This window comes from Opisthocomus hoazin, chromosome 4, assembly GCF_030867145.1.
Source record: "Opisthocomus hoazin isolate bOpiHoa1 chromosome 4, bOpiHoa1.hap1, whole genome shotgun sequence".
Taxonomy (NCBI): Eukaryota; Metazoa; Chordata; class Aves; order Opisthocomiformes; family Opisthocomidae; genus Opisthocomus; species Opisthocomus hoazin.
In genome coordinates, this window is record NC_134417.1 from 57690953 (window position 1) to 57812848 (window position 121896).

General features: G+C 40.4%; 1 protein-coding gene across 11 annotated transcripts; it reads left to right on the plus strand.

Moving 5' to 3' along the window:
• Positions 1 to 25384: 25384 nt before the first annotated feature.
• On the plus strand, positions 25385 to 120870 carry OSBPL3 (oxysterol binding protein like 3). Of its 11 annotated transcripts, none has more exons than XM_075419125.1 (26): positions 25385 to 25621; positions 48603 to 48673; positions 48800 to 48922; positions 72571 to 72813; positions 81015 to 81086; positions 81502 to 81618; positions 81821 to 81874; positions 82077 to 82190; positions 83494 to 83664; positions 87046 to 87172; positions 88015 to 88118; positions 88267 to 88359; positions 88973 to 89129; positions 91514 to 91644; positions 94465 to 94572; positions 97368 to 97502; positions 98207 to 98300; positions 101265 to 101515; positions 103770 to 103907; positions 106608 to 106671; positions 109643 to 109721; positions 111812 to 111956; positions 113314 to 113458; positions 114132 to 114258; positions 114818 to 114940; positions 116805 to 120870. In XM_075419125.1, the coding sequence occupies exons 4-26, from the start codon at positions 72721 to 72723 to the stop codon at positions 116899 to 116901; spliced, it is 2739 nt and encodes a 912-aa protein (XP_075275240.1). In that variant the 5' UTR covers positions 25385 to 25621; positions 48603 to 48673; positions 48800 to 48922; positions 72571 to 72720; the 3' UTR covers positions 116902 to 120870. The 11 variants fall into 11 exon arrangements, with proteins under 11 accessions (XP_075275240.1, XP_075275238.1, XP_075275237.1 ...); XM_075419123.1 differs by lacking the exon at positions 48603 to 48673 and adding an exon at positions 53585 to 53628; XM_075419122.1 differs by lacking the exon at positions 48603 to 48673.
• The last annotated feature ends 1026 nt before the right edge of the window (positions 120871 to 121896 follow it).

The following is a 121896-nucleotide window of genomic DNA, read 5'->3' on the forward strand; positions in this document are numbered from 1 at the left end:
AAGAAAAATATTGAATGCATTAGCAGAACATGACTTCATTAACAGCATTAAAAGTTATCATTTACAGGACAACAAGTTCTGCTTTGGCACATCTTTCAGTGAATGACAACAACATTTTGAATATTTCAGCTAATGTGCATCGACAGCTAGTTTAGGGGAGCAGGTCTAAAAGCATTTAAGATTACAGCAGTGTTCTTCAGAATAATATGAAGAATTGTTATTGCACTCATTTTTTTAAATTTAAAAAGACATTTTGCAGAATGTTTAGTGTATACTAGTGTTCATATGTAATTAAAACCACAGGCATGTCTCCCAGCTAATTATGTTTCTAAAAATATTGTCTTTTACACTTTTCTTTTTTCTTCATAGTAGATAAAGAAACATATTTTACATTTTTCTGCTTTGTGGCTTTTACAGTTTTGCTTAGGGTTGACTCAGTTTTGGGACTGGAGTGCTGGATTGCTTTCTTCTGCTTCTCCTCCATCCTCACCTCTATACATTAAACCTATATAATTCTCATCAGTCATTTCTGCAGTCCTGGCTGGATTTGTTGATGATCTCTTATTTCTATCTAGCCAGAAGTGAGTCCTCTCCTAGGCTCCTGTCACTGCTACTGCCACTCTGAGATTTAGCTTTTGTGACATTTTCTGTTCTGGGAACAGCAGGACAGATTTCTTGGATTTCTGCAAGCCACCTATCTGAATAAGAATGTACCACACTGCAGCTCAAAGACTGCTATTGTTCCCTGAACCAGCAAAACAATATTGATAATATTTTTTAGCTGTTTTGACAATCTGTTTTTTTCACTCTTCAGTCTCATAATTGTTACATGGATAGCTGCTGTAATTTTGATTTAGGACAGTGTCATTCAATGTTTCAGAAAACCAGTATCAATTTCAATTAGGCTTTTCCAATTATCTTTCACTTAAAGCAAAAAATCAAAGTGGGTAGGAATGTTATTGTGTCTCTGGGGATTTCTTGTTTGCTATGGTAAGGCTTGATTCTCCTCTGTTTTACAGTGATACAAATGAGGCATAAATGCAAGACACAATTTAAATGTAGACTGGGGTAAAAGCAAGGAGGAGAGAGGACATAATTTGGGCCTAAGATGGGCAAAATGCAGAGTATTTACATTCAAGTAGAGCGCATGATCTTCAAAGCAGAGGGGCCAAAGACAGAATGTCCATCAATCCAAAGCAGACCAGGAATCTGAACTCAAATGCTGCAGAAAAGCACGAGGCGCAGCAGGTTTGATGACCCTGCCCAGTCTTACCTCAAGTATATGTTTCCAGATATGCCTCTTCAGGCAGGAAAACATACGGATAAGACACTTGACAGACACAAAGGGAAGATAACCATGTAATACAAGCCTTTCCTGTGCCTCCAGGGGCTGGGAAAGCAGATGAAAGGCAGACAGACTGTTGCCATATCCTCATTGGTTCTGGCTGGCTGCAGAGACCAAGCAGACCTCGCCATAGCTTACAGTACCCAGGGTGGGTCTGGAAACCAGGAGAGGCTCTCAGCAGCTGCAATGCCTGAGGTACTGCGGATGCACCAGGACCTGCCTTTGCTGTGCCTAAGCTTGGGAGCAGCTGGCATGATGCAGACTTCTCTCCTGGGCAGCTGGAGAAGTCATGCAAGCCTTATGTGCCATCACCACATCCTAACAAAGCCAATAGCCTCTTCTGTAATGGAGCTGGGCACTGTCATCATACTAAAAGGAATGAAAAATGAAGTTTAAAGAAATGTGAGAAGAAAGTAGGAAAGTAAATAACGTGAAGCTAAGAGCAAGCCAGCTCTTCAGCTCATTACAGTGAAGAGAAAAGAATGGGGATGAGAAATCAGCAAGTCCTTGAGGGAAGGAGAAGGCCACTACATCAATTAACAGTGAGAACTGGAAATAATGATGTTTGTGCCTCATATGTTGACCTTGTTGCTCACACCTGATTTTCTGCCAATTTTTTCAACAATAATGGCCATTAAACAACACCACTTATATACACAAAAACTTGTATTATGGAAAAGGTATTCTCTTCCTCAGTCATTAGAAACCACCCTGCGGCACTAAAAAACTGCTCGTCCAATGCAAAGAGCTGTTCCCTCTCGCCACCTACCAGCACTGGATGAATGTATCTGTCCTTGCTGCCAAATACTGAGCATGGGCTTTGGCACCCCTGAGCAAGCTGCAATGTCACCAAAAAAAAGCAAAGTTTTCTCAAGTCACTGAAAAATCAGCCACATGATTGACATTTGCCAAAGCCGTAGGGAGGAAAGAAAGTACAAATGATGGGAGCAGCTAGTATGCTCCATGTCCAGAATCTAGATGGAGAAATGCACACACATTGACATAAAAGGATGAAAATTCAAGTGTGTAAAGGAGTAAGAAAACATGGAATGGTGGAAGGGGCTGGAGGGAAGGTGAAGAGACTTCATGGGGTAAAGAAAGTCCTCAAGACTCCCATTCCTTAGGAAGAAGACAATAAAAGGACTGAAGATAATCAAGGGGAAGGAAAACTGGTGAGGTAGTCAGATGGAAATTGGGAGGCAAACCTGCTAATGTTTACTGGGGAGACATTGCTGAAGGGAGACAAAGTCATTAGAAAAACAGAGGGCTTTAGGAAGGAGCAACGCAAACATAGTTTAAAAGGACTGAAGAATTTCCATGAAAAGTGTGAGAAATGAGAAAGACACAGAAAATTTGCCCAGATGTAAAAGGATGATGCTGGAGAAGCAGAAAGTAAGAATCAGAGCAGCACTAGGACATTATTTGCTCTGTTCTGTCGAGTGTTTGGGCCATCCAGCATCTGCCCTGTGAGCGAGTGACTAATCCCTAGATTCTGCTCCTTTGAATACAGTCTACACCAGCCTCTTTTTTTTCATTCTGAAAAGCTGACTGATCTTGCACTCATACAGCTGAAAGTCCATAAAAATTCAAAAAAGTAATCTTACAGCAAAAGAAAATATTACAATAGCGAAGCATTGTGCCTCCACAGGCAGCAGCTGCATGAATTTGGTCTAATTTTCACTCTGATCAGCTCTTCAGCTGAGTGCTTTCATGTGTCTATGGTCTCATTCTGTGCAATAACCAAGAAGTAACAACTGAAAACTGTGGAAAAGCTTCATATTGTGAATTACATAGTTAATTCATTAGCAATAAGAACCTACTTAACAGGAGGACATATGTGCACATTGAAACAATTATAAATTATGCAGTTGAAGCCACACTTACCAAAATACCCAAGCAAATTATGCTCTCTTTCATATGGTTTTGAGCTTTGTATCTTACTTTTTCATAAAGATGTGAATCCTTTAATTTATTGAATTTCTTCTCATGTAGAAGAAAGAGAACACCCATGATCCTGTTTTCTTTGGAGGAGTCTCAAAGCAAAGAGTATCTCTGGTAGCACTAAATAACTCATTGAGCTAAGCCTTATTTGCAAACTCATAAATGATAGCAATTCCAGGAAACATCTTTTCTTGCTGAAATTGAGAGTCCTATAGCGTCATCTTCTGACTCAAGTTGCTTTGGAAATATCGAGTGGGGAAAATTACCACCCAAGAGCTGTTTCTATTCCCTTTAATAATATTGACCTGCAGTTCAGTAATAACCAAAATGTTGCTTATATGTAACTATATAGAAAGTTTGTAGCCTTTGATAATAAGTAAATGTCTAGGAACATCTAAAGGACAGGTTTAATTTAACTGGAAATGATGTTTTAAAGAAGTTTTCATGCCTCATGGGGCAGGTGCATTACTGGGGTTTTGATGATAGTATTTTCATTTCTGATCAGATTTCTCGATTTCTTGAATTTGTGCTTAAGATAAGATCTGGTTAAAAGGATGTTTCGGCAACCAAGTAAAAACTCCTTTAGGAAGCAATGTTTCTATACTCCAAGGTAGCAGCAGAAATGGGAGCTTCTACTGTTCTCTTCTGCTCTAGGCTTGCTCTGACTTTTCACTCTAAGGGCTAGGTATACCTGTGCTGCACAATGCAGCACGATGTAAAGATTTCCAGACTAACTCTTACTGAGTTAGCATTGCTGTCAAAGAGATAAGTGCTGCATGAGCAGAGCACTGCAGGAGAGCCAAGCTCTCCCGCTGAGAAACTCGCTTGGGTGCCTCTCCTCATTTAGCACTAGGTCAGGCACCACAGCCAGGTGCCATGTTTCAACCTGGAGATGTGGGCCGTGTTTCTGAGGGGGAGAGCAAAGACCGCTTCCCCAGGTGATTCACCAGGCAAGCCTGCCCGTTAGCAATCCGTGTGCAGCGGTCCGTGGCCTTCCAAAGGACGCGATCAGACACGAGTGACACACTGAGGCCGAGAGACCTTTGCATCTTTGGCTTCTGACCAAACTCCTCCACGAGAGGAGAGGCAGGCGAGTGGCAGCAGCTGACTGAGAGCATCGATCCAGCTATTGATTCGTTTCTTTCTCCAGCCCAAGCAGAGCTGGATCCTGCCGTTCCTTTTGAAGGGCACGGGCAGTGCGGGGGCCCGAAGCAGAGCAGCGTGTGTGGAGAGCTGGTGGAAGCACCTGGGGAGGCTTTGCAGTCATTACAGCCAACGCTTCGCCCAGCACCAGGAGCAGTGCTATCGATTTCGCTCCCTTCTCTTGTCATCAAGCTGAGTCAAGACTCAGTTCTTCTGAAAGCTGCATTAGAAAAACGTCAGCAGAAGCTCACTGCACCTCCACAGACTGTTCAGCAAGCTCACGGGATTAGCTAGGCCTAATGCAGCAGGACAGTATATAATCTTCCTCTTTGCTTGCTGGAAATCTGTTGTTACGCCAGGCTCTGCCTGTCCTGAGAGAGAAGGAGTATTGTGCCAGATTTCATACTGAGTGCAGTTCTACAAACCAGCATTAATGCTTAGCTGATTAGAGCTACAGGCACATAAGAGAAGGCTAAATAAGCAATACTGTGTATTTAACTATGTATGAGGTAGAACTCAAATGGCGCAAGGGCTGTGTGTTGGATGTACTGCCAGTGGACTCGGTAATGTGGCTATTTACTGGGGAACACTCACTTTCCTTTAGCTAAATGACAAGAAATCGTTTTTGGCATTGTATGACTGTGATGCTGCAAGTTTTGCAGTGCGGAAATAAACTTGAAAATTTAATTTAACACTGAGCAACAGCTTGCTGATCACAGACCATCACATTTATCTTAAGGTAAGTCACTTTCCTCTGGACAACAGCAATTAATGTTTAGGCATAGAGGTATAATGGGCAGTTCAAAAAGAGAGTAATATCTTCATCCCTGTGTCTTATAAACTCATCGTCCAGAATGTACGTAGCTCTGCTTAACCTTCATCCATGTCCTCTGCAGAACTTACTGCAAGTGTTCCAGACATTTGCTTCTTAAAGGATGATCAAAAATCTAATGAGATGAAAACGGTTGTGATTTATTCTAGAAGCTGTTTGTTGCAAGATTCTGACCCAGATTCAGCCCTCCTTAGGGCAGTTTTGCACTGCACTCTGGCCAGAATGCCCTTGAAAAGGGCAGAGCTGGTGTTGTGTTTGCGGACTACACTCCAAGGTGTCTGAAGCAGCAAAAGTCAAACTCTACTTGCTCTGTGAATTTTTTTTTTTAAGTCAGAAAAAAATAAAAGCAAAAAAAGAAAAGTATTTAGTCTGTAAAGTGTATGCTGTCTAAAGCCTGTGTTGAGATCATGTTTGGTAAACAGTGCATAACAAGAAATCAAAGTGATTCCTGACAATAAATCTGAAATCAGACCTTATTGTTGAAAAAAATAAGAGAAGATATGAGCCATTCTCACTAGGACCCTTTGGGTTTGCACTTTTGAACTGATGCTGAAAGTGCCAAGTTGGCACTCAGAATCCAGCTTTTAAGACCCTACTTTTACCATTTGCTGAAATGCTCTGCAACATAACAGGACTTCAATTTCCTTTATCCTCAGAGATGGGCTTTTGTCATCCTAATTCTGCTAAGAAAAAGAACGGCTCATAGGAAACATCATCATATTCCCTGGCTTCAGCTGATACCTGAAACTTACTGTTCTTCCAGCCTGTCCTTTCTGCATTCTCCTTCCTTGCATCCCATTTTCATTTCTCTTCTTCACCCTCCTCCCTCTCCTTGAGCAGCTAAGACTGCACACCTCCGTGACACCTGGATTAGAAAGCTGTGCCTTAAAGAGGCTGAATGCTAATGCCAGCTCACCAGATTTCATAGGCTGTGGATTTAACCTAGCTGCAAGGGTGCAAGGAGTGCTGCACCAGCACAAGCCTCATCTTTATCTCCTGCACTTCCACTCTGCTGTGTCCACTTTGTTTTGTCTTTGCAGAAGCACAGCTGATTTCTCAACAACTCCTCAGAGAAAGACTATGCTGTCTGTTCTTTTCTAGACACTCTTTTCAGGCATGCTTCAGCCACTGGCATGATCAGATAAGTGCATCCACAAGGATTCCTGTCTCACTGCTGCCAGACCAGAAAAATTCATCTTGATACAGAGAAAACTGAGTTTGTTTTCTTTCCCTCTCTGTCTTACACACACCGACACGTACACACGTATAGCTTCCTACCTGTCCTTCCTCATCCCTCTGGGTCTGATTGTCATACCAGCAGGCTGTAGCACAGTGGAAGGAAGTTTCCACTCCTGTATGATTAGATTTGTCCAGTGACATCCCACATCATGAAAAAGAGCCAAGATGCAAAGCAGCCTCCACCCTCTGCCTTTTGGGGCTGGTAATCCTCACCATACATTAGGAATATCAGCAGGTGTTGCATTCCCCTGTCGGTAATGAACCTGTTCTTCAACGTTTGGCCTGAACTTTCTCGTTATCTGTCCTAGGACTGAGCAGACAGTGGTAGCTGGGCTCAGCATTCCAAACTATGTTTAACAATTTACTGTCATTCAGAGACACGATTGTGCTAGCCCTGCTCACTCACCTGGCCTGTTTCACCACGCAAATTAGCCCAGCGCTTGCCACACATGTATCTTCCATGCAGAGGCTCTTATTTAGGAATATACGAGCACTGTTAGGACTCTTCTGCACCTATTTGTTAGAGGAGGCCAGGACAGTTGATCTGCAGAGCCTGGGGCCTAGTTCTGCAACATGAGTGAAGCTGAGATGGAAATGTCTCCCCACACTCCAGCTCAAGCAGAAGTCAAAATGGAGAAAACACTTGCTGTAACCGATAGCAGAAGTAGACTGTAGACTATCCCAAACTGCAGATAAGTGCGTGTTATAAGATTAGGTAAGCACGTCAAAAGACTGAAAGACTGATGCAACCTGTATGGTTTCTATCAGTGTCACAGTTCTGGCTTTCCTCATTAGAAAATAACTGTTTTTGTATCTTCCTCAATGGAAGATTTTGAAACAAGAGTGAAGCAGGTGTGCAAGTGTCAGAAATAATCCCCATACTCTCCCTGCTGCCAGTGTCCTTGGGACCCGAGATGGAATTGACATTTTCCTCCTTTAATTATGTCAATTTTAATTTGCTGGCTGTTCATAAGGAAGCCGCTAGCCTGGAACAGCTGTTGGGGCTGTGTAAAATTAAGCTGAGCCATGTCCAGGCTCTAGCAGATGGGTGCTGCCCTGCACAAGCTGACGCACTTTGTGCCGACATCTCATCTTGAAGCCAAGTGCAGAAGGCTGAAATCTGGATATGCCCTGGAGATCAGTATGTCCTGCCTTCCTCTGGGTTTATCTTCTTAGGCTTCACAGAGATGGATTTGCAGGAGGAAATCAGGAGGGGCGTAATTCTCCTCATCTCTAAGTACCATAGCGGTTTTTTGTATCATGAGATGGAGAAGTGACCGTGGCTGGTGCCGCTTTCTCCCGAAAAGCACCATCACAACTGCTTTATAACTAACCCTGAGCTATGGACACGTAGATGAGATACCTTTGGAGAACCCTAACTACCTCCTGCGCCCCACTTCCCACCCCAAAGAACATGGCAGATTTCCTTGAACTAATGCAAATCTGCCCTGCCTGGAAATTTTTACCCCGGCTAAACCACAGCTTAATTCCTATGTTAGCAAAGGTGGTTTTCGGTGGGAACAGTACCTTGTGTGCTGTTGGTCTAGGGCGGCTGCATCCGGGGTTTTGCCTGGGCATTTTTATCTCAGGGCAAGTTTGGTTAGTGCTGTTGCTCTGGTTTTACCTGTTCTCTGAGTGACGTTGTGCAGTCTCCAGTGCGCCCAATGCAGTGCCTGGCTGCAGTTTGCCCATGACTCGTTCCGTCCTGTCACTCTGAATGCTCTTATTTCAAATTAAAGCTGTGTTTCATGGGGAAAATCAGCAACATTATGGTGAGTCAAGAAGAATTATGAAGTCAGATGGCATAACTTAACAAGGGAGAAACCTGCATGTTGAAGATTTCAACATACAAAATGCCTTTGAATCAATTCAGAGCACCCTTTCAACAAGGACTAAATCCTTAAGGATTAAGGACCAATTTAGGCACATTAGGACCACTTTAATCCTAAATGAGGACATCCATATGGGGCTTTAATACATGTTGATTTCCCATGGTCAGATGAATTGTCTTAACTTACCAAGCGTCCCCTTCAAGACAAACCATAAGTGTCCTTTGTTTTGCACTTTTGCAGTGTCCTACAGCAAAGGACAGCTGCATCAGGACTGCTGCATCACGCCTGCTGCCCCACGTGTCTGAAATCCTCTTTCCTTCTTTAAGTCACTGACTCATCCCTTTTGTCAACTCTTGACTCTCGTTGCAAAGTTTTGTATGCTGCAAGCTATATAAAGAAACAGATTGCATTCAACTGTATTAGCAGTCAGCCTGGAGGGGGGGTTATTTTTTTTTCTGTACTGTGCCAGAACAATTTTCCTAAATCTTCAAACTTTCTGAAAAACTTGACTCACATTCCTGAGTTATCAGAACTACTTCATGCCTTGAAATTACTGCATATGGTTGTGTCTTACTCCTTCAATCACTGTGTTCTTTATTCAGAGCTGATATTTTTTTTCAGAAATTATTTAGATGATGCTACAATTAGCATATTTCACATAGAACTAGCAAGTCCATCTACTCTTTCACTTAGAGAGAATTGTACACATTTGAAAATAAATCGCCCAGGCATGAGGTTGTTTTGTGGAACAATACAGAACAAGTGGGCGGACAGGAATGTGGAAGTTGAGCCAGGATTCCGAGTGGTAAAAAATGGCTCATCTCCATTAGCTTGCTACAGCTACAATAGCTTGAACTCTTACCTTTGGCAATAAGCTATAAAATGATAAAAATACATAGTATAAGGAGAAACATGTCCTTCGAAGCTGTTCTTTCAGTGCAGTTGTGCTGGCAGCAGCACAGCTTCAGAAACAAACGCTCTAAACCTAGGTTTCTGTCCTTGCACTCTTGGCGGTAGCTCATGTCGAGGTACAGCAGGGGAACCGTGCAGGATGAGGGGGTCCCTGTGATAGCTAGAGTGACTGGAGATATACAGGAGGTAAATGAAGACTTTTCTCCGTATTGTAATGATCTGAGTGACCAGGAAATATGATGGCTCAGACTGACACTTCATGATTTGTAATTTTATGCCACTGAGCAGTAGAGAGAGAGAAATATAGAAAAATTCCTTGGAATTTTTCTCCTTCTTGCTAGCAAGGCTGTGTCTTTTCCTGGGTTAAATTCTGGAGCACAGTTTTCAAAAATACCAACAAATCCTTCAAAAAATCAGGATGCAGTTTCCAGATTCAAGGTGCCGTTGGAAGCTGTAATGCCATCCTGTCAGTCATCTCTAACTTTCTATCACGAGTCTCCTACACCACAGCTTCTGTTTATAGTTCCTTACAGGTGGATTCTGGGCTCTCTTGGCAACTTCCAGGAGATCACGGGCAGTCCCCAATAAAGAAGCAAGCACCTAAAATCTCCTTCAGCCATCATTTTGTCAACACTAAGAGGAGAAAAGCTGATCTTTGTGGTGCAGCTTCCTGGTGTAGTATCTATGGACAGAAATGTGTCTTGAAGCAAGAGCTTATCTACTTGTTTATTGCTGTTTAAGGGAGTCATTAAATCCAGTTATTCATATCAATCTTTACTTGCAAATTTTCGTCTTTTCTATAAGTCAAAAGATTTTGTGACAGAAAGATCTCATCATAGCTGTTCTATATTTATTAGTCAGTAGACTGAGAAGATGTGGCCTTTTCTGCTTATGACTATCCATACATATTGTTCCACTCACTTATTTGCTGCTTCTGGCTGACAACAGCTATTCAAATGGCTTAATATAGCATGTAAATATCATGAATTTGCATAATATGGAGCAGCAAAGAAGAGAATTATGTTATACTGTGTCCTCCCTCATTTCTCAGGCTAATATAAAATGTCATATGCTTCTGTTACTGAATTGGAAACAAGTTGTTGCTTTTCTTTAAATTTAGGTTATGGTAAAAGGCTAAGAGTACTCCCACATACTTACATAGGAAATATTGTAAGTATGAATCATCTTCATTGCATTTTCTTCCTCCCTGATGCTAGCAGTAGGGCTAGTGATCTCTCCCAGCAATGAGGTTGTGTGTGCTGTTCCATTCCTTGACACACATCCGATGGCGGGGACTGGGACCAATACTTGGTTTCACACTTATATTACCCCTATCCTGAAATTCGCAGGACAAACATATTCATGCAGAGCTCTACTGAGCTGTTAGCATAAGAGCTATTATTAGGATAGTGCTGGGAAGCAAGACTCATTTTTCATTTATTATTGAATGAAGTATCCTCACAAGATTATTTTACGTAGCTAAGTCAGGTTTCCTACAATTAAAGATCCAACAGTCACCTGTATCGCCACTGATCATGCAGAGGTAGACCATAGGAACACTGGAGAACCAGAATTTGCTCAGAATTGTTAATGTTGCTACAGTTGAGATGTCTGTGGCCTTTCACATAACAGCTGCAGCTCAGGGGAGGCTGGGTAAGGAAGAGTCAGAATTACGAGTCTGAGAACTTGCACGGTGCCTCCCCCCTCAGACATGATGGCCCTTTTGGGCTCAGGGCCCAGGGAGAGCTGCGAGGGCCTGCTGTCATCACTTTTCTGCAGACAGAAAGACACGAGCAATATTTGGGATGTCACCCCACACCTCTCCCTCTGCGGAGCAGTGCTGCTTCTGCAGCAGAGCCATGGTCACCCCTGGAATCCAGGGTGGCAGCAGAAATGCTGTCCCACTTGTGTTTGGCATCTCGGACAAACCTCTGGGCATAAGGGACACTTTGGCTTTGGCAAAAAAGAAATACAGAGCTGAGCCTGAGTTTTTTCCCTAGATTTTTGGTGGTTCTTCTGTTATTTGGAGCCCCATGCACCTCTAGTCCTTCGCCAGGTTCTCACTTCTGTAGGTTCTCACTGCCCAGTGTATAAGGATGATAAGTGTGCACACTCTTCTTAGTAGGTTATTCTTCTTAGAGAGCAGGTTTGTTCGCTTTTTTTTCACTTTCATGTCTTAAGGAAATAAAGTATTTGCCAAAGAGTTTTGAACATGTTGGCATATTTCAGCAAAAGGGATGTCTGGGCAGAGATCTGAGAGGCACAGAGATCTGATGGGTGACTGGATAGGGGCAAGAAAGAGAGAGCAACAGGGGGAACTCAGCTGAGGTTTCTCTCTGACAGCAGCTTGTTAACCATGACTGTGCCTGTAGCTCTTCATACTCTGTGCTCGTTTGTGCTCAGCAGGAAGCCTGAATGCTGTAAACAAGGGCCAAAAGGAGATCTTTGGACATTGTATGAACAGATTAAGGGACTGTAAGGGGAGCTTGGGGTGGAGGAGGATTTAGGAGAGACAAAGATTGGGGGCACAATGATGGTTGTGTTGCAAAGTAACATAGGTGAGAGTTGGAATATATATATGGATTAGTGCTCAGGACAGAGAAAATTCATTTGTAAGATGTCAGGCTTAATTTGCTTTACTGCTAATGGAATAAGTTATTTCCCTCTTTAGTCCCAATTGCCATAGCTTTGTTTTTGCATTGGCTCTTTCATCAGCAACGACTAGAGACTCAGACGCAAGCTTCCGCAGCTGCTTGAAGTGTTAGCATGGCAAAACCCAGTGTTTCCCAGCCAGGGAACAGCTCCCTGATAACCGCAGTGAGTGAATGGAAGAGGCACAGCTCTGTGTGTGCGTGTGTCAGCAGCGGTTCTCTCTTTCAGTGCAGTGATCTAAATGATTAGAGGCAGAAGTTGCTACAGAGCCAGCTCATGTAAGTAGAGCTTACCCGAAGAGTGGTGTTTAGCACCTTCTCCTACTCTTGGCTTTCTGAGGTGTTTGGTGTGGGTGTTCTGCAAATGCGAATAGGCCTTATCAAGCTGTGACCTTGAAAGAGCTGCTGTTATGCAAGAAACGAGATTCCGCTTGTACAGTGCTTGTGTAAAAGTCACTAGCAGCCCACCATAGAGTCATTTGCCACTTCCTCAGTGAATGAAGGTTTTTTCCACTTGGCAGTATGCCTAGTTGAGAGTTCGTACCAACCAGAGGCTAAATCTACATCTGTTACTTACTTCCAAGAATAGCACTTGCAATAGATCTGATCGCTCTTCCCTTTGTCAAGGTAACCATGTCACCCTTGTGCAGTTCACTGTTACGTTCTTACACGACTTCAGCTTTACTGAAGTTCTAAGGCAAACAGCAACAGCAATAATATTTCTGTGAGCCTCCAATGAAGTGGTGGTACACAAAAAAGTGAAAAGACTTGGGATAATTACTCCCAGAATTCCAGGATCCACGTTACTCATCATGTATGTGATCCGATGTAAAGTATTGTGGAACTTTACAAGAACCTGAAAAAGGAAGCACTGTGCCTTGTCAGGGAACAAATGGCAGCTGGAAAACCTGGTTTCAGAGAGCAAAGCAGAGACTTTGCATGATATCCATTTCATCAAGCTGAAAGACGCTGCAGCAATATTCTTTACAGACAGGCAATGGACACAATCTGCAAAAATGGTCCAAAACAAAAAAAAAAGGTTACTCTGCAGAAAATAAGAAGGCCATAAATTATTATTGTCCTAATCTAGGCTGGGGAAGAAATAGCAGTAAAAAGTGAAATGGAAATGACTTGCCAAACCAGTGACACCCTCCTTTTCCTTACAAGAGTTACACCACAGCCAGAGTCCTTGGTACTTTTTCTTGCTTCCCTCACCAGCAAGTTTCAGAAACTCTCTGAGAAGATGATTGTTTTCAGCCTCTATGATTACATCACTGGAATGCTGTCAGAAGAAAATGCTTGCCCTGAGCTGCCACAAGCTGCCAAAGAAAGTGGCTCTTTGTAACTGAGGAACTAGAGATGTCTGACTTGTCTCAGCTCTGCTTACAAGACTTTGTTGAAAACAGTGACAAAAGGCTACGTCCACATGGACAGCTTAACATGCTCATGAAGCATGTGGTCAGAAAGAGTTGTCAAGAATTTATTGTAGAGACAGAGGAGAAAGGAGAAGCAGATTGCTAATACAAGACCAGCGCTTATTACCTAGATGAGCTTAACGCACAGTAAGATGTAAGATGTCATTGCAAATCTCCAGTGCTTCACTTCACATCATGAAAAGGACTTGGGCTTAGTCACTCAAAGGCATGTCATTGTTAGATGTGGGCAATTTGTCTGAAAAATATATATTACTATGACTCAGCTACATACTAATAAATTTTACTGCATTTTAAATCGATCGTATTCCTGATAAATTGTTTTTAATTGCACACATTTTAACAGTTTGCAGTCTTCTTAATATTGATGAGTTTCCATATTAACTCTTTTTATTACATCTGGAAAAGGCCCTTCACGTGCACAAATATTTAGAATACCAGCAGTTTTTTGAACAAGACCAATGTTTACCTTTTATACCACATTACTGTCGTTCATATACCTACTTTCAAAGTTAGAAGTGTCAGTGTTCCTGCCCCACTAAAAGGCGTGCATTGGAGTGCTTTTGTATCAGCTGAGAAATCTTTGGAGGAAAACAGTATTTACATGACAGTGTTCTTTTGAATCTTTTGTATTACAATAGCAAAGAAATGTACAAAAGTCACACAAGCTGCAGCCCAGACAACTCGGGCTACTTTAAAAAGGGCAGTGTCATGGACAACACAGAGTAAATGACAACCCATGGTGGATCTAGGAACTGGGGTCTGCTTAACAACCAACAAGATTAGAACTTTTATCCTTCTTAATTATTTCACACACTAACTCACTCGCACCACCACCCCAGTGTTATGTCGACTAGGTCTCAACTTCCCTCCCCAGCAGGGACGTCACTGCATCCCGAATGGCTGAGCAGAAGGTTGTGTGGCTTCATGCTGTTCTGCTGCTTGCAGACCCCAGTCTCAGGCATTAGTGGCCAAGGTCCCTGGGCATTCCCCAGTGTTCACCTCCACACAGCTCTCTGGTCTCCAGGATCTTCCCTCACTTCCAGGATCTTTCCTCTAGCCAAGATCATCACCTTCCTTTATCCAGGTCACCTTCTTTTCACTGAGACCACTTCTTTTTGAAAAGCCTTCATTTTATCACCAGCTCTTCTTTCCAGAATGCCAGGGCCCCATTTTTCCCAGTCTAACCAGTCACAGAATCACAGAATGTTCGGGGTTGGAAGGGACCTCTGTGGGTCATCTAGTCCAACCCTCCTGCCGAAGCAGGGTCACCTACAGCAGGCTGCTGCACAGGACCTTTTCCAGGCGGGTCTCGAATATCTCCAGAGAGGAGGACTCCACAACCTCCCTGGGCAGCCTGTTCCGGGGCTCCGTCACCCTCAGAGGGAAGAAGTTCTTCCTCATGTTCAGACGGAATTTCCTATGCCTCAGTTTGTGCCCATTGCCCCTTGTCCTGTCGCTGGGCACCACTGAAAAGAGTTTGACCCCCTCCTCCTGACACCCATCCTTAAGATATTTATAAACATTTATTAGGTCCCCTTGCAGCTTTCTCCAGGCTGAACAAGCCCAGCTCCCTCAGCCTCTCCTCGTAGCAGAGATGCTCCAGTCCGCTCATCATCCTTGTAGCCCTAATGTGCAGTCAATGTGCAGAAGCAAAATGCACATGTTCAGCCTCATAACTGGTGGTTTTCTCTCATGTCTCTTCATTAATTGCAGGATTCAGGGTGTGCCACTTCTGCTTAGTACAGGCGTTACAAAATTTACTACCAGCTAGTACCAGTTGCAGTTAGTAAGTAGCAGGCTTCTGCCTGACAGTTCAGAAGTTCACCTTCAGACATTCAACCCCACACATGCACCCAACTATCTGCCCTGTTAGATTTAATGATTTTAAATATTTTTTTTTCACCTAGGATAGAAGGTTTCCACATTCCTCACCCACTGCATTAGCTGGGACTGGGATTAAGGGGCTTGGGGTGAATTCTTGAGGACAACTAGATTTTAAAGTATACCTGGCTGGAGAATCACTGCTGAATCTCACCTGGGCCCTACTGGAAGAAAGAATCTAGTTGGGAATAACTTGATAATTTCTATCTTCCCTGGCAGAGTCCATGAAGGCCACTCTCAGGTTGCTGAGCTGGAGTCAGGAGCACAATCCTGCCAGGTTAGTTGTTTGGGAGTTGTTAGGATAAGCTAGAAAAGACAATAACAACATTAATACAAAACACCAGTAAAACTTAATGTCAGCACGTACAAAGAGATTTAATAATGGGTAACTCTGCAGTACAAGGCTCTCCAAACTATCATAAGCTCAACCCAGTAACTCCTAGAGCGCATCCCCCTGAGAACACGGGTGTATCACTTCCAAATTCAAGCTGGCTCACCTGGAACCCCCGGGGCTGTCTCTGAACTGAGAGCACAGTTGTCATGCCACCCAGTTAATTCTCCCCCAGCAAACCAGGAGACTGTCATTGTTTTGGTTTTGGATGGGTTAATATCGACTAAAACCCACTTGCCTGTATTTCATACAAGCTAAAAAAGACAAGAATGACTGGATCTGGTGGTTAGGATGGCAATAGTTTACCAGAAGGCTCCTCCATACTTGCAATGCTTCAACCCAGCTTTTATTAAAGAATCTTTAGCCTTTTTCTTCTTTTGGATATCTAGGAGCTAATTTGCATTTACAAAGTTATTTCAGATGGATCAGATAGCTAGGCTTTACTTCTTTTAAAATGGCTGAAAATTATTTAAGTCTATTCACTGTGAAAAGAGCCCCCAGAGTGTTGGGCATTCACAGCAGAAAGCTATTTTTAGTTCGTTTTCTTAAGGAAACAATGCCTACTCAGCCAAGTCGTTTGTTCACAGATCTACCAATTTAATTCTAATAACTATGAATCTGCAGACTGATTTCAGCCAGATTTGGCAAATTTGCAAAGTTCCTGCAAATTATGTACAAAATCTGTGGTTAAATGAAAAAAGCCTATTTCCTTCATGATGCAGGAAAATGAGGAAAAACTCAGCCATTGTCCTTCTGAGTGAGAATGGGCTGGCCCGTTAATCTGTGCTACTAATTGACCTGGTGCAGAGTTCTAATTCAGCTACAGCACATCTGGCCTCTTCCCTGCCTGGTAATTAGAGGACCCGGAGTGAGGCGAGACTATTGTAGGAGAGCTTAGGGATATGTAGGTAAAATGGAGAAGATCAAGGCAAAACTAGGGTTACTGAGTGGAGCTTTGTAGGAAACAAGTGGAAAAACAAATATGTAAGAGACCAGGCTTTCTTAGTTCTGCTACCTGTGAAATACTGTCTTCTCTTTCCCTCTGGAGTTTGTTACTCGGAACATTTTTTTGCCATTTATAGTCAGAAATCTCACCTGAATGACTCAGATCTTTTCAGCTGGCAGTCTGAAGATGTCACTGCCATTCAGCCTACTTTTGCTGGATAAAAATGACAGCCACCTTTCTGGGCATCTCCTCCCTGAGCTACTTTGAGAGCACAGAAGCCCAAGCAGAACTTTCTCTGTTGGCATTTCTTTTACAATTATATTGCTTCCAAAAGTATACAGTAGCTTTATTAGATCCATATGATATTCTTCATAATCCTCCCAAACTGTGCCAAACCCAAATAATCTGTATCACAAGCAAACTTTACTACAAGACCACTCCTCCTCTCAGACTCTGAATAATGTACAGAACACCGGCTCCAGCTGGGGTCCTCGGGGCATCCTGCTATTAACCTTTTTCCATTTTAAGAGGCAGTAATTTATTCTGGCTCTTCGTAGTCTCTCTCTCAGCTAGTTTTTAATTCATGACAGAACTTTACCTTTCACCTCTGATTCTCAAGTTCCTTTACTGACAGCATTTCAAGGCTCTGAATTAAATGCATCCCCTCATTCTTCATTAGCCACTATTTTAATATTGAAATAATGTTTACATTTTAGAAAAAAAATGCATTTCCCATCATTAGCAAATGACTTTATTTTGGCTTATCAAAGACAGTGCATGGGAAGCATATTGGCTTGCTTTTCTCCCTCTATTGTTATGACTGCTTCCAGCCTGTAATAGTTCCTCAGCTGCCTCAGAAATCCACCTTTAATCCTTTACCTCAGCACTGAGCTAAAACTCTATAGCCTATATGATTCCTAAAATCAACATGAGTTCTGTTTTAAAGAGCAAATATGCTGTTTTTCATTTTCTCCTTGCAAAGTAAATGTTTGCCATAACACATTGCCTTAACTCTTTGAGGTCAGATAAACAGCCCATTGAATTCAAAGTGCGTTTTTCATTTTGTGGGATGGGTTTTCCTGAACTCAGCTGCTTCTTATTTTAGGTCCCACCAGACATTCTTATATCACCTGCTCCCAGTTACGTAATGTAATTTAATTTAATATTTTCAAAGATGTCTCCAGGAGTCTTTCGCCTTTATTACTTCTGAAAACCAAGATAAACTACCCACAAGTAGTTATTTCCTGCCATTCCATTATACTAACCAGTGTGATAACGAATGTACATAAACAGCTCCATGTCTCTGCCAAATACTTTTCTTCTTTGGTTATGAATCGAGGGCTTTCCTTTTTTAAAGACTTTCAAAGACATTCGTTCACTCTTGGTTCCTGTGAATGTGTAGATTAATGACCTCAAAATTTTTGCTACAGTATTTGCTTAACTTTTCAACAGTTTTACTTTTTTTTAATTCCATTTAAAAATAGCAGTTTATTAAAATAAAAATCTTAACAGGTGGTAAATCTGTGTCTATTTGTATTTCAAAGGAGATTTAAATAGTGGCTGGCTATAAAACCTTGTAGCGATATCCCTTTTCCACACCTCTGCTGGAGGCAGGAAAGTGGAAAAGCAATTGCACATCTGTCATGGTTGAGGGCACTGTTAACTGAATTCGTGCCAAGTGACTACTTGCCTGATTAGCAACTGACTGGATTGATGTGATTCTTGTTCTTGTGATGAACTGGCTGTACCTGGGCTGCAGGTGAATAAACTTCCTTTCATGCCTTTTGCTAGTGACCTCTATATTTGTGTTTGCCCAAGGCAGGCTGTGTGGGAGGTTCACTTTTCCTCTATTCTACTTTGTCAGTCAGTCATGTCAAACTGCAACACTAATGCCATAAATACTTTTATTCTTCTCCTTCTCTGCAATCACCTTTGAGTTCAGTTGAAGGCTTTCACTGCTTTAACATTGTCAAAAGTTTCTTAACCACAGAGACCTACTCCTCAGCAGCAAACCCTTAGAAAAACAGCACGGATGAAAACATGCATTGAGCAATAGCCTGGGTAGCCTCTCTTGCCTCATGGGGCAATAGCTGAGTGAGGTGGTTGTCCTCCCAGCAGCTGCCTGGATTTTCATCACTGTCTTGAGATGCAAGGGAAAATCCCAGCCACTCAACATTTTGATCCATTATGTGAGGCATCTGACCCAAAGCTTGTTGAACTTGAAGGATTTTTCCATTGATTTCAACAGCTCTAGATCTGGTCTGAAGCAGCTGCCTGGAACTCTAATGCTGCTTCAGATAAAGGTGAAGGTTTAATTTCTTGGGTGTTCCTTCTGGAACCATTGCTAGCCTCTGGTGGAAAAAAAAAAAAAGGCAATTCGGTCTGGACTTACTGACTTCTTTTGTGTGGACTCAGGGTTATGATGTCTGGGAAGAGTTTTTTCTATCGAATAAGGTCTGCTGGCAGCATTAAAAATGGGAAATAAGCCATACTAGTATGATTCTGAATTGCTTTAAAACTCAGGCCATGACACGAATGGCTGTGGTACAGAAAGAGGAGAGGCTACTACTGTACATCAGCAGAATGGCAGCCAGACTGAACAGTTTTCCTATTGGAAATCCCCTGATGCAAAATGAACAGTTAATTCACACCAGCAACAGACATGCTTTCTACCCTCCTCCAGTTAAATTGTTACCGAAGTACGTACATCGAAGAGCTGTGGCAGTGAACAGGTCTGGTACATAGACTTTTTACTGAGGTGCAGGTGCAGGGGTGCAAAGTATCAATGGGCACAAACTGGCCGTAACTATGCCTAGTCTGAGAACTGGGAGACTGTCTGATCACTGGAGCAGGAAGGCTCTGGAACAGCTCTTTGGTTGGAGGCCAGATGCCTAACTTTCAAGCGAGTGTAAGGAGAGTTGATTCTCTGCTCTTTTGTTCTGACACCAGTTAGGAATAATTGTTTGCTAACAAGTTTGATGTCTGTAGCTGGACTTGCACACGTTGTCAGGGTCGTGCTTGTTACTGCCATTATTGACCCTTGCTGACTATCACCCGCACTCCAATGAAGCACTAGCAACTTTCAGTTCACACAGTGGAAAACTTTGCCCATGCTGGCAGGAAATGTACCTTGTAGGTACAACTTACAAGGTTTGAACAATATCATTTATTTTTACTTTGAAGTGAAATGCAAAGGCATCTATTCCATAGTCTTCCAGAAAATGCTTTCCAGATACAAATTCAGTGCCTACTCTTACCTTTTGCTTTCATGGTCCCAAAAGAATTAAATAACTTGACATCAGCAGTGTTTCTGCATTAATGTTTCCACATTTTTTCCTATTGTGTGTATTTAAAGGAAAAGAATAGCAAAGCTAGCTAAGAGAAACCTGGATCCTATTCTCACTGCAGAAAACATGACAGTCTTCAAAGATTAAAGAATTTGTGTGCAGTTCCTCTGAGAAAAGGACAGCAGGGACCTAACCCTGGACTTCAAGTGCTCCACACTGTGTGCAATAGTTATGGAGCAAGAATAACACAAGAGGTATGCCTGGGTCTCACCCAGAGCCCAGTGAAGATAAGCAGGAACTTTGGTTGCAATGGACAACATATTAAGTCTTCCATCTGCAATGGCATAAGACTTTGAAAAGGCAAAAGACCTGCAGGTGTGGAGTATCTGCAAATACTTTGTGCCTCACAGGAGGTTTATGTCTCTTCTAGTCCAGAGAGAAGCCCTCCCTAGCAACCCGAATAACCAGGCTTGCATCAGTAGAGAAGGATAATCTGGCCCACAGTGCACTGAATTACACTGTTTCCTAATAGCTGTGTTGCCCTCTGCCAGTTGAATGGCATCTGGATGCCAGATTCTGCAGAGACCTGTATCACATCTCTGTAAACATGCTTTCTGAATATGGCAAACTTCCATGTACTCTGATATTTTCTGCCTTAAGTAATATGGAAAAAATACAATTATTTTTTTCTGACAGCATTGTAGATAAATACTAAAATCCCAGAATACTTGGAAGAATGAGTAATAGTCACCAATGAGGGGGAGGAAGATAAATGTTATAAAACAGCGTCTGGTGTGTATGAAACCAGCACAAGACTGACAAATCCAGAGTCTTAAATTGCCAGTTTGTTTAGCTTTTCTTCTTAAAGGAAAATGCTACTATTTTAAAAAAATCAGAATAATTTTCTTTTTAAAACCTTGGGAGTTACCTCTCATTTCCAAGTCAGTATTAAAGTTACTGCTTGAAGCATGTCGTTGTCTGTGGGATGCAGAAGCCTAGTGATTCGTAACTCCCTGATTCTCCAGCAGTCTGGATATTAGACTTGCTCATTCACCACACAGCGACCACTTGACATTCACGAGCTGGCCCTCTAATGCAGCAGGCCTGGGAGCTAGACCCAGTACAACTGGGCCCTCCCAGTTTCCCCAGATCTAAATGGAACAGACAAATGCAAATCAAATCAACTGCAAGAAAAGTACTTTTAGTACCAGTGATGAATGTTACTATTTGGAATTCAGCTGTTTCCAAGTCCACAGATCTTCTTGTGGCAGGTGCTTCACGAACATACACACACACACACAAAAGACAGGGTTCTCCAGAGACTGCATTTTCAGCTTTTGGGTTTTTTTTTAAAGAACTTACATAGCATGCCTTCTTTATTTCTCTGGTGTGCGCTGGCACATCCGTAATGGATTATCAGTGCTGTGGAAAGAGGCTGTAAAGCTGTGATGTGTCATGTTACCCAGCAGGTATACACTATGCATGCTCATGGTAGCCACGTTAAATCTGCATATTCTTAATGTTTGCTGCCTGGATCATCCTACTCCAGCTTTGTAAGTCTTGGACCAGAGCAAATTTCTTTTGACTATTTGCCACAGGGATTCTCTTGAAAAGCAATTTGGGTATGAGGAAAGGAACATCTGCTTACTTTATTCACTGTGGTACAGTCCACAGGGATAATTCCTTGATGAGTGTCAAGCTGGTGGATATTCATTCCTTTTCAGTTTTTCGCCTTCCCGTTTTGACTAGCTTCTGGCCACACATCTGTTTTGCCAACATGGAAAGGCTGTAAGGCTTCCTGCTCTCTGCCCTCATCTGAATGAGTAAACTACAGCCAGTTAGGCAGTTTGTGAGAAGAAGAGTAAAGGCTGCTGTGACAGTAGGTCTGCTTTCTCCCACAGCTGTAGAGCTCTCATCACCATACAAATGAAGGGCATAATTGAGAGTGCTAAAAGTATTTGCAACAATTAATGAATTTTGCAACACATATGAGATGCTTTCACATGGGCATTACAGCATCAGGCACCTCAGGGGTAAACCTGCTACCTCAGAGGTATTCAGAAGGGCTACAAAGGGCATTTAACAAGGCTAATTCTATCTGGGAAGCCACAAAAGCCATGGAAGAAGACCCAGTGACTACGATCACGTGAAAATAGGCCTGGACAGATTAGGGAGATAGGCAAGCATTTAGAAATACCAGCAAGAAAGACACAGGAAAGGTACTGTAAGTAGCTTACATAATACCAGCCTGTAAATGCAACAGGGCAACAGCAACATTTCCCAAAGCATTGTCAATGGGACAGAAGGCTTCTCAGCAGTGACTGAGAATAAAATAAAAGGTACTGGCATAAGGAGAGAAATGACATGATGGGGAGGGCTGGTGGAAAGACAAACGCTACCAAGGACAGATTTATTCTGGTGCACAAGGGAAGATGTTGCTGAATTTCAGAACAGATAACTTCTGCTCAGGACTGAAGATATATGTGCATAGTCATCAGAATAGAAAAGACAGATTAATCTGATAACTTTGCTATGTACACAATTCTGCTGTTGCTCACACATTCTTGGCCACAAGGATACTGATACATATATTCCTCTGCTGTAAACGTAGAAGCTCTTCACAAGTCTTATTTGTCTTAGTTGTTCAGCTCAAACCGTAGGACATACAAAACTTGTATTCCACAATGAGCTTTTCTGTTTGGTCCATATAAGTAGCATGGAAGTTGTTCACTCACACGAGGCGAAGATTGCTTAAACATGAAACACCACTACATGTCTTTGAGTTCAATAGAGATGCAGTAATTATTTTCACCTAATAATAAAAAAAAAAAAAGCTGGCAATCAAAAGACAATCCCTTTCATTGCAGCACTGGAAACATTATTGTGAACTGTCTTTACAAAACCACAGTAAAGAGCAAGCTGAAATGACACACATAGTGGTAGAGGTTTAATTCAGGCCACGTAATTTAATTCTGAATTATATTAGATCAAAGGGAAACTGAACTAAAAAAAATACCTGTCGGATTACGCAGAATGGAGTTTGTCTTCTTAATAGCTCTGGAAAGATTAAAAGCTCTGGAAAGTCATAAGGCTTCATCAATCAGAACACAAAAACCAAAGAGCAAGGATAAATCGAAGGTTAAGTGCATGGTGCTGAGGAACACCCTAACCACCTTCCTTTTACTGTTATAAACTGGATGGGTTTGTGTTGATGGACCTATTAAGAAGGAAAACAGCAATCTATATTCAGACAGAGGCTTTCTGCCTATACATTTCCCGTGATGTGTTCAACCATCTTGTACTTTGCCATCTCAGTTAAAAGACTGTCACTATTTCTCTGTGTGTTGATTTTCTAACAGAAAGAACGATCTTCTTGTCAAAGGGCTGCCTATTAATTTATTTCTAAACTTTTCTTTAGCCCAGGAGAAGAAAGCACTGCAACATTTTTTCATTGTTTCTGCTCAACAGAAGGGCAGAACAAAAGGAAATTAAACAAAGCCCTAAATCCATAGAAAGATCAAACTTCTTCCTGCTGTAACTCCTGTGAAATAATTTAATACTGACCAGAAATGTGCTCAGTCCACGGTTTTGCTGTGATGAACACAGGAACAGTAAATGTTCTAAACATTTCAGGAACCTCAAATAATGCAACGTCTATACGGCAGGAATCAAGATGGAGATAATGGACTGCAAGAGAATTTTATTTTTGCTTTGTTTTTTCCTTTTCAATGCAGGGTCTGGATTCTGTACATCCTCATGGAGCCACCCAGTTCCTTTCTAAATCAAGAGGTGGTCTGAATTTGGTTTCAGTGGGAGTTGGAACAGGCCACACATGCATAGGAAACATACTGTTACTTAACAGTACGTTATCACATCATGTGATCACTAGAAAGGTGTACCAACAGCATATTACAATTGCCTAATTTGTCCTTAACTGATTTGCCGCTGCAGGCTATTTGGTGCCTTTAGTTCAACAACTGTGCTCTTTAAAAGGGCAGTGCTAATTTTGTCCTAAAACTTGTATTTATAAAATCAAACTTTTATAAAACATAAAGACTAAGGAATTGCTATATGCTATTGTTAAATTCCATTTGTTTGCAAGCTGATAAACACCCTGTGGCAATGCCTGAATTCCCATACAGCAGCAACTTGAATCTACATTAAACAATATATTCAAAACTAGAATTGCTTCTGTTGCTTTTCGTTGACTTTGTTGCTTCACGCTGACCAAAACATCACTGCTTGAGTTTTCCTTGTGTAGACAGCATCTCCTTCAGCCATCATCAGGCTGCATGGCTACAGTCAGCAGCGGAGACAACAGAAATCCTCTCTGCTGTAGTAGTCTATGGGCCAGCTCTGAAGGCGGCATTCGAGGCGTTTGCGTCACTTTGGGTTCTATCATTTGGGAAGCCTCCGCTGGATAGTGTACTTAATAAATGTGATAGTTTGTAGTGTCTCTGAGGCTCTTGTAAGACTTCGTTCAAAGTGGAAGGCACTGCTCTACTCCCGGGTTATGGTACCACAAGTTCCCGTCCATGAGTACCCTTCCTACCTCTTGGAACGCCACTCGTGCTTGCTTTTCCAAGTGCTTCTGCTCTTTTCTAATGAGGTATGAACGGCAGAAATGAAGAACAGGGTTTCTGCTTCCTGTAATTGCTCCGGCTGAGAAAAGCACCAAGTTCTGAATGGAACCGAAAAGCAGCCGACCAGTTAGGGGCATGAGAGGCTGAGCAGGCAAATCGCAGCGGTTCTTCCCGCCCCCCTCCTTCCTCCTCAGTGTGGATTAAATCGCGCTTTGCAAACAGAAGCTGTGCGGGTTGTGTGCCAGGTCACATCCCGCATGCGGTAATAATTTTGGGAAGACTGAGCGCACACATGAAAGGGTTCGTGGAAGCAGTCCAGCGCGCTTCTAGCGGCTTGCATCTAATTAGTCATTCAAGTTGTTTCTTTTTAAACCAGACGCCGAGGGACCGTCTAATTTTAGGATGCCGGGGAAGCGGAAGCGGAGGGGGACGGGGCGGGGTGTTTCTCTCCCACCGGAGGAGCCCGGCAAGGCCGGGCGCGGGGAGCGCTCCCCGGTCGCTGATGCCCCCCCCCCGGGCCGCTGCGGGACCAAGACCCGTCGCACCTCGCCCCGCCGGCGAGAGGAGCCGCGCCCTCGGGACGGGGCGGCTGAGGCAGGCATGGCTCCCCGGGCTCCGAGGCTCCCGCAGGGCCGGTGCGGGATCAGCTCCGCGCCTCGCCCCCTCCCCTGAGGCACCCCGCAGCCTGCCCGGTCCCCGCTGCAGAAGGCCGGCCGGCCGGCGGGCGGGCTCGGCACCGGCTTAGCCCGGGGCTCCCGTCCCCGCGGCTCTGTCCCCGCGTCCCCTCAGGGGCCGCTCCCCACCTGTCCGCCGGGCGCTGCCCGTGACGTCATGGAAACACCCCCGCTCCAACGGCCGAGGAGGACGGGCGGGAGTAACGCCTCCTTCGTACGGGGAGGGGGGAAATGAACGGGCGCTTCCCGTTGGTCAGCGCGGCTGCCAATCGAGCGCGGCGGACCCGCCTCCGCTCCCTCTCCTGGACGTTCCCCAGATTCCGAAGGGAGCGGAGCTGTCGATCCGCGCGCCCCTGCCCTCCCCACCGGGACCAGCGCAGGTAGAGCGGTTCTTTATGGTTGCGGTTGTCGCTCCCGCCCGACTCCTCCCTCCCTCCTTCCTGCTGGCTGCGGGGCGTCGCTGCCCGAGGGCCATGGCGGGGCCGCCCGGCGGGCGGTAACTCGGCCGGCGGCAGGTGAGGAGCTCAGGTGGGTGTCCGGGCGGGGCTGGAAAAGCGGGGCCGCTCCCTAGTCGCGCCGTAGGGACCGGGCAGCGGGGGGGGGGCGGCGTGTCGGGGCGTAGCCCCCCGGGTGGGCGGGCGGGCGGCGGTTGAGGCCCCCCTTGCTGAAGCGCCGGGGCGGGCGGGCGGGCGGCGAACTGGGCACGCGAGAAAAGTGTCTTTTTACCACACGGAAAGCACCTTTCTCCCCCAGCTCGCTGCGAGAGCCCCGAGCCGCTCTCCGGCCACCTCCTGCGGCCCCCGGGGGTTGCTGAGGGCTGCTCGCGGTTGATCGAGCTCCCGGCGCGCAGCGAGGCGGAGCGGGTTCCCGGTCAGCCGCGGGGCGTCTCCCGGCCGAGCGGAGAGGCGGCTTTCCCGGGGCAGCGGGCGGGCAGCGGCCGGTGTCCCCGCCGGCTGCGTGCTCCGGGGAGCCGGGCTGGCTGTAAGATGTAACTTCAGCAGCCGCGGGCGTGTTTGCGAAGCCGCCGCTCTCGTCTGAATCTGGGGTTCTCCGCGCTCGTTGTCAAATAAACAATAACGGCGGCACGTTTTATTTCTTCTTGCCCACGTCTGCAAGAAAATAAGTTAATTAAATGCGACCACTCCGGTTTCCAGGTTTTTTTAATTCCCCTCTGAGGACAAATTAAGCAGTATGAGCATGTAAATACTCCATTGCATGAAAACTGTTGGGTGCAGTTCACCGACAGTGAGGTACTCTTCACCGACACTTGCTGCTTTATTTTTCCTTGGAGGGTATCTAGAATGGCTACAGAAAAGAGTGTTTAATAAATTTTCTTCGTCCTTGTAAGGTAGTTTGTCTGCCTTACAGTTTTGTCCTAGGCCTCTAATGATGGTAACAAGTGTTCTTCCTTCTCTGCTTTCTTGAGAAGTGACGAAATGAAAAGTTGGTTGTTGCTTGATCCATCGACTTTGGTCGATTAATCATAGCATTCAGAATGTTTCACGCTGCTTAATTTCAACTTGTGAGTCTGGTTTAAAGCAAGTATTTTCATGGACATTTTCTGTAAAGCTGTGGGTAACAACAGTTTTAACTTCCATGATCTTTGTTTTTATTATTGAAAATGTTGAAGGTAAAATCTTCATTAATATTCCCTAGTCTGTACTCCGATAGATTAAGCTAAATATTTTCCACTGTAGCTTCTAGCCTGTTGACAAAACAGTAATGTTCACAACTCCTTATTCCCTTTTTCTTTACTCTGGTATCCCCCACCCCGCATGCTGAGTTTAGGTCCGTTTGTGTCCTCATCATTTTACATAATATGTGCATTTACATGCGGGAAAGGTGGGAGGGGAATTTTAGGGATCGGAGATGCTTTCTGTGTATGAGTGTGCACGTGTGTGTGCTGAACAGTTGTGGTTGGGCTGAAATTACTGGTATGTTCACCAAGGACAGGAAATGATGGTGAGAGGCAGCTGGAGCCTGCTTACTGCAACACTGCGTGTGTGGCTAGCTCATTCACTTTTGCATATGTAAGTATACTGTATTTTATACAAAACCTTATTTGGGTTTTTTTTGGTAGCTGTGCGTATGTCATAGCACAGAATTGGGTCTAGTTCAAACCGCAGCCATTATAAATGCATGCATGTCAGTCTAACAAGCTCTTCTTCATTTGTTGCATTATGTAGGTTTTGTTACACGCTGTGTAGAAAGTAGAGTGAAATAGGACATAATTCTGGCAGTCTGAGATCTTATGGTTTCTAGTTGTCAAAATGAGTTTTCAGTTTCTACAAACTGTGCTCTTATCAATTGACATATGAATTGTGTTTTCGATAGGAAGGTTTTCTCATTTTGTAGCTAATACATTTTAGGCTTTAATTTGATTTGTTGTAATGTGCATTTCAAAAAAATGCAGCGATGAACGAGGCAGCAGAATGAGTATGGGACTGTGCAGTCATGGGGTACTTTTATACGTCAGAAGCAGCACAGCATTTATATCAGCATCTTTTGATCTCATTGAAGTTAGTAGAAATTTCTCCGCTGATTTCAGTTATGTTAAGATATGACTCAGCAAAGGCGTGAAGTTTTGCTGGTAAAGGCTAAGGGATACTGTGATACACCACTGCTAAGGTGGCCAAAGAAAAATCTAGGAGAATCTAATTGCTTCCTTCTGTATCAAGTTTCAGATAATAGGATGCAGATATTGTGAGATCTGACAAACAACTCTTCAGACTGGGACTAATGTGTTTCTGTTACCAAATTCACCCGCTCTGCTCATTGAGGTGCTGTATTTTTGTGTTTGCCTTCTGCCTTTGTGGTTATGTTTAAGCACTATACTTTGGGGGACAGACATTGTTTTTAGTCTCCTGTGGCTGTCACTTGTGGTACAAGTATATAAATCCTTGAATATTGACCCTGGAAATACATGTTTCATTGCTTTAGTTTCTCATTTATCTGAAGGATGAGGAGGTTTTGTATGTGTAATGTTCTGTCTGTTGTGGGTACTTGTCATTATTCTGCTAACATAAAATGCATCTCCTCCATGTTAATTTCCAATTAGTCTAGAGTGAACTTTGCTGTCTGCCTTCAAGGCTGAGTGATGTGGGTGTTGATGGTAATAAATACCACAATTTAGTTAAAGTTGGAAACAGAATAGTGAAGAAAAGCGCAGCTGTGGGTCTGATCCCAAGAGGCAGGATATCTGTAACTCCTTCTCCTTTCAATCTGTTTTAGGTTGTTGCTCATGCAAAGTTCTTGAAGCTGCTTGTGTCTTTCACGTAGTGTGTATGTTCAGAAATAGCAGATTCTATTATATATAAAGTTATGACAAGAATCAACACAGTGTTGGAGTAGTGGTTTTGGAGCTCTGCCAACTTGAAACTCAGGGCACAATGTTGCAAGTTGCTTGAAACATCAAAAAAAAAAAAAGGGGGGGGGGGGGGGGAAGGTTGGGAACAGCCACAGTGGAGAAAGAAAACTTGCACAAATTGTTTCTGACTTTCTATATTCAGGTGTCCCAGCTGAGATAATTGTTAAATGATCAAATGATCAGAGGGTTTTTTGTTTGGTCTTTGTTTTTTTTGTTGTTTTGTTTGTTTGTTTTTTTAATAAGACTTCAGTGACAGTTCTAGTACCTGCCCTGTTAGTGAAAGCAGTGAGCGCTGTAAGAAGTGCTAGCTGAGACCGAGAAATGCGTCGGGTCAGTTCAGCACATTGCAGCCGAGCCTCTACTGTCCTGCCTGCCCGGTGTGCCAGAACAGCACTGGCTTGGTGCAAGCTCCTTAGGGTAGAAGCCACGTGTTTGTGTATAGCACTAAGCACGGCAGCGCTTAATCCTATTTCAGGGTCTGGGTGCTCCATGGTACTAACAGTGAAAGTAAAGAAATAGAGTTCAGTTGCTTTTGATGTGGAACATGCTAAGCAATTTTTGCAATGCCTATTTGCTAATGATTCACAGTCTTTGGATGAAGGCTATTCTAGACATGGCTCTTGAATATCTTTCTGTGGAAAATAAGTACTGATAAGCGTGACTTGAGTGGAATCCCTGTTATGTGCAACAGGAGGGAGGAATAAGAGTGAGAACTGACTTTCACTGACCTCTAAGCCCTAAGCTGAAGTAGTGCATTGAGAATAGCTATGAGCTTCTAGCTCTTCAACAGATCTCCAAACTTACTAATCGTGTATCTGGCTGTAAGACGGCCTGACATAAAGATAGTGGCTGCCTAATAGCATCTGGTAAATCACAGAAGACAAGTTGCAGATATGTTTCTTTATGTGCCTCTGTGTTGTTTTTTTGATTTTGTAACAGTTTAGACTCAACCTGAAAAATCCTTCCTTTGAAGTCATTGAAAGGCATATGAGCCAAGCTCTGCATTTCTTGTCTGACCAAGAGGTGTGTATGCATCTGTGTTTCTAGACTTCTCACTTTCAAGTCCAGTTGTTAAATTACAAGTACTTGAACTGAAGATTCCCTTTTTAGTCTTTAAGTTGTGGGGTTTTGATGGCTGAATCATATTTAGGTTGGCAAACACAGCTGCTGCCATGTCAACACTTAATTATTTCCTTCTGCACGTTTTCTTTGGCAGTTATGTTAACATGGGTGTGTAAACAAATCTCTCTTTCTTCTGCCTTCCATTGTAATGCGTGAATTGGGAATTAAGGAGATTTTTGTTTTGATTCATCTTTCCATAATAGCAACTTTTAAAGTGATAGCTTCAGATTTGTGCCTGCTTGTTGGTTGAACTGAAACCTAAAAAACTGTCACATCAAAAAAGTGGTAGTATGCGGTGCTGCAGTTGTCATGCAGCACTTGTATTTAACTGCTGTTCTTAGAACAAAGACAATAACAATACAAAATAGTAAAGGTGAGAAACTAATCCTTGTTTGTACCAGTGTTTACAACTATTCTGTATTTACTGTAATAATACATGTTGGATTTCAGTAATGACTCTTTGTTGCTGTTAGAAAACCCTGAAGCATTTGGCTTTCTGGCCATTTGGTGTATCCTCTGATGAATGTTTTTAGGGTAGAAGTCTGAAATGTTTTCACTCGCTGAATGTAGTCATACTCTTTCTTCATCTTAATTTCTACCAATTCTGTTATTAATGCTCATGATGCTACTGCAAAGACTCTATTATCACAAGTGTCATCTCTTATCTGCTGTGGCAATCACTTAGGTCACTTTTAGGTCACCCCTCTCTCTGATCTGACTTACACCACTTTTTCTTGTGATTCTGGAGGCTTTTCCTAGTCGCAGTGTATGCATTGTTACTGTTCTGATTTTAGTCTGTTCCATTTTTGTATAGTTGCTGGGGAAAATGAATGAAACTCCTGGTCTTAATGGTTCTGATAAAGAAAAACTGTGTGGGTATACTCCATTTGCCTTACATGTTTACTTCCTTCTGCCTGGAGAGAGTAGCTGAAACCACAGAAAAGACAATTTCTGAACAGCTTGTCAATCACCAACAGAACCATATGTGCAGGAGACTTTATTCTTCGTGGTGCACAAGCCCATCTGTGTCACTTAATGCTGCTTCTTACAGAAGGTTAAGTCCTGCCCTTCAAGTCTTCACGAGTAGAGTACGATATAGGTCTCTGGCACTGTTTTCTTCCACTTTACCAACCACACATGTTTAAAAAAGAAAAACAAAAAACACAACAAAAATTGTTGCGATGTCTCCCTCTTCTCCAAGATAATCACTTTGTCAGTGTGTCTAGAAAAATAGCCTTGAGGAGGGATAGAGAGAGTTTCTTCACATTCTTAGTTCCCCAAGTGAAATGTACAATTCTTATTTTTACAGAACTTTTGCAGTGGCAACAGACGGCTTTCAAACTAGCCTTGATAAGTTTTATTGTCAAAAGGGTTCTGCTGCTGCCTCAGGCTGTGAGGTGTAATAGCAGTATCTCCCGTGAACACAATGCAGAACATGTCTTGCTCGTACTGGCACCTAGAACTACTCTGGCTGCAACTGTATTGCTAGCAAAGAAGCTTATTGTACTCTGAAGGAGAGTGAATAGTTCTATCATTTCTTTCTATATCCCTTGCTTCTGACAAACATGAGTGCAGAGATTCCCCTAAACAAACCTTTGACAGCATAAATGGTGAATTTAAGTGCAACTTATAAAGTAGAGGGGGAGGAAGGAGGAAGTTTCGCTATGAATATGATTCAGTCACTGATGGTCTTGTGTACCGTAAAAAAAGAAACAGTGCGTGTCTGTTAATCTTCTGTGGTACTGCTTGAGCGCTTTAAAATAACAAAGAGTAGATCATCAATAGCAACGGGGATCCCGAAGACATGCTAGTGATTACTGTCTGCATGCCGGGGAGCTGACGAAGCTAACTCCAAAGGATGTGGGCTACTGAGTCTTTGCTGGTTTGTTAAGATGACTGTGGTAGGAGTTTGTGGTGGGTTTCTCAGGTTCCCTCCCTGATACCTTGTTGCCTGCCAAAGGCAGGCAGGCTGGCGCTTGCCAAGAGATGCATTTCTGCAATTTGGTACCCATGTGGGGTTTCCTCCCCACAACTGGATATATCTGCGTCTGCAGCTCAGTAGCACATGACCTGTCAGTTCTTGGGAACTACTCAGCCGTTTAGGTAGCAGATGTTCTAAGAACCTGCTAGTTCGTTTTTTTAGCAATGATTTCACCACCTCAAAAGAAGCAGGCCACCTAGCATGCGTCAGGCTATTTGGAGCTGGCATTATTGCTAAAAGGTTGCAGGTCTTTGCTTTGTAAATAAGTGGTAATGGAACAAAGAAACAAAAAATAATAAGCAAAAAGTGTTATTAAGACTATGGCTGAAGATAAGATCTCTCCCTAACTTTTTTTTTTTCCAGTAAGTGATTAATAAAGGCTCTGTGGTCTACCCTGGTGCTGTCATGTCCTGAAAACTTCTCAAAAGTGCATCTTACTTGCTGCTACTGTTAAAAAGGGTTACTTGAATCACTTGGAACAGCCATGTTTCCTTAAAAGATAACATTCTGATAATGGCTTTGTCACTTCTTAAGATATGTAACAGGATAGGACCAGAGGCAATGGGCACTGAAACACAGGAGGTTCCCTTTGAACGTCAGGAAGTATTTTTTTCAGTATGAGTATGACCAAGCACTGGCACAGATTTCCTGGAGGTGTTGTGGAGTCTCCCTATTTGGAGATATTCAGAAGATGTCTGGACATGGTCCTGGGCAATTGGCTCCAGGTGGCCCTGCTTGAGCAGGGGGGATGGACCAGATGACCTCCAGAGGTCCCTTCCAATCTCAAGCATTCTGTGATAATTCCACTAGTGTATTATGAAGTTTAATGTAGTGCAACTCTGCTCTTCAAACTCTGTTAGATCTAGAAATGATTTTGGAAAAGCCAGTCAGAGTCCTGGTGTTCTTTTCCAGTCTTGCCTGGGCCTTAACTGAGTTGATAAGCAACCTTGTGGTTGGGATACAGGTAATCTTCCAAACAGCAGAGTGCAACCATTGTTGGAATAGGCTTCTTATGGAGGATTGGTGGTGTCTGTCTGACAGAATTTCATTTCTAGAAATAGAAGAGAACTAGAACTAAGGGTATTTGCAGATGCCGAGGTCAGATAACAAGCAATTTGTATATGAAGATAAGAGAATCTAGGCTAAATCTAGTCCTGTTATTGAGCTCTAGTAACAACGATGTTGGGAAAGAAGAGTTGATATTTCTTGTTTGTTTTCTGCTTAAGGTCGAACAATGGAAGGAAAAGAATTTCATTATTGGTCTACAGGACTTTCTTGTGCCTTGGCAAGAAAGCTACTGTTTTTTAAGAAGTGAATTCAGTAGGTGTAACCTTACTAGCATCAACAAATACTATTTACTGGATAAAATGATGGGCAGCTAAGATGCATCATGGACCCTCATTTGCCTGCCACTGTGCTATCTGTACCACTGCTAGGCTAAGCGGGCACCCAGCTGGGTTTAGATTCCTGGACTGGATATGAGGGGCTGTTTTGCCATGTTTTTCTTAACCTTCTATCCAAAAAACAGATGTAAAGGGAAATTAAATCTAGAGTTTAGGTGCTGAGTGAAATATTGGGCCAAAGTATTATGATTCTTGTCTTCTATAACTGAATGGTACTCATATTTTTTTATTGAGTGAAGTAGCTAGGAAGTAGCAATTCAAAGCTCTTGCACTACTGCTACATTGCTGAAATTCAGGAAGTATAAAACTCATTCATTCTTTCCTGTTGTATTTAAAAAAAAAAAAAGTGATATCACTGAGTACATTTGCAGATTTGTTACTGTCCTTCAGACCCATCTATCTCATCTGCAAGGCATTAAAATCAGAAGCGCTCAGCATTGTGATAACGTCACAAAACTAAGGCTTGCTTACTGAATATCTTCCAGTGCTTAGAGAATCTCAAATTGTTGAGAGAGGGGAACTTTTACTGAGGTAGGGAACTGCTCTTGTATATGAATAAAGTTCTTGCCTTTTAGCTGATGTCCAGCTTGTTTTGTTGAAACAAGCTTAACATACTGTTTCTTAGAATAAGAATAAAAATGCACTGCTGAAATCATGTTGTTTAATTCAATACACTGAATAAGTATGGAACTTCATTTCAGATTCAGAGATAAGATGTTAGAATTTTCCACATGATAGCTGAATCTAGGCTGTCTCTAGGCTTCCCACACATGCACACACACGTTATTTCACAGCTTATTTTTCTGAGTATAATTCTGTATTGTACCGTACTCTTTGAAGTTCAGCAGGATCAACACTTCCACTTGAAAATCAACAGCAGAGCCATTGCCAGGATGTCACTTTGGCAATTAAAACTTATTGTTTGTTGTTTTGTTTTTTTTTTTTAAAAAGGAAAAAAAAATGGTATTGTCAGACTTTCACAAAATGGAATATTTGATAAGGGTGACTTGTAAATTTTTTTTTTCCCCTTTGTTGCAGGAACACTTAAGTATACGAGGTCACTTTCTTCTGCCATGTCATATGCATGCAATTGCTGGTGTACTGAAGATCGCTGACTGGTGGTAATCTTACATTTTAAAAGATCAAATTTCAAGTTAATGGGACACTATTTAGTACTTTTGAATGGATACAAGGTTGTTGTTTTCAGCAGGCAGCTTTAATAATCTGCTTTTAGTCCTAGTTGATTAGTTTGATAAGCTGAGCAGGGAAGATGCAACTTCCCATTTATTTCTAGCTGTATTGCCAGCTCGCGCGCTCTCTCTCTCTTTTTTTTTTTTTTTTTTTTTTTTTTTTTTTTTTAGACAAGTGGCTTCCTTAATTTCATAGTAATCCAGTGTCAGAACAGTGGCTGTATCTCAGCATCATCAAGGGACTGAGTGTTCCCACTTTGGAAAACGTTTGTGGGGCTTGTCTGTGGTGGTGACTGCATCCTACTTGAAGAGGCTTAGGAACTCTTGGTTTCTGAGGCATGGCTCAGCATTTGAACACATCCACATTTTCCGAACTGTGGATTCCGTTTCAGTCTTGATAATCCAGACATAATGACAGTTCACATTGAACTACCAAATGTTCCTTGCCAAATGAGCTTGAATTATTTACTTTAATATGTAAGTAAATAATACATATGTAAGTAAATAATGCACCCTCTGTTCAGTGCAGGATGAGAGTTGTTTGTTTCAGGTTTTCTCAGATTAAACTATTAAATAGTAGTTCAGTGTGCAGAGCCTTTCTGCAAAAGTCATCTTTGCTAGCTGTTAAGTGAATCTTATGTTCTAAACAAAAAAATATTTGTCCCTCGAATATTAGGAAGATTAGGCCTTTTTCACTATGACCTGTCTCCCAGCGCTCACAACTTGCAGAATGTGAATTCTAGAGGGTTTTTCATTCTTAAGGTCATTGCTCAACAGTCTGCAAGTGTATTGCCAAGCAGTCCACCTTGCGATGGGTTACTTAGACAGAAGGTGTAGGCTGTGCTTCTGTTGTGCATTACTTTATGAATAAAAGAATATCTCCTATATTAGCCTAGCTAATACACTTATAGCTGAGAGGAAGGGTGGTATTTGGGAAGGGAACTAGGGATGAAGAGCAGGCAAACAGATTTTTATATATATATCAGTGTACATAACTTTCATTCTCACTGTTTATTCTGTTTGACCAAACTGCTTTTTTTACTTCCACATGGTTTTTTTTTGCCCTTGAAAATAATGGGGGTGTTCTGAGTAAACACAGGCAAAATCATCTTATGAAACTTTTTTGCCCAGTCTGTGAATGCCACAGAAATTTTTGTGTGCAAGAATGTTTTGTGGAATGTAGGAGGAGTGCAAACAAAAATCACAAGGCATAGATTGGCTAGACTGGTGCTTGGATTGGCTTTGTTGAAGAAGGGAATTGAAGAAAACTGTTCTGATCCCTTATTCCTCACTGCACTGAGATTCTTAAACACTTGTTTCTGTGTATCTGAGTCCCAGAGCTTTAGAAACTGCAGTCATCATCTTCAGAAATGTATGGGCATGTACAGTATTAACATCAAATCAAGAAGAAAACGTTGACGAATTTCATTGTCAGAACTGATGTAGTAGAAGCTACATATGTGTCTGGTAGCCTAAATATTGATTCTAAAAAGTACAGTTTCCTTGATTGCCACCTTTTGAAACTAACATTCCTTAAAAAAAAAAATCGAACCTTTGTTCACAAGAGAAATAGAAATGAGGCTGAAGTAATTTGTTTTTATTAATAGAAACTTTAGAGTATTAAGGCAAGGTCAGTTTGCAGCCCAGATTAAATCAGCAATAGTAATGTTGAGAAGTGGTATATAGTGACTTCCTTGCTGAAAGTGGCTGTACTGACACATCACAGGACTGGAAGAGAGTTCCTGGATACTCATGTTCAATATTTGTTGCAGTTAATACATTTGCATATTCCTTTTTGTGAAGTGACCAAACATCATCTTAAAATAGTCAGAGCTTTGTCCCCAAAGCTCTGTTAGTGGTGTCCCATTAACAAATTCTTTCGAAACTTCACTGCTTTGACTAAAACTTTATTCCAGGATTCTGGGTCAATGTATCCATGACCAGTTTGTGCACCTGGCTAAAAAGGGTATTTTTCTCTCAGTATTTATAGGAGCATCTGCATTCCCTCTGAGCCTTTGTAAACTGGTTAACTTCATGCTCAGTTCGTGTTGGAGAGACTCTCCCTTTCCCTCAGTCAGTCTAGGAGACTTGCATTTAGACTTGAAGAGATGCAGAGAATCTTGTGATGTGGCTGTTTAGGTATGCTCATGGTATTCACTTCAGGACAATATTCTGCTGTCAGTTTTCCTTGCATAAGCTTACAGTAATATCAAGTATGTCTTAGGTGCTATTTTTTTGTTTCCTAACCAGATTAGATGCTGGCAGTGCCTTGCAAAATGACTTTTTTTTTTAATGCTTCTCTAATAGTCTCTGTAGAATATATCTTGCTTTGTGTCAAAGGGTAGCTTTGTTCTCTTTTCAGACCTTCTTTGAGTTCATGATGGAGTGAATGTGTAATCAGCTCATATATGAGAGTACCTTCCCCTCCTTTGTCACTTCCAGCTGTCATAGCAGGATGTTTGCTTGTCTTACTCCTCAGGCCCTGACCTTGCCTTCAGGACTGATGAACTACATTCCTTATCACCGCTTCTGTTCGTGTGATTCCTCTTACCTGGTGTAATAGTTGTTTGGTGCATCAGAGGTGCCTCTATACTTTTTATCAGCAGTAATTTTTATTAGACACCTCAATTGACAGAATCACAGAATAACAGGAGTTGGAAGGGACCTCTGGCCATCATCTGTTCCAATCCCCCTGCTAAAGCAGTGCCACCTAGAGCAGGTTGTACAGGACAGCGTCCAGGTGGGTTTTGAATATCTCTAGAGAAGGAGAATCCACAATCTCCCTGGGCAGCCTGTTCCAGTGCTCTGTCACTCTGAGTGAAGAAGTTCTTCTTCATGTTCAGACGGAACTTCCTGTGCTTCAGTTTGTGCCCGTTGCCCCTTGTCCTATTGAAAAGAGTCTGGCCCCATCCTCTTGACACCCACCCTTAAGATATTTATAAGCATTTGTAAGATCCCATCTCAGTCTTCTCTTCTGCAGGCTAGACAAGCCCAGCTCCCTCAGCCTTTCCTTGTAGGAGAGGTGCTCCAGTCCCCTAATCATTCCCTTGTCACTAGTTGGACTGTTAAATAAAACTAGCCCCAAGATAATTCTTGGCAACCTCTTCCGGCGATCTGTGTCCAGCCTGATATTTTTTTTATTGTCTTCTGTAGCCAGTTACTTAGTTACTTTGCAATTCTTTTGCCACCTTTATTGAATTTTTGTTTAATGCAGCTGTTGTGAGGTCCAGATGAGATCTACCTATTTTCCTTGTCTTTTTTCAGTTTTTTTAAAAAGAGTTAATATTACCATTGACTTTGGTATTTCCTTCTGACTCTTTGACTTAATCTGAAATCTTGAATATTACTGATTGTAGCAGGGCTGATTTATTTTTCCTTTTCTCCCCTCACCTCTAACTCTAAAGACAGGCTCTTCTGCCGTTATAGAGTATCTCCCTATTTTTTTTTTGTCTGCTTAAAAGGTATAGATTACACTTTTTAAATGCCTATATTGGCTAGAGGTAAGTAGGCACAATAACTTGAGAATGCATGAAAATTTTATTGGCAACTATACGTATAGTTTAATCTCCCTTTTCTTTCAGAAATCTGTAGCAGTATCATCTGTTTTCCTCAACTCAAGCTCAGGAAGCTGTTACTTTTGATTCCATGCTGGTTGTAAGAGTTTGCAGGCCTGTTTCATAGTAGACACCCTGTCTTTGTTTCTTTACTAAGAAACTTTTACTGCCAGGTTATTTCTTCACTTGGATTAAATCTGTTGTTGAAGAACTTTTTTTAAATATCTTTAAAATCAATTTTTTGGGGAGGTTTAACGTTATTCTTATACTTTAACATATGAGGTGCAACTTCTGTCATCAACTCCTTTCCCGCCTTTTTAGGAGGTGTGGGGAAGCTATTTATCTAGTTAAAGCTATTTCATCTTGCAAGTTGTCTACTGCACACTACATCCTGTAAGGCATTTCCAGACTCATTTCTGAAATTTCTTTTCATTTAATGAAGCAGGCAGCTAAGCATTATCAATTTAGAGAGTCTGAATTCCTCAGTGTAACTTCTCTGACTCACTTGAGTCATAAGCAAAAGGAACTAGTTGAAGTAGTCAAGTAATCTCCTGTAATGGCCAATTCACCATGATATTTTTCATTCTAATAAAATAAAATTAAATCTGTACCAAGGCTGATTTCTTGAAATCTGTTGCAGACTCCCAGTACTCTGAGCAGGACTGTCCTTTAAATAAAGTGCTTTTTTTTGTACATAAACAAATTCTGGTTGTTCTTTTGCAGTGGTGTGTTTGGTTTTTTTAAATCTATCACAGTTTTCAGTGGCATAGATACATACAGCTTCTACTGGCTTTTCTGAATAGCGTATATGTTTCAATATGTGTTTTAGCCACTACAACTGTTGTCCCTGTGATATCTAGCCTTGCATTTAATACCTATTTCAAGTTCATCAGTGTTGTAGTATCGGACTCTTCTGGGTTTGGTGGTTTTTTTTTAAGTACACAAATACTTCAAAATGTTTTATCTGGTCATGCTTGTCTACCAGGGCAGACTACTTGTGTGACTGACCCATGTTCTCATCCGTGTTAGGACTTTCAGTCCTTTATCAAATGATCGGAGTCCTTCTTCGCCACATCCTCATTTTCCCTTGCTAGTGCAGTGAGGTTAGATGTGGAGATTGCGTGTGTGCTCAACAACTTTCACTTCTCACTTTCATCTGTAAATCCCTTGTTGGGTGTGCCACCATGTCCTAGAGGGTCAGTGTCACCTAAACATCTCGAGAATGAGAGTCCATCAGCAGGAGAGTCCTGCTGAGTGACTCTGAATAGCGTTTCACCGATCTTTCTCTCTCCTTGTTATTTTAATGCCTCTTTATCAAATCCCTTGAGGTATAGCTGGATCAATTGTTTGAAGTCCTGCCATATAAATAATCATTAGATTTTGTACCCCCTCTCTGTTCTTTGACTGTAACTTAAGTAACCTTGAACACCCAGAAAGAATATAGCTTCAGATCAGCAGGGAAATACATAAAGTGCAAGGAGGAAGGGGAAGGGCTGATAAATGTGAATAATTTGATCAGATTGTGAAAGCATTCTCTTAAATGTGACTTTTATTTATCTCTATATCAAAACTTTAGAAAAATCTCAAGTTGCGTTTAAGTGAATATATACATATTTAACTGAAAAAGTTTATATATGACTTTCTTTCCCCATGAAGTCACAGGTGTATCAGTAGCTGTTGCTAGAGTTTTTCATCACCTATAGCTACAGCTAAATTCGTAGACGTCATAACGGGCGGCATCTATTTCTTTTTTCTGCAGGAAAAATTCTCTGAATAAACTTACTGTGAATAGGTTGCAGCTTTTGCAGGATGGTATGTATTTATTCTGGTGGATCCTGAAGGATGGTATATATTTACTCTGATGGATCTTGTTTTAACATAATCACATTTTGGTTAAAGCTTCCGTGAAAGTTTTGTGAATGTTTAGGCCTCAACTTCCTGACGTGAGGCTGATGGTGCTTTTCTGTTTTGGTTTGTTTTTTTGGTGGGTTTCTGCGTATATGTGTAACACTAAGAGGAAAAGAATCACAGAATCACAGAATAGTAGCGGTTGGAAGGGACCTCTGTGGGTCATCTACTCCAACCCCCCCGCCGAAGCAGGGTCACCTACAGCAGGCTGCACAGGACCTTGTCCAGGCGGGTCTTGAATATCTCCAGAGAAGGAGACTCCACAACCTCCCTGGGCAGCCTGTTCCAGTGCTCCGTCACCCTCAGAGAGAAGAAGTTCCTCCTCATGTTCAGACGGAACTTCCTGTGCCTCAGTTTGTGCCCATTACCCCTTGTCCTGTCACTGGGCACCACTGAAAAGAGCTTGGCCCCATCCTCCTGACACCCACCCTTCAGATATTTGTAGGCATTTATAAGGTCCCCTCGCAGCCTTCTCTTCTTCAGGCTGAACAAGCCCAGTTCCCTCAACCTCTCCTCGTAGTGGAGATGCTCCAGTCCCCTCACCATCCTTGTAGCCCTCCGCTGGACTCTCTCCAGTAGCTCTTCATCCTTCTTGAACTGGGGAGCCCAGAACTGGACACAGTACTCCAGATGAGGCCTCACCAGGGTAGTGTAGAGGGGAAGGAGAACCTCCCTTGTCCTGCTGGCCACACTCTTCTTGATGCACCCCAGGATCACATTGGCCTTCTTGGCAGCCAGGGCACACTGCTGGCTCATAGTTAACCTGTCGTCCACCAGGACACCCAGGTCCCTCTCCGCAGAGCTGCTCTCCAGCAGGTCCACCCCAAGCCTGTACTGGTGCATGAGGTTGTTCCTCCCCAGGTGCAGGACCCTGCACTTGCCCTTGTTGAACCTCATCAGGTTCCTCTCTGCCCAGCTCTCCAGCCTATCCAGGTCACGCTGAATGGCAGCACAGCCTTCTGGTGTATCTACCACACCTCCCAGTTTGGTGTCGTCAGCAAACTTGCTGAGGGTACATTCTAACTCTTCATCCAGGTCGTTGATGAAGAAGTTAAACAAGACTGGGCCCAGTACTGACCCCTGAGGGACACCACTTGTCACCAGCCTCCAACTAGACTCAGCGCCGCTGATGACAACCCTCTGAGTTCTGCCATTCAGCCAGTTCTCTATCCACTTCACCGACCACTCATCCAGCCCACACTTCCTCAGCTTCCCCAGGAGGATATCATGGGAGACTGTGTCGAAAGCCTTGCTGAAGTCAAGGTAGATAACATCCACAGCTCTCCCTTCGTCTACCCAGCCAGTCATGTCATCGTAGAAAGCTATCAGATTGGTCAGGCATGATTTCCCCTTGGTGAATCCATGCTGACTACTCCTGATAACCTTCTTTTCTTCCACTTGCTTCATGATGGCCTCCAGGATAAGCTGCTCCATCACCTTTCCCGGGATGGAGGTGAGGCTGACCGGCCTGTAGTTCCCTGGGTCCTCCTTCTTGCCCTTTTTGAAGATTGGAGTGACATTGGCCTTTCTCCAGTCCTCGGGCAGCTCTCCTGTCCTCCAGGACCTCTCAAAGATGATGGAGAGTGGCTCAGCAATGACATCCGCCAGCTCCCTCAGCACTCGTGGGTGCATTCCATCGGGGCCCATGGATTTGTGGACATCCAGATCGCTTAAGCGATCCCTCACACAGTCCTCCTCGACCAAGGGAAAGTCGTCCTCTCTGTAGGCTTCTTCTCTTACCTCCGGGGCCTGGGATTCCTGAGGGCCAGTCTTAGCACTGAAGACTGAAGCAAAGAAGGCATTCAGTAGCTCTGCCTTCTCCGCATCCTCCGTCACCAGGACACCCGCCTCATTCAGCAGCGGCCCCACGTTGTCCCTAGCCTTCCTTTTGCTGCTGATGTAGTTGAAGAAGCCCTTCTTGTTGTTTTTGACATCCCTTGCCAGCTTCAATTCCAGGTGAGCCTTGGCCTTCCTCGTCGCATCCCTGCATGCTCTCACCACGTTTCTGTACTCTTCCCAAGTGGCCTGTCCCTCTTTCCACATGCCATGCACCTTTCTCTTCTGCCTGATCTCTGCTAGAAGCTCCTTGTTTAACCATGCAGGTCTCCTGCCTCCTTTGCTAAATTTCTTTCTCAGGGGGATGCATTGCTCCTGTGCATGGAAGAAGTGTTGTTTAAAAAGCGACCAGCACTCATGGACCCCCCTGCCTTCGAGAGCCCTGGCCCACGGGATTCCTCCCAGTAGCTCCTTGAAGAGGGCAAAGTCAGCCCTCCTGAGGTCCAGGGTTTTGATCCTGCTTATTGCCCTGCTTCCTCCATGCAGGATCCTGAACTCGACCATTTCATGGTCACTGCAGCCGAGTCTACCTCCAGCCTTCACGTCCTCCACCAGTCCCTCCTTGTTTGTTAACACGAGGTCCAGCAGCGCGCCTTTCCTTGTTGGTTCCTCCACCACTTGCATCAGAAAGTTATCATCGATGCTCTGTAGGAACCTCCTGGATTGCGCCTGCCTAGCTGTATGGTCTTCCCAGCTGATGTCAGGGTGGTTGAAGTCCCCCATGAGAACCAGGGCCTGTGACTGTGAGGCTGCTTGCAGCTGCCTGTAGAAGGCTTCATCAACCTCCTCCTCCTGGTCAGGTGGCCTGTAGTATACACCCACCGTAATGTCACCCTTATGAGCCTGTCCCTTAATTCTAACCCACAAGCTTTCAACTCCTTCTTCACTTGCCCCCAGGCCAAGCTCAATGCATTCCAGTTGCTCCCTCACATATAGAGCAACTCCCCCACCTCTCCTTGTTGACCTGTCTTTCCTAAAGAGTCTGTAGCCATCTATGACAGCATGCCAGTCATGCGAGTTGTCCCACCACGTTTCTGTGATGGCGACCAAGTCGTAGCCGTCCTGCTGTATAATGGCTTCCAGCTCCTCCTGTTTATTGGCCATACTACGTGCATTGGTGTAAACACACTTGAGCTGGGCTGTCAATCTCACCCCTGGCCTTGGCACTCCAAGCCTAGGCTCATCCCTAGTGAGCTGGGCAATATCCCCTTCCCCCTTCGAACCTAGTTTAGAGCCCTCTCAATGAACCCTGCCAGCTCGTGGCCAAGAATTCTTTTCCCCCTTTGTGATAGCTGAGCTCCACTTGTTGCCAGCAGGCCCGGTGCTGTGTATACCTCCCCATGATCAAAAAAGCCAAAATTTGACCGATGGCACCAGTCCCTGAGCCACCTGTTAACCAGGTGAGTTTTCCTGCCCCTTTCAGTGCTGTCCCCTGCCACTGATGGGATGGAGGAAAACATCACCTGCGCCCCTGATCCCTCAACCAGTCGCCCCAGTGCCCTGAAGTCCCTTTTGATGGCCTTGGGACTTCTTTCTGCTACCTCGTCCCCGCCAATCTGCATTACCAAGAGGGGGTAGTAATCAGAAGGCCGCACCAGACCAGGGAGTTTCTTTGCAACATCCCTAACCCGGGCCCCAGGGAGGCAGCAGACTTCCCTGTGGGATGGGTCCGGTCAGCAGATCGGGCCCTCTGTTCCCCTCAGAAGGGAATCACCTATGACAATGACCCTCCTTTTTTTCTTAGTTGAGAAGGGGTTATGCTTCTGTGCGTGTTCTAATTTTGGAGAGGAATGTAAAATCTATCCAGTACTACTGGTGACAAGAAAACAAATCACCTTTTGCTGGCATCTTTTCTCTCCTGCTAATCCCCAGATCCAGACTGAGTGGACAGTCATATAATGCTACTGTAGCTGTGTGCTTACTTTCCCAGACTAATGCCACGGTTGCTTTGGCTGATCTCCACTGTTCTTCCATCTTTCTGCATGTGTCATGTTTTATCTATTAATTTCTTAAAAGGCAGCATGCAGTATGTTCCTACTCGCTGCATCTTGCATGGTGGCTTTAAATGTGGGCAGAGGGCTGAGAGGTGGTTTGGTGCTGGAGACTCATGCAGCCACACCTGGTATCTGGTCGCTGCTGCCCGAAAGCGGAACAGCTGATCTGGGGAGAGCCCCACGGAGTTCTAGGTCACTCAGCTCTGACTCACGACAGTTAACTCAAAACTCTTGATGGTAATGAGCGTCATGATTTTGTGCTTTATCAGAAGTGGATAAATGAAGTCTGTCTACGCCCGCACTGACAGCGGGGAGCCTTTCTGTTCTGCGGCAGCTCAGCTAGCAGTAGAGCATGGATGTTCAAATGCAGAACAGTGCATGTCAGGAGGCTCACTTTAAAATCTCTCTTAAGCAACAAATAGATGTAGTTCATTTATCCTGTTTTATCCAGCTTGGTCTGCACCTGAGAAATGGTAGGTCAGAGGACAGAAAAAGCTGTGGCATACTACCTTTGGTCTCAGTACCTACTCACCTCAGTAGATATTTCCTGGCAGGCCTCCAGCTGGCGCTCCTACAGTGCACGCACAGGTCTGGGCAAACTTGCAGTCTTAGCTGACCCATTTCTTCAGCTCTAATATGGCATTCAGTAACTCATATGGTCTGACAACCACTTGCTTTTCCATAAGTAGCATTATTATTCTTTTCCCCACTTGCTAAAGAAAAGGATGATGAGGACCAGAATTCTTAAAAATCAATAGCTCAGCTCAGTAAAGAAGAGAGGAAAGGATCAATGAAACCAGAGAGAAAATAGGTAGAGGGCACAAGCCAGGTGATGGTTTGAGGGGGAGGGAAGGGAGTTTGCAGTTATGGCCTGAGGGAAAGTGGAAAGACTTGTCATTGCAGCAGTGCCTCTTCTTTTTAATTTAACTTTCTGAATTGTAGAAAAATTGCGGGCACTTCAGTTACATAGTGACCTCTAAAATGAAGGTGAACATAAATGCTGAATCTGTGAACACTTTTCTAGCTATCAGCCAAATTTTCTGCCTGAAAACTGTTAGCAGCTCAGAGAAGGAAACTGAAAACTGCTATGCAGAACTCTTCCTTAAAGTTTTTGAAGTCTTTATCGTGTGTAAGAAGACAGAAGAGAGAATTTATTTCATGCCTTTATCAGGGTCCTGCAGTCTCTGCTGCCATGGCAGATGTTGGACCCTCTCGTGTATGTCATGCCAATCCAGCAGCTGCAGGGAAGGATCCAGCTACATGTGCGTGCAGGAGACTTGTTCCTCCTCTTCCTCTCCTGTGGTGCCTAGCTGGCTGGCACAGGAAGAAGCAAGTGGATACCTTGCTGGTGAAGGCAACATCTTGACTGGAAACACGGGGCAAGCAAGATTCAGTGCTGATAAAGCAACGAAATGGCTTAGTTTGAAAAGGGGTAGGTGTGCATGCTTCTGTCACCTGCTGTAACTGGAAACAGGGTGGTGGAATAAGAAAGCAATTGGTTTCTTGAAGATAGTTCTGAATGACTGTTGGAGACTCTAACTTAATCATCTTAATGGTTTGCTTCCTGCTTCTCTGGGGTAACATGCAACTGTGTATGCCTGCATGCTTTTTCTAATGGGGAGATTTTTCTTTCCTTGAAAGACAGAAAAGCTATGGGGGAGCTGTTAAATGCTGAAAGCTATATTTAGCTCATAGCAATTAAAGCTAGCACTATATAATGACACTTGTAACTAGCTTATCCATCATGCAAACTGTAAGTTTTTTAATGTTTGACTTCAATCAGACTTGGCATTACTGGCAGCTTTTGCTTACATGGATCAAACTCTGAATTTTAGAAAGCATGTCTGTTGCAGGTTGTTTTGGGCAAGTCGCTTTCTTACTGTTCCCTGTCATTTTGTTCCTAGTTCCATTTTCAGTGTAAACCAGTGTAATCCTGTGTCGCTTCCAAAAGGGGTAGTTCTGCTCTACATTCCTGTCTGCAGCTGCCTGATTTGCTCTTTTCACCTCTGGCATTCTGGCAGTATGTTCATGTAGTGAACTGGTTCAGCAGTGTGGCTAAAAATCTGGTGGTTTTCCTGGTTAGTTATTAATTGGATTCATTTCCCACTCTAATTCCACTCTATAGTCATGTTGCTACTGGTTTTAGTAGGAGTTGCCGCAGAAATAAATAGCTAACTTTGAGAAGGGAGAGAATTGACTGATTCCTCCCCAAGGGTTTATGTCTGCCTGCTGCAGATTTATACCAAATTACATTCTGTTGCCGGATTAGGTCTTTGCACTCCTGGTAGGCTCTTCCAGAAATAATTAGAAATGTGTAGCTGCTTTGGGACTACTCCAGTACAAAACAGCTTAATGAATCGTTGTAGAGTTGTTAAAAGGTCAGTTATTGCATTCATTCTTTTTTTTCCTTGGATGCCAAATAATTGATTTCCTCCGTTCTGCATTAAATGAGCATCCTTCTGTGATGCTCACATGAACTGTAGTCACCCACTGTGAGATATGTTCATTGTTCAATTCATCCTTCTATTCCAGTGTATCAGACTCTAGAATTTTTCTGATGTCTGCTTGTGAGTATGTCTGTACAAGTGTGTATTACTTTTCTATTTCACAGGCACAAAAAAAAAGTTATAAATCAATCAACAGTGCAGTTAAGCTGGTCTGGATTTCCCAGATGATTTTAGGAAGTGTGCACCTGTATTGCCAAATATTCAGAAACAAAATATCATATGGGTGCATCCCTATGCTCACGGATCAGACTAGATCACTGCAGCATGGTGGTTTGGGGAGCAGTGGGGAACATGGGACCTTTTTTGGACAAGCAAGTTGTGGGGAAAATTTCATTTTGGGAGGAGGAAGACTTGCTGTGTGTGCAAAAATGTGGAAAGATTATGGAACAACAAAGGCATCAGCTGGCTTTATGAAGTGACTAAGTGGTTGGTACAAGCCTCAGCTCCCTGGTTGACTTCTCCAATACCTTTAGAAACATCATTCAAGGTGAACACCCCTGCGTTTGGCTTATCCTCGGCAGCATGGAGTTCATGAATTCTGAAACTGTGAAGACAATGCCAAACTTTTAGACAGGGGGCTGCATAATAAAGTGGAAAATTCTGGATGTTGTTTTGGGTAACTCTTGGCTAAATAAAGGCTTTGAGATTTGAAATGGTGAAAATGGCAACTCCCCTTTCCTGTCCCACGGTCTGTGGTACTGCTGCGGAAGGTCTGACCTTGTGGCCTATGTTGAAAAACTCAATTATTTTTCTTGATTTTGGGATAGCGGGGTTTTTTTTTGGTTTGGTTTTGTTTTTTAAGCTGTCGTGTTTTGGGAGTTAGCACAGAGCTGCTGATGGCCTGATGTTCCTAGTGAGGGAGAATGCTTAGGTTGTGTTCCCTTGTATCTGTCACTTCCCTCTGGGCTCCCTCTAGGGTCCCTGCTATTTCAATGTCATATGTAATACACTCCTGATAACTAATGTAATTGTCTGAGCAATATCAGATTATTATTTTCCTATTTCTTTTACATTGTTCCTGTAAATAACATAAAGAATTAAAGGCACTATTTTTCAAAGCTAGGTTTGGGGTTTTTTTCCAAAGGCTTGTCATAAGGTGATTTTGTTGCCTTAACCACGAGAAGTTTTTAGTATATGGTTAGCTGGAAGTTATAAATGTAGAACAGCTTAATTTCCGAGTTACTGGGAAAAATGCCAGCCATAGATTTGGGAAAGTCTGAGTAATAAAACTGTAAAGCTGGTTCATCACTCAAATATGTTATTATTTCGGCTGCGTCTGCCCACTGCAGGCTCCTACAGGCTAAAAATGTCAATAGGCTCTTACATTAACAGCTATTTTAGGTCTCTAATCTTAAAAGGCAGCACAAATGAAGTAACCTTAGATTAATACAAAATATCAAAATTAATGCATCAAGTGTTCTTCCTCGCTCTAGTTTGAAACTTCCACCCTTAATATTTGGATAATTATTAAAAATACACAAGTTCATACATTAAAAAAATCTAATCCTAAATTTAGGTCGCAGATGTTTAGACGCCAAACCAGCTGGGGGTGGTAGCATTTTCAGGAATGTAACAAATAGAAGCAGCAAGGAATTGAGTAGAAACATGACATTAGGAGTTATTAAATGTAGACAAATGATAAGAGAAGGCTGAAGTATTGCTTAAACTCAATGAGTTGAAAACAGGGGAAAGGATTTCTTTTTTCTGTGGAAAATATGCTGACAGTTTAAGAATAATACTAAAAAAGGGCAGTAATGTCAATATTTCAAGAAATTCAGAAGAATTAGCCCATTACTGAAATGAAGCTGTGTGGTCTGTTGGCAGCATATAGGAAGAATAACTAAGAAAAAAGTTAAATTATAACTGCTAAAGCTATTGTTTTTAAAAAAACCACAAACTGCACAGTAGATAACAGCTCTGAATCTACGGTGCAAATAATTTGAAAAATTCTCTGTTCCTCATATTGATCTGGAAGAAAGATCAGGAAAGCCTCAGAGCACTGGAGGAAGCTTAATGATGTGCTATTTTTTATACGCAGTAAATGACACATGGTACTCAGACACTGGTTCGCCTGGTGTTGATTACAGACTTTTGGAAATATTATCATCAAGCTGATATGGGAACTGACTCAGTGCAACAGAAATTTAAATCAAATAATTGGAATGAAGCACCACACAGTTTGTGGATATACAGGCTAAACTATTGATCCTCTTAAGCTCAAATTGAGCACATTAAACTTTGTCATAAGCCATTTCTGTTCGGTAGTGTTCATACTGTACAGAGAAGTCCTGCAGGCTGCTAAAATTGTGAAATTTGATTGTCTTCAGAAAAAGTGCATTTGACTAAATGTCAAAATTGCATGTTGGTTGCTTCAAAGCAACAGTTAAATAGTGATATGAGTTTGTCAAAGAGTAGTACCCCCGGCATCTCTTTCTACGAAGGATTCTTCTTTCTATTTTTGTGCAGACAAGATATTTGAGTGGGTTCCCTGCACCCTCAGTAGAGTTACATACAATTCTGTATCCTTTGATCAAGAAAGATTTCTGTTACAAAATGTGTTGCTCTGTTAGTGTGTTAGACTAAAACTTCGTTGCTTAGTTACGTAGGAGAATGTTGTTAACCTGAACTTCTAATACATATCTTTCAGCAGAGGAAGATGTAGCTGTAGACGCTGTAATTTATGGAAATAGTTTGGCGGAGGGAACATAAAAAAACAAGGTAGAAAAATTTCCAGATATTCATATATTATATTCATTACCATCCCTTGTGATTCCCAGGTATGGAAGGACAATGCAGAAGGAAGTTCTGTTTCTCATCACATGTTTCTGTTTGTTTGTTTTTCAGATCCAACACTACGCTCATTAAGCTTACCACATCTTGACTAAAGGAATTGTTCATACTTTCACTGCCCGAACAGGAGAGGAGATTTGGATTCCTCACAGCTGGTACTAAGACTACCCACTCACTGTAAGTCAGTCTTCCTTGTATCATGGATGTGGTACCCTCCCTTTAGGAAAGCAGTTACACTGATGGGGAGCCTGTTTCAACCTAGAGAAGATGTGATGAAAGAAGCTATGTAAGAAGCTTCTTGCTATGAAGAATCATTCTATCAATGGAGAATGGGAGAGGACTGTAGTGTAGCTGGCTTTGGGGATGATACATTGTGCTTAATTGTATGTCTAGAAGAAGAATTGAAGGATGTAGCAAGGAAATGGAATAGGTAAACCTGAAATTGTGCTAATGTAACCTTATATTCTGCTGAGACAAGGGTAATTGTTAAAAAATACGTCAAAGCTGTGTTACTTTTGAGGGAACTAGAAAAAATATCACTCATCGGGTTGTACTGTGTTTGGATTCCCCTTAATCTTAGGCTTTGGGGTTTCCACTGGTCACCTGCCAGGTCAGGAAGGGACTGTATCGCCCATTGCGCCATTCAACTCTTTGTGGTTTGTGTCTCGTCCTGAAATGCTCTCTATGGACTGCAGCCAAAGATAGAACTCTGGCAAGGTTGTGATTATGTTCCCAGTGATACTGAAAAAAATCTTGTGTTGCTGGTGGGTGTGCTTTTGCCTGAGTGTTCACTAATTGTAAGATTTATCATTAGGAGGAAGTTCTGTCCCAAGTCATATTGCCGGTGATGGTACTTGTGGTGTTTTACCTTCTCTGGTAGCGTGTAAATATACTCACAGTGCATCCTGAATACTTAATAACTTCTCTATTGGGGTAGGATGTTCATAATACACTTGTGCTTCCTGGCTAGCTGCTTGTGCTGCATTTTAACTTTTTTTTTTAATATATACGTTCTTGACCTTTTTAACCTGCAGCTATTAAATTAGTATTATAGGGTTGTCCTGGTTTCAGCTGAGATGGAGTTAATATTTCTCTCAGTAGCTGCTGTGTTTTGGATTTAGTACCAGAAGAATGTTGATAACAGTGGTGTTTTCAGTTGTTGCTATGAAATCAAGGACTTTTCCCAGTTTCTCATATCCAGCTAATGGGCAGGTGTGCAGGAGCTGGGAGGGAGCATGGCCAGACAGAGAGCCAAGCTGGCCAGTGGAAATATTCCATACCATGGACATTGTGCTCAGTTTATAAATGGGGATTGGCTGGGAGGGGGCAGGAATCTGCTCTTCTCATTTCTGTGAATTTGAATCCTCTCTGATCTGGTAGTTCATACTTTTCTGTGAGTTCAGTCTTTTTTGGGAGTTATGTGAAATTTGGGAGTTTTGGCAATTCGTGAGCTCTGGGAAACCTGTGGGTTCTGTGACCACTGCTCGGGGACTGGCTTCAAATTAGTTGTTGGGCAGTGAGGTAAATTGTATTGTATATAGTTTGTTTTGCATATTATTATTAATATTAGTAGTAGTATTCACTTTGTTGTCTTATTAAACTATCTTTATCTCAATGCACGAGTTTTCCCTTTTGTCCATTTCTCTTCCCCAGCCCTCTGGGGTGGAAGGGGAGGGGTGAGCGAGTGGCTGTTGGGTCCAAGTTGCTGGCTGCTGGGTTAAACCCCAACAAGGGCACATAAGACAAGTAGGGTATTGTAGGTCTTACATGCATATAATTTACATATTTGCTTGCAGTTGTGGAAGGCTGGACATTCTGAACTGTGCAGTTCTTAGTCCTGCGATTTTATGTAATCTAATGTTTTGAAATTAATACTAACAGGGTCACATGGATCTTTTTACCTGTAAAGCAGAGTATAGCACTGCTCTTCTGCACTTATTTCCCATTATACCTACATCTGTGTTTGTATGGGTTTCGTTGCTGCTTTAAGCTTGGTGGATTCTTTTAGGTTAAATCTCTCAGTTTCTATTGTGAGCGTGTAAAAGGTGTCACTAGCTGTATATTGTCTGGTAGGACTTCCTTTCCTCTTGAAAGCTGGAGATGGGTCATGAAAACAGAGTAGCAGGCACAAGTATTGAATCTTTGCTAGATGTGGCTACTATAAAGCCCATTAACATCCATGTGTGTGCTCAGCTTCTACAAATTAGAAGCTGAAAAAGTCAGAGGAGGAGAGCAAGGAGTGGAAAATACTTGGTTTATTTGTGTTGATAGGTACTACCATGCTGCTACAGTGGGCTCTCTCTGGGAGGTGCCCTGTTGCTATAAGATCCTTTTATCTGTGTAGATAGCAGAGTTTATCAAATACAGTTACAAAATAGTTAGCTGATTATGTTGGGGAGTTTTAGGTTTAAGTAGCAAAGCAATGTTTCATGGTTTTCTGATGACTTCCAGAAAGTTTCAGTATACTTGGCAGAAATGAATTTAGACCTGCCCCACCCCAGTATACAATGTGGCTATTTTATTTACAGAGAGGGGTTCCTGTTGAACAGGTATGTTCATGGCTACGTGTGGAGTCTTGCAGTAAACCTGTGAAAAAGTCAGGGCAAGCCCTCACTTTGCTTATCCTTATCTTTCAGTGCAAGAATGTTCTCCATTGAAAGACAATTTTGATAGTTGCTAAATGGAAGGGTGGTAGATCTGCAGGGATACAAAACTAACAAAGTTTGACCAGTTAGAAAAGCGGAATTTTTCATTGCTCTCTAATAGCTATAGCAGGAGGCTGCAATAACAAATAGTATTTATCTTAAAAATAGTATTTTTGGTTTTGTGCTGACATAGTACCATCCTATTGGCATGTGTTCTTGGAATGCATTAGTACTTTGTAACACCCTTTTTTTTTTTTTTAAGATATATGAAATCTTACAGTAACACATGGTGTAATTTCACTGAATAGCTCTGTGTCTTTGAAAAAGGAAAGAAATAGTACTTGGTGCTCAAAGTGAGTGCACCTTAAGTGAAGTTACCTTAAATTCATTTTTATGAATTTGACTCTCTGGCTGTTATAACAGCAGTTTCCATGTGTTACTGAGCCGTTAGAGGAATTCTTTACTGCTCTCTTGAATGTAGGAAAATATAGTGAAGGAAGTGATCCTCATTCCTCAATCCTCATAAATTTTATTAAAGAAACTTAATGGAACCCCTGTGTATTCCTTTGTTGGTATTTTTTCTCAGTTTTGCCAACCTAAAATTCTAAGGTTAGTTCTTCAGTACAACTGTGTACATTGTTTTGTCTCTCGCTTGGACCACTGACGTACTAAATCTTGTGAAAGGTATTTAATTTTACTTTGTAAGCTGAATATTGACAGAAACATTAAGCATATTGGCAGCTCGACGTTGTCTGCTGGCTCTTTACTTGCTATCTTATATGAGAAATTCCTTGTACAGAACTAAATTCTGTGCTAAAATATGTCATTTAGTACTTCCTTGAAAGGAAAATTAGGTCAAATCTTAGTGTACATGTACCTGTAAATGCAAAAATAACCAATGTGCACAACCCTAGCTCTTTTCTGTGCACAAGCTCATGTCTATGAATTTAAGCTAATTTTCTCAGATGAATTCCAAAGTGTTTCTTCTGGATTTAGCTATGAATACTTGCACTAACTTGTTCAATGGATAGTAGCATAGGTAGATGTTCCTGTAAACAAAAATAAAAAGTGAAGAAGGGGAGAAAAAGGATGTTTGTTAACTTACTGTCTTACAAGTTGCTACTGAAACAAATTAATTTTGTGTTATTGTTTAAGACTAAAATAATCTATATATCTGAGTGTCACGGATGGCATCTATGGAAAGGAGGGAGGAAGAAGTGGGATAACTTTAACTCGTAAGAGCATAACATAGAATTTTTAGTTTTAGTCATAGGTAATTTGTTCTTAAATAGATAATATATGATTAGACAGAGGGGCTGTTTGAAACAACTGTACTGCTAATTTAGTATGATTACAGAATAAAGTCAATTTTAGAGTTTGTGTCAGTAGAAGTTAAATGTTTGTGAAATTGTGAAAAGGTGGATCGAATGTACAGGCACATTTTCATTAATACAGCATTGTAAACCAGTCATCACTTAAGTGCATCTTTTAGGGCAAGTTGTCACTTGTAAATGCCAGACATGTCAGACTGATGTTGGGTTTGAATTGATGTGAGAAGGTTGTGAACTCCCTGGTCCTGTGGCATCAAGGCCACAGACCATTTCCCCTGCAGTAGGGACACAGTATGTCTCAGACATGAAAATCCATTTTTCAATAGTTACTGCTTCCTACCTTGGGAGAGACTATGAACTGAAGTGCTTGAAATAAGCAATTAGCATAGCCAAAAGTAACTTAAAAGAGACGATTGTGAATCTTGTTTCTGTTATTCAAATTTTTGATTCCTTATGCTTATATGCAGAGAAAAATAGCAACTGCTGTGTGTCATCTTGTTCCAGAGGCAACCAGGTTGGCTGCCCGACATTTTAGCAACTTGGAACAAATTGCCTTCTTACTGGCATTACAAGGATTTTACAAAGCGAGTTTCTGCATTTTGCTTCCAGGAAGTGATACAGGTAGTCCAGATTCTTACCACTGAAAATATTTTCATGACACTCTCACTGAGCAGAAGCACACACCTTTCATCTGGAGGTCATGAACTCGGTCAGTCCTTTGACATAGATCAGTTTTGTCCTTGGAGAAGCCAGGAAAACTTGTCCCTCGTTTTAAGAGTAGCTGTAAGATACCAGCTCTGTCTTTCAGTGTATGTTTGAACATGTGCTTCCATCAGCCTTTTTTTTTTTTTTTTTTCTTTCAGAAAGGCTGGGTAACTTCTTCCTGTCTTTGCTTATGTAAACTCTGGTAAGTTGCTTATTTGTCCACCAAGTGAAGAATAAATATAATGCTTCAGATGCATGAGAAGGCAGAAAATTTGTCACATTTCCAGGGTGGCCTTAGAAATTTATTTATGAAGTGCAACTGTTGTATAGCTTCAGGGCCCCTTGCTTTCCAGCTGTGCAACAGTAAAAGTTTTGCACACAAGCTAATTGCATGAGAGGGGAAGAGATGGCTGCAGTTGTTGGTGGATTCCTTTAGTAGTATGGTAATGAGGAAGTGGGACTGAATCTCTGATCCTGGCAAGTGTAGCAGTGAATGAGATATGGTTTTGGCCTCTAGTGACTACTTCGCCTGTTCACTGACTCCTGTTTTAAGTGCCCTATACTTCCATTTGCTTTTGGGAAAAGGTCATGTCCTCATTTTAATTCAAAAGGCAAATTCTTATAGCAGTACGTATTTGAAGAAGAAATGAAAATTGCATTGTTCCTTTGGGTTTGAAGAAGCTTCCCACACTAAGCAGAAAAATATTATGATTACTAATGTAGGTGCTTTTCAAGGAGAAGTAAAGATTACTTTAAAAACCGAGTAAAATGTTTGCAGTATGATTTTTTTTTTTAAAGCCGTCTGTGTAAAGTTCACAGTCAGTGTGCTTCTGTAGTAATATGTTTCGATTTCATTTTGTCCTCATGTGTTCGTCTGAGCATGTAATCTGTTGTAGATTTTTTTTTGTTGTTGTTGCACGTTTTAGCAAATCATATGTGAGGGGTGAAAAAAGGTCCAACCTGACCAAGGATAATTATCAATAGTGATTAATAAACAGAAATGTATTCATGAAAACATAACACTTGCGATATTTGTTTAGTGAGTTTTTTAAACTTACTGACTTTATGCATGTGCCACACACTTATGAAAGAAAATGTCTACTGTGGGGTCACTTACTTTTTGGTTACAAAACCATAGCAAGAACTTTTGAGAAGAAAAATATATTCTCCTGTCAGCTGAGGTTATGTTGGAAGAACATTAAGATTCTGGCAGAAAACCAGGCAAGGTCTTGTCTGGTAGGGAGTCAAATGTGCTGGCTGGTGACTTGTAGGCCCAATAGCGAGCATCAGAGCAATACAGTATAAAATGATTTTAAAAAGCTTTGAGAAGCTTTCAATGCAGCAGCATGTTTTACTGTAACTTTCACTGGTCTTCCCTTCCATCCAGGACTAAGGTGATATCGTGTGTATGATATTTGGTTAACTGCATTTCCACAGAAATTTCTTAATATACTGAAAAAGTAACTTTAAAAATTAAATTTAAAAATGTGCAACATACATAGAACTAATTTACTGAACCAGAAATGTACGATTGTGCCACTGTACTGATTTGTTTCTGGTTGTACTTCAAAAGTGTAAAAGCTCTTCCCTTGCACAGTTTGTTGGTATTTTGTTAATTTATCAGGTGAAGAACTAGCATTGTTTTCAATTCCCATTTGCCTTCCCTCTTTTGAAGAAGCAATATACAACACTTAAGACTGGGCAGCATATATTACCTGAAGAAGGTGTTGCCATATAAAAGTTGGTGTTAACTTTCCAGAACAGCCTTGATTCCAAGTGGGTAATTAACAGCTCTTCCTGATCCCATGGTTAGAGTCCTGTTAAAACCTTCCATTTAAGTGTATGCTGTTTTAATTTGCATTTTCAATTTAAATTATGTTTAGTAGACTGTTGTCAGGCAGTGTAATCATAACTTCAGAAATAAAATGTCAAAATTAAACATTTTGACAAGATAATTTTTGCTGATCTTTCACGCTCTCTGTGATAACCACAATTTCCGTATTTCTAATGTTCTGTCATCTGGGGTGACAGAATCCACCTGTCCTCTGAGAACCAGAGGGCACAGCTCTCCTGTCTCCTTCCTTTCTGTTCTTTTAATGGGAAAGACAACAGGTCACAAAATATGCAAAATCTATAACAGCCACACTCTGAATAACAATTAAACAGTAATTTACTTCCAATAATAAATTTTACAAGGAGTAAGTACCAAAGACTTTTAAATTAACACTGGTTAAACTCAGGGTTTATGATGTGCAGTGTTGTAGTTTGGAAAAGGTATTAAAGTATACACAATGGTTCATTTTTTTCAAGTAAACATAAAGGAAAGAAAAAGTAAGTCTATTTTCAAGGGTGGTGTATATTACTTCTACTGGCAACAATTGCCATGACCTAATGTTTCAGTATGAAAAATAATGTTCATTTCATTTAAATAAAAGAAGAGAAACTACAAAAAAGAAAATCCCCAAACACTGAGCTACAGAAAGCAATGACTGTAAGGAACTGTAACAGCTGCAATAACAACTAAACAAAATTGGCCCTCGAAATGAAAGGGGGGGGGGGAATAAACACCTCCCCCCAGTGAAGTAGCTTTACACTGTATCATTAAATCTCACTTGACAAAGTTGAGATGGCTCATTCAAGACACTTGTAATGAGAAACTTAATTTGAGGCTGTTCTCTTCCCACCCCCAGAAATGCCTGCAAGCTCTCACTAGTTTTGGCTGTGTTCTTCCTGAGTTTTTCTCCCTGCAGCTTTACTTCAGATGGAAGATTTTTTTAACAATATCACAGAAGTATTTGTCAAAAGAAGAGACATATAGCATTCCTAAATACCGAGTATCTTTCAGATCTTCAGTGTGTCAAAACAGTACCACTGAAACGAGCTGTGCTTTGGTAAAAGTGGATGTGCTGGTAGGAGAGTGGCACCATGCACCAGTAGTCATCATCTCTGTATGGTGATGGGAGGTACAGAGGACAGTACAGCCGAAAGATGCGGAGGGCAGTGACTAGAGGTTTTAGAGAAACATAAGGAATGAAAGAAAGAAAGGAGTGATAAGAATTTCTCACAACTTTGAGATATTGGGCTTTGTATAATATATGTATCTTTCAAAGCAAAAGTAGAAAGGCATTTTCAATTTATGAACAGATTTCAGGGTCCTGTAAAACATAACCAGGCTAAAATCTTATTTCTAAATGTATTTTATTTTATTCCTGTCAGTGTTGTCTTGCCTCTTTTATATTTTTGAAAAAAGCAAATTTAAAGGTTTTGAAAACTCCCATTAAGACTGAAATGCAACTCAACGTACATGACTACCACAGTTTTCTTCTTTTCTTTGAGGTCCTAATGGAGGAGTATATAAATACCTCTGCAAAGTTCTGTTGGTCAAGCCACAGGTTATTTGGTGTGTATCTGTTTAGGTGGACTTGAATATTCTGGGATTTATCTTGTTAGCATCTTCAGGCTTGGTTAATTCGTGACTAGCAGCACAAAATTTGAGGAATACTTTTGAAGTGGGAGCTTTGGCTATAAGCTGGAGGCCCTTTTAATAGTGGCTTGCAAGGATTAAGGAACTACTAACGCTGTATTTTGCCTGGATGTCTGGCTGTGTGTGGGATGCTCCAGCTGTGCTGTTAGAATAGTCACCTCTGGGAAGGTAAATTCATGTTTTTCAGTTACATAACTGTGCATCACATTTTATTTAGTGCCCAGGAATCTGACAACAATGTGCTGGATACAATGTATGCATTTAAAAAACAAAACTGTTGTCACACGAAAAATAAATGTGCACATTAAGACTTGATTTAAAAAGGGTCATTAGCACCTGAGCCAGGTGATCGCATCACTGTAGATATGTGTACAGAAGGCATGTATTTAAGTATACATGTACTTTGCATAGGTATTGGAAATAAAGCAGCTTTGTCACCAGCAAGAATTGTCGGGTTTGCCATGGAAGGTGCTGCAGAAGTTTTTAGCCTGCTAAACAGAATACAGCAGCTGAAGGTGTATTTGGTAGAGAGGAAGGCTGCGGCCTGCCTGAGTCTCCTGGGCAAGTGGCATACTGCTGGATCCAAGTACAGTGGTCAGCTCAGAAAGCCCATGTGATGCAAATCTTGAGTGAAATGTCCAGATCTGTTCAGACTCTGCAGTGACTTGGAGCCAGGGGGCTTCTGCCTTAGCTTCCAAATATACTCTGTCATGGGGCTGGCGTCATCTAATAGGCAGTGACCTTTAATTGTCCTTGAGCCTTAAAGCATCAGGCTGCAACTGCTACGATTGAGTATCAGTCAGTAAAATTCCTCTCATTGAGCTGGGGTGTGGGAACAATGGGCCTTCATTTTTGAATTTTTTTTGGGGGGGGGGATAGCTTTATTTGAGGTCTAACAAGGTGTTCTTAGCAAGGTCTTTGCTTATTTAGCTTATATGAAACAGAGTAACGTTATACAAGTTCAGGGTAAGAAAGATGTACCTTCCTTTATAAATAATATTTTATTGCTGTCACAAAAGAAGTTCTCATACTTCTGCATGCCTTTGTATTTCAGAGTACTCTGAAACAATTGTGAAAACCAGCACTGGTGATTTGTTTTTTTATTTATTTCTATCTGTTGCCAGTGGTGAACAAGTCCCAATTCAGTATGTTACAGGGAAGATTATGTGAAAGGCTGTTTAGTAGTTCTGGATAAACCGTCGCAACCCAATTTAAACTGTTTGCTTTCACATTATTTATTTAATCTATCTCTGAAATGTCCTGTTTCTGTGCATGTGGACATGAAGGCTGATTACTCTAAGTGGATGTTATTAAAATAATATCTCACTGCTTGCTCAGCTGAAGAAAAGTCAGGCCTGCAGCATCTCTGGAATTGGTTCTGAATATAAAAGAGCCAGTGGTTGATTATATACAAAATGTTAATTGTCGTTCTGCTCTGTTCAGACATAACTAATGTGTGACAATTTAGATACATTAGCTGAGAATCGTTACATTGACATGGGAAGAAATGCATTTGCCACAGGTATTTAATTTATCATGCTTAATGCATAGCATTCAATTTGACAATTCCTGCACTTGTTGGTGAGTTTAAGCCTCTTAAATTTGCTGTATCAGGTGGTTAAGCTGCTGGTTTTAACTTCCAAACGCCTCATGTTTTTTCCATGTCCTCACCTAGCTCTAGAGAAGTATTCCAGGCATAGGGAACAGGGCAAGCAGGGAGATGGAGAGAGATGGAGCTGTGATTGTATAAATGGGCAACAGGAGATGTGATCTCTGTTTGAGCAGTTTGTGGAGTCCCCAGGCAAAATAAATACAAAGTCAGATCCCTCTGCATAAGGCAGCAAAACCAGTTAATTGCAGCATTTACTGGAAGCTCTGAATATTTTAAAGCACTGTATGCTGGAATTGCATTAACAACCCACAAAAGCAAATAACAGACTTTTCAGAGTAAGTTGTTGGACGCCATAGGGAGTAAAGGCAAATTTACATCCCGTTTTTGGGAATGACACTGAATTTTTTAATAGATTCGTGATTGATAGGTCAGAATTTGTATGTCTGGGAATGCTATCATTTATGTGAAAGCAAAACATAAAGCATGAAAACAGAATGTGAAGTGTGAAAGTTTTTAATGCCATTTTGGGTCAGTCTAAATGAACTGCACTTCAGGGTGGGTGTTTTGGGAAGCATGAAGATAAGGTCAGCTTTCACTGGATGTTACTCAGAGCCTGGCATGTGGTTCCCCATTTGTCCTGCTTTCCAAGTCTTTGTGGAGAAAACTCATGGTGCTGAAAGGAGAGAAGCACAAGGAGAGAGATCAGAATCTTTCTCTACAAGTAATTCAATAACATTTTTGTACTTGACACAAATATAAATTATTTGGATTTTCATGCGTGGGCTTCCTAAAAGAATTGGCATGCAGCTATAACAGTGTTTTAATTCAATTTACCAAAATGAAGAGTCAGAATACACCACCGGGTGCTTAAGAAATGTGTTGTGTTATGTTATACTCTGTGTTTCTTGACTTTCTCTTTTTAGAAGTATGATACATATTCAGCATGGTAAGTGATCTATTCCTAAAGTCATCTCTCTAGGTAATGGAAGTGATACTGGAGTGTTACAGGAGATCTTGCTTGCTTTGTCACTGTATTTTATTGTTGGATTACTGACTTGAAGCAATGATCACCTTCACTGTTCATCTGCCTAACTGGTATTGTAAAATCACACTAGAGAACAAGCTTTCAATCTTCTCACTCTGGGAACAATATAGGAATAGCTTCAACAACAACTATATTGCTCCCAGATTAGTGCACGTTTTCTGCTCTGGAAGATCATTACAACAAGGGACATCAGGGGGCTTGTCCTTCAGTCAAAATAGGAAATGTTTGTCCTTTAGGCTTTCTGTCTGTATGTGCAGGCTTTCAGAGTTTTGTTAGGCAATCAGATACGTGTGGTACTTTTCTCCATATTTTGTGATCTGAATGCCCACAAATCCATGGGCCCCGATGGAATGCACCCACGAATGCTGAGGGAGCTGGTGGATGTCATTGCTGAACATCTCTCCATCATCTTTGAGAGGTCCTGGAGGACAGGAGAGGACTGGAGGAGTGCCTGAGGACTGGAGAAAGGCCAGTGTCACTCCAGTCTTCAAAAAGGGCAAGGAGGACGACCCAGGGAACTACAGGCCGGTCAGTCTCACCTCCATCCCAGGAAAGGTGATGGAGCAGCTCATCCTGGAGGTCATCATCAAGCAAGTGGAGGTTATCAGGAGTAGTCAGCATGGATTCACCAAGGGGAAATCATGCCTGACCAATCTGATAGCTTTCTACGATGACATGACTGGCTGGGTAGATGAGGGGAGAGCCATAGATGTTGTCTACCTGGACTTCAGCAAGGCTTTCGGCACTGTCTCCCATAACATCCTCCCAGGGAAGCTCAGGAAGTGTGGGCTAGATGAGTGGTCAGTGAGGTGGATAGAGAACTGGCTGAATGGCAGAACTCAGAGGGTTGTCATCAGCGGCGCTGAGTCTAGTTGGAGGCTGGTAACTAGTGGTGTCCCCCAGGGGTCAGTACTGGGCCCAGTCTTGTTTAACTTCTTCATCAATGACCTGGATGAAGAGTTAGAATGTACCCTCAGCAAGTTTGCTGGTGACACCAAACTGGGAGGGGTAGTAGATACACCAGAAGGCTGTGCTGCCATTCAGCATGACCTGGACAGGCTGGAAAGTTGGGCAGAGAGGAACCTGATGAGGTTCAACAAAGGCAAATGCAGGGTCCTGCACCTGGGGAGAACCAACCCCATGCATCAGTACAGGCTCAGGGCGGACCTGCTGGAGTGCAGCTCTGTGGAGAAGGACCTGGGTGTCCTGGTGGATGACAGGTTGACCATGAGCCAGCAATGTGCCCTGGCTGCCAAGAAAGCTAATGGGATCCTGGGATGCATTAGGAGGAGTGTGGCCAGCAGGACAAGGGAGGTTCTCCTTCCCCTCTACACTGCCGTAGTGAGGCACCATCTGGAGTATTCTGTCCAGTTCTGGGCTCCCCAGTTCAAGAAATATGAGGAGCTTCTGGAGAGAGTCCAGCGGAGGGCTACGAGGATGGTGAGGGGACTGGAACATCTGCCCTACGAGGAGAGGCTGAGGGAACTGGGCTTGTTCAGCCTGAAGAAGAGAAGGCTGCGAGGGGACCTTATAAATGCTTATAAATATCTGAAGGTTGGGTGTCAGGAGGATGGGGCCAGACTCTTTTCAGTGGTGCCCAGTGACACGACAAGGGGCAATGGGCACAAACTGAAGCACAGGAAGTTCCGTCTGAACATGAGGAAGAACTTCTTCCCTCTGAGGGTGACGGAGCACTGGAACAGGCTGCCCAGGGAGGTTGTGGAGTCTCCTTCTCTGGAGATATTCAAGACCCGCCTGGACAAGGTCCTGTGCAGCCTGCTGTAGGTGACCCTGCTTCGGCAGGGGGGTTGGACTAGATGACCCACGGTCCCTTCCAACCCCTACCATTCTGTGATTCTGTGATCAGCAATGTAAAGACGCAGCTCAGAAAATTCATCCATAAAGAATTTGTTAATAGAAGCCCCCTTTTCTTCTCCAGGAAAGCCTGTAAGTCTTTCCAAAAGGATATTTTTCCAGCAGTCTACTTTGCACGTGAAGTGAAAATATGCTCGAACTACCTTGCTCTTTTTCCCCAGACACTGATGAGCAGTCAGGCGAGCTTGCGTGCTTGAGAAAGGCAGTTTGAAATAAGAGCTGGGGGACTGTCAGCTCCCATGGCCACCTTTGTTTATTTGCTGCTAGGACAGACAGTTGACTTATTTTCTTGTTTTTCAGTACAGAGAAAGAGACTGGAAAACTGCAAATACTGAGAATGTAACTTCTCCAAATGTAATCCTTCCAACTGCTATCGATCATTCTGAGTTTTATCTTTAATGTGATGTTCCATGTAAATCCTTGTCACTTTGGAGTAACAAAAGTAAAAAATTTTAATATTTTTGACATATTTTATCATGTGCTTTTGAAAACAGTATAACATAATGCTTAGGAGGAAAGACAGGGTGCATTTTATATGGAAATTTTAAATTATGTTCATTTAAATTACCACTCAGTAATTTATTTTCACATTCTTCTTCCAGCTCTTCACTTTCTACATGCATTTACTTTTTCTACCTTTTCACAATTAAATGCATAGAACGAAATATGAAATTCAGTTCAATACTTGTGTTTTAACTGTCTGTATGGAACAGGTGTATTTTTTTCTAGAAGAAAGTGTGATTTACAAAAATACTTTAATGTCTGCAAACTCTTAAGTTTTGTGGTCAAGACTTGTTGAAAACTTTGTACATAGAGTTCCAATGTTGAGCAGCCTTTGAAAAGGCAATTTTATGTCCAAAGTGCAATTTTATGGCATAAGCTTTGTAAAGGTGTTTTCTTCCTTTGTGCATTCTGTATTTTGTCATGTAAAAAAGATGTACTTGAATGAGTTTCTCAGACCAGTATCACTTACTAGCAGAATTCTGGAAAATGCAGTCTAAACGACTATTAATAAAAGTTAAGGGAAAATATGTAGGTCAGCATCGGTGAAGTGGGCATGACTGCCATCTGTTAAGAAATTAGCTTTCAATATTATGTTTCCTGGAACTTCACATGTTATTATTTTAGACATATTTGTATAAAAAATAAAAACCCATTTTAGCTCTTTCCTCTAAGAAAATGCCTTTTTTCTATTTTCCTTTTGAGATATTCGTCAAGTGCATTATATGAAAAAGTGTGGAAAATATCTTGTTAAGTATGTCAGGATGTACCATATGCTGCACTACTCATAATTAACCACAGGTTTAATTTATTTTTTTGTTGTAAGTCCTGATGTTCTAGAGAAGCCAATACCATTTGCCAGCATTTTAGAAACAAACACGAAAATGAGAGGGTGGAAGGACAGTAGAGACATAAAAGGCAAAGACCAAGAGTGGTGGCACTCCCCTAATATTAAGCAGTTTAAGGGGAGTCTACATCACTTGTAAACACTTCTGCTTATTGCTGCTTTTACAGCCTACAATTAAAATCCAAGTTGTTAGTTGCTGTTCAAGTATAACCAACCTCAAAAATGCTATGAAGCAACCAAGACGCTAGACTGCACAACACGCATTGTACAACTCTTCACGTTGTTGTCTGCTGTCTCTGTAGCCTGTTTACAGTGACTGGAACTGAAGTAAAAAATGAGTCTACTGATTAGAAACAACAGATACGAATTGTTAACTTGTAGCACTCTTTTACTGAGCTCAAATCAAGTTCTTTGTAAATTATTCATTCTTTCATATTGCTGAGACATCGTGATTAAAAACTTCCATCTTTTAAACCTCTAAAAATGCTCATGAATGGGAGTGTAGCTGAAGCTGAAGCTTTTTTTAAATCATGCAGAATTTCTTTTGTTTTTAATTAAATTCAGATAGATGGATGGTAGCTTCCACTAACCGGAATCTAAATGTAAGATTAGGGACAGGGTATCTTTTTCAGATCTGTCTCAATCAGTTGAAAATAATACTGCTTCCGCTTTCTTGCCTACAAGTTGGTGTTGACCATCCCTGCATTTCGGCCAAAGTATGTGAACTAACCCTTGTGACAATCAAACCTCTACTGAAGTGGATAAGGAAGGGCTCCTGTGATTTTTTGTTTTTTGGTTAGGGAGATACTGATCTCCTGAGACTGGACAAGAATTCTGGACAGCAATAATTTCTTTAACTGCTTTGCAAGTTCTAAAAGCAAATATGAATTTGAGCTCTACCCGTCAGTGGAGGCACTGGGCTGCTCCCGAGACTCACAGGAATTCTGAGCTCTGTTGCTGGAGGCAGGCCGTATTTTACATTGGGATGTCATACTGTAGTAGACTCGTATAAACAAACTTTGTGCATTAGAACTCTATACATCTTCCTTGTTCTGGACTGTCTGTAATAGTATTAAATTATTCACAAAACCTTAATTGAAGCTTTCCTTTTTGGCCAATCTCCTACCTTGTTTTAGATTTTGTTCTGTTGTAGCTAGGCAGCAGCAGGACAAGATCTGACATGAAAGCACTCACTCTGAAATGGACCTGCTGTTCTTCCTGAGCATGGTTGCTGCTTCTGCAGCTTTGTGTTCACTTTCTTCCTTTTTCAAGGTCAGAAGTTCTGTCCTGGTACAAAAAAGAAAGAAGCTCTGTCCTGGTAAAGCCTCCAAGGTAACCATAGCTGCATCAGGGTTCTCCTCCAGCCCTTCAGAATTTGAGGAGGAGGTGGTGGGGTTCTGTCATTTGAGGTGGGGAAAGGATCCCTTTTATGGTCTCTTTCCTGCTCTGGTGCTACCCTGTTAACCTAGTCAAAGGCCCTCAGCTCTAGTCTGCATCTTAGTTTGCTGACCCAGCTACTATGGTTGATACTTTTCCATTTCATATTACTTAGGCAAAACATTGAATGTAGTCCTTCAGATTTGTAATCTGGTTTTTCACATCTTGCGTCTCTCTGCTTCTATATCTCTTTCAGTTCGTCTTTATCCTATGCCATGAGGATAATGTTGCAGAAAACCTGATCCATGGAACCTCTTTCCTGGTTCCCATTGTCAAGGTGTTCATTACAGTCATAAATATGAATGGATTTAAGACCAACTGTGGTGTAGAATCTTCCAAGAGCATGGTTCACTCCATGGGCTTCTCATGGTTCTTGTCACCTGCGTATGTGATACGTATTTCCAAGCTAAAGTACAGTTGCAGGCATTATTCTGTCTGTCCTTCAAGAGCTGCAGCCCAAGCCGTAACATCTTTAATTTTTATTTAAAAGAAGGACATTTCTGTGTAGACTTTTTTCTTTATATTTGCTTTTTTTTTTTATTGAAAACTTGGAGTTAACAAACTCTTACCTTTTGGCATTAATAACAAAAATACTTAGCACTTGTAGTACTAATTGTCCTCAGTATACTTTGTGTTAATTGTTTCCTACAAGACATCTCTAAAGTGTCAATGTTTATTCACACATTGTGTGTTCAGGAACAGTGTCGGGAAGTTACTGGCCCCTAGCCTAAGATGATATTAGAACAGGTTAACACTGATGTGCTAACAACAACCTCCCAGTTGTTCAGAATACTGCACACCTCTTTTGATGTTTCAAGCTAACTTAATATGAAAGACCTTCTGTAAAAAAAATAACTGACATAATATTTAAAAGAAAGCGGTAACTCTGTCTGCAGTTATAAATAGTAATGTTATAAACTACTATGAAAAGTGTGTGCTGGGATGGACTTAGAGACAGAAGCCTCTAAAGATACGGTAAGTCAATCAATCAAGAAAGGTGACAATTTCAGAACTGGTGCTCATTACACTTGAAAGTGTGTAGACAAATTTCTGTGTATCCTAGGAAGAACTGAATCTTGTTACGTTGGTCCTTAAAGTTAATGAGATCTAAATTTTGAGCTAATAGCCCTGCTTGTAAAGGAGAACCACTAAACAACCTCAAATGGAAGTGCTGTTTCCTTCATAACTTTTTTCTTTTAGAAATTAAGTGACATGCACAAGACACATGACAATTCCAGTGTATTATGGAAGAAGAGGTATCTGGGAGGGGGACCCTAGTTTTTTGGTGGGTTGGTTTTTTTTGAGTTTGTTGGTTTGTTTAGAAAGTAGGTGATGCCGAGGTGTGAAAACTAAAACACTGCATCACAGGGGAGACAAAGAGTGGCAGGATCCAACAAACCTGCTTTGATCAACAGTTTTCCTGCATCAGATAAGAGATGAAGGATCTTTGCGTCGTGTTTGTTCGTACATACCCCACTAGGCTTTTCTTCAGGCTATTGTGAGGATCATTCCAGGGCCACCAAAACTCTTCCAGTAGTCCTCTTTGCAGGTGATTTGTTTCAGGTTTGTTTCTCCATAGTTAAACTAACTACATCAAATGGTCTAATAAAATATATTGCTTGACGTTAGCCTTTGTAGATTTATGCATCTCACAGCACGACACAGCTTATCAGGTCACAAAGAGACAGTCTGCTTCAAAGTTACGTGGATGCCTTCCATGATTTGACAGGAAAGTGATGTCTTTTTCTTGATGGAGACACAATGCTGTCTTAAGATCTTGAATTACTGCATGCTGGCAGACTGACAGATATTTCCACGAGAAGCCACTGACTTCCAGAACTGACGCTGTGCCTATCAAACCTGAATCTAGGAAAACAAACAGTCTATATTTCAGTAACATTTTAGCAATAATGAATGCAGTTTTCAAAAGGAATAAGCCTTGCAGCATAGTGGAGTATCGTTGTTTCAGTGAGCAAAGCAAAGCTTTAAATACTAACAGCAGAAAAACGAAAGGCAACCAAGCTCATGCCAAAGGTCTGATGGTAATGTTTCCACTCGTACCAACTCTGAACAGATGGGCCTTTCCAAGGTTTTTAGTACAGACTGTAAAATGATGCCGTGCACCTCTTACTTTCCTTGCTTCAAATGATGATAAGCCTTTCTCTCATTTCTATTGCCTGATCATCCTTTGTCTTTTCACTTGTAAGGTCTTCCCTAGATGAATGGCACTTCCCGTGCAAACAGACCCACTGCTTTTGTATTGATTGAGCACAGGAAGGACTACCCACCTCGTTAGCACTGCGGTGTGCAGAATGTGTGCTCCCAGCATAAAATTTGATCACAGCTCAGTAGCTGTTATTCTCTGCCCCGTCCTCTTGAGAGGGAGACTGTGGCCCCCGCTGTTACTGGGTCACAAACCAGCTCCTGTGCTCCCCCAGCTTCTGGCTTCTCCGTTGAATGCTTAAGTCACGCTAAAAGTTGGAAGGGGCCATGGGGGACCCCGCTCAGTCCAGCAGCTTGTGCCGGAGAGCCCTGAGCTGCCAGGCTGCCCCAAGGCAAGGGTCTTTCTGAACGGGGCAGGAGGAAAAGGAGAATTATTAATTACTTAGGATATGACTGAGCTAGGTCAGTCCTGTTAGTTCTGATTCTCAACTGCGATTAAAAGTTGGGTGGAAAAGGCGGTATGACAGCTGACTAATTACCATAATAATACAGACATTAATGCATGTATTTTCTGTGTCGCTAGTCACCAAGATATTTGACATATAGATCTACAATATATACCCAGCAAGTTTTTTTTGTACAAGTGTAACCTATTGCACATCTGTGGGGGTGGGGTGTGTAAACAGTGTCAAGATTATGCATTTAAAAATTAATCCTGTCACATGTAATATTGTAGTTAGTTTCTATGGTGGCTGTGAGAGAAAGGTGGTATTTTTATATATACTTCTATTTCAGGATGCTGATTGGCATGTTTCTAAATTTATATAAGATTTTTCTGATATAAGGATTGAATTATTTGCCCTAAGGGTGAACGAAACAGCAGATATTTCCTTTGCTTCAGAAAGTCTGACTAGACATTGAAACATATGCTTCTTTGGTTTTATCTTGGGATGTATTTTACTGGATTGTTTCTGGATTTTTGGGTTAGTTTTTTAGTTTCCATACACTGGAACATACAGTATTTTCTTTCATGAAGTGATAAATGTTATACATAAAAAGTAATCTGGTGTTAAATGTGATATATTTGTCATTTGTCTAACTTTTTCCCTTTCCCACTCTGTCCATGTCTCTCTTGATCAGTTAGGAGAGTTTTGTTTGAACTAAATTTTCCTCTTTCGGGTCACTGAAATAGTATGATTTAGTTACTACAGTAATCTCCTTAAGGAGGTGGGGTAGATGGAACTAATTCTTTCTCTGCATAATGGATTACTTCAGAGAGTCCTATGTGTCCATGGCTAATGAAAGCATCTGCTCAGCAGAGGTGGTGATTTGGGCGAGATCTAGTGACAGCATTGACCTGATGGAAGGCAGTTCTGAAACACTTCGTTATTGTTAGTTTCCTGAAGCTGTTTGAACTTTTGCTTTCAAAGGCAGTTTTAGTAATTTAGTTGTTCTAAACTATTTTATGTTTGTTTCTGCAAGTTTTGTTCTGTAAAGAGAACAGCTAGCAACAGGACAGTGTTTGTGTGTTTTGTCCCTCAACAGTATCAATCTTATGGTAATTCAGGAACAGCGAAGACCCTCTTTGAAAAGGTATCTCCAGTAGTTGTACATGACGTATCTGTAGTCTATAAATAATTCTTTCCTTTTTTGAGCCAGAGGAGACACTGGGATAGATTAAAGCCAGCAATTTGAGGTATAACAGAGAAAGCCATGAAAGCATTACTTGGAAAAGTCTGTTGCTTTGTTTATCCAGGTGGACGTGAGCAAATGTAACTTAACAATGTAATAAAAGCTACAGAGCAAAGGTTTCAGCGTGGATTCTTACTTAGTTCCATGAACGTCGCTCAGTCTTGCTTGCAACTTTGATTTGGATTGCTCAGTCCTGTGTTTGCTTTGTCTGCATGACTTTCATCAGGCTTTCTGTTGTTCCTATTCTTCTATCCACAAAACCTTAATTGACTACAGTTGTGGAATGAGATGTACGCTTCCAGTTTTGCTGCTCAAAATCTCTCTTCAGTGTTATTTCACTGCTGAGTTGGCTCTGAAGCAGCTGATAAGACTTTATTTTTCTTCCAGACCTGTAACCAAAATAATTGCTTAATACTGATTTTTTTACTGCTATTTTCTTTTTTTTTTCTATATTTCTGCTTTTCCTTTTCTGTTAGATGTGGAAAAAATTGGATTTTGCTGTAAACTTATTGCTTTGAGAGTTGCAAGAGATGAATTATGATACTGAGGAGCTCCTTGGAACTCCTGCGGTTTTCAAGGTTTGAGGACAACTCAGGATAGTACTTTTTTAAAAAATAGGTCGTCCTGTTGTATGTGTTATCATAGGTTTACATTAGCTTTAATTGATGTAGAATGATAAGGCTCTTAGTAACAGATGATAAGTAGAGATAAGTGCTGTTTATGGGTTTAGGAAGTAATAGCTATAAATAATATTTGATACTCATGTATTCTTAATTCTTTAAAATGCACCGGGCGAGGTTATTTGCAAAAGTACTCTCTTGGCCTACTTTTTGCTATCAAGTCAACAGCAGTAAGAATTAGGCCAATACTTCGCACTTGTGAAATTTCCTGCCCTAAATTTATTTGGATTTGCCTCAGCCTCACACTTTTGGCTTGTCTTTTTGGAGTAGAGCAAAGCAAGTGGCACGGTGTGCTCCAGAGGAAAGGTGGGCACAAGCACAGTTCTGAGGCCATCCTGCGGCATGAGGAGGAGCGACACGTATTGAACCTGAAGTAACTGGATCATGACGACCTCAAAACATCAATTTTAGCTGCAGTCTTAGCCTAGTTAGCATAATACTGATTTTTATGCCTTCTTTAAAGTTGTAATTGCTCTTGTACCTGGTAGCCTTAAGTTCCACAGGTAATGTAAAATATCAGTCACGCTAGAGAGGCCCAGTCACCGCTGCTGGTAGCCAGAATGTGAAAGTCAGTTTAGGGTGCAGGGTTAGTGTTTTCACACCTTCCTGGAAGAATAAGTGGGTTGTTATCGAAAAGCAATGACAGTTTTCTTTTTTATTCCTGAACCTGATGAGAATTTTAAAACAGGAGCACAAAGTAGTTGCTGGAGCATGCAGCAGTTTTCACAAATGGGTTGACTCATCTATGTTCATTATTCATATACACTTTCATGTTCAAATCTGGAAGTCTCAAGGTAATAAGTTAAATTACTGGGGAACACCAACAAAATAATAATAAAACACTTAGGAGGGAGAGCACACTTCTTTCTGTCTTTTTCAGGGCTGGTAAAAAAGGCTTTTTCTTCAGCCCATGTAATAAATTAATTTGAAGGAATAAAGGAAAATTCAAAAGCCCAGGTTTGGAAGCAGACTGACAAAATACTTCAGATGGTCTCTGTCAGATTTACCCCACCTGTCTTCTGCCCCACTTTTAAGCACCTCTAGTTAGGTGGCTGAGTCACCTTCAGCTTATTTGAATTCTGGAAAAGTGCCCATCCCTCTCTCATTTTGATTTGAAAAGGACAAATGACACAGCCTTAGGAGACCTTAAGTACTTAGTTAGGTGATGTAAGTCTTTGTATAGATGACATCAATGTTAGCAAGTAAAGCAGTGCAGTAAAAGTGGACCTTTGTAGTGAAACAATTAAAGGTGAGGACCCAACATCTGCACCGGGATGGGACTAGTCAGGACTAGCTCTAGCCCAGTGCCGTGGTCTCAATGCTGTGAGAACTGGATGCACTCTTGGAGCACAGTTCATCCCAAAGGGATTTGGTTTCCATGTTCCAAGACTGTCCTGCAGTGCAAACCTAAATGTAGCAAGAGCGAGGGACTGGGAGATTTGCAGAAGTGCCCTCCTGCTCTGTCCTAAAACGCTCATGTAGCCACACCTTAATTTCATTTAGACTCCACACCAAAAACATGATGATAGAAATACTCTTCTGGTTATATGGCTTCGTTTTGTGTTAAGGTCTATGAAACATCAATTTTTTTCAGTTACCTGATGTTTCCAGGACAGCACAACCATTGTGCTCTGTGTTCAAACAGGCAAAGCGCATTGTGTAACTTACACCTAGAGTGTCTTAGAAGTGTACTCGCAACGTACTGATGACACAAACTTTCAGTGCCTTTGCTGCAAATTGGAGCCCGTTTCTTGCCATGAACTCTGGCAATCTTTGCCAAAATGCCAAATAGTCACCACTGAAAGCCAAGTGGTGAAGTGCTCGTTTTGACCATGGACAGGTGGTTATCTGAGTGAACAGTGTGCCAAAAAAGTAAAACAGTGGCTGCATGGTGCTTTCAAGGGGTTATCTGGACGATGACTTTGCAGGAAGCCTGTTTCTGTTCCTGTTGTGAAGATTGGACCTCTGCTTGTTAGTAGAGGTGTTATATTTAAACTCTTTTACTAAACGCAGCCTGAAACTAAACAAGGAAGTTGTATTTTATACCTTCTTTACAGTTTAAAACCTGCATAAATTGAGATAAATCTAAACCTGTTAGAAGTGCTAGCCCTTAATGAAATGCCACGCATTTATCTTCCAGGTAAGAGGTGACTACGCCGTCTTCATCACGCGCTATTCCTCATCTCAGTAGTAATTTCAGTGTAAAGCCCATGTGCTAGGCCCAATTCAGACCTTGCTGTCACATTGCTGTGCTGTGTGGATTTTCTTCAGCTCTTGTGTTGTGCTTGCTGGCTTTGTACCTGCCCGGTGGTTCCTGGAAAGAACTGCCAGGCTGACTCAGCAGCGAGAGAGCCCCGGCAGAACTTGCTTTCTCACCTGACTTTTGGCGAGTGGGGCTGTTTCATGACTGTTGCTGAGCACAGGTTTGCCCTAAGGGTAGCTAAGTAATTCTAACTAGCTGAGGTAAATGCCCTGACGAGAGACCTTGTTTCAGATGAAAAGAGGGCACGTTGGTTGAAATCTTACAGCAAACTGTATTGCCGAAGAGCCACTGTAGATGGGAAAAGACCTTTGTTTGGAAGTTGGATGTTTCAGACCATGTCAGCAGGGAGAGGTTTTCTGCAGCATACTGTTCTCTGAATCTTAAATATAGCACCTGGTTTTGTGGGTTGTTTTGTTTTTTAAAGGGAAACAAATTTTTAAAAAACACAAGGTGTTTTGCTAGGCATATTAAAATGCTGCTTCTCTCAGAATAGGTTTTTAGGCCTCATCAAGAAAAGATGAATGACAAACTTCAATAACCAGCGAGCTCAGTTCAGGTCTGTTCTGACAGTGCAAGCAAGGGAGTTGTGAAGTAGTCCCTCCCTGTTTCAGCAATGAAGTCTCCCTTCTCTTTGTGGAAACTTCCTTGCTTTCCTCAGTGGTGGTTCTTGCACTCTTCCTAATGTGCAGATTCCTTGCCCGAGACAATAAAATTTGAAGTGACACACAAAATTGACAAAGCTCTGCTGCCACCCCAAGTTTTAGGACATAACAAGAGAGTGATGTTTTCTGTGTTTGGTTTCAAAAAAATATGCAGTTACCATGACAACTCTTGCCCACACTGGAAATCCGTTATTGGGAGTTTCTGGCATGGCTTTTATTTGCATATGCTGCAAACAGCACTGTTATTAAACAGACTGTTAATTATTCTTCCAGTCACTGACTGAGAGAACTGATGTGACAATAGTTACAACTTTCTGATTCCAGGTAAGAGTGGTCATGCATAGCTCTATGAAGCTCAGTTTGCCCGATTACTGCTTTTATGTATTGCTCTTTTGTATATAGAAGATTTTTGGGTTTTTTTGCTTACAACCTGAAGCCATACTCACTTGTTTAAATTATCAAGGAACTGGGAAAAAGAAGTATTTTTTGGTTACTCACCATCCTTTTTGTGAGACATTTTATTAGATGCTTTATTATCATTTGAGGCTGTTTTTGCCAATTTTGTGTAGATATTTATTATACTCTATGTATGTCTTCATTACTCTTTTTTTTTAATAATTGAAATCTTTAAAAAGATGCTTGATACTGTACTTTGTCCTCTGAATAGTGACAATTAAAGCATGCATTTAGGATTCAAAATTCACCTTGTTCCTGTTTGAGACTTGAAAATTTATTTTAAAGTGATTGTTGAATTAGTTTCTAATAATGTACAATAATGCAGTCAGCTTGTATTACCAAAGGCTTTATTATGATTCATGCTACGGGATGGCAGTAAGAGACAGCATCTGATAACTTGGCTTTTTGTTTTTCTTTTCCCTTTTAGGAATTTCCATGGGATGCCGATCATGCCACTGGACTGCATTTGGGTAAAGGATGAGTTCAACATTTCTCTCAGGAGTCTTCCAACACATTTTCTAAATTACGTTTTAATGGTGTTCTAAGTGAGCTTATGTGAAACAAATGGTATTGGATCATGAGTGAAGAAAAAAGCTTTGGTATATCCCAGAAAATGTTGTCTCCTTCAAGAAGTACTAGCAGCTGCTCCTCTAAGCAGGGAAGCCGACAGGTAATACAAACTTTTTTTACCAAACTGAAAGCATTACTAAGACTGGCTGTTGCTTTTGCTCTGAAATATCGGCAAATCTCGTAAAGTCTGTTTCCCTGTTGCTCTCTTGTTTTATTTCATCACTTCTTTGTTTTCCTTACTCTCTTTTCTCTTTTTGTTGGTAGCAGCATCTTGTTTTGAGTCAAATGCAGTAAACACACATTACTGAATAGCAGACACTTGTGAAACTGGAATGTTAATGGTGAATTTGAATTTCTGTCGTGTTGTATGTATGGTGTCTTTACAGTGAAATATTGGTGCTGTAGTGGCTTGGTCTCAGTGGTTTGATGCTGAAATCACAAATCTTCCCTGTAAGATACGACTTTTGTGGTAGAATGTTGTGTAACTGCTCTGCTTATTTCAAGTTTCCAGGGAAAGGTGTGCATGCATGTGTGAAAGAGAACGCATTTTTCTGAAACTTGGCATAGGGCCTCTTTGACAATGAATAAGTGCCTATGAATGCTTGCGTGTACTGGCTGTTGCCACAGAACTGTAGTTATGAAAAGAAGTATTTGTGTAATGGGATGCATCTGGGTGCCTAATGCTAAGGATGCTTTGTTTTCTGCAGAGATGATGCTATTCTTTAAACCTTACAGTTTTAAAAGACATGCCTGTGAGTGTCTGTGCCTCACAAGTAAGACTGTTGGAGACAGCTTTTGTTTGTGGGGAAGAAACATTGACCTGCAGCTACAGTGAGAATTAAGATTAAACACGCTCAATCCATGCTTGCAAAATCTGGAGCAATATGCTTAACATAAACTTTTATTTGTACAAATGTGGGCTTAGTGGAGCTCTTGAAGCTGTCTCAGGTTGAAATTTTAACTGGAATTGAGCATTCCAATCCCCCAAAAGCTTTGGAGACCTCAGCTTTGTTTTGAAACAGCACCTGTTTTTATGGGACTTTTGGCCCTGTGTATACAATTGGCAAGGCAGACAAATCTCCGAACAATTTATGCCTTTTAAAGTTCTGTGCTTGTAAGAAATGCTGTGTGTTTCTAGTATACCAAGCAAAAAAATCATTGCTTTCAGGATGCCTTTTTTGTTTTCCTGCAACATTATTTTTTATATCCTTGGCATGAGATTATCTTTAAAAAGTGTAATTTAAAACATTTGGTATTGTCTGTTTCAACAGTTCATGTCTATCAAGTGTTATCATGTAGTATTTAAATAACAAGTTTTACGTGAGCATAACTAAATCCACTGGTGTGTTACACATCCAGAATAAGCAACCATACTGATGCAGAAGCAATTTCTGCGAGAATCTTGTTTACTGCTATTTAACATGATCAGATATGTTGGCTAGCTCAGACTTTTGATGCTAGTATTATCAGGTCCTGATTCTTATCCATTTTGTTCTCACCTGCTCTCTTTGGAGAAAAGGAATGATTCAGTAAGGTTTAATGTCATGTTATCAAGCCCCAATTTTTTAGTCTTTGATCCTTGCATAAAAATAGTGTACCTGACCAAGGTGAGAGATGCAGCTTGGTGGTTTGTTTGTATTCCTGTTACATCTGTGCTCATTCATTACAGTCAGGCAGATGGTAAATTGCCTCATACACCTGTCAGGTCAAGCTAAATGGAGGTATAAAGTAGATAATTTCCCAGTGTATATTGAAGGGCGAGATGGTTAACATTTCTTTGCGATAATATAGAGCATTGTGGTAAGTATCTCCACTTCGATCAATGTCTCAGTACTAATTTTTTCATGGACAGTCATTGCAATACCAAGTAAGTAACAGCACATTTTTTTTATCTGGGGAACCTACATGGGTTGACTGATTGTCTGTGTTGTCAGGGGGTGGTGGTGATCGAGGCAAGCCCACGGAAGTTGGGGAGTTTGTGTGACTTGTTATACGCTGGGAAATGGTCACTAAGCAGGGCTAAAAGCTCTGCTTGCTTGCTTTTTCTATATAGTCTGAAAATTTACAAACACGTTTTTCAGAAATTACAGATGCTTTTTAAGTTCCACTGGTCTTTCTGTTATTTTTATTTTTAAATAGAGACTTATAATATTTGTAAGGAATGCTTTAATACTTTTTCTATTTCCTTCTTTAACAGGTGCAATAACTTTCTAGCTTATTCTATGACTTTGCCTATGCTGAAGTGATCTAGAGGCCTTTCTTCAAACTAGCAAAACTTAGAATGGAAAAAAAAGAGTTTAATTCGAAACTACAGTTTCTTTTTTTTCATGTGGCTGTTTTTTCATACTGAAGTTGTCTTGCAGTTTACATAACAAACTGTTTTGCTGGGGAAAACAAAGATTTAAATATCCTGTGCAGCCTGCACTCTAGATATTTACTTGAAAAAAAACTTCTGTGGGTCATTGGCCCATACATTTTTTTAAATTTATTTGTTAGTTGTAGTTTGCAATGGTAGCATGTTTCAGTGAATATTTTGTTAGATACTCTTCTGTGCTGCGTGTGGGAAGACGGACCTTTAGGTCTAATAGAGACAGTACTCTGCAAGACTTGCTGGCATGGACACAGCAGTGCTTTGGGTGAGAAACGGCTGTCTTCTCCCTGTTCCTGTTCCCCCAAAGGCTCTGGTTTTGCAGATTATAAAGATCTTTACCTTGTTAGATAGACCCTGTCTTTAGTGCTGTAAACCATATAGTATAACATGTATTATAAAATCTAAATTGTTGGCAGTGAGGACGCAGAGATCTTTCTTGTGTCGTGTCCCTTTTCTCCCCCCTTCCCACAGACGATTTCTTGTTACAGCTGACAAGTAACTGCTGCTTTTCTCACTTAGCGTCTTGTATTCGTAAATTGAAGCTTCACAGTCTAGGGCTGACAAGACCAGGGATGAGTGACGACACAGAGTTATTTAATTTGCCCTTTTCGTCTGCATGTTAGTTTAAATGACAGCACTTTAAGTGTTCTATTAAGAAAACAGCAACAATCTAAAGTTCTATAAATCTGTTAAAAATCCCCTAATCTAAAAAGAACCACAGTTTGGTGTTGTGGGTTTTTTGTTGTTTTGTGGGGGTTTTTTTGGTTTTGTTTTGTTTTTGCAAAGCCCTGGTAGAAAAGTACAATGTAACACTGTTATTGATGCTTTTTTGTTAATAGTATCATGAAAGTTTAAATAATTTTGCCATAGGCTGTGCAGATTGGGGAGTAAAGTGCTATGATTTTGATATTCTTCATCTTCCAACTACATGAAGAGATTCTTATTCCTCATTCAATCGCTTGTGCCTCTCTGGGGGACCTTCAGAGCTAGGCTCTTGCTTGCAGGCTAATGACAGATATGTCCGACAGGTGCTTTTCTCTGTGCTGCTGATCTGACACAGCAGTTCTTTTAATCTGATTAAGTAGAAAGTAATTCTGAAAGGCACAGGGGAAGGGACCTGGACAGTTCATTTGGTTTTACCCCCAAAATAGTGGGATCTGAGTTTTGAGTCTCTCTGATTTCCTGGGCCCAGACTCTGTTGCAGGTACGCCCTAGCACCAAATAATAAGCAGCTGCCTGAGATTGGGATACGGAACCCCCATAGCACAAGGTTGCTGTGCCCGCTAAAATTTACTCATTGCTTGCTGCAGAGCACGTGTGTCAGTGGTGTAGAGCCTAAGTTAGTCCTGTGATGCAGAAGATGGGCCACTGTGCCAAAAAAGACTTGACTCAAGCAGGGCTGCAGGACTTGGAGAAGCCCACTCCTTCCTTTGCTAAACTGAGTGCCCTTTTTCTGCCAGGTGCAACACATTTGCAGTGTGAACTGAAGATGCTGTTAATCCTGTTCCACTAAGTTCACCTTCACCTTGAAGCCCCATAGCAGGTTGGAGGCTACTGCCGCATTCCACCTCTCTCCTTTTCTCTGCCCCTCTCCTTCAGTCATGGAAAGGGATCTCTTCCACAAAGCCACAACTCAAACTGTGTTTTGTGAGGAAATAAAACTGCTGTTGATCTTTAAATTTAAATTGACCTGTGATGAAAAGAAGATATATTGTGGTAGATATTTTTAAGTCGAATATGTTAACTAACTTTTAAAATAGATTCTGTAGGGAAAAGCTTTATGTGAGAAGAGCTGCTTAAAAAAGAAAATTAAATCATTTCTGCCAATTTTAGGAACCATAACAAATGCTTTACTTGCAGCTGATGCCAACCCTTATCCTCCACAGAGCGGGTTTCTATTTTTGGCACTTTAAAATATTCGCTACAACTGACTGCATTTTGCACTGGAAGAAAGCCTGGCACTGTCATCTGTTTTGTTCAGGGAACTGCAAATGCAAGCATTGGTCTGAGACCTGTTCAAACACATTACTTCATTCCTTCTCCTGAAATAATTCGCCTTGAGGAGCTCTATGGTACAGAAGATTGCAGAAAATGAGGAGGCTTTTATTTTATTAAATGACTACAGTTTCCTAATGACAGAGACTTACCTCCGCCAACCAAAGTGTATGGGTTTTTTTTCTCGGCCACAGAGCAGGTATAAGCCAAGTAGCAACTACAGAGTGAATTTCCAGTGCTGATCTGAAACAAACACCTCTGGACGTAAGAAAAGTAAAGAGTACATTCCTCCACCAGCCTCGAGTGATGTTTCTGCCTGGGCAGCAAATGCAGGATTGATCATTTTGTGCAGATATTGGCCCGTAATGATACAAAATCTTTTGTAGTGTCATAATCTTAAAACACTACCAGTCTGGACATCAAACTCATGCTAGAATTGTTACTGCCATTCATTGGGAGTTTGGCTGCGTTTTTTGGGGGGTTAAGGGGGTGGGGTATTGGGTTTTTTAAATTTAGTGCTATGGTTTGAGGTAGCTCTTTCAGCTCCCTGTTGTGGGGTAATAATCATCAAAATGGAATATAATCTGAATGTTTCTAGTAGCTTTCAGGAAATTCTGTATCTCCAATTTGCTCCTCTGCAATTTCAGACAGATGAGAACAAATGATAATGGACCAGCCTGATTCATTTGCCTTCATTTTAAAGAGTAAGCAGGTTTTTATTGCTTCTGCAGCTGCTCCCAGCAATAGCCAACTGACGCTTTTTCCTCATCAAATGAGGCGTTAGATCTCTTGCAAAACAAAATACCAATCAAGATCCTGTAGGGTCTGGATCAAGAGCGAACAAATCCAAAACTGTTCACACACACAGCAGTATTTTGAAAAATGTGGGAGTTCGGGGGGTTCAGGTGGGAAAGGTTGGACTCTTCTGAACGAGTGTGTGTGGAAAAGGACCAGATGCTGTTACTGCAGCGTTGCACCTTGCATGTATTTAGCAGGTTCCCGAATTGTTAATTCTCTGAGCTATTCCTTCCCTTTTCTTGAGTAACTTAGTTGATTAAATAGTCTTGCACTTCTAAAATAATCAATTTCTAATTCAACTAAGCTACCTTTATATAAATTTTACAATTGAAGTGTGAGGTTCCCAGGGCAGAAATGTGAGACTTGCTTGCACGACCTGAGATTTGGCAGACCATCAGGCTTGCTTGATGAGAAGAATTGCTCCCACTTAGCTTTTCTTCCCATTTTTACACTTTCTAATTGTGAAGGCACATTCTTTGCCGCCTCACTGACCTGAAGAACAGTGAGAAATGTGGCTCTCCTGCAGGGACGTGGGACACACCTTGTGTCAGTGCTGCAGAAGAGACCCAGACAAAGTTGGAGTTGTAATGCAGGCCAGGATACGCTCTGCATTTAAAAGCTTTACCAAAACTATTGACACAGTGTATATTCCAGGTGGGTGTAACAGGCTGAAGTATTTCTCAGCTGCTTCCTTTCTCTTCACCTCATATGCCCAATATCGCATGGGTCTGTCTCTCTTCAGGAGTCCCTTTCTAAGCTTATCCTTACACAAAGGCGAACCTGGATTCTTGTGTTTTTCTTGATTGTGCTCAAATTTCTGCTTGTCTCCTGCAAACAGACCACTCTATCAACCATATACTGTGTTTAAGCTTAACTAAGTCTGTGAGAACTTGATCCAAAGCTTAAGAAAGTTGTTTCATTAGGTGTAACACTGGAGTATTGAAAAGGATCTACTGTTCACTTAGCCTTGGCTGCTATCAGATTAATTCTCAGTGGAAAAGTTACATGTTTGGGTATTGCAGTTTGGTATACTTCAGTGAAGGCAAGGGAAATAGCTTGCTTGGTAATCGGGCAAAGCAGTTTTTAAGCTCTTCTGGCTAATTTCAGGAAGAAACAAACAAAACCATAAACGCAACATTTTTCTTAATCTCGTGGATGCTCCTGTTAGTTCTGAATTAGAATTACCTCTCGATAGTTCCATCAAGTTTCTCACTTTTTAAAATGTTTACCTTTATCCAAATCCCCAATTTGAAATAAGCTAATGTCAAGATTACATTTTATATTTGCTCATTTAGTAGATCGTATTTTCTGAGGAGATAAGATTTTATCCACATATGGACATTTAAGCAGCAGTAAGTTCAGCTGTTATTTAGTTAATGTAAATTGTAGCTTTACGCTATATATGATGATATTTAAAGAGGCTGCTCTCTGTCATCATAACAGTCCCAGTCCTTGTGATTATGTAAGGGTTAATAAACAATCTTTAAAAGGAAAATGAAATCCAAGACCACTATAGAAAGCATTTAGTGGCCTAATATTTACGTTTATGGAAAAAGACGTGGTGGAACATCATTTCTCTTTGGCTTTCAAGGTTGTAGACTGAAATGTTCTGTCAAAAAAAGAAGGGCGGGGGGGGAAAGTCCTCAAATGTGGTGGCTTAGAGCTGCCTTTGTACTTGAACAGCTGTCAAACTGCAGCCAGCAAGCTCTAGCAAACTGTCCTTGCACGGGCACTGGCTGGCTCACTGCTTCATTCTCTGCCAGCTTCACGTCATGAAAGACCAGTGCTGCTGGTCCCCAGCAGCAGAGCATATGGCTGGTCCCCAGATGATGTGCTGGAGACGGCCCAGGAGGCAGCCTGCTCCCCCTGAAGCCCGCTAACTCGGGGTATCCTCTGTTCCCTGACCTGGTATCAGAGTTACCTACCACAAAGCAGGAAAGGGTTTATGATTACTGAGAATTTTCAGTGAGTCCCAAAGTAGTAAAAATAAAAAATAAAGAATATGGAGTGTAACTTCTGGTTTTCAATAGGAAAAATATGATTTCATCCTTGTTGGTTAGAAATAATGGTATCCAAGTAGCTGTCAAAATATCACTCAAAGCAGAGGGAGTAAAGAAGCTATTTACTACAAAACTGACAAGGGAAAAACCCAAACCTGTAGCGGCACAAAATATGTGCCATGCTAACAGTTTCAGTTAGGACTTACCTTCAGGTAATAGAACATCACTGGGTGTTGAATGACAGGAGCTGCTCAGCCCCACGTTTCTACTGCTTGCAGCCTGTTGTGTGGCGAGTGCTGGCAGAGTCAACTCACACCAGAGCAGCAGAGCAGCTTTCCAGTTTGTTCCATAAACGGCAGCACAAGGAAAATAATAACAAAATAGTGGAGTGCCACCAGTGATGATGTGGAATAAGAGATCACATTCCTTAAGCTGTTTAATGAATGTCTTTTTGATGACAGTTTGTTGTTATGCCTTGTTACTCAAGTAATGAGCGTATTCTGTGATATGATTCCCCCCCCCCCCCCCCCAGCTTTCTAGGGGTGAATTTTAAGGGTTCTGTAGATGGATAATTGAGTACAACTAGCACTTTTGCTGATATTTGTTTAATTTTTGTTTTAAAGTTTGAGTCAGTCAAGTTCTTTTGGGGAATACTTCCCTATGCATCTTACAGGGAGAACCACAATTACTTGCTAGTCTGTTATAGTTTTGTTTTCCCTGGAGTTTTTCATACTAGTCCTTTTCTGTGATTCAATTCTGCGGGTTAAAGTATTCTTTGTCTATTTCAAATACATGGGGATGGTACTAGCACATGCTATTTCCTGTCAGTTGTTCATCATTCTAGATCTGTTAAATCCTGTGGTAGCTGCCAATAAATAATTCATGAGATCTCTGATCAGAAATCCTGAAACTCATGTTACATTGTTGCTGATGTCAGGAAAGAGAGATCCTCTTTTAATTAGAGGTGTAGCTGATAAAGGGTGGTGTGTTTTTTGTGGGGTTTTTTTTGTGGGGGTTTTTTTTTGTGTGTGTGTTTTTGTGTTTTTTTTCCCCTCTTTTCTCTCCCTTTATGTTATGTTTCTCTTAGTACTCGAGTTACTTTCCTGGCTTTTTAATTTGTTTTTATTTTTACTTTAGGGAGTCTGCAATTCACAGCAAAACATGAAACCTTCAGTTACTGATCATGGGCAACAGAGTTTTATAGAAAAGGTCTTCATTTTCAGTGTTTCTTATTTCTGCTTCATAACCTACAAAACACATCCTTTTAGCATAGGCTGTTTCCGCCTCTGATGGCAGAAAGTTTTTTATGCTAAATTGTGACTGGGCTGTGGCTATACACTGTATGTATGTATGTACAGAAAAATATACATATAAAATTCTGGTAAGCTCATAGATTCAGTGAAGGATAGTGTCAAAGTAGCATTTTGTTTAGTTAATATTGTTTCTGTCAAAATACAAAGAGAGTCTTATCTCTTGAAAGATACTTAATAAAGTGTAAAGGATCTGAGGTTAGATTTCAACTTCTTTTTTTTTTTACCTACAACCTTCATCCTCATGAATGTCTCTCTAAAATTCTGTTCTCTGGAAGAAGTAAGATCTAGATTTGTTTTCTCTGTTTAAGCAGGACAGCTGGGAAATAGTAGAAGGACTCCGGGGAGCAATGAATTGTACCCAGGAGCCACAGAAGCAGGAGGGCTGCTTGCTGAAAAAGAGGAAATGGCCTTTGAAGGGCTGGCACAAGGTGGGAAAGGAATGTGTGTCTGAAGGCCTGGTGCCATGTGAGTGGGACTTGGTTGGTGTGGTTTTATTGCTAAAAGGTTATTTAAGAGCAGAGAAAGTGTCCTTCAAAGGAATATTGGGGGAGGTTGTGGTGGTTTTTTGTCTGGGGTTTCTTTGGGTGTTTTGTTTTGTTTGTTTTTAATTCTGTACATTTCTGGTTACAGAGATACTTCTTTTTGGACAGAGGGATTTTGAAGTATTCTAAATGCCAAGCTGATGTAAGTGATCTGAAACCCTTTAAGGCCATTATAAGGTACAAACGCTATTTTATTCAAAATAACGAAAATACTATAATGTTGGGAATAGAGTTTCAATAGTTTTAAACAGTAGGTTGAAAGGGGGGAAATCATGGTTTCAGCAGGTAGTATGTGTCCTTCTGCTTTATTTTGAAATGATTGTATTATTTTTACTTTGTTATAGATAGAGAGAGGGAAGCTTCATGGTTGTATTGATGTTGGCCTTTCTGTCATGTCTGTAAAGAAATCAACAAAATGTATAGATTTGGATACAGAAGAACAGATATACCATCTGAAGGTAGGTCTTCAAGATTATTATAACCTTGCTCCTGAAATAACAACATTAAACTGGAGAGAGTCCAGCGGAGTGCTACGAGGATGATGAGGGGACTGGAGCATTTCTCCTACGAGGAAAGGCTGAGGGAGCTGGGCTTGTTCAGCCTGAAGAAGAGAAGGCTGCGAGGGGACCTAATAAATGCTTATAAATATCTGAAGGGTGGGTGTCAGGAGGAGGGGGCCAGACTCTTTTCAGTGGTGCCCAGCAACACGACAAGGGGCAATGGGCACAAACTGAAGCATAGGAAGTTCCGTCTGAACATGAGGAAGAATTTCTTCTCTCTGAGGGTGATGGAGCACTGGAACAGGCTGCCCAGGGAGGTTGTGGAGTCTCCTTCTCTGGAGATATTCAAGACCCGCCTGGACAAGGTCCTGTGCAGCCTACTGTAGGTGACCCTGCTTTGGCAGGGGGTTTGGACTAGATGACCCATAGAGGTTCCTTCCAACTCCTACTGTTCAAAACAAAAAACAAACAAACAAACAAAAAAAACAACCCAAACCACAAACAAACAGCTGTGTATGGTGGAGACCCCCTTTTTTTTTAATAGTAGAAGGTCTGTTAGTTACACTAATAACTTACTTTTTAGTCTCACCAGACTAGTTTTACACTTTATAACTTGAGAGGCCTTATTTTACTGTTCCAGAGTCAGTAACCCTCTTCTGAATAGAAACTTTAATGATGCCTCATGTTTAACAGCACTCTTTTCACCCAGCACTTTTTTTTTTCCAGCAAAGGATATGCACTGGTTTTACAAGTGCTTTTCGTTTCAGTAATAGTATCTTCCCTTTGTCTTATCTATAGGAAATATTTTCCACAGCTGAATGTGTAGATTTATCTATCCTGTCTTGTAGAATTAATTGTTAAAAAATTCATCACCAAAATTAAATTTCTGTTTGTGGCTAGTTAAACTTTGACTAAACCTGAAAAATGGAAATGAAGAAATGACAAATTAAATAATTTTTAATTTATATTGGGTTTTTTCCATCTAGAATCATATTGTATAGTATTGTATTATGTTCTGCTTTTGAAGTCACAACTATATTAATTGAAGTTTCTCTTTTTCTTGGCTTTATCCTGTGATTAATTTTCTGTCATACTTACACTCATACAGTATGAATCTTAGTAGGAGCATCATTACAAAAACTTTCCTGATAGTGTGCCAATAAAGGTGGTCCTGGCTAGCTTTCTAATGAGCACAAAATACCTTAGTTTCTTCGTTAGTGACTTTGAATGTGACTGTTATAAAACCTGAAATTTTGTGTAGGTGAAATCTCAGGAGCTGTTTGATGAATGGGTAGCAAAACTTCGTCATCACAGAATGTACCGTCAGAACGAAATCTCCATGTTTCCGCATGATGTCAATAATCTTTTTTTCCCTGTGTCTACTACTGCGGACTCTGTCCCTGGTTTCTGCGATTCTGCTCCAGGTAGAAAGGTAATAGTTTTGATTTATAAATAATGAGCTTTCATCAGGGATTAAATTAGCCTGATTTGTGTTTATTAAGTAAAGAGCATATTGGAAGTTTGTGATGAGGTTTAAGTTATGATCTAAAATGTCAAGAGAAAAATGGTGTTATTTATAGATTTACTCCCAAGCAGTTTTGTCACGATGCTGTTAAATTTTATAATATTGTCTCATTGTTTCAATGCAGTAAATTATATTTTCATTATGACTTTTAGAACTGGATATTGAGTTAGAATTCTTATATTTTTTGAGAGATATATCAGTATTTGTCTGATATGTGCTGGTGAATATTGATCTGGGTCACAGACTCAGCTACACTTTTTTTTTCCTCCTTGAGCATTTTTTCATTTATCCTGTAGCTAATAAAATCTCTCCCTTTTTACATTAATGCATCTGAGTGTGCTTACCTGAGGAGTATACAGCAATTATCCAAGAGCCATCACCTGTAGTCACTATTTATATTTTTAACTGAGGCAGGAGCATTATTCAAACCAATCCAAGGACTGTGCTGTAGGTGGGTACAGGGTCTGGATGGGTCCCGTCAGCAGTGTACTTCTTAGCTAAACTCTGTGACTGTTAGTTTCACAAATGACCTGACAAATGCTCAGTTCGACACCATCACTGACCTCTTTGATGCAGTCTCACAGAAGAGTCATTGAGTTCCGTGCCTGAACAGAACCTCTGTGCCTTCAGCAGTCTGCACATTGACTGGCTGATGTTCACCCAGAGAAGCTCTTCTGCTGCAGTCTAGAACCAGTGATCTTTTTTGAGAATAACGTCTTTTTTAGCAATACTGTATTGCTTACTGTAACTGAAAAGTTTCTGTCAATTCCAGAAGTGTCTCCTAATCAGCAATTGCCTCTTTGTTATCCTCCTATCTAAGGTTTTCTTTTCCTTTGCTATATTACTGTGTGATCTGAGGGAGCTTGTTCCCCAATACCTGCAGCTGATCACTTTGGTAGGACTATCCTGTAACTGAGTTTTACCGAACACAAGCATGTGCCTGAACAGCTTTTTGCTGCTGGCTGAGAGGGAGGGGATCTGTGTGAACAGGCAGCTAGGAAGCTGAAAAAACAGTAACTCGCCCTGCGGTAATGGGGCAGTTCTGCAAAAAGCTGTCTGGATGCTTTCCGTGGTGTCAGCACCTCTGTGGGTCTGACAGCCTGCTCTTCCGAGGCTGAGTCTGCAAGGAAATGGCAAACCTCCTGTGGCCGGTTAGTTCTTTTCTCCCGAAAGGCAGCAGGGATCGGAGGGGGGGGAAGGGCAGAAGAATATCAAGGGCAAAAGTGGAACACTGCAAAGCCCGTGATACGTCTATGACCGTGCTCTCAAAAAAAAAAAAAAAAAAAGGGGAAAGAAAAAAAAAGAATCCTTGTGACCAGCATATCTAAAATCTATGCTCACTATCGGGAAACTAACCATTTCTTCTTTAGCATGAAAGACTTTAATTCACTTCTAATTTATTAATCCAGATTTGCACTGTAAAGAAGACCTACTTATTTTCATGTGAAAAATAGTAGGAGATAGTTCTTAAGCTGCAGTTAATCACCTTAGCTCTGCTGAAGCTCGATGGAAGTTTGCCAATTTACACCAGCCCTAGCTTGTAGTTAGTTGATATTAATCCAGCAGTTAGTTTATTTTGAGAACAATATATCAAGTAAACTTTGCATTGCATTTTATTTGCTTTTAGAAACACCTGATCTGTTTTCACATCTGTGTTGTTGTTGTTGTTGTTGGGAGGTAGGTGTGTGTATCTACATATGTTTATGTGAAATGCTTGGATTCTAAAGCTTAGCCATGCTGATCAAAAGCAAAACTACGCTAACTGGAGCTACAGATACTCTCTCTTGACTGTTTCTTGGCAATGCCTACTTCCTTTTTCCCTCCTGCTCATGACCCTCGTGTATATGAGTTCTGGAAGATTTGCTTATATCAGACAGATCAGATTTTTGAAGAGATAATTGTGGGATTTGTTTCCAAAATGCCAATACAATTGCTCATCTTTAAATTCAGTTTACTTGTGCTTTTAAGGGTATTGGGATTGTTATTTGGATATACATGTATAGATGACTAAAGCTCATACAGCTTTATGTAGGAATAAAATAGCTGAATTGCACAGATTATTTTAAAAATAAATATGCTGATTGATGCTTACTACTATTCCATACTGACTATATAAATTGACATAGTACTGAATGACATCACGTAGAGAGTGCATTTTACTTCATTCTGCAGCTCAGATTGGAGCTTATATTGTAAATTTAAAAAGATCAGTTAAGAAAACTGCAACTGACTGAGATGTAGGTGGTGTTTGCTACGAATAGATTTAAAACTAGTACTACCTGAATTTTGATATAAGGTGAGCGGGAGGCAACAAAGTTTGTAAAGTGTATGCTTTAGAGAAGAGCCAAACAATTTAGTCACCTTTTCTCTTAACCAGTAAATCGTTCACATAATGGCACTTGAGATGAAATATTTTAACACCAATTTTAAACAAGATGTTGACAAAGCATGTAATTTGTGCAACTTCCTGACATAGATATTATTAAAGATGAAAGCTTTAGTAAGGTCTAAAACTAATTAGCCATTTGAATGGCTATTATTTGTAGTTATGTTAGAGAGGAAAACAACTTTATAGGCCACAATCAACTGGTAATAATATTGGGTAGAAATTTGAAACTATTTAGTTGTACTACTCAATTAGCTCTTGCACAGAACTTCCAGCATCTCCCAAAGCATCTGATAGTAGGCACCTGCTGAAAATGAGATAAGTTTGAAAATGGTTACTAAGTCATTGTGAAAGGGTAGTATTTACCCAGATGAGGTGTGTGCTCACATGTGTATTAAGGCCTGTCAAGCCAAATCCATGCTAAATTCATACAACTTTGAGTAAAATTTCTAAGTAACATCTAGTACATCTTGCTTTCTTCACTGAAAACTAACTAACAAATATGGGCATGTTATATTTAAGTTAATTTTGGGGCTTGTTTGAGGAACATGGAGAATGAACAGGAATGTCTGACTTTGGTCTTGTTCAGATATGGTGCTTTAATTGTATTAACTTGACTTAATTTATGCAGAACTTTGCCCTTCCTCAAAATTTAGTTTTCAGCAATTTTTTATGGTTCCTTTAGTATTTCTGCTGCTTGTGGACAGCAGTTATGTTAGATATCCTGACATTATGCACAACAACTGTACACCTAGTCTAGTTCATACAGTTTTTTCCTCCATGTTATTGATGTCATCAGTCCGTGTCCCTGATCATGGACCTGAACTGTTGGTTGTCAAAATTCATGCATACAACATTAATGTATTTTTTGTTAATAATTCACTTGTTCTTTTTTGGAACAGGCAGGCAGCTTGACCAAACAGAATTCATTGTCAGCTGTAGGTAACTTGTCATTTTCGTTTTCGAGTAATGAGTCTAGGATTTCATCTTGGCTGCAGTCTTCTGAAGACATGGTAAAATGCTCAAGAGGTAATGATATTTGAAGGAATCTGAAAGTAGCCTAATATTTTCCCTAGTTTTTCTTGACAATGAGAGCGCTACACTGTAAGTAGTCATTACAGTTAGAGTTCTTTCTGAAACGGAAGGAGGAAAGGAGTGTTTTTTGATTAACTGGCTACTCGCTTGTTTTCAAAAGGGCTCATGATTTTGGATGTGGGCATATCAATTGTGAGAACCTCTTCAGGGAACCTGTACATTTCAGTACATTTTTTTAATATACAAACATCACCTTCAGTAGTAAGATTTGAGCTTTCTTAAGCTGAGTATTCAAAAAATTGAAGCATCCAAAATCTAGTTATTTAAAAAGCACTAAATCTTTGCACTTCAAAGTCACCTTCTGCTTTGATACTTACCTAAGAGCATGAATATCTTTCTCATGTTGGTAGTATCTTTATGATACTTATTTCGTAGAGTTCTACCCACCAGTGAGCTTCAGCTCTAATATAGAGGAGCCTCATCTCTAGCTCTGAATGTACAATTCAGTCTTGATGCCTATGGCATTGTTACTCTCACCATGAAGAGCTCTGACTAGTCCTAACCTGCAGTAATTATAACATTATTCTCATTTTTCTGCAACCAGCTAGGATAAAATATTATGGTCGTTATACGCACCATATAGATGCATTTCAATATTTTGAATTTGAACTTGAAGATAGAAGCATGCAAGCTTTTTATCCAGTCTAATAATGTGCTTTTAGTCAATGAATAACTTGTGCTAGCTACAATCAAAATAAGTCTAACCTGTAAAGAAAAAAACTTTCAGTGTGTCTGTTACTTTAGGGCAACTGAAAATATTCTTTTGTTCAAAACAGACCTCTCCAGCTGTCACGCATATCTACTGGAAATGAACCAGCTGTTACAGAGCATGGATGTTCTTCACAGGACATATTCAGCGCCTGCTATAAATGCTATGCAGGTTTGTTCTCTAAAAAACAAAACCAAAAAATGTTTTCCCTTGCAATTCCAGAAAAACAACCCCAAATCCTAAAGGATCAAGATATTTCTTTTTAGCGCTGTTAGTTTTATGACAATCTAATTATTTTTGTCCTGTGTGTTCTTAAAAGGTTGGACCTTTTGAAAGCCCAAAGAAGGAAAAGAGAACACACAGGAGGTGGCGATCCAGAGTTGTTGGGAAAGAGGCTAAAGGAATGTTACAGGTAACTTCAGTCTTTCCAGTGCCCATCTTTCTCCAAATCTTTGTTATTGATCACTTCTTGGTGTAACCAGTTTAGGAAATATGAATACTTTCTAAGTAGTGTCCTGTGCTAGCTCATTTTAAGTGGTAACATATCAGACAAAATACAAATATGTTGTCATTGATATATGCAATAGGATCTGTGCTGTTACCTTCAGGACACTGGCCATGTTTTTTTGCCCATGTTTTTGGACTGCCTCCAATCTGGGGGGTTGTGGTGATGCGTTTTTTTATCAGTACAGATTTTTGCAAATTCTCTAGATAGTTTTGTACACATTTGCATCCAGAGGCCATGTGATTAAATACTTACAAGTAGGGAAAAATAGTATAGTGTATGCTACAGCTCTCAATGGGCTTGTTTCTTGGAGTTTTGCGAAATCTCCAGTTATGATATCTTGGGCAAGGTTATATCTATGGTTTCATTTGATATAAGTGTCATCCATTCCAAGTCTATTGGTAATTGACAGTATTTTTTCCATTTTTGGTGTGTCTGACATGTAGCCCAGGTGGGTATGATAAAACAGAATTTTCTTTACAGTTTGTAAAAACATCACAAATAGCTATCCTCCTTACAGGTGCCTTCAGTATTTTCTGCCCCTATGAGGCTGCATGCTTCCAATCCTAACTTATCTACAATAGATTTTGTAGAGGAGAAAAATTACTCCGATGGCTCTGAAACATCATCAGAATTTACTAAAATGCAAGAGGACTTATTTCACATCGCACATAAAGGTAAATGAAATTGTCTTTCATATGTGGTTTCATATCATCATGTTTTAAATAATGATGTGAATTCTGGGAATGCTTCTTGTTTAATGTTTAGAAAAAGCAGAAAACACTTTCCCTTCCTTTAATTCCTTTGAGAAATTGCAAATGTTGAGATCCTGAGTAATTTGAAAAAGTAGCTTAATCACCACATTTGAATTTTTTTTTTTATTTAATAAAGGACATCCCTTTGATTTACATGCTAAAAACCTAGATTGTATTTTTTTTGCCAAAAGATAAAAATCCTAAAATCAGTTGCTGTAAACACAACAGCAGATTTATACTCTTTTGTGTTTGCATGCATATGTGTGTATATGAGCACATGTATGTTTGTATATTCGGTGTACTTCACTGTGTTTCAGAGTCAACATTTGTTGGTGATGCAAGGGTTGCTATGGTAGTAACCTATTTTTAGTGAATACAGAAGAGTAAAATCATGTAAAGCAGCCAGAGGGGTAGCTTGACTAGAAATATTTCTTCTCAAATTTATTTTTCATTAGCAGTGCTTTGCTCCATCACCCGCACACCAGAAATACTTTTATTGTTCAAGTGATCTCAGCGAGGAAGGCACTTAAGCATTTATATCTGAAAGACTTTCGGGAGTATTGGCTTTGTCCCCTTTTGCACAAGATGATGACTGATGTCATCAACAAGCATTCTTTACTTGTTTTTCCCCTCTAGTGCTGAGGTATCTTGATTCCATTATGTAAGAAATGTGTTGAAGTAGTAAACTTTATGAAGTCAATTATAGTCAAAACTGATGTATATTTTCCAAAAAGAGAAAAGAAGTCAAGGTGGAGTGCAGCTGGAAAAGTTGCTATTAAGTGGAGCAAAGAAGTCGTCTGCCCAAGATAATCTTACCTGAAATGTCCATGTGGGAAATTTTGGTTAGACTGACCCATGTGTTGAAGGGACAATTGACTTGGTACTATTTAATACAGTATCATTTTATTAAGAGTACAAAGAATTTTTTTCCAAAGTTGGTTTATACCGTACCCCTTCCGAAAAAGGGTAGTGAAGACAAATTTTGCTTTAGCTTTTGATACAAATTAAATAAAATGTAACATTAGTATGTAATAATTCTTGAAAATTTATACTAGTATATAATTTATTAAATGACATTTAAGGTCACTGAAGATTCTGGTCATGTCATTCACATATGAAAGGCTAACATAAAATAGATCATAGTGGATACACCTTCCTCCCCACCCTCTATGATACTGTTAGAGAGTTCTTGAGACAGGTTAAAGTATGAGAATTAGCTTTGGTAATGGATTGCAGTGTTGAAATATACCTTAAGAATATTGTCTTGTAAGAGAAAATTAGGTTACATCGCATGCTCAGTGAAGTGATGATGATTCAGGTTAACTCTGAGTGGATGATTAGAGGAGAGAGGTATCATATATTGCTTGTTCTTTGCCCTTTCCATGCATCCATGCTCAGGTTTTATATCTCCATTTCCCTACAAATGAATACATTTTTGCATTGACAATTCTTATGACTATATTACAAGGCTTGATTAGGCCCTCAGAAACCATCAAATTCTCCAGTTAGAGAATGTTGAAATCCTACATAAACAAATATTACTTGAATAAATTTTTATTCCTTGTGGTTAAAGGAAAGATTTAATGTCTTAAAGGTAAAAAAGTGAGGAAAGCGCATTTCCCCTTTAAAAATCTCATGACTTTAAAACTGCGTGATCTGTTGTCTGATTTGAATGTTTCAGGCTGGTGATACTGGGCCAGGAAGGAGTAGAAGTAGCAGTGTAACGTGCACAACATTCAGGATCTGACCCTTTGAGTCGCTAAATCATCTAACAAGCTGAAATTTCTTTATCCCCAAAAGAGATAACAGAACTCAACACCACAGTTGACTTGCTTGTGGGGAAACTACTAACCCTATAGCTGTGGCACAGTATGTGTTATAGCTGCTTTTTTTTTTCTGGTTCATTTTTTTTCTTCCATCTTTTCTTCTCCCCCACTGGAATTCTTAAAGGAGTGTGGAATAGAGTCATGACCATCTGAAGATTCAAGCTAACTGGGGAACAAAGCAAGTGAAGAGCAGATGTGGTTAGTTAGCTTTGTTGCCATCTGTCACAAATAATCAGAGTAATTTTTACTGTGGCTAATATAGTCAACACAGTAGCATTCACCATAAGCATTTGTCCTACTAAAAAAATCTACCCTATAACCTTGATTAATATTACTTGTTTTTAGTAACCCACCCTGGATCTCTCAACTTAAATTCTTGTTTCTGTCACCATAAACGATGTTTCATTGACACTTTACATGATTGGTATGTATACATTTGGTAACTGTTTTTAATTGTCACTTTTTACAAAATGGTTCTAGTTTACTTCAGCTTGAGGTCAGCTTTCAGCACCATATCTACAGAGAGAGAAAAGCTGAAGCAGATGCTAGAGCATGATGCATCCTCATCTCCATCTGCACAAATAGTTGGCTTGAAGAATGCCTTAACATCCGTAAGTGACATGCTGAAGTTCAGCAAGCTTCATGGTCATCAAATACTACTCTTAAATTTTATAGTAGTTAATTTCTGTTTCTTTATGTCTGTTCTGTGCTACAATTTGCAGTATTGAATCATATTAAGTTATTATGTATGGTGTTTTTCAAAGATTCTTTCCTAAATGTTAAAGGTATAGTGAAATCACTGAAGTTTGATAGATAGATAGATTTAGGTGTATAGTATAATCTGTATCATTTGACGTTAAGAATCAGAAGGCTGCTCTGTGATGATGAGTCTTCTTTCTCTCAAAACATACGCTGTTGAATTGCTCAGTTCTGGTAGGTTGTGTTTCTTGTTTCTTTTCTTTTCCTAAACAGCACTCAAGTATTCACTGTATGACTTGGCATAAAATAAAAGTGAGAGTGGCTGAAAGCGCTCAGCTGTACCTTCTAATGCACTAGAGATTCACCATGCTGCACCAAGACACTGCAAAGCAAATTCAAGTACAACTTGTTCATACTGCCTTCCAACCTTAGCCGTCTAAAAGCAGCTACGGAGTTGTTAGGGCAGACTTCTAAATGACAAAAGATTTTTCACTTTAAAAAGATGAACATTTTTGGTTGATGTGCTTTTTGTAATTGGTTGAGACCAGCACTTTTAGGTTGGTCATTTTTGAACATGTCAACCAGACAGTGGTCTGAATTCAGAGCAATGAGGGTCATCATTACCATGGTCTTATATTTTCAGTGTTTGTTGCAAATTCCTTATCGGAGGCAGGGGAGACTCTCATGACATTGAGATAACTCCAAGATGATCTGTATCACATTTATCAATATGAAAACTTCCCTTTGCTTTACTAAAGCTGCATATGGTTATAGTTTAAGTGTATGACATGCCTCTTTGCCTAGATCTTTAGAGCCCATGATGTTTAGAGAAAGCTGAAACCTGTTGCATAATAACCATACTCACTCACTTGCACTTCTCTGTTTTTGGCTTTCAGATGTTCCACTTCTGATATTTGAATAGGTGACATTTATTTTTCCAGTGTTATTTGCCTACCATTTTATATAAAAACAATCTGTTTTAAGATTTCAGTGAACACTCAGCTTAACATTTTTTTTTTCTGAGCAACGAAATTCTGTTGTCTGTCTTCATCCTCTAAATGTTTTTAGAAAGTCATGTGTTTAGCTCTTATCTGATACTTAATAAGCCTTTTATAGCCCATCCAGAAGTCATCTGTGAACCTTGGCAATTTCAGCAGAGGTTAACACCAGTGACAGCTATTCATAGCCTGCAGATCTGTAAAGCCATGATGCCAACAGAAATTTTCTCACCCTGTAGAGCATAGATCCTGTAGGAGAAATGAAAAAGCTTCCTTTGAAGATGTATGGAATCACAGATATGATAAACTTGACATATTTCTAAGACTTTCTTGCAAGAGAGTCCTGTGTTGATGACTTTGACTTAGTGTTTGTTGTTGTTCGTTCCATTTTGTTTTCTGTACCTGAGGAACAAAAAAAATCAGACTCAGGGGTTGAAAGCTATCAAACATAAGTCTGTTTTGGTCTCCTCAGCCTGGAAGGGGACGAAAAGTGAACAGATTTAAAGTGGAAAAAACATCACAAAGTTAGCATATCTGCCTCTGCTTCTCCCCCATTAAGATAATATCCTTGACCTGTGCACAGTCTAAGAAAAGCAAATACAGAATGGGGAAAGTACAATATTTTTATTTTGGAGGGAGGAAGAAGACAGTAGAAGGAAGAAAACATTTTGTAGCAAACAATGAAAATTGGAAGATGCAATTACAGGAAAGCTGTGTAAATTCTTTTTTGCACTTATTTGATGTTGTGGGTATAACACCATGCTGTCCACCTGAACACTTGATACAGAATTGATATATGTGTGTATGGCGGATTCAGACCACATGTATGTAAAGCCAGAAAACACTCTCTCCCCTCCATCATCACTTTGAACTTACTGTCTTTCCTGCCCTTAAGACTATTTCTAACAAAAATTACTATTTAAATCAGAAGCATCTGTGGGACAAAGCAGATGTGTAAACAGCAGGATTCTCCACATCCTAGTATATATTCAGATGACTACAATGTGCAGTAGGTCTTCAGCATTGTTCCAAAATTAGTAACCCAATATTTCGGGGTTTTTTTTAGAGGTATTTTCATTGCAGGCAGGATTGCATTCTCTTCTAGAAATCTACCCTAACTGACATCTGTCCATCAGATGCACCCAAAATGAGTAAATAACATGTAACAAACATGAGTTTGCAGTAGAGGCTTTTTATTCTGTTTTTTGACATCATAAGCTGATAGGATACAAATTGTACCTGTACCTGCCTGAATTTAAATCTTGTTTCTCTGTCAGTGGAAGGCAAAGGGAACTGTCAGTATACCAGGCTGATGGGGAAATTAAATGTTTTTGGATGTGGCAAGAGTAAGAGTTGATGTTGAGTGAGGCTAGGTTGGAGATAGGGGTGAAGGAAGGGAGCTTGAAAAGAAAAAATATGCACAAAATTAATTTCTACCTTATTAAATCAGCTTGCAAAATCTGGTAACTTGAACTATCCCTGCCATCTTTGGCTTTTTTTTCTCCATTTATGTGTCTTTTCCCTCACTGCACAGAAATAATATTAATTTGAGAGATAAGGAACAGAGTTTGAAGCATTTATAATAAATGATTTGCTGAACCAGTAAAAAATCGTGTGGTGGTAGTGTTTTATACTACACTTGAAATAACTCTTTGCCCCGTTTTACACAATAAAGTCACATTCAAATTAGTTGAGAGAACTTGATATCCCCAATATTTTTGTTAAATATTCCAGGCAATAGCACAAAACACAGATCTTAAAGACCGGTTACGCAGAATACATGCCGAATCTATGATCCTTGATTCAGCATCTAATGCAAAATCAAGTCCAGATTTGGTGAAGGTGGGTATGGATTTCCTCTTTCAGTGATGTCTGTTCCTCAAGCCCCTACATCTAGACAGTGCTGTGTAGCTGCATCTTGTCCTATTCTTCATGTCTTTTCTATGGCGTATTGTGTTAGCAAAGTGAGTCCACTTTCATGGTTATGAGTCATTTCTGATGATGCATTGTGTAATACTTGATTTCAGAAACTTTCCTTGTGAGCATTTTTTCTGAGCGCATTTCCATTGCTTTTTGCTGCTGGTTCCCGGTGTTCTCCCTCGTCTCCTGCCCGCTTCCCGTTCAGCATGAACAGAGCTGCCGCCTTATTACCCTTATGCTGCTGTTTCTCTCCCCCTTATTCCCTCATTAACTTTCAAGTTCTGTAGCTCTTTCTGTTGCCTGTGTAAATATTATTAGTCCAGAACGCCGGCTACCGGCGTGGCTCGTGTAAGGTTTAGAACAACTATCAGACATTTCCGTGAAAGGATCAAAGAAACGAGACGTGCAAGAGCCCTTTCAGCCAGTCAGTTTTCTTTGTGTGAAGCCAGGGAGTCTTCTACATATCCAGTCAGCCAGTTTGAAAAGTGCTGATGTTCAGACAGTTTTTTTGGCTTGCTGCAGAATGCATGTGAATATTTATGTATTTATAGGTCACAAAATCTAGGTGTTAATGGTGCTAGTGAGAGAAGCAAGAGCTGTGTTATTTCTGATGGATTTTGCTGAATGTCAGCTCATACAGAAACTTCTGCTGTACTTGTAGTATAAATCTTTCCTAAGAACTTGAGTGAATGTAGTGCTGGGGGGTTTATATAGCTTATTATTTCCTTTTAAAGACAGTTTAGTCATTCTGTCTGTTCAGTTCTGGTTTAGTTCTGTTTTAGCAGAGCTGTGTTTTGGTCATAGTTAGCTGTCCTTTTTTTTTCCTCTCTCTAAGGTAGTTGATCATTCTAATGCCTTTTGCTTTTAGTCCCACGAGAATCTGAGCAGCACTTAAACTGCTATCCAGACAAGCATTAATGCATGGTTTTTTAATTTCAGGAGTTCTTTATTTTCTCATTGAGTGGAAAGATTATTAGATGAAAATAGCTTTCAAAAGGTCCTTTAGAGGTTTCATTCACAAATTCCCTCTGGCATGGTTTGGGATGGAATTTAAGGATGAAATCACTTATACTAGAGAAGTTCAATTTTAGATTAGGTGGAGGACTATGATACATTTGTGCTGCTGTGAGGAAGACAGGGCCACTGCACAAAACTTGTGTCTAAATGATACATCAGGTACTATGATAGACCCATGAAAATTGAAGCAGTATAAACTTCTGTCTCAAGCCTTTCCATAAGGTAAAAGTTTAGTTCGTCTATTGGGCAGTTTGTTGTAGTTTATCATGTGAGAGTGGGAACGTGAAATAAGACAACCTGAAACTCTCATGTGATAGATATAAAAACCTGCAGTTCTTTTTGAGCCCTTCCTGCTCACTTTCCTTCTCATATTCAGAATAGTACTAGAAACAATTCCAGTAGCAATGCTCATGTGTGTAAGAATTTTACGTTTCTTTTACTTGTAGGCTAGTGTAACTACCTTCGCACAGAAGAGACTATGTTGAGGTTCCCTCTTTTCTTGCTGCTGTATCAGAAGTTTGGGGTTTTTTTTTAAAAAAAAGTCTATTGTATGGTAACAGTTTGGTTTGTTTGCCTTGTCACCATTATCAGCACGTACTGAATAACGTTCCATACTACAGTAAAACCTACCAACAGAAGAGCTTTGAAAGAAGATTTGTCAGTTTGATTACAGACTTAGATTGTTCATTATGTTGTTCTGAAAGTTAAACATTACAATTCCTGCAAAATTATGACAGGGCAGTCATGGTTATAAATTTATAAAACATCTCATGCAGAAAAGCTTGAGAGCAGCTAATACACTCCTTTGGGTCACCTAGCCCTTTTCCTTAGCATTGGTGGAGTCATCAGGGAAAACAATAGTGCACAATGTTCTGCAACATTTTTACTGCATCCACAGAATGAACCAAGTCTCACTGGTTACCTCACCTTTGCTAGGGCACCTTTTGGAACTCTGCTTACACCAGTGATACGTAGAGCTTCCATGGGAGGAGTCACCAAGATCTCCACGGCAGCCAAATGTGCCTGCAGCAGCAAAAGCGATGTCACTTATGTGACTTTGATAATATGTTGGTTTTGGTTAACATGGAGCTATCTCAGGTGTGGATATGAAGGAAAGCTTTCTAAAGCACAGCACAGAAAATTATCTAGTGAAGAAAGAGAGCTAGGAAAGCATTGCTATTATATAGAAAGCAGCTTTGCTCCTCTGAATTTTATGTGCCGCTGCACTGCAGGCTTTGCATTAAGGAAGGCTTGGGAGGAAAAGACGAATTCATTTGCTAAAATCAGAAGGGAATGTGAATCTAGGACGCAATATGAAGAGACGGGAGTTTTGTTCTTTTGGGGGCTTTTTGATGATACACTTGTGTATGTCTGGCTCACTCAAATGCCAAAGCATTTTTACATATATATATATATATATATTTTTTTTTTTTTTTTAGGAAAAAGTATATGCAGTGCCATAACTGATTTACTGAATACGCATTGCTTTCCTTTCCTTTTTCCTTCTTCTCTTTGGTCTGTTTTACTTTGTTTTTATATCCCTCTTTGAAACACATGCTACCTTTCACTAAATTGGAGAGAGGAGCATGTGCAGTCTTCTCCCAGTGTTTCACAGCCCTTCAAGTTATGTAACTGTGGAACTGCATGCATGAAGGATATTTGTGGTACTTCTCTCAAAACTTTTTATTTCTTTTAAACAGGAAAATTCGAGAGAAGAAAGCAGAGCTCTGGTTCACCAGGTTTCCAATGAAAGCAGACTCTCTATAGCTGACTCTCTCACAGAATTTTTTGATGCACAGGAAGTCCTACTGTCTGCTAGCTCTTCAGAAAATGAGGTCTGAGCCTTGATTGACACCATTCTGACGTAGTTTCTTATCTGCTACTTGTTGTGCAGTCTTTCTGAGAGCTAGCTGCATGTCAGATGACTGCCAGAAAATGAAAATTTTCAAAACATTTAGAAATTTATGTGCTGAGTGTATTTATTTGTTGTCATTGTCTCTTCACAGTAAAATGTAACAATTATTATAGAGAAGCCTTATATGCACAGTGAGGCAAATGGCAGTTAGGTAGCTAGTATGCAGGTACTGCATGTATTGTATTGTTTACCTTGAGTTGTTATACAGCTGTGTAAGAAATTGTATCATAGAAATATATAATCATACCTGTCCTCATGGTATCTGTAGGTACCTTGGGGCTGATGTTGTGCATATTGAAACTTAATAGCTCATTTTGACACCTCTCTTGGACCCCAGAAAAACCTTGGCTTTTGGTATGAGGAAAGCCGCCTTAGCTGTTGGGCCAAGAAGATGAAGCATGTCTCCCCTAAAAGGATAGCTGAATTTTCAATGATGGTGATCTTCCCCAAACTCAGCTGTGTGTTCTTATGACTTCTTAGTACTTTCCTGTAATACTGAAACACAGCTTAAACAGTTCAAATCTATTAAAACAATAATTGCATTGGAAAATAACAATTTTCATGTGCATATGGGGTTATTTTAATGAGTCATGTATCTTGCTTATTTCCCCACCCCACACTTAGGTGTCAGATGATGACTCATACGTAAGTGATATCAGTGATAATGTCTCAGAAGATAACCTAAGCAATGACATGGAGAATGAAAGACAAACTTTAGGTAAGTTCAGTGTTTTATTATACCATGTTTTGAGAATTTGCTTTGCTTATGTTTGTTTAGGATATTTTTTTTTCTTATCTTACTAGAAATAATCTGATATTTCAGGATTTGAGGTGTAAACAGCCTGTGTTTTTTCTCTTACAGCCCCAGATTGGTTTTGAACAGCACATTCTGGCTAATCTCATTAACAGGGCGCAGGCACTGTTGGTTAAGCAGGATGGTGGTTCTGTATCAGCCGAGAAACACCTATTTTTTTGGCTTCTTTGGTGCAACTCCCATTCCTTTTCAGTTCCTTTCATGGCCACAGGATTTTTCAAAGTAGCAAGACCTAGCTGCTTTCTTTTTTTCAAAGAGTAATTTTCTTCTTGTCACTGTTTTTTCAGTCTGCATTCAGAGTTCTGTTGTTTTTAGCAGAACTCAGTGTTTAAAGGTGTTTATTCATGAGAATAATTATGCACTGGCAGGCCTGGTGTATGACCATAAGGATTTCTTTTTTGCATGTTTTAATCATGATAGTCTTGTTAGTACATATGCTTGTTTAACTGTCTTGCTAATTAGAGACAGAATCAAAAAAAGAGGGGAGAGAAATCGGTCATAACAAACTGATTGGCTTTGTGCCTTCAGCTCCTTTCAGAGCTAACCACAATGTTCTTCCCCTTCTACCAATACATTTTTATCTTCAAAAACGCTGAACAGTGGTTTCTTACTAGCAACTATTTCCTGATCATCTCCAAGGACCAGTGGATCCCTATGATCTTGGATAAAGAATACAGGTTGATTTATCTCATGATATGGACGTTAGCAAACTGTACTAGTGTGGCTGCTCATCTTGTAACAAAGACTGTCACTGAACCTCTTTTGTATTAGCAGCACTTCCATATGCTTCTGCTACCTGCTATCTCTGTACTCTGGGCAGCCTGCCACTTCCACTAATAGCAAACTGGATGTCTTTTTCCTACAGGGCTTTAGCTGAACCATAAATTGTGGGATTATGATAAAATCCTGTGGCGAATGTAACATAGAAGGTCAGAGCAAATGATGGTAATGGTCCAGTCTGGCCTTAAAAGTCATTGAGTCTAGCTGGAGGTCAGATGTCTTAATCTCCTTCAGTATTGTCACTGGCCATTTGATACAGCTCTTGCAAACCAGAACTGCATGGGCTTTTCTTTTCATGGGGGGTGGGCAAACTTCACTGTGTAGAAAATTTGGTATCTGAATATCTTAGTTGTTTCTCTGCTCTGTTTTGTCACCAGTTTACCCTAGTTAATGGGCTGGTCCAGGATGTGTAATTCAGTCAGTTAGTATTCTGCTTTTAATCAAGCTGTTCAAGGACACAGCCAAATCCTGTTTCAGAGAGCTCTTTCGAACAAGGATTAATTTTTAGCATCTACCTCCTTCCTTTCCACATAGCCCCTCGTTCCTGAGGTATCTAAGGGAACATCCTTATTTTTGGCCTCTTCTGATATTTAATAAATTCTTCCAAGATTATAAGAGCCAACCTCTTAACTATTAACAGTATGATTGTTTCATGTACCTTTTCTGATTCATACTGCCCGTCCATTTTTATGCAAAAAGAAAGAGATAGGCAGTAGACTGCAAATAGTTTGTTTGTCGTTACAGTAACTCAGTCATATGAGATATTGGGATTTTTAGTTTGTGAGTGGCAGGAAAGATAGAAACTTCTTCCTCAAAACTTTGAGGAAGACAAGTGAAAACACTTGAAAACCTCCATCTGAGGCACGGGCTAGCATGCATGGCAGTGATGGAGAAGTTAGCCCTTGTGGTTGTCTGTACTTTGTCACTGTTGGAAGCACCGCTGACATCATGCTTATGTCAGTGGACCAGCAGAGGAAATACTGGTTGAAACTGTGCATTTAAGGGCAGAGATTCTTTGGACATGTGCTGCCCAGCGCTGTTTTAATTCCTCCAAGACAAAGCTGCGTGAGGAAAGCCAGATGTGAGGACAGGGGTTGACAGACTGGGGCCGTACCTGAAAGTCTCCAAATGGTAACTGATTCAAGGGCAGGAGCTTCCTAGGTGCTTCTAAGGATGTGTAAATATAAAATATCTTTGCGTAGTGGCAACTGTATTCCTCTCTGAAACGAGACTGATGTACGGCTAAGCAATGTAATCACTTCAGACTAGTACCCGTTGCAGAAGCTTGTAGCTCTATTTTGATCCTGCCACAAATCATTTCATGGCACACATAGAACTATTTATGCTGTTCCAATTGCTTTGACATAGCAACACAGACCTCAGATATTCATGTCAAGGACTCTTGACATGAGTCCCTTTTTATCTTTAGCAAAGCCATACCTCCACGGTTGCTTCAGATTTTCCACCTTTAAAACAGGCCATTTCTCCACCAATGTATGGGCGAATATAAAAGCTAACACCACTAAAAATTTTTAAATGTTAAGCACTGTGGGGAGCACTGTGGAAAAGACTGCATGTACATCTGTGGTGCAGTAAATTTGCATGGCAGGAGTATTCAAAAAAGTAGGAAAAGATAGGTAGGAGTTGTTGTTATGCTTGGATCTGTAAGTTACGCCTTACCTTCTGAGAAGTGTTGACTTACTTGAAGCTCTGTCAAAGAGAGGGGTTTTATGTCACTTAAACAGATAGGAGTCCACCCCTGTTACAAATAAAATAGTTATAATATTCACCCTTTCAAATTCAAGGGATAGCCTGAGCCTTTCTTGGAGCCTTTAAGGGGAAGGAAGGTCATTTTTTATGCATCTTTTGTACCTGGCAGTTAACATACAGAAATTTAAACCTTGTTCTTAATTTTATCATTTATATAACAGACTATCTTCAACCACAAGTGAAATACTTGAATGAAGTGTGAGGGTGGAAGGAAGTTTTGATAGAAGAAAGATGGTTGCATTTCAGTATATGTTTGCAAAGGGGATGAAATTAAGTAAACAGTGAATTGACTCATTCTGCCACTTCCTTCCTTTTCAGACTGCATTTCTGAAAGTGGAATTGGATGCAATTCTAAAAGGAGAACATGTCTACCAGCTCCATGTCCTAATACAAGTAACATCAGCCTATGGAATATCCTGAGAAATAACATAGGAAAGGACCTCTCCAAAGTGGCCATGCCTGTTGAATTAAATGAGCCACTTAACACCCTTCAGCGTCTCTGTGAGGAGCTGGAGTACAGTGAACTACTAGATAAGGCAGCGCATACGCCTAACCCATTTGAACGGATGGTAAATATTTTATTCCAAATACTTAGCAACATTCAATAGAACAGAATAAATATAAAAACAATGTGCCAAAGAAAGGAAGATGTTCTGTTACATTTTTCTTTTTCTCCCAGCTGAGAAAGGCAGACTCTCCAAATGTGTGTCTGTACATGCTTATATACCTACTGTTTCTGACTCATGCATAATTTCTGTTGCTTTGTGGGGACCTCTTTCTCCTCAAGTACCTTGCTGTCCTGCAAGGTTAAACAAAGAAGTAGTTTAGTTCTGTTTTGCAGTTTTCTCTCTGTAAGATTAAAAATTTACAGCAAAAAGGGAAGGGTGGTTGAACTAATATACTTCCGTCTTGACTATGAAAGCTACAGTATATCTTTTTTTAAGGGTGTCCAATCTGGTAACACATTTGTGCATAGAGGACACTGAATCTTCCAGCCCTACACTATTGTGATATCTTTATAGTAACTAAATGAACTCCATTTGTTTTATTAACTGGTTTTGTGAAGTTTTAGGGTTGATGCAAAATGTTCAGGATCTCAAAACTGGGCAATATGAATGTATGCTGGGTGCAATAATCATAGAATCACAGAATAGTTTGGGTTGGAAAGAACCTTTAAAGGACATCTAGTCCAACCCTCCTGCAATAAGCTCCGATGTATTCCACTAGATCAGGTTGCTCAGAGCCCCGTCCAACCTGGCCTTGAGTGTTTCCAGGGATGGGGCAGCTATCATCTCTCTCGGCAGCCTGTTCCACTGTTTCACCACCCTCATTGTAAAAAATTTCTTCCTTATATCTAGTCTAAATCTACACTCTTTTAGTTTAAAACCCTTACCCTTTGTCCTATTGCAACAGGCCTTGCTAAGAAGTTTGTCCCCATCTTTCTCGTAATCCCCATTTAAGCACTGAAAGGCTGCAATAAGGTCTCCCTGGAGCCCTCCCTTCTCCAGGCAATGGTGTCATCTTCTGCACTCAGCATTTTGCAAAAGAACAAGAGAAAAATGCATTCCAGTTGTTTTGCATCCAGGTGCACAAGAACTACTTAATGTGTAAGCCTGTAAATGAAGGATTAAAAGCTCTCTAAATTCTCTTAAATGGAAGTTATAGATTGTCCCTTAAGTTGAATTAAGCCTTTTCAACTCAATATATCTTATCTTGAAATGAGGTTATTAATGAATGGAAATAATAATGTTATAAATACTGCATGAAAAGTCTCTTGCTCCATTCTGACACTCTGCAAGGGTTACAATTTAGTGTCTGTTCTCTTCTCATGACAGAGGGTGTGGCTATTTATTGGGTTTTTAGGTGCATAGCCTGGTTTGTTCTCTTGAGAACATATGTCAAAAGAAAAAGGTAATGAGCAGTAGTTGTTTGTATGGGAGTGCAAAGCCTTTTCCCTCCTTCCCACACCCAAGCATCTGGACATAACCACAGAATGGAGAATTCTTTGCCTTTGAGAAACTACTGAGGCAAAATTAATGCTAGCTGTTGCATAGTAATTGCAATAGTTCATAAAAGAGCCATTCTGAAGTGGATTCAGTTTCTGAAATTGTGAAAGGAGAGCATCTAGACTTTCACAAGATCAGGAAAAGGAATTAAAAATGAGAAAAAATGGTACAAAAGATACCTGAATCGAACAACCCCAAATTCTAATTCCTCAGGTTTAAGAGGAATTATGCTTGAGTTGACTGAAAAAATTTGGAAGTGTTACCTGTGTCTCCATCATAATCAAGAATAATTTCATGATTAGGTAATAGCACGCAGTAGATAAAAGGGAATTCAATTCAAATTGCATTAGAAATAGCAAACTCTGTGAAAACTCATCCCGTGCCATTTTTAGGAAGAGGATAGTGGGTAGATCCATAGAATCACAGACCGTGACTATGAAAGCCAGTTATAATACAAAATCTAACAGTGATTTTTAAGGTCACTGCTTTGAAATGTGTTGCAGAATGCTAAGTTGTTTCAAACAGCTTTCAGAAATGCTGTTTTCAGTTGGTGAAATTTGCAGTGTTTGACCCCAATAACTCCATCCCTGGGCCGCTGAATGACTCTCTGAAAACTGAATAGTTCTCTAATGTGTGAGCTAGTGCTCAGCTTGCAGGAGGCATGCATGTTTGTAGTCCTTAAATGATGGGAAAAATGCAGAATCTGATGTCAGGATAAGACCTTTTTTTTTCCTTCTGTTAAATCAGAATGTATAACAAAAATTGTGCATGGCTGTGGTAAATGAATTAACCAAAATTATACATATGTTATTCCCAGGTGCATATAGCTGCATTTGCAGTCTCTGCATATGCATCCAGTTACTACCGAGCTGGAAGTAAGCCATTTAATCCTGTGCTTGGAGAAACTTATGAATGTATTCGTGAAGATAAGGGTTTCCAGTTCTTTGCGGAACAGGTATTGTATGCTGCAACCCTTAGATCTGCTTCTTGATACAATGCTTAATTCTAAATGTGTGGCTGGAATCCTCTGGAATTAATAGCAAAATACAAAATTACTTTACATAAGCTGAGCACTGTGGAATTATAAATGAAGAAAATTGTTTTCTGAGGCAAGTCTGCTAACTCTGGGATAGAGCGTGACAACCAACAGCTGACACTCGAGAAGCAAAGGCTGGCAGGCTGCCTACTCCAGTAACTAGACAACTTGGTTAAGTAGACTGCAATTCCCCATGCTGAAAACTGATCACAACTGCAACAAACGTTCACATTCTTGTCATTTTCTTTTGTGTGTGATCATCAAAAGTACTGTATCTTCAGCTGTTTAATGTCTTCTTTTATAACAAATATATCCCTTGTGTGAGTCAATCAACCCACTGTATTTTCTATGGCACCATGGATATTTCTGCTCCCTGTTCAAATACTTCGTGGGCTAAACCCATCAAATCTGGTACCACAGCTCAGTTGGTGAAGGATGTATACAACATCAAGGTCTGAGTGTTTATAAAAATAATTCCCCGATAGGAGAATAATTATTCAGTATGGATGAAAAATATTAAATTTAGACCAACCAAGTTACCAGAATTGCTAAGCTTGAGATATATGTTAAAAAGAGATAAAACTTAAATTATCTGATGCCTAGCAGAGTAAGAATGATTGAAAGCTGTCTTGTTTTGTCTAGACGTGACAAAAACAAGAATTATAAAAAGTGCAGTGGGTAAGGGTGTACAACCTAGAAATTTGATCAGAGAAAGGCTTCTAAGAGGCTTCCTTTAGGTAATGAAAAGTGTTTTTGACCACCTCTGAAGATACAACATTTTGTACGTTATGTTTTAAAACTGACAAAAAGAAGTGCTATGTGATCTTTCCTTAGTCTTGGGAAATGTCACAGGCAAGAGTAAAAATAAGGAGAGAAAAGAAAAAAAAAAAAGAGCAAAACAGTCAAAGCAAGAATCAAATTTAAAGTTCAAGTAATGTATCTGGTTCTTCACTGTTACTTCAGTTCTAAGATGATGTGTGTAGGGCACTGCAGTTACTAGTGTAACATCAAACTGGAGTAAAGAAGTGGTGAATAAAGATTGGTACTGAGATTAATGTGAGGTTGAATTAAACGAAGAGATTTTCCCCTGAATGTTGGATACAAAGGCTACTTTTCTAAAGAGGAATTTTAATATATGACGGGACTTGGGCTGTTAACAACTACGGTTCTAATAATTGCAATAAGTGACGTGAGTTTATAGAGCAGTAAAAGTACTGTGATAGTATGGGGTGGAGGAATATTAGGAAGGGGAGGGCAGTGTAGGAGGAAAGAAATTTCATGCAGCTTGCAAGCATTAAATATTTCTCTTTGCATCAGGAGCTGTTGCTTATTGCTTGTTTGTGCAAGCATTTTGATGCTTACTCTAGATAACTTATTACTGCAGATAGTATATAATCTGTGGAATAGATAGGCAAAATGTATAAAATAACAGACATTCTGTCCTATTACTAGAGTGAGTTTAGAATGACTCCACTTAGCACCTTGACCTTACTCTGGAATTATAACAGTTTAGTGAGAGCTAAGTTTAACCCATGAATTATAGTGGCGTCTGGGGTTAATCTGGTTACAGTATGTGTTAGAGAGAGTGTGTTGCTCTTGATGGGTTAGGGCATAGCTGAGAGTAATTCATACTTCTCTCCCCCCCCCTTTTTTTTTTTTTTTAAAACCCAGTAGAGGATGTTCAGTAAATAGCTGGATGCCTGCGAAAAAATGCTTGATAACAGATTTGCAAAATGAGTAACAAAGAAGAAAGTAAAATTGCAGTTGAGCCATGTAGGTGGTTAAGAAATTAAATTCATAGTGTGAAATAGCAAGTTGACTTGAAAATAAGGTTGTCTTTGTCAAAAGAACAGGCATTACATGCCAAAGAGTCATGGTCAGTTGTTAGTTCCTGTTCACCCAGAAGGGAGAATTTATAGCCAAGGAGGAGTGGCTGCTTTCACTTTGTGCAGTTACTTTATTATTTACTATTTCCTTTTAATAATCTGTATTGTGTATTTGTTGTGGGGGTTGCCCTAATTCATGTATGCGCTGTTACCCAAAGCTGATAAAATGCAATAGACACAGTTAGTTTCACACCAGGAACACCTGAGGTGTCACTAATGATGAAGTAGTAGGGGTTGCTAGATGGAATTTCATGGCTTGATTTCTCCACACGTGGCCCCATCAGAGATGCTGATCACGGTCTCCTCCCTCATAGTCAGGGTTTTGTGGGAATTTACTGCACAGAAGAATTTGGCCCTTTGTTTTTTTTATTTTTGTCTGTGTGCTTAAAGTGCAGCTTCTGCTAATTTATCAAGAGGGTCCTAAGGGTAAATGTAATTATCACATTACAGACAATGTGCAAAATACATAGTTAGATTTTCACTCGATGAACAAAATTCACAAGCCTTTGAAAGTAAGTGTTTCCTATTTCTTTCAAGGCTTCTTGGGTCTCAGTACCTTATTAATCTCATTGACTCCCCCTTCAGGACACAACTGCAAAAGGAAAGTGTTCGAATTTGTAAATGCCATATATGAATGAAAAATGCAGGGGAAAAAAAAAACCCGAAACCAAAATGATTGTTGAAGTGTTAATATGTCCATCTCTTTTTTTCCCCTTTCATGTCTTGCTATTAGGTCAGTCACCATCCACCTATTTCTGCGTGCCATGCTGAATCTGTGAATTTTGCTTTTTGGCAAGGTAACTCTTCAGTCTATCATTTACTTTTACAATATTCATAATACTTTCATTGTATGTCTAACATGAAATATACAGAAATTGGGAAAGGGTGAAATACTCTGCTTAAATTGTATTAGAATGGCTTTAAGAAATGCTAGCTTATATTTACTTGCATGCTTCTTACTTGGATGTTCTGCCATTATAAAAATGTTCAAGGTTTATTTATAACATTAATTGATTATTCTTTTCATATACAAATATCTACATTTCTTTAATCTCATGGGGGGGCAGTTCTTTAGTAAAGAAGAGTTATACCTCAAGCTACTTACAACGAACACAGCTTGAAAAACAAGAAGTTAAATCCTGAGCCTTGGCAGATCTTGTAAACCTATTCTGAAAATAATTTCCAAAAATGAGCATAAGAGCAAGGATAAAAATATTTACTATGCCTTTCTCTGCTGGCATTATTACAGTATAAAAGATGTTGTGCTATTTGACTACTAACATTGTTTTTGAAAAAACATGTGTTGGAGCTTTACTTGCTGTGTAATGCTGGTGAAGGTGTCAGTCAGTCACAGTACCTGTGTGGTCAGCTATTTTTGGAGTGTACCCAGAACATAACTATGCCTTTTAACTCGGTTAAAATCCTTCACCCAGAGGTTTGTCAGTTCCCAGTATAGCCATATTATAACCTTTAATTCTGTTATCATTGACTCTGCTGACTTGATTATAGTTATTACAGATGGAGCCATACTGAACAGAAGTTGGAACTCTGTCATTAGTCTGGGTTTCATTATTCAATTTAATTCTTCGCTTTGTAAACAAATACAGGGACCCAAGTGTCCTTTTGTTCCTAGCCAAAAAGCAGAGATGACCAAAAATTTATTCAGTAACTCAGTACTGTATAAATAAGACTAGATAGCAGCCTGTCTGAATAAAAAACTGATGAGACTGATTTTTTTTTAACAGATCTTGACAACTGTTATCACTCAAATACTTTATCACTTGCATTTAGAGAACAAAGTTCTGCTGTAAAGATGATAGTGGAGGATCTGATCAATGAGAGAGTCTGAGATTTGGTCTTGTGCACAGGAGACTCAAACGGTGCAGCAGGGCTTGGGGTTTTTTTGGGGGGGCTGTTTTTAAATGTGCCTAGCTGAGCTTATGGGAGATCTAGACAATGATTTTTTTCCAATGCAAAGACAATTTATAAATGCTGTGCCCTCTTGTTATGGGGCTATATTAAATTATTTGGAAAGATTAACATCAAGTTACTCTTAAAGATAGCTTGTTAGTGAGGTAAGTTCTTTCTATACACAAAGATCTTTTCACTTACCATATTATCTCCTCAGCAACATTGCCAGAGTAGTGCTGTCATCCCATCAGATGCTAACCTTAGTTCATCTATTTCAACATCAAGAAATCTCTTGATCATCTCTAGTGAGCCAGAAGGCTGGGTTCTGACAGGCACAGTTACTTCAGAAATCGTTTTCCCTGACTTAGGAAGCTGACTCTGCGTTTGTAAAGGAGTGTGGACACATGAACAATGGAAATGCAGAATAGAAGGTTCCAGCTATTACAGCAACTGTACCTGAATTAGTCTGAGCATAGCTCTGAAATAGCACTTCCCTCTTCTTTGCTGTCCTAAAATTTTTGCATGATCAAGTTGCACACTGGTTCCAAAGGTGTTTCCCATGTACTAATCTCTGTGGGATAGCTTTGCTATTTATGAGAACACAGAACATAACAGAATCTGATAGTACATTTTAACTGTTAAACTCAGCTGGGTGTGCCTTTGCCCATTCTCTTCCATCTGACTGCAGAAGAGAGAAAGCTAGTATAGAATTCGGCTCAACATTGTCATATTCAAGATAGTTTTGGACCTCTTACTGTGCAGTAGGAGTCACAACAGAATTGCTGTCACTAAAGATGCTGACTCAGCGTCAAACTTCAAAACCAAAAAACCCAAAAGGTCCTACGCTCAAGTGATAAGAAAAGGATCATTTTTTTCATGAGGGATTCTGCTCTATGTCCCATTCCAGCCTTTACAATAGTAGGCAGCTTGGTGTGGCTCAGTCCTATCACTTGCACGTACATACTCGGGGCATATGTAATCTCCTAACTACGGTTTGAGCATCTCTCTCAGACAGCATAACAGCTTCCCCCCACACTTGCATAGCAAACAGTGTTTTGTTTTCCTCATGTTAACACTAGCATCTCTTTGAGAATAGAGATGAATTTTTCCCTCTTTTTCAGATTGGGCAGGGAATGGAGTTCCTAGTGTCTAATACAGCAAGGATACTGTTCCCCTGAGCTGTGAATTTACTATGAAGGTCACTGCCTGATTATCTAGCCCAATTCAGCTCTATAACCCTTCTGCCATGCTTCTCTGTCCATGTTTCTTTCTCTTCCAGCTGTTTTCGCTCAATAAATTTGGCTGAAGTTGCATCGGGATTTGTCATCTTTTTTTTTTTTTTTTTTCTGAGAAATGACATGAGACTTGGACATGTTTTTATGTGATTCAGACAAGATTTTAAAAGGCCAGTTAAACTTACAGAGGCAGTTGGACTAAATGCCTCTACAATTTTGTACCCTTTGAAACATTCTCTTGCTTCTTCACTGTGGATGTTCTTAGTTGCTATAGTGTTGTATTTGAAATTCTGCTTTTGTTTTTGGAAATGTCTGCTTTCATTCATTAGCAACTGAATTGCAGGGAAATACATGCTATCTATAACTTATTCAAATTCCTCCCTTTTGAAAAAGTTTTTGAGAGGACTTTTAAATCTGTGATACTTTGCTATTTAAATAAACAATGTAATTAAAAAAAAAACCCCATGTTTGAAGGTCCGCAGAATTCTTTGAACATTTTTATTATGTTGCACTTTGTTATTTTGCTTTCCTTGAAAATAAAGTAGAGCTCAGAAATATATTGACTCACCCATGCCTATGACTAAACCTGTCTTTTTCTTTTTTTTTCCTCTTCCTGTTTCAGATGTAAGATGGAAAAACAAATTCTGGGGAAAATCCATGGAAATTGTTCCAGTTGGTACAACACATGTAACTCTTCCAGCGTAAGTGCTGCGGTCGTTGCTGTTCACACACAGGCACAGACTTGCCTGCACATGCTGGAGCCACATTTATCCGGATGAGAACAAGCTGTGCTGTGCCTTATTAGGCCTTTGGAAGAGTTGGTGATTACGATTTAGTTTAAAAAGAAAGAGAGAAGGGGAAGGAGGGAAGGAAAAAAAAACACCAAACCAAAAGAGAAGCACTAACTCTTCCAAAGGTTATAAAAAACAAAAGATGAAATAGCAGACATCACTCCTGTGTATCTTGGAAAAAAAGCAAAGTTGGTATTTTCATACTTCAGCTGGATTTCAAGCTTCATGCATTTTAAACTCAGAGAGAAAAACTGCATGGTAGAGGAAGCTATGAATTTTTTTGCTTGAATATGGGTTTGGGGAAGGGGGTGCTGCTGCTCTTCCTGTCTTTTGTACCTATATTTGTACAGACCTTAACACCATGGGGTCCTGCTCTGTAGGTGAGGTCGATAGTCAACATCACTGCATTAAAAACATATTCTAAGTGATAAAGAACCATTTGCATATCTGGCGTTTATTGTCCAAGGATGTAAGCTGCCACTGTAGTTAAGTGTTGAGTACAGTTTAATTTTTTTTTGAAGTAAAAATCTGCAGTGTTGCTATGCTGGCTTGTCAGAGTGCCCGTTATAGATCAATGATTAAAGTCACTTAAATTTTGGCCTATAGCCATCATGTTTGCAGAACCAGAGGTCTAAAGGCTGAGTAGTATTCCAATTAAATCTGTTTTCCAAAGAAATTCTACAAAATTAATTATTCTGCCATCTGAAAAAAAAAGAAAAATAACTCAAGAACCTAGCATTCATCAGACTAAGCAACTAAGTATGCCTTTTTCTTTTAAGTGGGTAAAATTGCGATATTGTAAGGTAGTATCCAAAAGTTAATGTATAAAACATGTTGTGTTCGTAGCAGCTAGCCTAAGCTGTGGAGTGAAATGTCTTTAGGAGGTGAGTGAAGGTTCGGAAGCAAAGTAACTGACAGATTAGGGCTGATGAATTGGAAATTAATCTAAATCATATGTGTTCTCCATGTGCTGGTTTTTATCCCTTTGTATCTGATATAGAATTGGGTACAAAAAAGGTACTGAGGCTAGAGGCAAAAAAGAAGCATTAGTATTAAGGTTATTTTTGAGGCAAATACAGTATTCTTAGCATGCATGATAGAGCAAGTGACCTGTAGGTAGGGGCAGGAAAGCAAGTTACTGGGGAGTAAACTGGCTGCGTATCTGCTAGTCTGTAAAAACTGCCCTTGTGCATGCTCTTACAAAGCAGCATGTGAAAACAACCGATTAAGGGGAGGTAAGGAAAGATTCTAATATACTCATGGGATGTGTGCGAGGCAGTTGCTATGGGGGAACTGGTGCTTTGTAAGCTTGCCCTTTACCCTACCAGTAGCAACTTGGCTATCAATACTCAAAACAAATTGTAGAATATATGTCTTCATAAGACTCATTTTCTTGAGGTTTTATAAGGCTGTTTTATAAGAACGTCTGCTTCTTTAATAAAAGGTAAAACATTGTATTACCTGTTGGTATTTGTTCATCTGTCTCTGTCTGCTGTCTTCCAGTGTGCAACTGCATCTTGAACTACCTGGTGAGAACTTTTGATCTTGCCTAAAGCACACATATAGGCTCAGCCTTGAGAGCCTGAGCCAAGTTCATTCCACTCAATAAGTCTTCTGATGACTCTGGTGGCCCATGCCCTTGTGTTTTCAGTTGTCGCTGTGTTACAAGCTGTGAAATGGGCATTTCAGCCAGTAGAAGATATTAGAATGATTACTTTTGGAAGCTTAAAACTGGTAAAGAGGGACAAGTAAATTGACAGAAAACTGAATTCAAGACCAAAGTTTACAGCAGAAGTGAAAAGAGTTCTCTGGGAGACAGGATTGTTGTCGTAGGGTTTGTTTTTGAGACGGTGTGGGACAAGAAGAAGAGGCATTCCAGAAAAAAAATTGTTTTGGGGGGTTTTTCTAATCAACTACCCTGTGGGTTGTTTTTTTTTTCACAAGTGTATAAGCTCATTTGAACATGGCACGAGATTTTTCTTTGTGTATTTTTCTTACAGGTTTAAAGACCATTTTGCATGGAACAAGGTGACATCTTGCATCCATAACATCTTAAGTGGGCAAAGATGGATTGAACACTATGGAGAGATCATCATCAAAAATCTTAACGATGACACTTGCCACTGCAAACTGACTTTCATAAAGGTAACCACAGCAGTAACCACAGCAATGTTGGCAGTGCCTTTTCTAACAGACACAGCAGTGGGTGGATGCTCTTTACTGAAGCTTAGTACAACTGCTTACAAGCTGTATTTTTCTGTAGTTCTGCTGTAATTACCTGTGATTCTTCGAGAAACTGTAGCTCTGAAGGAACTGCCTCTCACTAGGCAGAACCAGACAAGAAAGAGAAGGAACAGCTTTGTCAAGTGATTCCACTTACGATGCAGAAAATATGGGGAAAGGAAAGGAAGAAATACGGTGAAAAACCTACTCGGTGTTTGATGAGAGAGGTAGGCACAAGGTGTCTACCAACAATAGTTTACCACATGCCTCCTGCTAACCCATTGGCATGTGCTGTGGTTGCATTCATTCAGTAACTGTAGAACCAGTGCTTATGTGGGGTGCTTCACCCAATGCTCTTTTCCAGCCCTTTTGCAGGTACTTGGAGGAGTTTAAGTGAGAGTTTGTGGTGTTACTCAAAGCTTTTGCTTCAGTACAAGGCATCAAGATATGCCTTCCTCAGGAATTACCCTTATAACTCAAATTAAAATTAGTTTTTGGAAGTAGATTACTTCTTCCTAGTAAAGGAAAATCAATGAAAAGCTAAAACAATGCCAAAACTTCTAACCTGAGAAATAGTTTTGCAAAGCATGGTAGGAGACTTACCTTAATCAGCATTTTCTCTATCTGATTGCTGGAGAAAGGCTGTGCTTTACATAGATTGCATCTGTACTTTCTGTTTCTAAGTACTTCGGCATACCTATGCAGCATGGCATGCTCAGCAGCAGAAGGAAGGTTTCCTTCTCTTACTTGTTTTTCTGAATACTTTATACTTTCTAAGAAACATTAGGGTGGTATTTTTTTTCCAAATACTTCTTTGAAAGTACTGTAATGTATCTGCAGAGTTGCAATGGATGTTTAGAGTTCAAATTTCAAAGTCTGAGTCCGCAAATCTTACACTTCTGATACTGTTAATTGTCTAAAGTGGAGATCACTGTATCAGTTCCTTCTCTTCCTCTTCTGCAGATGTGGGAAGATGCAGATAACTAAGTCAGGAGTCAGTGTTACCTATCATTGGGCAAAATTCAAGGTCAGCTATGCTTCACCTAGTACTGCCCTGAAAAAAGGCAAACAAAATAAATACAATTCTCAACATTAGTATTTTAATAAGCCAATTAATAGTACTAACAGTAGTTGTTTGCATATGATGATATAATGCACGCATAAATGAAAAGTTTTCATTTCAGAATACCACTCTACAGCATGGTACTACTGACATGGCAAAAACACTCAGACTTGATCTCTTATGCACCTTTTTCCTTCTTGTTTCTTTTAATTCTAGGCAAAATACTGGAATCCAAATGCACATGAGATTGAAGGCAGTGTCGTGGATAAAGCTGGGGAAGTTGTGCATCGAATCTTTGGGAAGTGGCATGATAGTTTATACTGTGGGACAACTTCATCTTCAAACTGCATATGGAGAGCAAGTTAGTGATCAGCATGGCTAACATACAGAACTTAAGATCTGCTTGAGAATAAGCTTACTGTTTTCATATCTTTATTAGGCCCCAACTGTTATTTCTATGTGGAATATTAGATTTTTGTCAAGCATTTAAAATTAAGACCAGAAGAATACATCTTCATACAACTTAAATAATATCGAGGTCTTAATCCCATGGCTTGCTCCATTTTCTCTATTCTCCCTAATTTTCAGGTTCGAGCATGAAGTGGGTATTGAGCACTCTAAAAAGAAGGAAAAAAAAAAAAAAGGAAAACACCCCCTCTGCTTTTTTTGTGGAGAAATGTGTATTAAACACTGGAGGATAGCCCACAAAGCTCAGTTCTGTAATGACAGCCATATCGGAACTTCTCCCAGACTCGTGGGGTTTTGTCCACTGTAGTTTGAAAAAGCGCTGTGATAATACCATGGCCTTCACCACCATTGTGCTCCGATTCAGCTGAAAGAACAGAAACCTGTTTTGTTGCAGTGTAATTATCAAGGGGGATGTTCTCTTTTGTCACATTATTAGAAGCCTTTTATTCCCCCAGAATTGAGACTGTGGTTCAGAGATGAACAAATGACTAAGGGGAGTTTGGAATTTTGCTTCTAAAGGTAGTAGCATTTACATGGAATTCTGAAGGTATTCTTTTCTTCTGTAGATCCCATGCCTAAAGATTATGAACAGTGGTATGGATTTACTCAATTTGCACTGGAGTTAAATGAACTGGATCAGCAAACCAGGTCATTACTCCCATCCACTGATACACGTTTTAGGCCAGACCAAAGGTAAGAAGTTTAAACTCTTACATAACTTCCTCAAATAGTTCTTAATCTTCTGTGTGCTCACTTTACTCTAAGCTCAGATTATTTTGTGTAGGTACCTGCAGTGTGTTTCTACTTCTACATTAATGCACATCTGAAACAGACATTTTAATTACTTATCAAGAGATGGTCTAGTCATTATGGACTACTGTTTCCTAAAACTAGCTTTTGCGTTCTAGACAACTGTCTTTCCAAAGAGGTTAAAACTTCAGTACTTCAGGTACTGGATGTTGAGCATACTATGTTTGTATAGCCAAAACCTAAGACACTTGAAATTTCTTTCTGCGGTGGAACTTCTATTGTTGCTAACTTCCACGGAAAAAAAATATAACAATGACTCTGAGCTTGCTAGGAGAGATACATTTCCTTAGTGCTTTTTGATAGTGCAGTTGTCTGCAGAAATAGCTGTTTACCTTTCAAACAACTGCCTGCTGTAACGATTAGATTCTGGAGCTCTAGAGGACCTGGCAAAGATGGGGGACAGGAATAACAATTGTGTTTATTATCACCGCTGGTGCTGCAGGCTTCTAGAGGAAGGGAATATTGAAGGAGCTGAAATGCAAAAGCAGAGGATCGAGCAGCTACAGAGAGAACGACGGAAGGTGCTGGAAGAAAACAATCTAGAGCACCAGCCTAGATTTTTCAGGTACTACATAACAATTAGCATATGCTGTCATTTATTGAAATTCCTGTTATCGTTCTGTTTCTAAACTGCCATAGACCGGGCTCCAGTTTCTTCCAGGTTTCTTCTATATTCTTGATTTTTGTATTCTGGCAACATAGAACACTCCAGACTTAGTTCAACTCAGGATTATGTATTGCTTTTTCATTAGCGCATCCCTGAATTTCTTTCTAATTTTTTTGCCCTGATGTTGATTGATATTTAATCTATGTTTGAATTTGAGTGAATGTAGCATCTTTGATTCTTTCAAGCAAGGTGATGTAGCTGGATTTAACTTAATTAGCTTTGCTGAACTTCTGCTGAATTCAGCGGGATTGCCTTGTGCAGAAGTGTGCAGAGTTGGAGCCTCTTACTTCCAGGGCTGTTTTTGAACGTTTCCCCGATATGATAGAGAATTATCATTCAGAGGGCACTTTATTTCTTCTTGTTGTAAGTCAATTAATGGGAGACTTCAGCCACCGAAAGTCAAAAATAAATGCTAGTGAGGGTGTGGCCTTTCGTCCTCCAGCTGCTCTGTTCTCCTGCAGTGAAAGAGTTGGAGCCAAGGTGAATGTTGTATGGACCTGTGTATCACAGTTAACAGATCTGGGATCCTTATGTTTTTCCGGATAGATAGATACTGCACTTGTATTGAGCACAGAAACATTTAAAATAGGTGCAAAAAGGAAATGCCTCAGACCACTGCTTATCCAAGGAACTGGTGAGTTAACTCATCACATGTCAATCACGCCTGCCAAAGACAAGCAAACGTTGCTTCCAGCAGCCTAAAAAGACAGGATAGAGACAAAGCCTAATACTTTGTAATTGTATATTTGCAATGAGGACTGTGAATGCAGATGAGGTTTTGAATCTTCACAGTGAGGATCTGAAAATTGAGATTTGTGCTTTAGATTTAAATAACAGAATAAAGAATTTAATTACTATATCACAAAAGTGTTACAGAATCACAGAATCACAGAATCACAGAATAGTAGGGGTTGGAAGGGACCTCTGTGGGTCATCTAGTCCAACCCCCTGCCGAAGCAGGGTCATCTACAGCAGGCCGCACAGGACCCCGTCCAGGCGGGTCTTGAATATCTCCAGAGAAGGAGACTCCACAACCTCCCTGGGCAGCCTGTTCCAGTGCTCCGTCACCCTCAGAGGGAAGAAGTTCCTCCTCATGTTCAGACGGAACTTCCTGTGCCTCAGTTTGTGCCCATTTCCCCTTGTCCTGTCACTGGGCACCACTGAAAAGAGCTTGTCCCCATCCTCCTGACACCCACCCTTAGAGTAGATATGAATTATGCATCTGGCTTTTCAACAGTGATTTCTCTCTTCAGCAAATCACAAGCCTTGATTTACTTAAAAGAATAATTTGCTGTTGTGTGAAAAACGTTGTAGACTAGATTAAAAGCAGACTGATTCCTTCAGGGTACGGTATCTAGTGCAGCAATTCTCGCCTTTTGACTGAGAGCTATAGGCTCTCTCTAATTAGTAACTGTGGTGAGCCATCTTTGGAGAGGTTAAAGGAAAGTTTCCACTTTCCACTCAAAGCTGCCTTTGAGGCCACAAAACAAACCTGGACTGCAATTTTAAGTGCTAAGCACTGGCATGTGACAGTGAAAGCAGAGTGTTGATCCCAGCTGAACACCGGGCTACTGAGGTGTGTCTCCAAGGCCGAGTGCAGGCATACCAGACTCCCCAAGCTGTATTGCCTTGTTTGAAGGCTGTACTGAGTTGCACTGCACCTGGTTTGTGGGCTGGATTGGGTATCTGTGCACAGTGCTATGCAGCATGTATATGGAAAACATAAGCTTAACATTTAAGGCATTTGTTTAATCTTCAATAGGAAATCCAGCGATGACTCCTGGGTCAGCAATGGAACCTACATGGACCTTAGAAAAGAACCTGGTTTTTCCAAACTGGACAATCCTGTCCTCTGGTGAAAAAGGAGCTAAGCGAAGATATTCTGTGCTGTATTCTTGGATCTGATTTAGAAGAAGTATATATAAAATATATCTCTATATATACACCTATATATATACACACACATATATTATATGTGTGGGGTGTGTGTATGTGTGCAAGTGTGCATATTTCCAGAATTGTGCTTAATTTAGAATCTGATAAGGCATTTGTTTTCTTTACTCTGACTATTGCAGTGATTGAATGTATAAATTCCCTAACTTCTTTTTATATTTAATAAATAGTACTGAATATTAACAGCGAGAGGGAAAAGAGGAGCTTTTACACTACTTATCCAATGTGTAATAATGTAAGTTCTGACTTAACTTATGCCTTATTGAATTCCATTGGAGACAGTAGCAGCAGCATCTCCTAGCTGTGCTGAGAAATCAGAGTGCAAGCCTTAGTAACTCAAACTGTAAGTAGGCTTCCACAGTTCAATGAGTCATTCAGCTGTCTCTGGGCTTGTATAAATTGCAAAAACAGATTGTCGGCTGGTGCTGGAATCTGAGTATGAGCCTTTGCTGCTTGTAGAAAGTATTTAAATAAGCTTTTGTTTCTATTAGCTTTCCTCTGAATGTTATGGAAGAGGTAGTTCTGAGCATATATCAGTGGTTCTACTGCCTTATACATAAACTGTACACGGCTAAATGTAGTGCTAGAAATTCAGGAATCGCCAAAATTTTCCACTGGGAATCTTCAGATTTATAGCCCCCAACAGGGCGAAAGGAGGAGAGCCTTTGTGTATGCTGCTTGAGCACTGACTAGATGAAGCAGCTCTCTTTCCAGTAAGTAAAATCTATACAGAGCACGAAATCTTGTGCTTCCATAGATTCATTTGTTTTTATTAACCTAAAAATGATAACAGTAAGACTTTTTAATAAGTAAGCAAACTGATTGTTTTAAGCTAGAAGTTTTTTCTTAGTATTTTGATATTTTCTACCTCTTAAGAAATAACAGCATATTTAAGATCTTATATTTAAAAATGACCATCTGCCTTATGGAGAAATGTATGGAGTCTTTGATCTTCCTCTGTTTATTTGTTATGTTCAGATAAATATTGAAGTGTCTTGCACTAAATCAATTGCATCTCTTTCCTGTAATTTTATACATATGGCTAGATTTGTGAAACTGCTAAACCATAGGTCAGAAATACAGTAGGAAACAAATGTAGCAGAAGTCGCACTTTTGAATTAAGATTTTAGCAACAGGCAGTATTTTTGTTTTTTCATTCAAATCACAATGCCACAGTCATTAATAGAATAATTTGCATTCCTGCCTACCTGCAGCTCAAGCCTCACCCGTAATTCCTCGAGTCTTTTCTATGTATCTGTGACTCTCTGGCAACAACGCAGTTTTCAAGTTTAGATCTATATCCTGTCACCACCACCGCTCCCTTTTTCTTATATGCCACTTTAATGACGGTAAATAAACCCAAATTTTGTTGCCATATTTAACTGACTTATAACTGGATAAATTGGACAGTGCATGGGTAAGGAAGACTCCTGGGGGGACTAGTAGCTTAGAAAAGTTTGCACTTTACTGTGTGCTGCATTGTTCTAAAGAAAACCCATTAAAAATGGATCTGTGTATTATAACATGAAGGAAATACTATGAAAGCTTTCATTTTAAACGAAATCTGTGGTGTCAGATTAGATATATATTTGAATTTTTTTGCTTTCTGTTAACTTGGAGCGCCATTGTCTTAGAGGCAGATGAATGCTTTTTCACCATTTTTCACTTTGCCCAGGAACTCTGCCTCATTATCATTTCTGTAATTTATTACCAAAGAAGTTAGCATAGTTCTTTCTATTTAATATGTCTTTTAAAGACTTCACTACCACGCCAGCAGCTTACAACAAGGCAAGGTTCACGTCAATATGAAGACAAAACCTGGGCTTTGATTCCAAAGGAAATCTTAACCTTTGGGGGCTGTTTGGCTTTTCAAGGAAAGTGAGGATCTCTTCATGACTTGTTCTCTTCCTGTATCTTATTCTTGTATTAACTGTCAAAACTTGGCACAGAAATGAGTTATTTGTAATTATCCTTGCTGTCGGTAATTACCATTTATACTAAAAATAATCTTCATTTAACAACAGAAGAGGGTAGGAGAAATTGAAAGAAAAAAGCTTTTAAGAAAGGGTGCAAAATCTGTGGAGGATGAATTCAACTTGCTCATCTCGTCATATTTGGCAGCTACTGTGATTACTGTCTGATCTGATTGCTGGGTTTTTATTTTCTGTGTATGGAGGGGATTTCCCCATACTCTGTTATATGACCTAGTAGTTGATAGCATCTGAAATTAAAGGATTAGAGGCCAAAAGGCAAAGTTAAAGAATTGTAATGCATTAAAATCAGCAGGTTTTAAACGAAACCAATCTCATTTTGGGTGTTTGTCATGATTTTTGAGAAATCAGTCTGGCAGTGTTGCCTTGTATCTTATAGTCTAAAATGTCTGAAATACATTTCTTTAATGACAAGAAGTATTGGGCTGAGTAGTGCCTTATATAAAATTTTCTTCGGCAAAATTCCCATTTTAAGAAGGTAACCTTCAAAATTTTACTGTCATCTTCAGAAAAACAATGCCTGAGAATATTCCAAGGCATTTCTTAAATACATGAAGCAAAATCTTTGCACAAGTAATAGCTTCTTTTGTAAATGTCCGATACGCATCTGCAAACCTGTTGTAACCAGTTGTGAATGATCCTCTGACCCCATGTTTCCAGCTGCAGTATGGTTGTTCCTGCTTACTTTTGTATGAAACAATTTGGTTTAGTTGTTAAACTTCTGTCAACTGTATACTAAGAAGTGGAAGAAAATTGTCTTGATTTTACTTCTGTGTATTTCTGCATAAACATATACCAATCATTCACAAACTTTAATATACTCTATATAGATATTCTTGGTAAAATAGGAAACTTTGTTTTTGGTTTTTTTTTTTCCCCCGAAAGCTTTAGATGTGTTAATGGGTGCAAAACTTACATTAGCATTCTGTAATGTAACTAAGACAGCTGTTGTTTTTAATAACTGACACTGAGGGAATTTCTTCCCCCATTTCTACCCTGAATGGTAGAAAGAACATATCAGACAACTTACTGCTTCCTTTCTCACACAACAATGATCCCCAAGCTGTTTAGCTCAATGGATCAGTCTTAAAATTGCCTGATGACTGTTGCCTGCTGCTATAGCTCTCTTATTTGATGAGTTTATAAACATTACTTATTTTGATTGTGGAGGGCAGTTTGAGAAGCAGCCATCTAGCACTGCCTTTCTTCGTGTATCCTTTCACAAAGTAAAAAACTTACTATAAACATAGCAAGATGATGGAGCAGGTCAGGCCTTTGGGTGTTAAAACACTATGTCAGTTTTCAAATTACGCAGTAAAGAAAGAAAAAATTCCAGGGAAGTAGTGTTCATGGAAACAGAAACCTACAGCTCTACTTCCAGATTTGCAGACTTGACAGTTTCTGATTTTGGTGCAGCACGAGTTTGGGATTATGAAGCAGCCTAACTTGTTTAGGAAACTACTCTTGATAGCACAAAGTGCTCTTTAGACTGAGTGGAACTGGAGTGCACCATTCATCGTTGCATTCCTTTCTTAATCTCTGTTTCCTGAGACATGCTTTATGTGTTAGTTTGCCAGCACACTGATCTACTTCTTTTAGATGCTTTTTGAAATACAGATCCAGCAAAGTACTTAGGTTCTTTATACAGAGCTTGGAAAATTAGATGTATGGAAGGAAGAGCGAAAGCAGCCAAAATTTTGAGAAGGAAACATCCCAGAGAACTGTTCTTCCACCACCAAGTTTTCTTTGAAGGACCTGAAGCAGGATTGCTGGTTTCTTTTAAAACCTGGCTCCCGAAGGAGGTGGGGGTTGCAAACACAGTCACCTTATTATTTGGCATTATAGTGCTGAAGCCAGATAACTGTACAGATAGGAACATAAAAACATGGGGCCAGAATGTACAACCAGGCACAGCTTTGGGGTTGCGCAAAGGTCCAATACTGGTCTCAAAAAAAAAATACCTAACAAAAACCTCACCCCTTCCCATGCCCCCCACTTTCCCTCAGCTGCTCACAGTCCTGTTTAGGTTTTCTGTGTGGCCCTTCATATATAAAAGTCCTTATTCAGCGTCCCATTTTCTCTTTATGACAAAAGATTCTGAAGAATAGGAAAACAGTCTGTTCTAACAAGCTTTTAAATGACAGGTTATGCCTAAAAGCTGGAGTTAAAACTTTCCCCATAAACATTGTGGCCTACTTCTATATCTTTTCCTTGACTGTGAACAGGATTTTCTTCCCAGTTGCTCTCTGGAGTCAACCACAGCCTGGTAAGGGTAGCGTGCCACGGAAATGTGCAGCTACATCTGCTCAGCATAGTCCTAATTAATGTCCTTCCGTCTGCTTTTGTGTAAATCTCTTCTATCATCTCTCTAGATGATCAGCTTTGCAGAGCAGGAAATTTCCAGCATCTCTAATTTTGTTCACTGCAGCTTTTTTTTTTGTGTACAACTCATACAGAAGGGGCAAGCTGAAGAGGAGTGTGAATCTTAACCCACGGTGCATATATAATAGAAAGCAGGATGAAATCCAGCTTCTCTACACAACTGAATACATCTTGCAAGGGCTAAAGTCAGGTGGTGCTATTCAAAGAGTGAAGTTAAAATGGAATGGCTTTTTTGGTTGTGTGTGTTTTCATTCACAGATTATGCCTACTATAAATAAAATTCACAGTATTCACTAACTCATCCTTTCTATTTTCTGGATAGTGGTGGGTGCAGCTTACTCCAGCAGCTGTGGGTTCATAAGAAACTGCACATTATCGGGCTTATCTGTTGAAACTTAGTAAATGCTGTAACTTATCATCAAATGTATTATTGTACTGCTCAGTTCTTAGATACTGTTCTTGCTGCAGCTTTTGAAAGCAATAAGAGAAATTTTCCACATAAATAGTTGCCATATGTTAAAAAATTAT

Bases quoted from the DNA above. Each gene is read 5' to 3' on its own strand.
- OSBPL3 (XM_075419125.1), top strand. From the start codon at position 72,721: ATGAGTGAAGAAAAAAGCTTTGGTATATCCCAGAAAATGTTGTCTCCT. The intron at 89,130-91,513 runs GTAAATGAAATT...AAATGGTTCTAG, and splicing joins ATTTCACATCGCACATAAAG to TTTACTTCAGCTTGAGGTCA. The intron at 111,957-113,313 runs GTAACCACAGCA...TTTTAATTCTAG, and splicing joins GCAAACTGACTTTCATAAAG to GCAAAATACTGGAATCCAAA.